The following is a 144,179-nucleotide window of genomic DNA, read 5'->3' as shown; positions in this document are numbered from 1 at the left end:
GCTGGAGTCAGGTGGGCTGGACCAGAACCAGAGACTACACCTGCTGCAGGAGAACCAGCCGCTCTCACATGTAAGGGATCCGACAGTTACTGTATTCCTCCTGATTACTGTGTTACAGTCATTCTAAGATCAGTGTGGGTGTAATATAGCCTGGTTAAACCAGACTGAATGCTGTGCTCAATGGTGAGTCCGGCTCAACCAGGCTAGATTGAATGGTATCACCACATTAAAATTAGAATCACCACCAAGGACAACGCCCTTCCGACCATGGCAGTTTGACCGGTACTCATGTTTACACTCATAGAAATAAAATACTACAGAATATATATATTACATTACACTCTATATGGCATGGTATCACCTTCCATTGACTAGCTGTGTTTGTCTACTATGTGGGGAGGGAGGCTGTTATGATATAGATGTTATTCATGCCGTCTCCCTCTCTCTCCTCAGGTGGTGCACAGGACGTATTTCCAGGGGATGAAGTGTCTCTTCCGCATCTGTTTCTTCCCCAAGGACCCAGCAGACCTGCTCAGGAGGGACCCTGCAGCCTTTGAGTACCTCTACATACAGGTGGGGATACAGCCTTCAGATACCTCTACAGCTAGGGATATAGCCTTCAGATACCTTTACAGCTAGGGATATAGCCTTCAGATACCTCTACAGCTAGGGATACAGCCTTCAGATACCTCTACAGCTAGGGATATAGCCTTCAGATACCTCTACAGCTAGGGATACAGCCTTCAGATACCTCTACAGCTAGGGATACAGCTCTCAGGTACCTCTACAGCTAGGGATATAGCCTTCAGGTACCTCTACAGCTAGGGATACAGCCTTCAGGTACCTCTACAGCTAGGGATATAGCCTTCAGATACCTCTACAGCTAGGGATATAGCCTTCAGATACCTCTACAGCTAGGGATACAGCCTTCAGGTACCTCTACAGCTAGGGATATAGCCTTCAGATACCTCTACAGCTAGGGATATAGCCTTCAGATACCTCTACAGCTAGGGATACAGCCTTCAGGTACCTCTACAGCTAGGGATATAGCCTTCAGATACCTCTACAGCTAGGGATACAGCCTTCAGATACCTCTACAGCTAGGGATACAGCCTTCAGATACCTCTACAGCTAGGGATACAGCCTTCAGATACCTCTACAGCTAGGGATATAGCCTTCAGATACCTCTACAGCTAGGGATATAGCCTTCAGATACCTCTACAGCTAGGGATATAGCCTTCAGATACCTCTACAGCTAGGGATACAGCCTTCAGATACCTCTACAGCTAGGGATATAGCCTTCAGATACCTCTACAGCTAGGGATATAGCCTTCAGATACCTCTACAGCTAGGGATATAGCCTTCAGGTACCTCTACAGCTAGGGATACAGCTCTCAGGTACCTCTACAGCTAGGGATATAGCCTTCAGGTACCTCTACAGCTAGGGATATAGCCTTCAGATACCTCTACAGCTAGGGATACAGCCTTCAGGTACCTCTACAGCTAGGGATATAGCCTTCAGATACCTCTACAGCTAGGGATATAGCCTTCAGATACCTCTACAGCTAGGGATACAGCCTTCAGATACCTCTACAGCTAGGGATACAGCTCTCAGGTACCTCTACAGCTAGGGATATAGCCTTCAGGTACCTCTACAGCTAGGGATACAGCCTTCAGATACCTCTACAGCTAGGGATATAGCCTTCAGATACCTCTACAGCTAGGGATACAGCCTTCAGGTACCTCTACAGCTAGGGATACAGCCTTCAGATACCTCTACAGCTAGGGATACAGCCTTCAGATACCTCTACAGCTAGGGATACAGCCTTCAGATACCTCTACAGCTAGGGATATAGCCTTCAGTTACCTCTACAGCTAGGGATACAGCCTTCAGATACCTCTACAGCTAGGGATATAGCCTTCAGATACCTCTACAGCTAGGGATACAGCCTTCAGATACCTCTACAGGTGGCGATACCATGGATACAAACCTCATGGTTCTGTTTGGATCATCAAGGGGTTCTTTCTGCAGCGGAGCCCCTCAGCCCACTGAGCCAACAAAAGGATTAGAACTTCTGGCACAAATGAGTAGTTCCAGATTTATGTCCTTCTCCATCTCATTCTAGAATGTTGTTATAGTAACTCTTCCACGCTAGAGATTCTGACATACCAAGATGGTATATAGACATACCAAACCAGTTTCACATTACGTCCAACACAAATAAATGAAGTAACCAGTGCATCTTCAATATCTCTCAGTCTCACTCCTTTGCATAAGATTGCTGGAAGAGGTTCCTGACAAGGACATCCATCTCTGTTATAGCTGTGCCTAAAAGTGTATAACCAGAATAACATGACATTACCCCCTCCCCACCACAGAGTCGCAATGACGTCATCAAAGAGCGCTTCGGCATGGACTGGAAGTCTGATGTCACACTGCGGCTGGCAGCGCTTCATATCTACATCACAGTGTCGTCGGCCAGACCCAATCAGAAGATCTCGCTCAAGAATGTGGAGTAAGTGTGTGTGTGTGTGTGTGTGTGTGTGTGTGTGTGTGTGTGTGTGTGTGTGTGTGTGTGTGTGTGTGTGTGTGTGTGTGTGTGTTATGACAAAATGGATCCCTCAGCTGCATGACTCATCACTCAGACACCTCAAAGACCGAAATGCGTGTCTCCGTATTCCATTATATTTCATAAAAAATGTCTTAGCTCTAATGTGCAGAAGTGTGGTATCCAGCTGAGCTTCTAAAAGTATATCAAAATCATCCATAATTAATCCATCTGATATTAAAAACAGAAACCCCTCAAACCATGAGTTCAAGTTACTCTGACACCAACAAATTACAATTTCCTCTGGCCACACATTTAGTCATATCCTCAACTTACCAGATAACTAGATCACTTTGACTGACAGACATTACCAGCTATCTAGATCCCTCTGACTGACAGACATTACCAGCTACCTAGATCACTCTGACAGACAGACATTACCAGCTACCTAGATCACTCTGACAGACAGACATTACCAGCTACCTAGATCACTCTGACAGACAGACATTACCAGCTACCTAGATCACTCTGACAGACAGTACCAGCTACCTAGATCACTCTGACAGACATTACCAGCTACTTAGATCACTCTGACTGACATTACCGGATAACTAGAACACACTGACAGACAGTACCAGCTATCTAGATCACTCTGACTGACAGACAGTACCAGCTATCTAGATCACTCTGACTGACAGACATTACCAGCTATCTAGATCACTCTGACTGACAGACAGTACCAGCTACCTAGATCACTCTGACAGACAGACAGTACCAGCTACCTAGATCACTCTGACTGACAGACAGTACCAGCTATCTAGATCACTCTGACAGACATTACCAGCTACCTAGATCACTCTGACAGACAGACAGTACCAGCTATCTAGATCACTCTGACTGACAGACAGTACCAGCTATCTAGATCACTCTGACTGACAGACAGTACCAGCTATCTAGATCACTCTGACAGACATTACCAGCTACCTAGATCACTCTGACAGACAGACAGTACCAGCTATCTAGATCACTCTGACTGACAGACAGTACCAGCTATCTAGATCACTCTGACTGACAGACAGTACCAGCTATCTAGATCACTCTGACAGACAGACAGTACCAGCTATCTAGATCACTCTGACAGACAGACAGTACCAGCTACCTAGATCACTATGACTGACATTACCGGATAACTAGATCACTTTGACTGACAGACATTACCAGCTATCTAGATCCCTCTGACTGACAGACATTACCAGCTACCTAGATCACTCTGACAGACAGACATTACCAGCTACCTAGATCACTATGACAGACAGACATTACCAGCTACCTAGATCCCTCCCAGAAATTTTCCATAGGCACAAAAAGCTTATTTCTCTCAAATGTTGTGCACTAACTTGTTTACAGCCATGTTACTGAGCATTTCTCCTTTGCCGAGATAATCCATCCACCTGACAGGTGTGGCATATCAAGAAGCTGATTAAACAGCATGATCATTTCACAGGTGCACATTTCTCTACCATAAGCCGCCTCCAAAAGTCGTTTTAGAGAATTTGGCAGTACGTTCAAGCGGCCTCACAACCGCAGACCAAGTGTAACCACGCCAGCGCAGGACTTCCACATCCAGCTTCTTCACCTGTGGGATCGTCTGAGACCAGCCACCCAGACAGCTGATGAAACTGTGGGATCGTCTGAGACCAGCCACACGGACAGCTGATGAAACTGTGGGATCGTCTGAGACCAGCCACCCGGACAGCTGATGAAACTGTGGGATCGTCTGAGACCAGCCACCCGGACAGCTGATGAAACTGTGGGTTTGCACAACCGAAGAATTTCTGCACACACTTTTAGAAACCGTCTCAGGGAAGCTCATCTGGATGCTCGTCATCCTCACCAGGGTCTAGACCTGACTGCAGTTTTGCATCGTAACCAACTTCAGTGGGTAAATGCTCACGTTCGATGGCCACTGTCATACTGGAGAAGTGTGCAGAGAAGTGTGAATCCCAGTTTTAACTGTGCTGGTCAGATGGCAGACAGCGTGTATGGCGTTGTGTGGCCGAGCGGTTTGGTGATGTCAACGCTGTGAACAGAGTGCCCCATGGTGGCGGTGGGGTTATGGCATGGGCAAGCATAAGCTACGGACAATGAACACAATTGTATTTTATGGATGGCAATTTGAATGCACAGAGATACTGTGATGAGATCCTGAGGCCCATTGTCGTGCCGGTCATCCACCACCATCACCTCATGTTTCAGCATGATAATGCACAGCCCCATGTCGCAAGGATCTGTACACAATTCCTAGAAACTGAAAATGTCCCAGTTCTTCCATGACCTGCATACTCACCAGACATAACAACCATTGAGCATGTTTGGGATGCTCTGGATCGACGTGTACAACAGTGTGTTCCAGTTCCCGCCAATATCCAGCAACTTCACACAGCCATTGAAGAAGAGTAGGACAACATCCCACAGGCCACAATCAACAGCCTGATCAACTCTATGTGAAGGAGATGTGTCACGCTGCATGAGGCAGGTGGTGGTCACACCAGATACTGACTGGTTTTATGATCCAGGCCACTACCTTTTTTTGCATCTGTGACAAACAGATGCATATCTGTATTCCCAGACATTCGAAATCCATAGATTAGGGCCTAATGAATGAATTTAAATTGACTGATTTCCTTATATGAACTGTAACTTAGTAAAATCGTTGAAATTGTTGCATGTGTTTATATTTTTGTTGAGTGTAGATAATTCTGATAACTAATTCACTCTGACAGACTAATTTAGCAGGTACTCTTATCCAGAGCGACTTACAATCAGTGCGTTCAACAAAAACATAATATGCAAGTGAATACAATGAAATAACAGTCGTTGCAAGTCAAGTCATTCAGTCACACAGACAGAGTAGAGCCAGTGTTCTCCCTCCTGGCTGAGTCTTGACTCTGAGGGTAGCCTTGTCAACCCTGTCAGTGTGACAGAGAATAGGAGCAGTCGTTGGGTTGCGTCCCAACTGGCACCTTATTCCCTATGTTGTGCACTACTTTTGACCAGGGCCCACAGTGCTATAAAGGAATAGGGTGCCATTTGGGACATAGCCCACGAGTCTTCCCTGGGTGTCTCTCCCTGAGATATAGACATAGTCCCATAGCTGTCAGCATCTGACTGATTATACCATCTCTCTCTCTCTCTCTCTCTCTCTACTTTCTTCCTCTCTCCCCTTGCTCTCTACTCTCCCCCCTCCTCTCTATTCCCACCTCTCTTTCTCTCCCTCCCCAGGAAGGAGTGGGGCCTGGAGCCCTTCCTACCCCTCACTCTGCTTCCCACCATCAAGGAGAAGAATGTGTGTAAGACCTTGTCACAGCTGCTCAAAACCTATCAGCATCCGCCTCCCTCCGGCAACAAGGTGATCTGCCCTCTCTGTCACACAATGACCTTCCTTTCAGTAAATATTCTCTACATACAGCATAGCTATACCACTAAGTTATTCAGATTCATTGTATAGCCTACCTTTCATCTGAGGGCTTGCACTCTCCGTTAAGCAGTTTATCTTTGGATTTGACTGGCTGTGGAGTTCCATACATATTTAAACAGTGTGCTTGTGCCCCAATACATGGCTAAACAGTGACCCCAAGAGGACATGTATAGTATTGCAGTATAAAATCCAATGGTCATCCTTGGGTGAATCTCAGTAGTAGAAGCTAGCAACAGGGCGACCACATCCGTTTGGTCATCCTTGGGTGAATCTCAACCATATTAAGTGGCTTCTCCTCCTCGTCTCCTCTCCTTCATCTCCACTGATCTGAAATCACAAGATAAGTGAAAGCAATATGAAGGATGCCAGCTAGGTTTTTAATTCCACCTATCCAGTTCTTTAATGTTAGTGCAGATCGAGGAGACGAGTAGAGGAAGCCACTAGAAAGTATTGAGACTGGGCCCTTGAGTGTTGTGTTGTGTCTACTGACAGGTCCCTCCTCTCCAGGGAAAGCTGCAGTACATGCGTGTGCTCAACGATCTTCCGCCCTTTGGAGGCTTGCTGTTCCACACCGTCGGACTAGTAATGGCAACATTTATTTATTTATTGAACCTTTAATTAACTAGGCAAGTCAGTTATGAACAAATTCTTATTTACAATGACGACCTAACATTTCCTTATGAACATTCCAATTTTGTATTCCCACATCATATATGAGTCCCACTCTTTTATGATGCATTTCTCTTTTGTCAATGTACAGCTCATGTTTATGTTTTCCTGTAGCCTTGTAGCATCCCAGGCCAGACATCCAATCTGATATAACAAGTATAATCAACTCCAAACTGTTACTACATACCTGTATGTATAATACATACAATCAACCCACTTCATTGGCCACTTTTAAAGAATGCATGTTTCTGAGTTAAGTTCTATAAATGTTATTGAATGAATTAAGAGCTGTTGATTGATTGATTGATTTACTGACTGATTGATCAACAGGATGAGAAGCAGTCAGCCACTACGCTGCTGGTGGGTCCACGGCACGGCATCGGTCATGTGATTGACCTGAAGAACAACCTTACCACAGTTCTGACAGAGTTCAGTCGCGTTGCTAAGATACAGCTGCACCGGGAGAACCAGGGTGTTGCCCGCGTAGAGGTGGCAATACATGAGGCCAAGGTATATGACAGATTGACACATGTACAACTATAGATCTAGAAGGACATTATGAGGCTCAGGGTGGAACTCAATAGAATGAGATTTGCTTGTTTTGCCAGAAATCCTTGCATCATACTAGTAGGCCATGCTACCTAGCATAGATTTTCGCTGCACAGAAGAATTCCTTTCAAATTAAATGAAATAAAATCAAACCTGCAACATAAACCAAGTTGAAGTACCGATATGGCCATTATATTAAATATACAGTCAAATGCTTTGTTGAAGTCTCTTAACTTCTCTCCATCCCTGCTCCAACCTCTCCAACCTCTGTGTATGAATGTGTGTGTGTGTGTGTGTGTGTGTGTGTGTGTGTGTGTGTGTGTGTGTGTGTGTGTGTGTGTGTGTGTGTGTGTGTGTGTGTATGTGTGTGTGTTTGTGTGTGTGTGTGTGTGTGTATGAATGTGTGTGTGTTTCGGGAGGGGCTAGGATAAAGCCAATATATCTACATTATTGGATAAAGCAGAAGACACATTTCCGTTGGACCTTGTGTACAATTGACAAAGAAGGAATCTTAATCTAAGTCTTAATGATCCACCCCTGCAGCCTCTGGTCCTGTTGATGGAGTGGCCTGATGCCAGTAACTTCGCCTGTCTCATCTCTGGCTACTACAAGCTGTTTGTGGATCCCAAACGAACCATCTACTACCGGACACCTGGTCAGTCTTATATGATCAAGGCAGGTATGTTAGTAGGCACCTCCTTGATTTATTAGGACTTGCAATGAAACTGCATATTCACAATATCTGTTGATGTTTAAGAAATGTATACTACATGACCAAAAGTATGTGGACACCTGCTCGTCGAACATCTCATTCCATGGGCATTAATATGAAGTTGGTCCCCCCCTTTGCTGCTATAACAGCCTCCACTCTTCTGGGAAGGCTTTCAAGTAGATGTTGGAACATTGTTGTGGGGACTTGCTTCCATTCAGCCTCAAGAGCATTAGTGAGGACATTGTCATGCTGAAACAGGAAAGGGCCTTTCCCACACTGTTGCCTCAAAGTGGGAAGCACATAATCATCTAGAATGTCTGTATCTTTAAGATTTCCCTTAATTGCCTAGCCCGAACCATGACAAACAGCCCCAGACCATTATTCCTCCTCCACCAAACTTTACAGTTGGCACTATGCATTGGGGCAGGTAGCGTTCTCCTGGCACTGCCAAACACAGATTAGTTGGTTGGACCGCCAGAAAACACGTTTCCACTGCTCCAGAGTCCAATGGTGGTGAGCTTCACACCACTCCAGCCGATGCTTGGCATTGCTTCAGCATTCGGCGGTCCCGTTCTGTGAGCTTGTGTGGCCTACCACTTCGCGGCTGAACTGTTGTTGCTCCTAGATGTTTCCACTTCACAATAACAGCACTTACAGTTGACTGGGTCAGCTCTAGAGGGTAAAAATGAGAAAAACTGACTTGTTAGAAAGGTGACATCCTATGACGGTGCCACATTGAAAGTCACTGAGCTCTTCAGTAAGGCCATTCTACTGCCAATGTTTTCCTATGGAGATTGCATGGCGGTGTGCTCGATGTTATACACCTGTCAGCAACGGGTGTGGCTAAAATTGCTGAATCCACTAATTTGAAGGGGTGTCCACATACTTTGTTTTTTAAGTCTAGTGTTTCGGGAAGTGTTACAGAGATTCCATTATTATTAGCTTTAGATACAAATGAAAGTATTTTTCATTTACGGTTAAAATCATTTCCATACTGTTTGCTTTGGCTACATTTTGTAACAATAAAACTCAGCATCCAAACTCAGCATTCAAAGCCTCATTGACTGCATATCAGTTTACATCTCAAGGATTCCATTTACAGGTTTTTGTGTGTGTCTGCAAGTGTGAGGCATTGCATGTAAACCATTATACTGCAACCAACTCTGCTCAATCCAACTGGACTGAGACCTGCTTCTCTATAATGCATCAGTGCATCCGGACCTAAACCATATCAACAGCTACCAATCACCTCTGCTGTCGCTCCTCCCATCTACATCCTGAGATCTCATCTTCATTGGACTATTCTCTCTCTTTTCCATGCATAGGGTAACATTTCATGGGCTTTGCCTTGCTTTTATCTCTGTAATCAAGTATACATCTAATATTCAAACATGCACAGCTCTGTTTCCATCTGCTGTGGTGGTGTGCTTGCATGAGAGGATGGCCGCTACGTCCCATAACATCCCACCAGACTTACCTCAAACCTCCAACTCCAGTCTCCAGCATCCATCACTGAAAAAAATCCACCAGCCTTCTCCTCTCTTTTCCCATAAGGACACACTCCATCCTCCCATGCGATTCCTCACCTCTCAGCCTCTCAATTGCTCTGACAATTCTGTCCTCAGATTATAGAGGTTCCCACCACGCCCACCCACGCTCTGGCGTCACAGCGGCGTCCAGTGGAGACCGACGAGCGGATGAGAGGGAAAGACCCCATACGAGGGACCCAGGGTCCCAGTCTCAGAAGACAGCGACCGCCCCACTGCCCGCAGAGTCCCAACACCTGGGTCTATGCCACGTTCATCTCCGGGAGCCACAACAGCTGCAGGAGCTCCAAATGCAGGCAGAACCTGAGCTCGACATCAATGAGAACTTAATTTCCCAAGAGGCACCAGAGCGGCCCAGTGCCAAGTCTGACCCAATGCTCCAGAGCACAGAGACGATCGTCGGGAGGCCAGAGAGCCCCGTCCAGGAGAGCTCAGTGGTCTTCAGGAGCAGAGCCCAAACCATGGGGCAGTCCCAGCGAGCTACACGGTTCTTCTGTGACTCCTGCAAGGCCAGGTTGAGGGCAGAGGGAGTGGCTGTGGTCTTGAACAGTGAAAGCAGCGGCAACTCATCGAAGCACTGCTCCAGCGCCTGTGCCTCCCGTGATGGTGGTGCAGTAGACCTCATGGCCCTGCCTCCCCCGGGGAACGAAGAGGAAGAAGAGGTGGAGGATGTAGGAAGAAAGCTGCAGCCTCCTCCGCCAGCCATTGCTGCCCCTCCACCTGGCTTCAGGGACAACAGCTCAGATGAAGACGACGCCAAGAGAGGACGGAATTCTCAACCAAACCCAAACTCCATCCCCAGTCCAAGCACTGCAACTGGGGCTGCTGTCAGCAAGAGCTCTGCCAAGGCTTCTGCCAAGGAAGTGGTACCAGCTCCAGGGGATGTCCCGGTGACGTTGATAGACAACGTGGCCACCAGGACAGTACGGGACCATGCACAGGAGCTGGATGATGCTCTGGTGTCCACTCTGCAGGCACTGGAGGCCCTAGCTGCATCAGAGGATTTCCCCCATCACCCCCAACAGCCAGCTCAAACCACAGGTCAACCTGCTGAGTCATGCTACAAGGGCTATTTTTAGTGCTAATTGTTAATTTTAGGGCTCAGTGACTACTAAGGGCACACTGAGTGTACAAAATATTAGGAACACAATCCTAATATTGAGTTGCACCCCCCTTTGCCCTCAGAACAGCATCAGTTGGTTGAGGAATGAACTCTACAAGGTGTAGAAAGCGTTCCACAGTGATACTGGCCCATGTTGACTCCAATGCTTCCCAACGTTGTGTCAAGTTGGCTAGATGTCCTTTGGGTGATGGACCATTCTTGATACACACGGGAAACTGTTGAGCATGAAAATTCCAGCAGCTTTGCAGTTGTTGACACACTCAAACCGGTGCACCTGGCACCTACTACCATACCCTGTTCAAAGGCACTTGAATCTTTTGTTCACCCTCTGAATGAAGCACATACACTATCCATGTCTATCCATGTGTGTAGGCCGTCATTGTAAATAAGAATTTGTTCTTAACTGACTTGCCTAGTTAAATAATGGTTAAATAAAAAATATATACAAAAATATCTCAATTGTCTCCTCCTCTTCAACTACAATGATTTGAGTGGATTTAACAAGTGACATCATAAAGGGATCATAGTTTTCACCTGGTCAGTCTATGTCATGGAAAGAGCAGGTGTTCCTAATGTTTTGTACACTTCAGTGTAGATGAAGGGGAGGAGACAGGTTAAAGAAGGATTTTTATGCCTTGAGACAATTGAGGCATGGAATCTGTATGTGTGTTATTCCAGAGGGTGAATGGGCAAGACAAAATATTTAAGTGCCTTTGAACAGGGTATGGTAATAGGTGCTAAGCGCACCTTTTTGAGTCTGTCAAAAATGTCAATGTTGCTGGGTTTTTCACGCTCAACAGATTCCTGTGTGAACAACTGTGGGAAGCATTGGAGTCAACATCTCTGTGGAACACGTTCAAACACCTTGTAGAGTCCATGCCCCGATGAACTGAGGCTGGCTTGATAGCATAATTCAAGTTCAAAGCTTTAGCATCCCAAAACAGAGACAAAAAGACTACGTATTGATGTGTTGTTTTACAGCACACTGCTTGACTCTGAACAAAGTCTCTTGTGTTGTATATTTTGATAGCGAGAGAAACACAAGAGTTCACCCAGTCTTGATTAAAATTCAGTTTGATGCAAAACAAGGTTTTACTCACAGAAGGTTAGCAGAGCTTTAAAAGAAACATCAAGGGATTTTGATGAGTCACTACCTAGAAACAGTATATTTGATGCGCCATCTTTGCACAATCAATGACTGCTTTCCACCTGTCTGTGATATTTCATGACTTCCTTGTGACCCTGATAGTGTCTTGTGTTTCCTTCTTTCCGTAGGGTTGATCGTGTTGGCGGCCATTACGCCTGAATCATCGTTGGACTCAGGGCACGAGACCAACTCCTCGGAGCTGACAGACGTCTCAGAGATGGTGTCGGCCATGAAGCAGCACCAGAACCAGGCCTACCTTCTGGCCCACCATATCAACAAGGAGCGTATCTTCAGTCGCAGGGACTTCCCCTTGGCCATACCAGGCTGCACCACCCAGACTATAGAGGGTGGTGCGTTCTCCATGGGTCAGATCCGTGGCAGCTGCCCCTCGAAGCCAGTGACCCTCATTAAGACTGTTCCCCTAAAGCTCAGCCCTGCTAAGGAGACTGCCAGTCCAGGTCTCAGCTCAGTGAAGCAGGGGAGTAACGTTACCCAAGACCCATCGCAGAGTGAACCGAGAGAAGGCAAGAAGGCAAAACCAGAGCCTACCAAAGCGTGCACCCAAGACCGCCCTGCAAATTCAACTGAGGAGCTGAAAGTGTCCGATCCAGGGCAGGCACCCAAGGTCGGCAAGGATCAAAGGTCACCCTGTTCTGCTATTGGAAAACTAAGCCTGAATCTCTCTGCAGGGATCAAGGGGAAGAAGTCTGCGCCTCTGAGCCCGGACCCTACCAACAAAGCCTTACCTATTCTCTTGGCTGTAGACAGAACTGCCTCCGCCAAGATTTGCCCCACAAACATGTGCCAAGATGCCGAGACTGCCTCTAGCGAGACCATCAAGCCTTCAAGCTCTAATGACCTCCTGCCAGTTGATGACCTGTTCTGCACGTGCCCTGTGAGAGAACCCGGGCCACAGCTAAGACCGAAGGATCCACAATCCCAGAAGGTGGTTGTGTTCCACTCCTCTTCCCCAACAGACGATGAGCGTCTTCCGGCCAAAGGCCTCCAACTAGCCAGCAGCAAAGAGATCGCAGCGAAAGCAGCAGGAGGAGCAGGAGCAGACCTCGTCTTGGCCAAGCCCAGCCCCCAGGCCCCAACAAAGTACTCCCAGTCCCCACACATACATGTGAAAGCTGAGAGGAAGGAAGCAGCAGAGGCCAAGGCAGAGAGGTCCCAGGGTAAAGCTCAAGCTGAGCCACAGAAATGCCCTGCGAAGACATTGCCTCTCCTGGGAGACCCCACACACCCTACCTGCTCTGTGGACAAGGTCTCCACTTTTCCATCTGCCGACAGCAAGAAGCAGGGTGGTGGTAAAGGGAAGGCCCAGCGTAGCGCCCCCTTCCTCAGTATCAAGAACCTCCTGTCAGCCACGTTCCCAGCTCGGATTCGGCGGGAGACTGACGAGCGCAGAGCCCAGCTCCAGAAGGTCCGGCAGTACGAGTTAGAGTTCCTGGAAGAACTTCTGAAGCCCAAGTCATCTGGGGGCGAGTACCTACCCCAGGGGTCCTCGCCAGTCCCCTCAGGCACCCCCTGTGCTTGTCAGCTCCGTACAAGTCCTGTGCTAAAAGCCCCTGGCATCTCCCGAGAGCAACGCCGCAGCTGCGACTGCAAGAGGATGTGCAGAGGCATCCGACTGCCCGATACACCGGTCGGCTCAACTGCAGAGCCACAGCAGCATAGAGGCAGAGAGAGATCCCTCTCCAAGACCCCTCCAGTGACCTCCAAAACCCCTCACTCCCAGGGAGGTCCGAGGAGACCTCAGACCTTAGAGATCAAGACCACCCGAATCCGCTCGACCAGTCTGGAGTCACGGGAACCCAGGGGGGAGCAGGCTTCCTGCTTGCCCACTTGCACCTCTCGCACACCAGACTGCATGGGTGCCCCACAGTACAAGAAGCTCCAGAGGCGGTATAGCATCGGGGAGGTGGACAACGCTGAAGGCACACCACTGTACGCCGAGGTCAAACCCAAAGCCAAGAGCCTGGAGAAGGAGATGGAGCGAGTGAGGGCCACAGGACTGAGGCTTCCAACGCCCGTGGAGCCTGTTCACAATCAAACTCAAACTCACACGGCTGCTGCAGCGGCGAAGGGGAAGAAAGGAGTGTTCTTCGTCCAGGGAGAAGAGCTGCTGCGGGAGAGCAGAGAGGGGGCGCCGACAGAGATGCTGCTGGGGCTGCCTAGCGAGGACAGTGACGACAGGGAGAAGTGCTGCTCCTTCTGTTTCTGCTACAGGAAGTGTGAGGCGGCGGACGAGAGCAGTGAGAAAGAAGAGCTTTCCTACTCCATCCCCCTCCAGGTCCTGCCTGGGATGCAGCTGGACTCTCAGACCTTGCCCGTCGTCAGCAAAACCCTCCAGGTTCTCCACGCTGAGGGATGCAGCGGGGAGGAGGAAGAAATAGAGGAAGAGGAAGAAGAAGAGGAGCCGCAGACACAGGAGATCGACCTCCGGGCCTGCGGGACTCTGGAGGGTAGCCTGGCGAGGGTCCAGTCCCTGCAAGGGAAGACGTTCAGCTTGCCGGACGGTTTCCTCAACGCCCAGCTGGATGCTAATGAGCTGCTAGCCATCCTGCGACAGTGCGCTAACGTTCCCCAGGTGGATAACGAATCACGCCTCCAGCCGTCCCGGATCGCCGAGTACAAGCAGGAGCTGGCGGTGCGCTTCAAGGAGTTCAGGGCGGCATGCAGACGGGTGGCGAGCGTCGAGAAGAGCCCCACGCGCATGCTGAGCGTTGTTACGGCCAGCTTCCTGGTCCTCTGCGAACTGACTCAGACCTTCATCAAGCTGGTTAGAGGGGTGCGTTCAGAGGCCCAAAGGCTGCAGCTGCTGCGGAAGGTTGAAGAGGTTGCTATCAATTACACTTTGTTGTTGCGTGCAGCCGAGGATGCTATGGGCCACTCCAGTAGTCTGCCTAACAAGAGTGTGAGTCCCCAAGTTACTACAACCACCACTAACATGGGCTCCCTCTCTCGCCCAATGAAAACCCTGCCCACCCAGTAAAGACAAAGCTGGGGGAAGTTAGTGAATAATTATTTATGACAGTTGGGAGTGTGGGTGGCTGGGTCTACGCTCTCAACGTCCATTAGTTATTTATTGTTTACAGGACATGCAATGATCCATCCATCGCAATGCAACTGCTCCATTATGCGTTTACAGGGGCTGTGGCAGTTGCAGCCTAGAGTGGCCCTGTAGTGTTCTAGCATAAAAGACAAACGCTTGTGCACCGCTGTACAAAAGGTGCATGCACCTACACCTCTGAAACGCTGGGTGAAAAACAGGGCTAACCACTCCTCCATGTCAACTCACATTTCAAAGGTCCTTCTCATTATTTTCTATGTATATTTGAGTTGTATGTTTTTAGCAAAGTATACCATTTTGTGGAGAATAAATATAATGAAAATAATATATAAAATTAATTTGAGTATAACAAATATAAAGAGTAATACACCTACAATAAATCTTTAGACATTTTAATGTGCTCTGGGCAAAAATACCACAGAGAATATGTCAAAGTAGTGAATTCTGTGAATTAGGTAGTCCAAAGCCTGGGTTAGTAGTTGATGTGTTTGTTTGTTACATTTCTAACTGTTGTCACAGAATGAGTTCTGTTGGTCATCCGGAAAATATCATGACCTGCACCTCAACAATATCACATACCTCACATTCACAATGTTGGAAATTGTACCTCTGCGAGATTGTAAAATCCACACATTTTGAATTGGGTTGCTATAAAACAGACATGGGGCCCATTTACTCACCTGTAGAATAACACCACAGGTTGGGGCAGATGTAGCAGAAACGCTAACTCACTAGCGGCTAACCAATCAGCTGGGTAGGATCAATGTTCTTCATGAAGAAAGGCAGCCCCGCTCTGCAGTATAAATTGTAGTAAACCTCGCATTGCTGTCTTGGTTTGAGACACACACAGTACACATGCACTCACACACAACGATCACAATCCACACGAAACCGGCACCTCACCTCTTGTAAACGAGATGAGGTAAATGGGAGATTCACATTAGAAAACTTAGCCTTAGACTTTTGCACAACCTTCAGCATTTGCTCCTGCTCACACATGATCTAAGTTCATGTTTTGTTTACATTCAGCCTACTGAACATTGAGCTAGAAAACAAACTTCACATCATACACCTTCAGTTTTATAAACTATTTCATCTTGCAAGAGATTCAAGTTGCTATATTCTTCTCTAAAATCATTTTACAGGATTTTGTGTCACAAATAATTCAATGGGTTTATACCTTTTTGCTCTCTATGTGCTGTTGTCCATTGTGCAATACAGGAAATGTTGTGAAATCACACACACACACAAAGTAGTTTTCTATGTATTTTAATAAAACTGACACCTGTGTTTTCTGTCTGAAAACGGCTTTCTGTCTCATCCTACTGTCAAACCACGGAGATCAAAGCAGCCTATTGCTAACCTCAACAGAAACTGAAACTATTCAGACTGACATTAGGGTACTATTCATACCATGTGTTTTCTTTCACTGCACTACTGTCTTGCATGTTTCCCCAATTCTACATTTCTTCTTGAAGATACAAGAAGTAGAAACGGTCAAGTTACCAATGGTGGTCGCAGATTCAGTGTTACTACTAGTTTTATTGAAGTGAGAAAGAAAGAATATACATCCACAAAAATATGAGGAGGCTACTTACGACAGTAATGTTTGCAATGGAAATTATTTATGCGTAGTTGTATTATTCTACACTTGAGATGTAAATATTGTAAAACGGTTGGAATATTTGTGAGCCTGGAAAACACTTTTAAATTATCCCACTAACTGACAATGTGAAGATTGGTTCCAAATTCTTCACTGTTTTGTAAAAGAAAAAAGAAAACATGTCTGTACCGTATAATTTCTAGTAGTTATGTTCCATAGAAAACTAATAGCAAAAACGTATATTTTAAGAGTATATAATGAGTATAAAGCATGGGACATGTTTATTTTTATAAAAACTAAATATTTACAGTATCAAACGGCATTCTCTCATCATGACGGCCTGGAAATGTTTTCAAACATTTTGTTTTTGACATAATGGTAATATACAAATATTTTGTGTGGTTGTCATTGTTGAGTTGCATTGTTGCCAAAATGTGAATATGTCTCTGTTCCATAACATAATGGACCTCTGTTCCATAACGTAATGGACCTCTGTTCCATAACATAATGGACCTCTGTTCCATAACGTAATGGACCTCTGTTCCATAACATAATGGACCTCTGTTCCATAACGTAATGGACCTATGTTCCATAACATAATGGACCTATGTTCCATAACATAATGGACCTCTGTTCCATAACGTAATGTACCTCTGTTCCATAACATAATGGACCTCTGTTCCATAACATAATGGACCTCTGTTCCATAACATAATGGACCTATGTACCATAAAATAATGGACCTATGTTCCATAACATAATGGACCTATGTTCCATAACATAATGGATCTATGTTCCATAACATAATGGACCTATGTTCCATAATGTAATGGATCTATGTTCCATAACATAATGGATCTATGTTCCATAACATAATGGACCTATGTTCCATAACATAATGGACCTATGTTCCATAACATAATGGATCTATGTTCCATAACATAATGGAACTATGTTTCATAATGTAATGGACCTATGTTCCATAACATAATGGATCTATGTTCCATAACATAATGGACCTATGTTCCATAACGTAATGGATCTATGTTCCATAACGTAATGGGCCTATGTTCCATAACATAATGGACCTATGTTCCATAACATAATGGACCTATGTTCCATAACATAATGGACCTCTGTTCCATAACATAATGGACCTCTGTTCCATAACGTAATGGACCTATGTTCCATAACATAATGGACCTATGTTCCATAACATAATGGATCTATGTTCCATAACATAATGGACCTCTGTTCCATAACATAATGGACCTCTGTTCCATAACATAATGGACCTCTGTTCCATAACGTAATGGACCTCTGTTCCATAACATAATGGACCTCTGTTCCATAACGTAATGGACCTATGTTCCATAACATAATGGACCTATGTTCCATAACATAATGGACCTCTGTTCCATAACGTAATGGACCTATGTTCCATAACATAATGGACCTATGTTCCATAACATAATGGACCTCTGTTCCATAACGTAATGGACCTCTGTTCCATAACATAATGGACCTCTGTTCCATAACATAATGGACCTCTGTTCCATAACATAATGGACCTATGTACCATAAAATAATGGACCTATGTTCCATAACATAATGGACCTATGTTCCATAACATAATGGATCTATGTTCCATAACATAATGGACCTATGTTCCATAATGTAATGGATCTATGTTCCATAACATAATGGATCTATGTTCCATAACATAATGGACCTATGTTCCATAACATAATGGACCTATGTTCCATAACATAATGGATCTATGTTCCATAACATAATGGACCTATGTTCCATAATGTAATGGACCTATGTTCCATAACATAATGGATCTATGTTCCATAACATAATGGACCTATGTTCCATAACGTAATGGATCTATGTTCCATAACGTAATGGGCCTATGTTCCATAACATAATGGACCTATGTTCCATAACATAATGGACCTATGTTCCATAACATAATGGACCTCTGTTCCATAACATAATGGACCTCTGTTCCATAACGTAATGGACCTATGTTCCATAACATAATGGACCTATGTTCCATAACATAATGGATCTATGTTCCATAACATAATGGACCTCTGTTCCATAACATAATGGACCTCTGTTCCATAACATAATGGACCTCTGTTCCATGGCCTATTCCATTGTGTTTGTTTGCACTTATTTATTTACTTTTATTTATTTGTCAATAATCTTGTCTTCACTGTGTTCTTCTGTCTGTACAACGTTTCTCATGTTTTAAGAGCAATAAAATTATAATCCTCGGTTTAGAAATGTACATTTACATTTGGTGTAGATTGAATGTTTGTTTGTTACATTCAAGTTAATTGTGCCTCATCTGACATTCACTTCAAAATGAATATAAATAGACCTCCTTGAGATGTCCTTCTCCTTACTGAGTATTGGACAGAAGTAGCCTATCCTTCTCCTTACTGAGCATTGGACAGAAGTAGCCTATCCTTCTACAAATCCACGTTGTCCTCCTCCAAACTTCTGGCCTAGATTACTGCGGCCTCTATTGTCGGTCAGCAATCAGAGAAAATGTTGATTAGTCACTAAGCATATCACTACAAAACCTTGAAGGCTATTTTATGTCAACACAAACTTCACTCTTGTTGCCAACACATTACTGCAGAGAACATGGCATAATATTAACCATGTAAACATTAAACTCCTCTGCATAGGCTGCTGTTCAGCCATAATCAGGATATTTTCGACAAAACTTTACTTGGCGATACTTTCTTCGTTCTCGAGTCGGGAAAATATTGTCTCTTATAAACGTCTATGTGCTGTTGCAGGTGGTACCGCAAAAAAAATGAGAATGTTCTGAAAAATATTAAATCCACTTTTTGTATCAAGGGAGAAAGAGAGAGTGTGAGAGAGGGCTAGCTATATATATATATATATTTTTTTTTTTTTATTTCACTTTCAATTTGCTAGAGATTGTAGCTAGCTAGCTTAGCCTACTCAAACACCATGCTCAAACAGAGAGGAATGCTATGTTACCTAGCTGGCTATGGATATGCAACACTGGAACTCTTCCAAGTCAAGGTAAGCTTTAGGTTTTATACATTTATTGCCACAGGTGCCTGCCCGTGTAACTGATGAACTGCTTGCTGACTGTACACTGTACTGCATGATTGTAGCGGATTTACTAATGTGTTAGTTCTAGTAGCTATGTTGACTAGCTGTGACGTTAGCTAGTACTTTTAACGATGTAGGCTGTGTGTAGCAGTTAGTTTTTATGATATGAAGGTTTGGCTTGAAAAGGTTTTTTTGCCTGGTCACAGACAGCTAATGTGTTGTGCGCTGAAGTCCACAAGCGTAGGGAAACGGTGAGAGGAGGAGAGTGCGTGGATGCGAGAAGGAATTCTACAATGAGAAAAATGATCATGCTATGTGTATGTATGTGGCTGCTATGAATGTGAACTGTGTTTGTGTGTGTGATCAGGGGTGTATCCATTCCACCGATTCTGTTGAAAAACGTTTCTTAAACGGAGCAAATGGAACAAAACGGGAATAAACATACCTGAATTTGTTGAATAGAAACTCTCGTTTGCAACTTTTGGACTAATGATTCCACCCTAGATCAGCTAGATGCAGGGATGAGAGTGCAAGGCGATATTGAATGTGTCACACTGTCTGTCACCTTCTCTCGACCTGTGCACTTCCGTTGTAAACTTTCATTTATAGGCTAGGTTGTAGCAACCTCATGGTGGGTATAAGGACAATTAGAGTATCATGTAGTAGCCTAAACCTACTGATGTTACATTGAGCTGGGTGAATGGAATATGAATGACAGCCATCCAACATGCTGTAATAGAAATGAAGCCATGCTCAATAAATAAAAACTGTCCTCCCTCATCTTAAACGTCACCTCCCGCCACTGCTGTATACTGTTTTAACCAGGCTTTATCACAGTTGCAGCCGACAGTATTTTTCAGTGACAACACGTTTCTGGCGGCCTTCTTACACACAAGTGTTCAGTGGGATGCTAGATAGCTACTTAGCGCAGGTGGGCCCTCTGTTGCTGTAACGTGTAGAAAACTAAACCTATAAAGGTGCATCAATTTAACCTTTAGTTTTTAACCGTATTGCAAGCGTTGCGTGTTAATGTTCAGACCGAGTGTCGGGGCCTCTAACAAAACTCCCCCATAAAGAAGACGCCTTCATCCAACGACTCTTATGTGTATAATGTAACTCGGTCATGATCAAGGGATAGCTACACTAGTCGCATTCGCATATCACGTTACAATATGTAGCTAGCATAACATGCAACCTACCAACCTTTGCAGGGTAGTTGTACACCTAAATTGAAGTTGTAGTTATAAACGTATTAACGTATCAACAGCACATTCATTACCTTTAATCAATAGATTATCATGTAAGGATGAAGATGAAAGTGGATGGACCACTACGTATATGAAATGACATTTACTTCATTTTGGTCATTCATCAAACGTTTTTATCCATGGCAACTTTTCCAGTTTTGTTCATTAGTATACTGTACTGATGGGTTGTTCGCGAACGAACGTCTCTTTTTGAAAGCCTCTTTTCGGTGAATGTCGGGAACCGAATCACATATGTAAAAGAGACGTTCATTTGGCTCCCTGATTTGCATACTGTTACTGTTATTGCTTTTTGAGCGCCGTACATCGACTATCTGCCGACACAACAACATTATCTGAAGATGGGAATCCTCAGTGCCGGAACTATATAGTGAGGAGAGACTCATTCTGGTCCACGCTCCTTTTTTCAGTGCGTTCATTTATAAATGTTTTCAGGTCTAATAATTTGGTCAGGTTAAAGTATATTTGAACTCACATATCACTATCTGACATGCAGGTAGGCAACGTTTTAGGCTTTAAATTTGAGATGGACAATTTGTTGATGTGTTTTCAATTTCTAAGCCTTATTGAACAAAGAGCCGTTTGGGAGCCAAATTAATAGCTATTTTAGGTGGACTGAGTCAAATGATCCGGGTCACAGAAAATACTCGGACTGCCGATCACCAGCATTCTGGTTTGTCACAGGGCTTGTGCATTCAACTAAGTATACTGATCAAAAATATAAACGCAACATGCAACAATTTCAATGACATTACTGAGTTACAGTTCATATAAGGACATCAGTCAATTGAAATAAATTCATTAGGCCTTAATTTATGCATTTCACATAACCTGAAAGGCTGCTCAGCAAGGAAGAAGTTACTGCTCCAAAACCGCCATAAAAAAAGTCACACTGCGGTTTGCAACTGCACATGGGGACAAAGATCGTACTTTTTGGAGAAATGTCCTCTGGTTTGATGAAATAAAAATAGAACTGTTTGGTCATAATGACCATCGTTATGTTTGGAGGAAAAAGGGGGAGGCTTGCAAGCCGAAGAACACCATCCCAACTGTGAAGCAGGGGGGTGGCAGCATCATGTTGTGGGGGTGCTTTGCTGCAGGAGGGACTGGTGCACTTCACAAAATAGATGGCATCATGAGGCAGGAAAATTATGTGGATATATTGAAGCAACATCTCAAGACTACAGTCAGGAAGTTAAAGTTTGGTTGCAAATGGGTCTTCCAAATGGACAATGACCCAAAGCATACTTCCAAAGTTGTGGCAAAAGGGCTTAAGGACAACAAAGTCAAGGTATTGGAGTGGCCATCACAAAGCCCTGACCTCAACCCTATAGAAAATTTGTGGGCAGAACTGAAAAAGCATGTGGCGAGCAAGGAGGTCTACAAACCTGACTCAGTTACACCAGCTCTGTCAGGAGGAATGGGCCAAAATGCACTCAACTTATTGTGGGAAACTTGTGGAAGGCTACCCGAAACATTTGACCCAAGTTAAACAATTTAAAGGCAATGCTACCAAATACTGATTGAGTGTATGTAAACTTCTGGCCCACTGGGAATGTGATGAAATAAATTAAAGCTGAAATAAATCATTCTTTCTACTGTTATTCTGACATTTCACATCCTTAAAATAAAGTTGTGATCCTAACTGACCTAAGGCAGGGGATTTTTACTAGGATTATATGTCAGGAATTGTGAAAAACTGAGTTTAAATGTATTTGGCTAAGGTGTATGTAAACTTCCAACTTCAACTGTGTATAGGTATGAATAATGTCATTGTCATGTGAAGTGGGCGGTGTATTGTTGATGGTGCCTGCTTCCAGGGACAAGAGGCCAACCAGTGATTTATGTTTCAGTAAGGTTGGCTTCTTAGCATTCATTATAATGAATGTCAACTATACTGCAGAAATAGAATGTAAATCACAGAAAATACACTTTGTGGTGGCAGCTGCAGAGAAATATTTGGGTGTACGAGATTTGACTTAAGAAGAGTTTCAGGGTGTTTTGATTGGTGGTGTCCCGTCCTCCCAAGCCGCTGGGCTGGGCTAGCTGGGCTGGCTGGGCTGGTTGGGTTGGGCTGGCTGGCTGGGTGCAGGAGCAGATAGGGTCAAAGTAGTGGAATGGGGTAGTGGATTTTTAATGAGTGAAGGGTTAGTTGGAAGGTTTTATTTCTTTGTTTGTTTTTCCTTTTCCCTTTTGTATCACAAAGTTTAATGGATGTATATTATAGCCCAGTTGGGGGTGGTAATGCAATATATTGGATGCCAACCTCCGTTTAACCCCAAAGAAGAAGAAGACCAGGAAAAGGGACAGGCGCATGCGTGAAGAAGGGAACGATGGTGGATAGGTAGGCAACGCATCAACTTGATGATATCTATCGACTAGCGATCGATTTCCAACAGTTCACTAGAACTAATAGATCGTATATCACTTATTTGCTGCTACTAGAATTGTAGCTAGCTTCCGTAGAACGAAGCCCTGGAACATACAAAAATGCCGAACATTAAGATATTCAGCGGTAGCTCGCATCGGGAACTGTCTCACAAAATTGCCGACCGTCTTGGGATGGAACTCGGGAAGGTTGTCACCAAAAAATTCAGCAATCAAGAAACATGGTCAGTGTAAACTTTTAATGTATAGAAAGCTAATCTGTTGAAATCTTATGTTCGAGAAATATGTTTAAGAAACGTTATGTTAGCGGTCTGCTTTTGATGCTGCCTCGCAAAGGTGCTTGGAACTTGTAGTTTATGTCACGCATAACTGGAGTTTATTTTGGCGCTCAGTTTGTTGCGTATTGGGCGAACTTCACTTCACCATACATTTCAACTCATTTCTGAATATTGGGAGAGCTGACAACCCCTACAGGCTAGCAAAAGTGAAACAATTGTTTATTATAACTTCTTGCGTAACACTGATGCATCAAACTGTATACTTGTCATTCTGTGCTGTTCAGCACTTTGCTCATACTGTAATTGTCACAGCATTTACTGTGAAATATTATTTTGTCACTGCACTTCTAAGTCCCCTAGCCATAAACACCTGTAGGCTGTGTTTTCGATGTCTCATGATGAATATCCCTCACCATTCGTGTCTTGCTGTGTTAGCAGAGAGTGTTGTTGACCCCATCCTCTCCTCCCTTGGGCCCTAACAGCGTTGAGATCGGGGAGAGTGTCCGTGGAGAGGATGTCTACATCGTACAGAGCGGCTGTGGGGAGATCAATGATAATCTGATGGAGCTGCTGATTATGATCAATGCGTGTAAGATCGCCTCGGCCTCCCGGGTCACAGCCGTCATCCCCTGCTTCCCCTACGCACGGCAGGACAAGAAGGACAAGGTGGGGGTGAGGGACAGACATCTAGTTACTCTACTGTCACACCGCCGACCATTGTACCGCATCACTAGAGTTGGGTTCAAATCCAGTCAATTCAGAAATTAAACCAAATTCCAATTCCAAATGTTTTTAATTCAAAACCATTAGAATTTCCGTGTACTTCCTGAATTGAAATTGAATTGATCCCAACCCTGCCATTCCACCCCATCAATGTCCAGTGTGATCTTACCACTCATGTTGCTGTCACTGACTGTGTGGACGGACCCCAGCAGGCAGTCAGCAGATGGATGGGCCTGGGAGCATGCCTGGGTTTTGTTTTGATTTCTCCACTGATTTAAGTTAAGCAGTGAACAGTGAGCAGTCATTGTGTCTTCTGTTTGTATTGTTACCGTCACCTGCCTGCCTCCATTCCTCACATGGTTTATATCAGTGCATGTCTTTGTCCTCCCAATATAATCTATTGCATGTACTATGTTTCTGCCAAAAGTATACTGTTATTAACGTTTTGTACAGTATCACTTTTCTTGGGCTTCTTGAAGGAGCTGAGTAGTTTGAAATTTACTTGGAGTTGTACACGTGACTGTAGTTTAGAATAGCCTATCAGCTGCCCCTTGTGGCTTTGGGAAGGAAATGTAATATGGAGCCATTTTTAAGATGGAAGACTCCGCTCATATCGTGTGTGTGTGTGTGTGTTTCCTTGCAGAGTCGGGCGCCCATCTCAGCCAAGCTCGTGGCTAACATGCTGTCTGTGTCTGGGGCTGATCACATCATCACTATGGACCTCCACGCCTCACAGATCCAGGTTAGGAGGAGGGAGGACACTGGGGTCTGGCAGTAGAAGAGGGAGGACACTGGGGTCTGGCAGTAGAAGAGGGAGGACACTGGGGTCTGGCAGTAGAAGAGGGAGGACACTGGGGTCTGGCAGTAGAGGTCAGGAGGAGGGAGGACACTGGGGTCTGGCAGTAGAGGACCAAACAGCCAGACTATAGAGATGTAAATTATTATTTTGCTCCCTCCAATCCAACAGACAACACAATCAGCGAACACATGGAGTTCTATAGGGGTTAAGTGACTGGCTCAAGGGCACAATGACTAGAGATGGTTCCTGGGATGTGAAACGGCTAGATGGCAGCCTCTGACTCCTGTCTGGTATCTCCAGGGTTTCTTCGACATCCCGGTGGATAACCTGTATGCTGAGCCTGCTGTACTGAAGTGGATCAAAGAGAACATCGCAGAGTGGAAGACCTGCACTATCGTCTCTCCAGACGCAGGGGGTGCCAAGAGGTGAGACAGGACAGAGTACTCAAAGCTTTTGGTCAAAAGAAGAAATTTGATTAATTAGAGAGAGGGTGAAGAGATGGGGGGGGGGGGCTTGGTAAATATGGGAACCACTGTGTGCATGCTAGACTACTGCTTCAAGAACATCACCTCTCTTTTACTGGTTTTACCCTTCAGCCATGTCTTTCTTTAACTCTGCCTTATCTGTGGTGAAATTAACTTTAGATTCACACGTTTGTGTGTAACTGCTCCTCCACACTAACAATCTTTATACGATAACAGCGGACCAACTGTTGTGCCTCTGTGACTTGGCCTCCTCTTAACACTGTGTTCTGTGTGACAGAGTGACTTCCATAGCGGACAGGCTCAATGTGGACTTTGCTCTGATCCACAAAGAGAGAAAGAAGGCCAATGAGGTGGATCGCATGGTGTTGGTCGGGGACGTCACGGACCGGGTGGCCATCTTGGTGGATGACATGGCAGACACCTGTGGGACTATCTGTCACGCGGCCGACAAGTAAGTAAAGTCTCAATTTATGACCTTGACACGTATCTATGCCCAGGCAATGGGTGTCTGGGCTGAATCTTAACCACACAAAAGCAAACATTGATTATGATCCTGTACATTCAAATGGATCTCTGATTTGATGTCAAGACATTCTTATTACAGAGCTGTGGAAATACCAACCACTATTTCACATTTCACTTCTCCTTCATCCAAATGAGAGTCCTTGTAGCAAAAACCAGTGTATTCAAACAGGTAAATGTTAGGTGCTATAATCCTACAGTTTTTTTGAGGAGATACTGTCCCTCCACCCTCAGGCTGATCTCAGCTGGTGCTACCAAGGTGTATGCCATCCTGACCCACGGTATCTTCTCTGGCCCGGCCATCTCCCGCATCAACAACGCCTGCTTCGAGGCCGTGGTTGTCACCAACACTATCCCTCAGGAGGAGAAGATGAAGACCTGTCCTAAGATACAGGTCAGGGGTCACAGCACTGTCCTTAGATACAGGTCAGGGGTCACAGCACTGTCCTTAGATACAGGTTAGGGGTCAAATGTTATATTACTGTTCTAAGATACAGGTCAGGGGTCAGAGGTTATATCAGGGTCATTCACCTCAACATAAGTAGACTGTCATATTGTCCAATAATGTTACGGTGGTTTAAGCTGAAATTCTATTGTTGCTTCTGTGATGTTTAACAACTAAGACAACAGCAAGTAGTTTGAATAATCATATCACCTAAAACGTTTTGTGCTAAAATAATTAAAATAGTTCACTCTATAAATGAGAGAGCACACTTTCTGTTTATCAACGGTAAATAGTCTGACATGTTTCCGGATGTTTCCTGAACATAGTTTGTTATTAACCATCTGTTTCTCCTCTAGGTGATTGACATCTCTATGATCTTGGCAGAGGCCATCCGCAGGACCCACAACGGAGAATCTGTCTCCTACCTCTTCAGCCACGTCCCCTTGTAACATCACACGGGCACCGTTCAGTAGGGCACACCAGAACATTCAGATAGAACAGGCACCGTTCAGTAGGGCACACCAGAACATTCAGATAGAACAGACACCGTTCAGTAGGGCACACCAGAACATTCAGATAGAACAGACACCGTTCAGTAGGGCACACCAGAACATTCAGATAGAACAGGCACCGTTCAGTAGGGCACACCAGAACATTCAGATAGAACAGGCACCGTTCAGTAGGGCACACCAGAACATTCAGATAGAACAGGCACCGTTCAGTAGGGCACACCAGAACATTCAGATAGAACAGGCACGGCCATCTCTCACGCAGAATAGGGACTTTGGGGAACAGATATGATTGTCTTTCAGGTAGGCTCTTCATTCCATTTCTATGCCCAGTATTCTGGAATGTTTCTCATCACTGAATAGATTCCAGCCCTACTATTCTGTTACACCAGAAAGAGGAATGTCCTATACAAACATCAGTGTTGGGCTCGATTCCATTTCAATTCCAGTCAATTCAAGATGTATACTGACATTCCAATTCTTTTCAATTAGGAAAATGTGGAATTGGATTTGGAATTAGGTTTACTTTCTGAATTGAGGTTTAAATTCAATTGACCCCAACCAGGAGAAACACCACCAGTATATATTAGCATCGCTCTGCTGCTATTGCTAACTAACCACGTTACAATTAATGACTATTAATAATGATGACATGTTCATTTTGAGTCCCTCTCTCACCTCTAAACAGTGTTTGCATCCCAAATGGCACCCTTTTCCTACATAGTGAACTTCTTTTGACTAGTGCCCTATGGGTCCTGGTCAAAAGTAGTGCACTACATGGGGAATAGGGTGCCATTTGGGACATGTCTATCAGGGACAAAAGAGGTCAGTGTTGATTATTTATTGTGAGTGGGTGAACTCACCTAATGCCAACAGTTCATAATAATGCTGTTACAAAACTTCTATGTTACAAAAAGAGGGTGAGAGACGGTTGGATGTTGACTGACTTCAGGTATTTTATTATTTTGTTTTTCATTTTGATTTGGTTGAAAGATGAGGCTCATAATGAGTAAAGTGAATGAGCTATAGTTGATGTTAATCTGGGTGATTCACAAGTCTTTTTAAAAGGGGCAATCTAGGATTGGTACTTCTAATTTTTGGACATAATGGTATATAGCCTACTGATTCTTGAAGATTATAACTTTTAAATGCCTCCTCCATGATCTGCATCCCTTGCTCTGTCTGTGTGTACATTCCTCTAACCCCATCCCTCACTTGTTGACCTAAACCAGTACCGGGAAGGGGGGGTTTGAATTGTGGATTGCCCCTCAAGGCTTTTGGGAATCATTCTTTCAGTGGGTGCAGAGGAGGCAGGTTTTGCTCTTTGAGGTTGCTGTCTAGAAGCTGTTGGTTTTTAGCTCTGCAGGATGGAGCTTCCTAGAAAAGTCTCTGCTATTTTTATTTACTTAATTTTTTTCAATAATATTTGTATAATAAACTCTCAAAAGAGTGGTATCTGTCTGACTTTAAAGTTTCATGTACAGTTGAAGTCGGAAGTTTACATATACTTAGGTTGGAGTCCATTAAAACTTGTTTTTCAACCATTCCACAAATTTCTTGTTAACAAACTATAGTTTTGGCAAGTCACTTAGGACATCTACTTTGTGCATGACACGTAATTTTTCCAACAATTGTTTACAGACAGATTATTTCACTTATAATTCACTGTATCACAATTCCAGTGGGTCAGAAGTTTGGAAAATTACAGAAAATGTCATAGCTTTAGAAGCTTCTGATAGGCTAATTGACATCATTTGAGTCAATTGGAGGTGTACCTGTGGATGTATTTCAAGGCCTACCTTCAAACTCAGTGCCTCTTTGCTTGACGTCATGGGAAAATCTAAAGAAATCAGCCAAGACCTCAGAAAAATAATTGTAGACCTCCACGAGTCTGGTTCATCCTTGGGAGCAATTTCCAAACCCCTGAAGGTACGTGTTTCATCTGTACAAACAATAGTACGGAAGTATTTTTCCCATGATGTCAAGCAAAGAGGCAGTGAGTTTGAAGGTAGGCCTTGAAATACATCCACAGGTACACCTCCAATTGACTCAAATTATGTCAATTAGCCTATCAGAACCTTCTAAAGCCATGACATAATTTTCTGGAATTTTCCAAGCTGTTTAAAGGCACAGTCAACTTAGTGTATGTAAACTTCTGACCCACTGGAATTGTGGTACAGTGAATTCTAAGTGAAATAATCTGTAAACAATTGTTGGAAAAATTACTTGTGTCATGCACAAAGTAGATGTGCTAGCCGACTTGCCACAACTATAGTTTGTTAACAAGAAAATTGAGGAGTGGTTGAAAAACAAGTTTTAAATGACTCCAACATAAGTGCATGTAAACTTCTGACTTCAACTGTATATACAGGCTACAGTTGCATAGTAGGCTATGTGTTTCATAAAATTTGAACGTATGAACTAATTCATAATGATAGGTTATCAGTACTGTACACACCAGATATGTCCAGGAAGTTACAGGTGCCTTTGTGGAAGAGTGGGGTAACATCTCACAGCAAGAACTGGCAAATCTGGTGCAGTCCATGAGGAGGAGATACACTGCAGTACTGAATGCAGCTGGTGGCCACACCAGATACTGACTGTTACTTTTGAATTTGACCCCCCCTTTGTTCAGGGACATATTATTCAATTTCTGGTAGTCACATGTTTGTGGAAGTTGTTCAGTTTATGTCTCAGTTGTTGAATCTTATGTTCATACAAATATTTACACATGTTAAGTTTGCTGAAAGTAAACACAGTTGACAGTGAGAGGACGTTTCTTTTTTTTGCTGAGTTTCGTTCAATTACTTTTTTCAAGGTAATAAAATGTGGTGTTTTGTGAATATGACAATTGACCAAAAGAATAATGAAATGAATTACATAAAATGGTTTCAACTTATTTCTATCATAGGTAAAGAATCCAAGTAGCACATCTCTCCATAATAGTATAACATCTTCATAAATGTGTTCAATTATAATCTACTGATGTCTTGCCACAGATTCCTTACATGAGTACAATGCCAAGAAAGATGCAACACTTTGTGAGTGGTCATTACAAAAGGTACAATTTGCATGTATGTATGTGTGTATATATATATATATATATATATATATATATATATATATATATTTTTTTTTTACTTCTTCATATAGTGGTTGGCAGGATAATATTTATGAATAATTTTATAAGAAACTTCCTTAATAAGGATCGGACCCTTTTTTTCAATTTTTGCCTAAAATGACATACCCGATATAACTGCCTGTAGCTCAGGACCTGAAGCAAGGATATGCATATCCTTGATACCATTTGAAAGGAAACACTTTGACCTTTGTGGAAATGTGAAATTAATGTAAGAGAATATAACACATTAGATCTGGTAAAAGATACAAAGAAACGTGTTTTTTTCTTCTTCCAAACATTCTTTGAAATGCAAGAGAAAAGCCAATGATTTAGGAATCTAGGCACAATTTCGATATTGGCCACTGGATGGCAGCAGTGTCTGTGCAAAGTTTTAGACTGATTCAACGAACCATTGCATTTCTGTTCAAAATGTTATATCAAGACTGCCCAAATGTGCCTAATTGGTTAATTAATACATTTTCAAGTTCATAACTAGCTAGCTGCCTATCAAGCTGCAGGGTTTTGTGGCTGGGACCGTGGATGTCACTGAGTAGGCTGATACCCGGACGGGCCACTGCATGGTCGTCGCCTGCGAGTTTGCAGATCTCTGCCGTGGCTGCATTCGCTGGCACCTCCATGATGGAGGCTATTTGTTGTCGTTGATACAGTGCGATCCATGTGTGCTGTTGGCCAGAGAACCGATCTCTCTGCCTGCCTGCTCCCCGCCTGCCCTGGTCTGTCTCTCCCATTCTGGTACAGGTGCCCTCGCCACTCTCTCTCTCTCTCCCCGGACCTTTGTTCGCCTACATCATACTCATACATCGCTGACTTTTTATTGATCAGAAGTTGGACTATTTGATTAGTGACTTTTAGGGCATTTAACAAACATGATGCTGTTGTTCATTTCGCTGGTGTCTACCTTTGGCTTTTACAATGTTGGCGATACTTTTAGAGCCCGTTGCACTGTGAATGAGGAAATATATGACTGTTTCTCCCTCGAGTATTGTGAGAAACCCCACGCTTGCTCCGGAAATGCACATAAGAACTATGCACATTTCTCCCGAACAATATGGGAGAAATCAGACTCTTGCGCTTACATGTCAGAACTGTTCTCTTGGAACTTAACCATGTCTCTGGACTTTACACATCTCCTGAAATATGTGGCGTTAAAGACTGGTGACTATGGATTCTCGTTCAAGTGCTGTCTGTAAATCCAAATGTTGTAACCCTCGATCTAGACTTGCCATTATCTTGCTGCTTCTATTGTCTGGAAATGTCCAGACAATCCAGAACCAGACATTCTTACCCCTGCAGAAATAAGTAGTCAGATTGGCCTGAAGTTTTTGCATATAAATGTAAGAAGTCTTCTGCCGAAGCTTGATTTTGTGAATATATGGATAAAAACTGCCGACCCTGATGCTTTCTGAAACCTGGCTTAAAAAATATGTCACTGACAAAAATATTGGCATAAAGGGTTACAATGTGTTTCGTACAGATGGTAAATCTAAGGATGGTGGTGTTGCTGTATATGTAAAAGACAAGTTCTCTGTGGTCGTTCTGACTTCTGTTACTAAACTTAAGCAATTTGAATATCTGTCTTTGAACCTAAATCTTGGCTTATCTTTAAATATTGTTGTATCTTGTTGTTATAGACCTCCATCTGCTACTGTTGGCTCTCTGGATTGTATTTTCAAATTGTTATCACAGAATGTTAACTCTGAGTTTGTCCTGATGGGTGATCTGAATCAGGACTGGTTAACATCTAGCTCTGACCAACTAAAAATTCTGTGCAATACCTAAAATCTCACTCAGATTGTCAACAGTATAACTAGGTTGAATATAAAATATCCTCTTTGATTGATTTATTCTTAACCAATACTCCTCATCGTTTTAATGCTTCTGGTATTTTAGCAAATTACATAAGTGATCACTGTGCTATTGCCTGTGTGAGAGATGGTAAAATTCCTAAGAAATCTCCACGTGTGATTACGAAAAGAAACTGGAAGCGGTTTGATATTCAAGGTTTTTTACATGATGTATCTAGCATTGAATGGAATTAATCCCTGATGTAGAACTAGCCTTTTCTTACTTCCACAACGCATTCCAGGATGTATGCAATAGGCATGCCCCTTTAAAAAAATTCAGGATTAAGGGCAGAGAGAACCCTTGGTTTACTAAAGAACTTACAAAAATCATAAGGGAACGAAATGCTATGTGGGCTAAAGCAAGAGGGACTGGTTTGGCAGATGATTGGAAGGCTTTTAAACATCTTCGAAATATGGGTGTGGCTATGATCCGTAAATTGAAAGCAGACCACTACCTGAAATCTACTTCACAAAATTTAAATAATCCATTGGAGTGCAAAAAAAGATACACAGCTTCCCAAACAATTGTTGGTCGAAACACAGATTGTAACTGAGAGAACCTACATTCTGCAAGCCTTGAATCAGCATTTTTTTAGATGCAGGCAGTTTATTTGAAAAGGTCGAGGGTATAATTGAGCCCCCTATGATTTTACCTGACATAACTGTGCACTCCTTCACCAGGTTCTCCTTTTCATCCTTCTCTGTTTCAGAAGTGCGTAAAGCCCTGAAAGAAATTGATTTAAAAAAATTCCCTGGCCCTGATGAACTAGACCACCGCCTCCTACACCTAGCCGCTGACATCATTGCTCCCCCCTCTTGAGGCTACAATCCCGCTAATGGGATTGGTTGGACAACAACCAGTGAGATAGCACGGCGCGATATTCAAAACAAAATAATATCAAAATTTAAAATTCAAGTATTATACGGCAATATGTATTTTTAACATCACGCTTGATGTTAAGGAAATCCCCAAGTTATGGAAATCTGCTTTTGTACTGCCTCTCCTGAAAGGTGGAGATCCTTCGCTACTTGACAACTATCGACCCATATCAAAATTGTCGACCCATATCAAAATACAACAGAATCTGTATGATTTAAAGCTGATTCTAAATTCAGGTAAAAAAAAATGCATGGTATTTTCAAATGCCAGACATGTTACAAATCATGTCATTGCTACATTGGCTGGACATACTATAGAGCAAGTTAAAGTGTACAAATATTTGGGTGTGTGGGTTGATGATAAGCTGAGCTTCACTGTGCATGTAGAGAACTTGATAAGGAAGCTCAAGCTGAAAATAGGATTTTATTACCGGCATAAGGCTTGTTTTTCTCTGGAGGCCAGGAAGGAGCTGGTACGATGTACATTACTGTCGGTTTTAGATTTTAGTGATGTTATATATATGCAGGCCTCGACCACTACCCTGAGAGCACTTGATTCAGTGTATCATGCAGCCCTCAGGTTCATTACAGATCAGAAATGTCTAATACATCATTGTGATCTCTACAGCGCTGTTGGCTGGTCGTCATTGACCTTGCGTAAGCTTAAACACTGGTATACACTGATTTTATAAGGCCATATTGGGTAAAATGCCATTTTATCTCTGTTCTTTTTTAGTCAGGTCAGTAAATAAATATCAATTACGGTCCCATTCTGATTTGCTTCTAACAGTACCAAAAATTACAACAGGTCATGGTAGAAATAGTTTTAGTTACTTAGCGCCGTGGTCCTGAAACTCTCTCCTGAACATTTTAAAATGTGATGATCTAGTTTCGTTGGTGGAGTTTAAACACTTGATCGATGTGTATATCACAGAAGAGTGGAATTGTCTTCAGGACAGCTGTTTTTTTAGTCAAGACTTTTGTGTTTTTTAACGTAATATGTAATTGTTGTACTGTATGTGTGTCTATAGTTCTGTTTAATGTTGTGTTAGTGTATGTAATTTGTTTTGTCTGAAACTTTGTTCCCCCTGCTGCTATTGGACCAGGTCTCTCTTGGAAAAGAGATGTTATCTCAATGAGAAAAACCTGTATAAATAAAGGTAAAATAAAATAAATAACTGTGAACTCTCCTCAAACGGGGGGGGGGGCACACACCGATCCTTTAGATTCATTTTGTTAATAAGTAGGTATGTCTGTGGCAACATCCAAACTCTTTTCCAACAGACAGTATCAATAAAACCATTCCAAAAGGCATGACATAAGGTACAGATACAACATCCTGTTGAAACAAGGCTCGTATAGATCTATTGATGTTGAATGGACTAAAAGAAAAACAGATCTTTCCTACTGATGAGTCAACAGGGTTAATGGTAGGTATGTTCTGAGGGTCTTGACACATTCCTGAATAATAAAGCAACACCTGAGGGAATGGCATCTAATACAATTGCAAAATCTTTAGGTGTTACAGGGATCTTGTAAAGTGAAAAGAATTCCTTATAATTCAGTAAAATACCCTCTGCATTTACAAGTTGGCTCATCAATAGGATATTTTTCAAATCAAATTTCATTAGTCACATGCGCCGAATACAACAGGTGAAACGCTTACTTACGAGCCCCTAATCAACAGTGCAGTTTCAAAAAATACGGATAAGAATAAGAGATAACAAGTAATTAAAGAGCTGCAGTAAAAAATAACAATATATACAGGGAGGTGCTGGTACAGAGTCAATGTGTGGGGGCAGTATGTACATGTAGGTAGAGTTATTAAAGTGACTATGCATAGGAGGCAATGCAAATAGTCTGGGTTGCCATTTGACTAGATGTTCAGGAGTCTTATGGTGTGGGGTAGAAGCTGTTTAGAAGCCTCTTGGACCTAGACTTGGCGCTCCGGGAAAGCTTGCCATGCGGTAGCAGTGAGAACAGTCTATGACTAGGGTGGCTGGAGTCTTTGACAATTTTTAAGGCCTTCCTCTGACACTGCCTAGTATAGAGGTCCTGGATGGCAGGAAGCTTGGCCCCAGTGATGTACTGAGCAGGAATCAGGAGGAATTATGGTCAGATTTGCCAAATGGAGGGCGAGGGAGAGCTTTGTATGTGTCTCTGTGTGTGGAATATAAGTGGTCCAGAGTTCTTTTCCCTCTGGTTGCACATTTAACATGCTGATAGAAATTTGGTAAAACTGATTTAAGTTTCCCTGCATTAAAGTCCCCGGCCACTAGGAGCACCGCCTCTGGGTGAGTGTTTTCTTGTTTGCTTATGGCGGAATACAGCTCATTCAATGCTATCTTAGTTCCAGCCTCTGACTGTGGTGGTATGCAAACAGCTACAAAGAATACAGATGAAAGCTCTCGGTAGGTAGTGTGGTGTACAGCTTATCATGAGAAACTCTACCTCAGGTGAGCAATAGCTCGAGACTTCTTTAGATATCGTGCACCAGCTGTTGTTTACAAAAATACATAGACCGCAGCCCCTTGTCTTACCAGACGCCACTGTTCTATCATGCCGGTACATCATATAAGAAGCATAAGATATTACAGTTTTGATTGTCCCGTTGGTAGTTTAATCGTAAGTGTAACTCGTCGATTTTATTGTCCAAAGATAGCAAATGTGCAATCAGAATTGAGGGAAGTGAGGGTTTATTCGATTGCCTTCGACTTCTCAGCAGGCAGCCCGCTCTCCGGCCTCTCTTTCTCCGCCTCCACTTCACGCAGATCACGGAGCTCGGGCCTGTCCCGAGGGAGCCGCATATCCTCCGCCTTGAGCTCGTCAGAGTCGTGAAAGAAGAAAAAGGATTTGGCTAGTCCATTGTGAGTAATCGCAGTCCTGATGTCTAGAAGTTATTTTCGGTCATAAGAGATGGTAGCGGCAACATTATGTACAAAATGAGTAAAAAAACAAGTTACAAACAACGTAGATAAACGGAAAAAAACACAATCTGTTGGAGGCACGTAAAACGTCTGCCTTCTGCTTCGGCGCCATTTTGGAACCAATATTCTAAAAACAAAGACGTTTTTTATACAATATGACCCGATTATTCCATATATAATATCTGTGTTGAGAAAAATTATGCTTATAAATTAAGGACCATGACAAGAATACCTGCTGATGAAAAGCAGAGTTTCACTGGAACTTTGTCAATATTATAATTGCAAACCAACATGAAGTTAAGGCCACCAAAACTAGAGAAGACATGATGAGGAATACAATTCCACATAGAAGTGGGTCTTCTTAGGAATTATTTTATCCAATTGATTATGCCTAAATATGTCAGTTCTTCTTTCACTGGAATATCATCATTTGAGGGTGTCACACAATCTTTGACAGCCATGAGTTCACATTTATTAATGTTAAGATATAGACGCTTTGGAAAAGGATTCTATCACATTGATCGATATGGGAATCTGACGAGCATCTTTCAGAAAAAGTGTAGTATCGTCAGCCAGCTGGCTTATAATAATTTATTTACCAGCTATGGAAATACCTCGTGCGGGACTATTATTTAAAGAATTTGTAAGAAGTTGGGTGATTAATAAAAATAGATACTGTGAGATAGGATAACCTTGCCTAATTCCTCTCTTTAACTCAAATCTAGGTGAGGTGCCATGTTTCAGTTTGGTAGAGCTGTTTCCATTCGTATAGTCAATAGCCTTACAGAAAGGAAGTGGAAGAGGAACGGATGCTCTACTGTGTATTTAACCACACCGACTTGGAAGGTGGTTTCAGTGGCGGTTCTAGACCATTTCAACTGGGGGGGCACAAACTCTTCCAGGTCGTAATAGGCCTACTTGGTTATTATGTCCTAATTTGGTTATTATGCGCTAAAAGAGAAAGGATTTCCTTATTACTAAAGAAATTCTAAAACTGCAGGCATTTCAACGGTGGCGCCCACAGCAACAGGGAGCCAGAGAGACACGCAGTTAAACAAATCCCCTGCTTTAATCTTGAGCTATAACTGCAACAACATTTTGACTTGATTCTCAAAAGTACATTTCGAGTATATTCTCGAAATATTGCCACTTTATTCACGAAATGTAATTTTGACTTTATTGTCGAAATATTGGCACTTTTTTAAAGTACATCGCTTCACTTGGCCTTATACCTATTTAAGCGATCACCCAACAATCCTGTCTTCTGTGATAAACACTCCCTGCACGACATTAATTTATAAGTGATGCTGTCCAATCGACGGACACCAGTCGTAGAAATCCATCCAATGGTAATTCTAAGAGGGGCGGGATCCTCTACCCCGACATAACATTGTCGGTGTTGTAATGAATTATTGTTAACCCAATACAACACACATTTATTTAGTTTAGATTTTCCCAATCGTTATTTTGGCCTTAGTCGTTTTGCCTGCCAGTTGAAAAGAAGCGTGGTCGCTTAGGGAAATACGATGAGTTTCATTTTGTCTCAATGAATACACATAAGGGCGTGATGTTCGCAAGGGTTGGTTTCATTTCGCTCGTTTCTTGTAAATGTTGCGATGGATTTGCATTCTGCAGATTGATTGGTTCCGACTAGGCTAGATATAAAACAAGACAATCACCTGTGGGCTAAAAAGTCGTTTTAGGTGTTCTGGTAAGTAGGCTAAAATGTCTTGAAACTGTTGCTCAATACATTTTTTCTTAGGTGTAAATTTATCGTAGAAGTGATTCATTAGGGCATATAGCTGATGAGCAAGTTTAAAGGTAGTTGATACATTTTGGATGGTGGACAGTTGTTTTTTTCCACAAGCTATTATTCTAAAGGGATTGTTGAATATTGCAGTGTTATCAAGAGTTATTAATGGGTTTGTTATTCATAGATTAAATTGAGTATTATTATAGGCTATATTTGTATGATTGTATTGTCCATTTAACTAGTCTGCATCTGTCTGTCTGTATCGACCCTCTCTTCAATATGGTGCATCTTGTTCTCTCAGTGATGGGGCGGGGTCCTGGACATAACCATGAAGACCACGTCCTCAGGACGAACACTATGGTTTGGCTCCCCAGCTTCCTGCATGGTGGGACTTCCAGCCTGGTGTCCACTCTCACCACCTTCCCCATCTACAAGATCGTGTTCCGCCAGCAGTTTCACAGCACCGTAGTCAGCCAGGCGATAGGCCAACTCAGGAAGGAGGGTTTCCTGAAGCTCTACAGGGGGGTGGTGCCCCCTCTACTGATGAAAACCCTGAACGGGACGCTACTTTTCGGGATACATGACACTTTCCTCCACTGTCTCTCCTCCATCACCAACCCCTGCGGTGTCATCCCTCTCTCCACGTTACCAGCTGTGGCCGGGCTCGGCACAGGCATGGTGGAGGCCTTGGTGTTCACGCCATTTGAGCGTGTGCAGAATGTGTTGCAGAACGGGGGCAACGACCGCAGCCTGCCCACCCTGAGGAGTGTGCTGGCCCGGCTGAGGGCAGAGAGGCTGGGGTCGGGGTACTACAGAGCCTTCATCCCCATACTGGCCCGTAACTCCCTGGGAAGCTGCATCTACTTCGGTCTGAAGGACCCCATCAGTGCTGCTCTGAGGGAGAAGGGGCTTCCTCCTATGGCCTCATCCTTCCTGTCAGGAATGGTAATCAGCTCCATGGCGATCAACCTGCCCCTGTATCCTCTGTCTGTGCTGGTGGTCAACATGCAGGCTGGGGTGGTGGGTGAGGCAGCGGGGGTGAGGGGGAGCTGGAAGGCACTGTGGGAAGGTCAGCTGAAGAGGAGCATCCCCCTGCTGTACCGCGGAGGTTCCCTGGTTATCCTCAGGAGCTGTATCAGCTGGGGAATCACTACAGCCCTCTACGACCGACACTCCGCACACTGAAACACAACACCTCATTGCTCCATTCCAGACAAGGTCTGCGTCACAAATTGCACCCTATTCCCTTTGCAGTGCACTACTTTTAGGGCCTTGGTGAAAAGTAGTGCACTATATAGGGAATAGGGTGCAATTTGGGAAGCATCCAGGAAGAACTTCATAGGGTGTATGTATGTCAATAGTCTGAAGTGCTTTCCTTTCTCGTCTCTTTCTCGCTCTCTCTCTCTTTCTCTCTCTCGCTTTTTCTCTTTCTCTCTCTCTTTCTCTCTCTATTTCTCTCTCTCGGTCTCTCTCTCTCTCTCTTTTCCTTCATCTGCCTGGTGTGAAACCTGAGTGGTGGGTGTGTATGGCATGCACCATATTGCGCACATCCGCTAGAAATTATGAGCAGATAAATCAAGATCAAAGGAGCAAAGGAGAGGTGAAGGAGAGGTGAAGGAGAGGTGAAGGAGAGGTGAAGGAGAGGTGAAGGAGAGGTGAAGGAGAGGTGAAGGAGAGAAGAGCAGGAGAGGAGACCACTTTTGACTATTGAAACGGTACCCTTGGTGATGACCGCTGATGTCTTATGGATCTGTTCTGTTCAGGAATGCAGCATGTTCTCAAGGATGGTCCAGCACCTGCAGTTGGGCACCACTTTATTAGTCAGGCCATGCAAAACTTTTAACTTGACAGATTTCTATTTTGTTTTTGAGGGACAGCCGTTAAAGATTTAATTACATTTGTATGGCCTCAGTCATCAAAACTCTCTGGTATCAGGTTTTTATGACCCAAAGATTACTGTGCAATGACGTTTAATGGTTCTATTTCTCTCAGGTGCCTCACTGTTTCCTATTTTTTTAAGTCCTGAATGTATCAAAGCCTAGGAGATCCATTTATGTTCAAGGTGCTCTGTCAAGGTTCGTCAACATGGACTTTAATATTTCAATGAACAACTGCATGTGAATCAAATAAGATATGTATCACTCAGTATAGGCCTACCCTTCTATTGTCTTATACCATTACCAACTTCTGTTTCTCACAAAATGGACTATAAGTGTATCTATTCTATTCTACTCTGAGAGGAATACTTGAATGATAATGTTTTGACCTCAGATAACATATACCAGACTATTACCATACAATGTTGATCCATAAAGCTGCATTATGAAATGTACTGAACAAAAATAGAAACGCAACATGCAACAATTTCAACGATTTTACCGAGTTACAGTTCATATAAAGAAATCAGTCAATTGAAATAAATAAATTAGGCCCTAATCTATGGATTTCACATGAATGGGCAGGGGTGCAGCAATGGGAGGGCATAGGTCCACCCACTGGGGAGCCAGGCCCAGCCAGTCAGAAGGAATTTTCCTCCACAAAAGGGCTTTATTACAGACATAAATACTCCTCAGTCTGCGGTTGTGAGGCCGGTAGACGTACTGCCAAATTCTCTAAAACGATGTTGGAGGTGGCTTATGGTAGAGCAATTAACATTAAATTCTCTGGAAACAGTTCTGGTGGACATTCCTGCAGTAAGCATGCCAATTACACGCTCCCTCAACTCGAGACAAAACTGCACATTTTAGAGCAATCTTTCATTTTCTTCAGCACAAGATGCACCTGTGTAATGATCATGCTGTTCGATCAGCTTCTTGATATGCCACACCTGTCAGGTGAATGGATTATCTTGGCAAAGGAGAAATGCTCACTAACAGGGATCTTAACAAATTTGTGCACAAAATTTGAGAGAAATAAGCTTTTTGTGCGTATGGAACATTTCTGGGATCTTTTATTTCAGCTCATGAAACATGGAACCAACACGTTGCATTTTATATTTTTGTTCAGTATATATGCCTGAGCATTAATACATGTTTTATCAAACCACACTTGAGTTTCATCTTGCAAGTTATTCTGAATATGTGTATGCATTTTATACTGAACTTCATGCTGAGGGAATTCTCTTCCTGTGACGAAGATGCTCCTTGCATTGCCCTGTAGGCTATAGTGTATATATCCACAAGGTGGCGCTGTGGTATCACTTTCTGATTTATCAAACGAACGCTGCACAAGATTGTCCCCCCTGAACATCTCAACTCATAGATTTAGCCTGGCCAATGGTATCCCTCTTCTGGATGGATTGGGCCAATGCCGTAGCTCAGATTGGTGTCCATGTTGGTGTGAGAAAGGGCGTGCTTTCCCTATTTAAGCCTACACCCAGACGTTGTACCTGTAACGGACATTCTCACCGCACATCCCCGTACCAGGTAAATATTGGTAGCTTTAGTATAGAAATGATTCAAAGGCCATCTTGTTATCTCCCTCTGTCTGTTGGTTAGTTTATGCATGAAACCCCATGTTGCCATGATAGTCTAATAACGTTATTCTGGTGGGCGGTGGTGTTATTATGCAATTGTAAGCATTTTTTCAGACGTTTTTAAAATGTATTTTTTTAGACAGAAGGAAGGGACTGTCGGCAGGTTGTATTTTGATTGTCAGTAAAGAGTAGTCTATAGACTATTGGTTATTATTAGGCTATATGATTTATTGTTAGGATATTTAAGGATTTATTTTGATTGTCAGTAAAGAGTAGTCTATAGACTATTGGTTATTATTAGGCTATATGATTTATTGTTAGGATATTTAAGGATTTATTTTGTTTCTGTGTTGACAGCTCTGCAATGCATTTAATGCGCCTGCACCCCCTACACATCATTCCAACTAGGCTATTAAACGTGTCTGTGTTTAAATATTGTATGGTTAGGTTAGGCTAATTGTCATCATCATGGCTATATAAAATAGTTACAGACCTTGGTGTGATGACATGCCGAATATATTTTTAAAAATTAAGTTGTCGCACTGTTACCTAAAGTCCAATCAATGCATGTGATGCTGACGGCGCAACGCCATGGTTCTAGCCTACAGTCTGCATATATATTGGCGGTTCATCGGGGTGCGGTTTTATGATAAAACATGTTCTACCGGTGAGCTCAACATGCCTTAACATGACACATCCGTCAAATTATGTTATTTTTTTACTGAAGATGGCGTTGACACCTATCAATGAATCTGTGCGTTTTGCATAAATTGGTTTGGTGAAACAAAATCGAACCCATCACACCCAGTTATTGCGCACGCGGGCGCCTAGATAAGGTGGAGGTGGCACATGATATGCCATTGGCCCTTGCATGTGAAATCACACTGCAATGTAGACTTTCTAATAGTATGCTAAGAATTGCATTTGTGTTTAAATGAGTAGGCTAGAGGTCAACACAGATCTAATAGACTAGTAAGTAGCACCTTAACATCCTAATGCATGTAGGTTCATTCATTAACATCCTTTCATAGATTTAGAGAATTCAATGTTTCCATCCCAATATGCTCTTTCTGCAGCCTCTCGGAACCAGAACGTACCAGTACACGTTCCTGTATACCAGAACCAGTGCATTGCAGCAAACCTGAGTGCTTGGGTAACTCTCAGTGAAACATAACACCATAAGACAAGCTCTCTCTCTCACCTGACTATTTGTTCTCCTTTGTTAGATGGTAAATGGTAAAGTCATGGGAGTGGTGTGTGTTGATTCAAGTAACTGAATTACGTAACTAGCTAGAGTAGTCCATATGGATTATACGTGTGTGTGCGTGCGTGCGTGCGTGCGAGCGTGCGTGCGTGAGTGAGGTAAAGTGGGTGCGGCTGGACTTCACCTGCATGCACACACCTGTATTCTAGATAACATATTTGTCTAAGGGCTCTGTTTCTTTCTCTCTTTCTCTCTCTCGACATTTACATTCTAACTCTTTCTCCCTCAGACATCATCTAAGATGGGCGACAACAACCCAGTGAAGCAGGGAGTGGAGTCCTTTGACAAGAAGTGTCTAAAGAAGACCAATACAGCTGAGAAGAACACCCTGCCAACCAAGGAGGGTACGTTTCTCTACCCTCCTATCTCCTTTTCTGTCTCCTACCCTGTCTCCTCCCCTTATTGCTCTTACTCCTGTCCCACCCTATACCTGTCTCCCTCTCTCTGTACCTGTCCCCCTCTCCCTTGTCAATTAAATTACATTTAAATTTAAGGGCTTTATTGGCATGGGAAACATATGTTAACATTGTCAAAGCAATGTTAATGAATAAACAAATGTGAAATAAGCAATAGAAAATAACAGTAAATATTACACTCACAGAAGTTCCAAAATAATAAAGACATTTCAAATGACATATTATGTCTATATACAGTGTTGTAACGATGTGCAAATAGGTAAAGTACAAAAGGGAAAATAAACATAAATATGCGTTGTATTTACAATGGTGTTTGTTCTTCACTGGTTGCCCTTGTGGCAACAGGTCACACATCTTGCTGCTGTGATGACACACTGTGGTATTTCACCCAGTAGATCTGGGAGTTTATCAAAATCAAGGTTGTTTTTGAATACTTTGTGGGTCTGTGTAATCTGAGGGAAATATGTGTCTCTAATATGGTCATACATTTGGCAGGAGGTTAGGAAGTGCAGCTCAGTTTCCACCTCATTTTGTGGGCAGTGTGAACACAGCCTGTCTTCTCTTGAGAGCCAGGTCTGCCTACGGCGGCCTTTCTCAATAGCAAGGCTAAGCTCACTGAGTCTGTACATAGTCAAAGCTTTCCTTTATTTTGGGTCATTCACAGTGGTCAGGTATTCTGCCACTGTGTACTCTCTGTTTAGGACCAAATAGCATTCTAGTTTGCTCTGTTTTTTTGTTAATTCTTTCCAATGTGTCAAGTAATTATCTTTTTGTTTTCTTATGATTTGGTTGGGTCTAACTGTGTTGCTGTCCTGGGGCTCTGTGGGGTCTGTTTGTGTTTGTGAACAGAGCCCCAGGACCAGCTTACTTAGGGGACTCTTCTCCAGGTTGATCTCTCTGTAGGTGATGGCTTTGTTATGGAAGGTTTGGGAATCACCTTCCTTTTAGGTGGTTGTAGAATTTAACATCTCTTTTCTGGATTTGGATAATTAGCGGGTATCGGACTAATTCTGCTCTGCATGCATTATTTCCATGCATTGTACCTGTCTCCATCTCTGTTTACAGTATCGACCCTGTACCTGTCTCCCTCTCTGTTTACAGTATCTACCCTGTACCTGTCTCCCTCTCTGTTTACAGTATCTACCCTGTACCTGTCTCCCTCTCTGTTTACAGTATCTACCCTGTACCTGTCTCCCTCTCTGTTTGCAGTAACTACCCTGTACCTGTCTCCCTCTCTGTTTGCAGTTACTACCCTGTACCTGTCACCCTCTCTGTTTACAGTATCTACCCTGTACCTGTCTCCCTCTCTGTTTACAGTATCTACCCTGTACCTGTCTCCCTCTCTGTTTACAGTAGCTACCCTGTACCTGTCTCCCTCTCTGTTTACAGTATCTACCCTGTACCTGTCTCCCTCTCTGTTTACAGTATCTACCCTGTACCTGTCTCCCTCTCTGTTTACAGTAGCTACCCTGTACCTGTCTCCCTCTCTGTTTGCAGTAGCTACCTTGTACCTGTCTCCCTCTCTGTTTACAGTATCTACCCTGTACCTGTCTCCCTCTCTGTTTGCAGTAACTACCCTGTACCTGTCTCCCTCTCTGTTTACAGTATCTACCCTGTACCTGTCTCCCTCTCTGTTTGCAGTAGCTACCCTGTACCTGTCTCCCTCTCTGTTTACAGTATCTACCCTGTACCTGTCTCCCTCTCTGTTTACAGTATCTACCCTGTACCTGTCTCCCTCTCTGTTTGCAGTAGCTAAGTGCCTCCCACTGTTTTGTACAGAGAAAAGACGGCAACACTGCACTAGTATGACATAGGCCTGTTACTGATTAACCGAGAGCCTGGTACACACCTGAGGGTAACAATAAGAGGTCTTTGTCCTTCAACCTAATGCCTTTGGCTGGCCAGGAATTCATCAAATACTCAAAGGTGTGCCCTTCTACTGTAGTGTTAGTAGTGTGTTAGTGCCCTTCTACTGTAGTGTTAGTAGTGTGTTAGTGCCCTTCTACTGTAGTGTTAGTAGTGTGTTAGTGCCCTTCTACTGTAGTGTTAGTAGTGTGTTAGTGCCCTTCTACTGTAGTGTTAGTAGTGTGTTAGTGCCCTTCTACTGTAGTGTTAGTAGTGTGTTAGTGCCCTTCTACTGTAGTGTTAGTAGTGTGTTAGTGCCCTTCTACTGTAGTGTTAGTAGTGTGTTAGTGCCCTTCTACTGTAGTGTTAGTAGTGTGTTAGTGCCCTTCTACTGTAGTGTTAGTGCCCTTCTACTGTAGTGTTAGTAGTGTGTTAGTGCCCTTCTACTGTAGTGTTAGTAGTGTGTTAGTGCCCTTCTACTGTAGTGTTAGTGCCCTTCTACTGTAGTGTTAGTAGTGTGTTAGTGCCCTTCTACTGTAGTGTTAGTGCCCTTCTACTGTAGTGTTAGTAGTGTGTTAGTGCCCTTCTACTGTAGTGTTAGTGCCCTTCTACTGTAGTGTTAGTGCCCTTCTACTGTAGTGTGAGTAATGTGTAGTTTCTCTTCATTTGACTATATTTAAAGTAGAGGTTAAATCTTCACATCCAGGAACAGTACAGCATTGTCCCATTTGTACAGGTACGCCCAATGCATTCCAGTTATCAAGTACACACTTGTCTTACTGCTATCCAGCTGCATTGCAGAACCGTGTTGATCTTTTAGTGGTGCCGTGGCCTTGCGACACTCACCTATTACTGTGGTATTGATAACATTATGCTGAGTAGTCATATAGAACTGGTATTGATAACATTATAGTAGTCATATAGAACTGGTATTGATAACATTATAGTAGTCATATAGAACTGGTATTGATAACATTATGCTGAGTAGTCATATAGAACTGGTATTGATAACATTATAGTAGTCATATAGAACTGGTATTGATAACATTATAGTAGTCATATAGAACTGGTATTGATAACATTATGCTGAGTAGTCATATAGAACTGGTATTGATAACATTATAGTAGTCATATAGAACTGGTATTGATAACATTATAGTAGTCATATAGAACTGGTATTGATAACATTATAGTAGTCATATAGAACTGGTATTGATAACATTATGCTGAGTAGTCATATAGAACTGGTATTGATAACATTATGCTGAGTAGTCATATAGAACTGGTATTGATAACATTATAGTAGTCATATAGAACTGGTATTGATAACATTATAGTAGTCATATAGAACTGGTATTGATAACATTATAGTAGTCATATAGAACTGGTATTGATAACATTATGCTGAGTAGTCATATAGAACTGGTATTGATAACATTATGCTGAGTAGTCATATAGAACTGGTATTGATAACATTATAGTAGTCATATAGAACTGGTATTGATAACATTATAGTAGTCATATAGAACTGGTATTGATAACATTATAGTAGTCATATAGAACTGGTATTGATAACATTATAGTAGTCATATAGAACTGGTATTGATAACATTATGCTGAGTAGTCATATAGAACTGGTATTGATAACATTATAGTAGTCATATAGAACTGGTATTGATAACATTATAGTAGTCATATAGAACTGGTATTGATAACATTATAGTAGTCATATAGAACTGGTATTGATAACATTATGCTGAGTAGTCATATAGAACTGGTATTGATAACATTATAGTAGTCATATAGAACTGGTATTGATAACATTATGCTGAGTAGTCATATAGAACTGGTATTGATAACATTATGCTGAGTAGTCATATAGAACTGGTATTGATAACATTATAGTAGTCATATAGAACTGGTATTGATAACATTATAGTAGTCATATAGAACTGGTATTGATAACATTATAGTAGTCATATAGAACTGGTATTGATAACATTATAGTAGTCATATAGAACTGGTATTGATAACATTATAGTAGTCATATAGAACTGGTATTGATAACATTATAGTAGTCATATAGAACTGGTATTGATAACATTATAGTAGTCATATAGAACTGGTATTGATAACATTATAGTAGTCATATAGAACTGGTATTGATAACATTATAGTAGTCATATAGAACTGGTATTGATAACATTATGCTGAGTAGTCATATAGAACTGGTATTGATAACATTATAGTAGTCATATAGAACTGGTATTGATAACATTATGCAGTAGTCATATAGAACTGGTATTGATAACATTATAGTAGTCATATAGAACTGGTATTGATAACATTATAGTAGTCATATAGAACTGGTATTGATAACATTATAGTAGTCATATAGAACTGGTATTGATAACATTATAGTAGTCATATAGAACTGGTATTGATAACATTATAGTAGTCATATAGAACTGGTATTGATAACATTATAGTAGTCATATAGAACTGGTATTGATAACATTATAGTAGTCATATAGAACTGGTATTGATAACATTATGCTGAGTAGTCATATAGAACTGGTATTGATAACATTATGCTGAGTAGTCATATAGAACTGGTATTGATAACATTATCAGTAGTCATATAGAACTGGTATTGATAACATTATAGTAGTCATATAGAACTGGTATTGATAACATTATAGTAGTCATATAGAACTGGTATTGATAACATTATTAGAGTAGTCATATAGAACTGGTATTGATAACATTATAGTAGTCATATAGAACTGGTATTGATAACATTATCTAGTAGTCATATAGAACTGGTATTGATAACATTATGCAGTAGTCATATAGAACTGGTATTGATAACATTATCGAGTAGTCATATAGAACTGGTATTGATAACATTATAGTAGTCATATAGAACTGGTATTGATAACATTATAGTAGTCATATAGAACTGGTATTGATAACATTATGAGTAGTCATATAGAACTGGTATTGATAACATTATGCTGAGTAGTCATATAGAACTGGTATTGATAACATTATAGTAGTCATATAGAACTGGTATTGATAACATTATAGTAGTCATATAGAACTGGTATTGATAACATTATGCTGAGTAGTCATATAGAACTGGTATTGATAACATTATGCTGAGTAGTCATATAGAACTGGTATTGATAACATTATGCCAGTAGTCATATAGAACTGGTATTGATAACATTATAGTAGTCATATAGAACTGGTATTGATAACATTATAGTAGTCATATAGAACTGGTATTGATAACATTATAGTAGTCATATAGAACTGGTATTGATAACATTATGCTGAGTAGTCATATAGAACTGGTATTGATAACATTATCAGTAGTCATATAGAACTGGTATTGATAACATTATAGTAGTCATATAGAACTGGTATTGATAACATTATAGTAGTCATATAGAACTGGTATTGATAACATTATAGTAGTCATATAGAACTGGTATTGATAACATTATGCTGAGTAGTCATATAGAACTGGTATTGATAACATTATAGTAGTCATATAGAACTGGTATTGATAACATTATAGTAGTCATATAGAACTGGTATTGATAACATTATAGTAGTCATATAGAACTGGTATTGATAACATTATGCTGAGTAGTCATATAGAACTGGTATTGATAACATTATGCTGAGTAGTCATATAGAACTGGTATTGATAACATTATGCTGAGTAGTCATATAGAACTGGTATTGATAACATTATAGTAGTCATATAGAACTGGTATTGATAACATTATAGTAGTCATATAGAACTGGTATTGATAACATTATAGTAGTCATATAGAACTGGTATTGATAACATTATAGTAGTCATATAGAACTGGTATTGATAACATTATAGTAGTCATATAGAACTGGTATTGATAACATTATAGTAGTCATATAGAACTGGTATTGATAACATTATAGTAGTCATATAGAACTGGTATTGATAACATTATAGTAGTCATATAGAACTGGTATTGATAACATTATGCTGAGTAGTCATATAGAACTGGTATTGATAACATTATGCAGTAGTCATATAGAACTGGTATTGATAACATTATAGTAGTCATATAGAACTGGTATTGATAACATTATAGTAGTCATATAGAACTGGTATTGATAACATTATAGTAGTCATATAGAACTGGTATTGATAACATTATAGTAGTCATATAGAACTGGTATTGATAACATTATGCTGAGTAGTCATATAGAACTGGTATTGATAACATTATAGTAGTCATATAGAACTGGTATTGATAACATTATAGTAGTCATATAGAACTGGTATTGATAACATTATAGTAGTCATATAGAACTGGTATTGATAACATTATGCTGAGTAGTCATATAGAACTGGTATTGATAACATTATGCTGAGTAGTCATATAGAACTGGTATTGATAACATTATAGTAGTCATATAGAACTGGTATTGATAACATTATAGTAGTCATATAGAACTGGTATTGATAACATTATAGTAGTCATATAGAACTGGTATTGATAACATTATAGTAGTCATATAGAACTGGTATTGATAACATTATCAGTAGTCATATAGAACTGGTATTGATAACATTATAGTAGTCATATAGAACTGGTATTGATAACATTATGCTGAGTAGTCATATAGAACTGGTATTGATAACATTATAGTAGTCATATAGAACTGGTATTGATAACATTATAGTAGTCATATAGAACTGGTATTGATAACATTATAGTAGTCATATAGAACTGGTATTGATAACATTATAGTAGTCATATAGAACTGGTATTGATAACATTATGCTGAGTAGTCATATAGAACTGGTATTGATAACATTATAGTAGTCATATAGAACTGGTATTGATAACATTATAGTAGTCATATAGAACTGGTATTGATAACATTATAGTAGTCATATAGAACTGGTATTGATAACATTATGCTGAGTAGTCATATAGAACTGGTATTGATAACATTATGCTGAGTAGTCATATAGAACTGGTATTGATAACATTATAGTAGTCATATAGAACTGGTATTGATAACATTATAGTAGTCATATAGAACTGGTATTGATAACATTATGCTGAGTAGTCATATAGAACTGGTATTGATAACATTATGCTGAGTAGTCATATAGAACTGGTATTGATAACATTATAGTAGTCATATAGAACTGGTATTGATAACATTATAGTAGTCATATAGAACTGGTATTGATAACATTATAGTAGTCATATAGAACTGGTATTGATAACATTATGCTGAGTAGTCATATAGAACTGGTATTGATAACATTATAGTAGTCATATAGAACTGGTATTGATAACATTATAGTAGTCATATAGAACTGGTATTGATAACATTATAGTAGTCATATAGAACTGGTATTGATAACATTATAGTAGTCATATAGAACTGGTATTGATAACATTATGCTGAGTAGTCATATAGAACTGGTATTGATAACATTATGCTGAGTAGTCATATAGAACTGGTATTGATAACATTATGCTGAGTAGTCATATAGAACTGGTATTGATAACATTATGCTGAGTAGTCATATAGAACTGGTATTGATAACATTATGCTGAGTAGTCATATAGAACTGGTATTGATAACATTATAGTAGTCATATAGAACTGGTATTGATAACATTATGCTGAGTAGTCATATAGAACTGGTATTGATAACATTATGCTGAGTAGTCATATAGAACCGGTATTGATAACATTATAGTAGTCATATAGAACTGGGCTTTTTGGGCTGGGCATTGAGCTTTGCAGTCCAGCTGCAATGGAGAGGCGGTGCAGTTAGGGGGGGAGAGGCTGCCTTTTGGTGCAGAAAGGGTGTGGACTAAAGAGGGTTAAGTGCAGTCTGAGAGGGTGTGTAGAGGGAGATTTTTAGTGCAGACAGGGAGTGTACTAAAGAGGAGTTTAGTGCAGACAGGGAGTGTACTAGTGAGGGGTTTAGTGCAGATCTAGAGAGGCCTTAGTTCAGACAGGATGGACTAGACTGAAGCCGTAGTTCAGACAGGATGGACTAGACTGAAGCCGTAGTTCAGACAGGATGGACTAGACTGAAGCCGTAGTTCAGACAGGATGGACTAGACTGAAGCCATAGTTCAGACAGGATGGACTAGACTGAAGCCGTAGTTCAGACAGGATGGACTAGACTGAAACCTTAATTCAGACAGGGTGGACTAGACTGAAGCCGTAGTTCAGACAGGATGGACTAAACTGAAGCCGTAGTTCAGACAGGATGGACTAGACTGAAGCCGTAGTTCAGACAGGATGGACTAGACTGAAGCCGTAGTTCAGACAGGATGGACTACACTGAAGCCGTAGTTCAGACAGGATGGACTACACTGAAGCCGTAGTTCAGACAGGATGGACTAGACTGAAGCCGTAGTTCAGACAGGATGGACTAGACTGAAGCCGTAGTTCAGACAGGATGGGCTAGACTGAAGCCGTAGTTCAGACAGGATGGACTAGACTGAAGCCGTAGTTCAGACAGGGTGGACTAGACTGAAGCCGTTGTTCAGACAGGGTGGACTAGACTGAAGCCGTAGTTCAGACAGGATGTCCTAGACTGAAGCCGTAGTTCAGACAGGATGGACTACACTGAAGCCGTAGTTCAGACAGGATGGACTAGACTGAAACCTTAATTCAGACAGGGTGGACTAGACTGAAGCCGTAGTTCAGACAGGATGGACTAGACTGAAGCCGTAGTTCAGACAGGATGGATCTAGACTGAAGCCGTAGTTCAGACAGGATGGACTAGACTGAAGCCGTAGTTCAGACAGGATGGACTAGACTGAAGCCGTAGTTCAGACAGGATGGACTAGACTGAAGCCGTAGTTCAGACAGGGTGGACTAGACTGAAGCCGTAGTTCAGACAGGATGGACTAGACTGATATCGTAGTTCAGACAGGATGGACTAGACTGAAGCCGTAGTTCAGACAGGATGGACTAGACTGAAGCCGTAGTTCAGACAGGGTGGACTAGACTGAAGCCGTAGTTCAGACAGGATGGACTAGACTGAAGCCGTAGTTCAGACAGGGTGGACTAGACTGAAGCCGTAGTTCAGACAGGATGGATTAGACTGAAGCCGTAGTTCAGACAGGATGTCCTAGACTGAAGCCGTAGTTCAGACAGGATGGACTAGACTGAAGCCGTAGTTCAGACAGGGAGTGACGTGAGAGAGGAGCAGGAAGAGAGGAGTTGAGCTGTCACCATGGCAGCAGCCTTGTCAACATGAACTGATCCCTCCCCTCCCTGCTTCCTCCTTTCTCTCGCTGCGTCCCAAATGGAACCCTCCCTTCCATCAGTGTCTTAGATACTCCCTGCTTCCTCCTTTCTCTCGCTGCGTCCCAAATGGAACCCTCCCTTCCATCAGTGTCTTAGATACTCCCTGCTTCCTCCTTTCTCTCGCTGCGTCCCAAATGGAACCCTCCGTTCCATCAGTGTCTTAGATACTCCCTGATTCCTCCTTTCTCTCCTTGCGTCCCAAATGGAACTCTCCCTTCCATCAGTGTCTTAGATACTCCCTGCTTCCTCCTTTCTCTCGCTGCGTCCCAAATGGAACCCTCCCTTCCATCAGTGTCTTAGATACTCCCTGATTCCTCCTTTCTCTCGCTGCGTCCCAAATGGAACCCTCCCTTCCATCAGTGTCTTAGATACTCCCTGCTTCCTCCTTTCTCTCCCTGCGTCCCAAATGGAACCCTTATCCCTACATGGTGCCCGGCTCTGGTCAAAAGTTAAGCACTTCATAGGGAATATGGTGCCATTTGGGATGTAGACTCTTATCTATCTGATCCAATCCTGACCTGAGATACCGCATGCCCACTTCTCAAACTTCATCAATCATGCATTGAAGTCAGTGGGAGGGAGATTATTTGGGTGGATATTAAAGGTCCAATGAAGCCGTTTTTATCTCAATATCAAATCATTTCTGGGTAACAATGAAGAACCTTACTGTGATTGACTTCAATTAAAATGGTCAAAAAGAAACTAAAATAACTTCTTAGCAAAGAGACATTTCTCAAGCAAGAATTTTACTAGGACTGTCTGGGAGTGGTCTAAGTGGGGAGGGGAAAACTGAAAATGAGCTGTTATTGGCAGAGAGGTTTGGAACTCTCTTTCTTATTGGTCTATTAACTAATTTACCTCATGGTGATGTCACCACGGAAGGCTAATTCTCCATCCCACCAAAACAGGCTGGCATTTCAGGTGGTCTTTTCAAACAGCTCTAACACTAAAAGGGCATTATTAACATAACTTTCACAGTTTCACAGTATTATCCCAACCTTATAGTGTGGAAATGTATACACATTGTCTGTTAGTAGCAGTGTGGTAGGAGGTGTGATTTGGGTGGATATTCAAGTTGTTCTCTGTCAGTAGCAGTGTGGTAGGAGATGTGATTGGAAGCGCAGTAGTAAGCATCATGCATGTTCACCGCTCTAGAAACATCCGCTGCAATAACCCCCACCCCAGGACAGAGAATACTGCAATGCAGTGAGGAACCTCTAGTATAGAAATGTAGACCCCTATTGAATTGGGTTGGTTAGGCTTTCTATTTTCAGTTATCTATTTACCAGGTATTTACATCAGTATTACATGGTAATATTAAAATGACATGACAATTACTCTGTTACCATTTTCTATTGTGTAGTCTTCCATTTTATTTCATAAAGCACAATTTCCCCATAAATACCTGTCAAATATCAGACAGGGCTGTACAGTGCGGTATTACCAGCAGGTATACGATAAAGCGTCACACACATTTTGAAGATTTACTGTATAAAGGAGAGGGTTATTGATAACAGGATAAAAGACACGTGACCAATGACAGGAGAAGGAGCCAGCCAGGCTGATAACAAGCCAATGACAGGAGAAGGAGCCAGCCAGGCTGATAACAAGCCAATGACAGGAGAAGGAGCCAGCCAGGCTGATAACAAGCAAATGACAGGAAGTTGAGCCAGCCAGGCTGATAACAAGCCAATGACAGGAAGTTGAGCCAGCCAGGCTGATAACAAGCCAATGACAGGAAGTTGAGCCAGCCAGGCTAATAACAAGCCAATGACAGGAGGTTGAGCTAGCCAGGCTGATAACAAGCCAATGACAGGAGAGGACCCATCTGTCTCACAAGCTGCCTTTCAGCCTGCGCCCCTCCTGAGAGTGGATTCATCCTGTGTTCTATTGCCCAGTGACAGCTCATGATTTTAACGTTCAGTATGATGATTTTAGGACACAGTATCTTCCATTTTGGATTGGTTGTGGTGTCCTGTTTTGAGTGTTTTGGAATAGATTAGGTGATGAACAAATATCTGATAGTTTGGTTACTCAATATGCCAGATATCCATCACAACAGTGTTCAAGACATAGACTAATCACTAACTTCTCTCTCTTCCTCTCACAGATATCGAGCAGGAGAAGAAAGCTGAAGGAGGCTCCAAATGAAACGCCATGTTTCCTCTCCTCCAGTCGTCGTTCTCTCTTCTCCTCCTTTTAAGAAATATGTCTATCATCTCTGCTTCTGCTTCTTTGCGTTTCACCATGTTAATTAATCACAATGGCATTGACTGTGATGCTGTGGGCTTAGGGGTGCATGATTAGTAAAGGGAAGGGCAGTACGATTTTAACCATCAATGTTTTGAATTATGCTTTTTCATGCAGTCTTGGTTGGAAAGCTGGATAAGACATGGTGTTTGTTGAAAAAAAGGAAGAGCTGAGCATGTTGTGTTTGTGTCAATGACATATAATAGTGTCACCATCAACAGTTAACTGTTAACTATGCCCAATGTTCTGCCTGTACACAGTGCCATTCTGGATAAGTTCTGTAACAATAACATGAGAGAAGATATTTTTGTTTTAGTAAAATGAGTGTTGTAGTCTTGTCTTATTTTTTGGGACTTAAGCAATAAGATAAGTGTAATCTTGTGATGTTTTTGTTTATTATATTGAGTATACAATCCTATTAAGAAGATTTTTTTAAATGACGTATGAGTGATTATTAGCTAGTTTTATTTACTGGCAGAGCTAATTCAGGACAGGTTGAAGTGTAATCTGAGGCAGATACCAACCAATGACTGTGAATGACATATGAATGGACAAAGCCATTGATCGCGTGACACCATTCGTTCCTATGTGAAGAATCAATAGCGCATTGAAGCCAAATGAAGTCTGTTAAGATGGCGTCTCATGGAGACCTAATATGCGCAGTTTGAGCTAGTCCAGGAAGTGACTTTGCAGGATAGCCCCTTCTCATTGAGTAACTCAAGTTGAAGGCCGACCGGGGTACTGCAGATTGTCATTAGTAACTAAATTATCCGTGTAACTTGTTCTGTGTCCAATTTTTAAATAATCAGTTCAAGGACATACATCTGGTGTATTAGAAGCAATTATTTGGACCATGATTGTCTTCTAAACATGATTTCATTTGCATAAAGATTGACCACGAAAATGGACATTTTTCCATTCACTATAATCATGGGGCATCCTGTTTTCTGTAAACGATGCCCGCAGTACCACAGTCAGCCTTGAACTCCCATGGCTTCAATGAGAAAGGCCTGTCGTTCTCCCCTGATACAGTACCACAGTCAGCCATAAAATGAAAATATTTCCATTTCATTGTGTGCTACACAGGTATTGCAACACATTTTTCTTATCAGTCTCAACCAAGTGTACCGTAGCTGTGGATGTTACTGGAAGGTGCTGGTGTTGCACAACAACCAGCTGTGGATGCCAACTGATGCCTCCAACTCTAACTACAAACTCTTGCAAATCTGAGGAGTCAAACACGAAACACCCTTTATTATGATCCAACTATTACACCTTCAAAACAACTGTTACCAGGAGATGTTTCCATAGGAACAGCATTGCAGTACAACACAGGGCTGTTGCATATTCAGAGCTGTACAACACTTAGCTGGGTGTTTCCCTTGGATATTGAAATGCAGGCACTACCAAGGTTTTTTTTCCCACAAGTTCTGTATTGCTTGTGTTGTGTTTCACTTTGATGGTGTAGTGCCAGTCTCTGTCCCAAATTGCACCCTATTCCCTATATAGTGCACTCCTTTTGACCAGAGGCTAGCACTATGAGCCAAGGTCAAAAGTAGTGCACTACAAAAGGAATAGCATGCCATTTGGGACATATCCATACTCCTCCCTCTGCCTCTGCAACAGGACCCAGCATGCCAACAGAGAGGTGTGGTTTAGGTTCATAAAACAATAGAATGTACAATCAGTCCTGTACAAGTTATGATCAGGGTTGGGTAGGTTACTTTCTAAATGTTTCTTAACCTTTATTTAACTAGGCAAGTCAGTTAAGAACAAATTCTTACAATAATGGCCAAGAAATAGTGGATTCACTGCCTTGTTCAGGGGTAGAACAACAGATTTTTAACTTGTCAACTCAGGGATTTGATCTAGCAACCTTTCAGTTACTGGCCCAACGCTCTAATCGCTAGGCTACCTGCCACCCCAGGTAGCTGTTACAGTTACTAGTTACTTGTCCAAAATTGTAATCAGTAACGTAACTTTTGGATTATGTAATCTGATCACATTCAGTTACTTTTAGATTACTTTCCCTTTAAGAGTCATTAGAAGAAGATACAAATGTATGTTACCAATTGAATTACATCTATTACAGGATAAATCAATGTTAAAGTTTACATAGCTGGCCATATATGGATGTTAAATTTAACTTTATGGGTTGGTTATATAGGCTTCTTCTAACCCATCGTTTCTACTACATATAATAATACAATAAAATTATATCTTTACATTAATATATATAATAAGTCCAAAAATGGATGTAGCAACTACAGATTGCCCCTTTAAGTCTATCAGAAGTGTGCAAGTCTGAGCATGTGTCCATTAGGCCTATGGAATTATTTTATCAGCATGAATTAGATTGAGCAATAAAAGCCTCACTTGTATTCCATAGGCTGGGATCCGCACTATGCAGCTGTTGCAAGAGCGCATTTTCCACTGGCTGTCCACTGGTTTAAAAAACAATGATTGATAGGTAGCTTAAACTTCTTGAATTAAACCCATTATTGGGTTCAAATCAAATTGTATTTGTCACATGCGCCGAATACAACAGGTGTAGTAGACCTTATAGTGAAATGCTTACAAGCCCTTAACCAACAATGATTTAATTAAGAAGTTAAGAAAAATGGGTGTTAATTAAAGAAATTGAAAATGAAAAATAAAAGTAACAAATAATTAAACAGCAGCAGTAAAATAACAATAGCAATTTGTACATGTAGGTAGAGTTAAAGGGACTATGCATAGATAATAAACAGAGTAGCTGCAGTGTAAAGGAGGGGTCTGGGTAGCCCTTTGATTAACAAATACACATTTCTATTTGGAAACAGCCATCCACAACAACCACAATACGTAAGACACAAATAGCTAAATGAGAGAGCAGCAGTTTGATTTACTTCAGTGTGCTCTGTAGATATCAATAATAAGTGATATCCGTATCGCCGTAGACTACACCACTATGGACTGCTGTCATCCTTACCTCCAAGAGTTTATTCAAATCGGATAATCTTTGGATGCCGACAGCAGTCGTACCATTGGAAGACATAACTTGGACTGTAGCCTACAAAAGCCTATTCCTGCTCTTTTCCCGCGATCCATCAAAAACACATTTGTTGTGTCATCATAGTGGTCTATGATGTGGTCAGACTCGCTCAGGTGGAACAAACGTAAATTTGCGCCTTTTTTCAATTATGATTTGAACTGTCATTGAGAAAACAGAGAAGTGTCTAAATATTTTTTTCCGCAAACATCCTTTCTGAATTTAAAAGTAATCCTCAAAGTAATCATCTAGTTTTTCAAAAGTATCTTTAATCTGATTACAACATTTTTGTTGGTAACATAACAGATTACAGATACAGTTGTTATAGTTGAGAAAGGAAGGAATCATGTCAGGAGATTTAAAACAACTGCATTCCACAATTGATCATGGATCATGCCTCCACGTCTTCCACAGCTCTCCTATTGTGAAAGTGCACATACAGTGCCTTAAAAAGATTTCACATCCCTTGACTTTATCCAAATGTTGTTGTGTTGCAGCCTGAATTTAAAATAGATTCAATTGAGATGTTGTATCACTGGCCTACACACTATACTCCATAATGTCAAAGTGCAATTACATTGTTACAAATGAATTAAAAATGAAAAGCTGAAATGTCGAGTCAATAAGTACTCAACCCCTTTGTTATGCCAAGCCTAAATAAGTTCAGGAGGAAATATTTGCACAACAAGTGAGATAATAACTTGCATGGACTCACTCTGTGTGCAATATTAGTGTTTAACATGATTTTTTTTAACCTTATCTCTGTACCCCACACATACAATTATCTATAAGGTCCCTCAGTCCAGCAGTGAATTTCGAACACAAATTCAACTACAAAGACAAGGGAGGTTTTCCAATGCCTTACAAAGAAGGATGCATATTGGTAGATGGGTAAACAAAAAATAATTCACACATTGACTATCCCTTTGAGGATAGTGACGTTATTAATTACACTGTGGATGGTGTACCACTACAAAGATACAGACATCCTTCCTAACTGTTGCCTGAGAGGAAGGAAACAGCTCAGGGATTTTACCATGATGCCAATGGTGACTTTAAAACAATTACAGAGTTTAATGGCTGTGACAGGACAAAACTGAGGAGTAACTAGAAAGTTGTAGTTACTCCACAATACTAACCTAATTGAAAGAGTAAAAAGAAGGAAGCCTGTACAGAATACAAATATTAAAAAACATGCAATAAGGCACTAAAGTTAAACTGCAAAAAATGTGGCAACGAAATTAACTTTATGTCCTGAATACAAAGCGTTATGTTTGGGGCAAATCCAATACAACACATCACTGAGTACCACTCTTCATATTTTCAAGCATGGTGGTGGCTGCATCATGTTATGGGTATGCTTGTCATCGGCGATGACAAAGGAGTTGTTTAGGATAAAAAGACATGGAAAAGAGTTAAGCACAGGCAAAATTCTAGAGAAAAACCTGTTTCAGTCTGCTTTCCAACAGACACTGGGAGACAACCCCTTTTAGCAGGACCATAGCCTAAAACACAAGGTCAAATATACACTGGAGTTGCTTACCAAGATGACATTGGATGTTCCCGAGTGGCCTATTTACAGTTTTGAATTAAATTGTCTTTAAAATCTATGGCAATACTTGAAAATGGCTGTCTAGCAATGATCAACAACCAACTTGACAGAGCTTGAAGATTTTTTTTAAAGAATAATATGCAAATATTGTACAATCCAGGTGTGCAAAGCTCTTGGAGATTTACCCAGAGACACTCACAGCTGTAATCACTGCCAAAGGTGATTCTAACATGTATTTACTCAGCGGTGTGAATACTTATGGAAATTAGATATTTCTGTATTTTATGATCCCATATTTATGGGGGTTATCTAGCCACAGTAAGACTTTTTTCTTTACTTTTGAACAGAAAAGTCCCCCCTCTCATCTTTACTTTGAATCCAGACCATAACAGCTCACACAGTGAAGAATAGGGTGGTGTACAGACACAGTAACATGTGCTGAAGCCTACTTGTTAGTACATGTTCCCGAACCAGCAGAGTTACTATCAAACTAACACTCACAGGTTTCACCCTCTCTCTCTGCCTTCACTTTGGGAACCCAACCCAGTATTCTTCCAATAGATCAACATCAGGTCTCTGCCCAGGGCTTGTTTCTGGTTGTAGGCTACTAACTCGTATAGCTCTATTATCTACAGGTACAATTCAATAAGTGAAGCATGTTTATTACCATGAGAATCACCGTTGCAACAGAAGTAAGGGTTCTGCAGAACTTGAGCAATGATGGTATGTGTGGGTCTTGGCACAGATAAAGAGAGGTGTTGCATCACAATACTACAGAGGAGTTATTTTCTTCAGTTGGTTTATGTACCCCTTTCACAGCTCATGTAGTTTGTTATGTTAGAGACAGGTTATTTGGATAATTATAAGTATTGTGGATTAGATGTCTTGGAATGTTTGGTGTTGTACTAGGTATGTTATTTACTCTCATGTTGACAGACACTTTTGTGGCTAAAGAGTGTATAGTACTGATGACAGGGCTGCGTTTAGTACGCCAGAAAGGAAACTCTACTGTACTGAATGACCAGTCGAAAAACGCTGTAATTATGGTGGCTCAGAAGGCGATTACTCTATAGTGTGCTGCAAGTGTTTTGCAATTTGAAATAGTCACACCCAGAGCAATGTGTTTATTTATTTATTCTAAATACATGGCTCTGGTCATGGCCATACCACACCCACCAAACGGGAGCAAACGTACCTCAAATGCTGTTGAAGAACGGTTCTCATCGTTTTGGGGAAACGTGTCGTTTCATTTCAAATCGTCACGCAACGTAGAAAAACGTTAAAGCGAACTCGACGCACCTCAGCTGTGACAATGGATGAGTTTTTCTTTCCCCTTTTATTTGGCGACATCTAGCGCATGAGAAGAGAACGACAGGTAATACCTGAAGTCGCCTGTAGGTGGCACCAAATATCGTGTTAATGTCAGGTAGGGGGCGGGACCAATGCTCTGATTGGGTCAACTCGAGTCCCTCAAAGCTGGCAAAACATAGCTGCTTAGTTAGCTATCTTTACTAACTAGCCAGTTACAGGCTAACAGGGACATGGCTTAGCGTGGTTCGAGCCATTACATCGATAATCATATAGCTATATTGTTATTACATACATCTTATTTACTTAGAAAAAAAAATGTATTCCTTGTAAACGTACTTGATTAACGCAAACTCGTGCGTTGGATTTATCAGGCTAATTCGAGCATTTCTTGACAACACGGCTCATCTCAACCGGTGAAGCAAAGGTAGGTTTGTTATGTTTAGCTAGCGCTTTAGCTTGGTGGCTGGCTAATCAACAGTTATCTTGGAAATGCATCGATGTAACAAATGATCTATTGGCTTTCATTGATAAATTATATAAATGCATGTGCTTTAACGTGAATTATATCTAATTAGCTAGCAACAAATGGCAACTAGACGCTGCACTTATCTTTAGCTGCAAATGTTGGCGGCATTCAGTGAAACTGAATGTGAGTGGGGGGAGATGCGGTTTGTGCCCGCTGTTGCTAGTCTACAATTTGTCAGCCTTCGTAGCTTCGGCCGTTATTTCTTTATTCATCATGGCAGCGTTATTAATTATAAACATGGGAGTTTGTTAGTTGATGTAGTCAGAAAATATATTCAACTGCCGTCTATGGCTTTTATTGGCATGTAAACGTAACAAAGTAACTAGCTATGATCAAATTGATTAGTTATCCCACCACGATGAGCTTGCAGTTTGGGTGTTTGTTCGGATGATTGTTAATCTCGAAACAGGGGTTTGAATGGTTTGTTCCTTACGCGAGCTGCTGATCGAAACATTCGATTATCTTCCCCTAGCAGAACAGGACCAACATGGTAGTTCCGGACAGCGCCGGTGAGGTCCAACCGGCAGGCAATGACTGTACCGGGGGTCTCATGAAGGCGTCCCAGCCGAGCTACGAGGAGGAGCAGGAGCTAGCAGGGGTGGAGCTGGAAGAGGTACGTAAGCTCCAGGAGCTCATTCGAAGACTCGAGGTCCAGAATCAAACACTCCGCAACAGGGGAGGCAGTAAGAATCTACATCTCAGAGGAGCGACCACCACAAACAGTAACCTCACAACCAGTAGCAACATCAATGAGAGAATCTCTTCCAGCGAAGAGGTGACCAACACCAACTCTCCTCTCAGGTTGGGGAGCAGTGGAAGTTGTGGAACGGAACTAGGCAGCAGCAGTGACTTGGAGCTGTCCCCTCCTCAGGACAGTAGTAGCAGTGAGGATATGTCCCCTCTACCTGCAGCTAACCGGATAGAGGATGCGGATGGTGGACTGTGTGCAGGCTTTCTGACCCTGCCCTGCGGGAACGGACCAGGACCGGCGCAGACCCAGGGGCTAAGCCCAACCCCAGAGAGTCCCTCTCTGGACAGCTATGAGTCTGAGACTCTGGCCGAGAGCGACTCAGGAGTTGACCAGTTGGCCCTGGATGAGGTTGATGTTCTGGACCTATGGGAGGACCTTGCAGAGGTGGATGACGAGGACAGCTGGTAGGTACCATGGGGATAGGAGCGAGACAAAGGAAGCATCTGAAATTCCAACCTATTTCCTATATAGCTAATGCAGTACTTTAAACTGGGGCCTGCATAAGGCTCTGCTCAAAAGGAGTGCACTATATAGGGAATAGAGTGCCATTTCAGATTCAGTCAAATATCCTCTGCACACTGTTTGGAAGGTCTCCTACCTTTTATTTTCTATGCTCCGATCATAAAGGGTCTTAGTCAGCTTTTTAGTCTACGGTCCCTTCCTTATCTGCTGTGTATCTGCAGATTCTGCTCTGTTCAGATGAAAGTTATTCCCAGTAGACACTAGACATGTATTCTGATCACTGCAGATGAAGGAGAGGAACACATGTAGACGTATCTTCACTAGTCTGCAGCCCCACATGTTGGAGGGGAGACATCTGTTTACCACTGTCTCCAGGGGTCAGCGTGATGTCATACTGTGTGTGGGATGAGTTTGTGTTCACACTCAGGATGGTGGAAGGCCCTATAGCCAGATGAGTCATTATGTTACTGTTCTGTTGAACCTTTCACTCTCATAAGTATAGGGACTATGACTGCGACCTTTAGTCATACCAATGTCCCAAATAGCACCCTATTCCCGTTATAGTGCACTACTTTTGACCAGGGCCCTAGTGCACTATGTAGGGAATAAGGTACTGTTTGGGACGTGACCCTAGGTTGGAGGTGGGTCTCTGCTGTGGCAGTTGGCCTGGTTTCCGTGATACGCAACAACCAGAGGAGAACATGCAGAAAATACATGCAGATTTGATGCAGCTGGGCTAGTAGGCCTTTAGATGGAAATATCTGAGCGCTGCTTCTGCCTTGGAAATGCTCGGCTTTGTGGGCTGTATAAAATGGGCACTGACAGGCAGTGCCTCTGATCACTGAATCTATGTGACTGGGAGAGAGAGGCTGGGTAGTGACTGAAATGGACAGAGAGGGGGAGTGCCTTGCTCTAGAGGGAGAGGGGCCACTGTTGTCGCTGGGCGAGGGGCAGCCAGCCAACGCGTTTTACTCTGGGCACTGTGTGTGCGCTCAGCAGCAGTAGTGATTTTCTCCTCTGACATGAATACCCAGAGAGGGAGGAGGAGGCTTGAGCGCAGAGCCAGAACTAGTGCAGCACAGCTGGGCCTCTCAACGGCCGAGGAGACATGGGTCCTATTCACTAGGCACCCAACTGAATAAAACGGACTGAAACTTGTCCAATAAGAAAGGCACTTGTTTTCCATTTTTAAAGCATTTTGCTATGGTGGGCCCTAACACATACAGCCTTTGGGCCCTAACACATACAGCCTTTGGGCCCTAACACATACAGCCTTTGGGCCCCAACACATACAGCCTTTGGGCCCTAACACATACAGCCTTAATAAAATACATACATTTAGTCTCAAATAAATAATAAAACATGTTCAATTTGGTTTAAATAATGCATAAACACAGTGTTGGAGAAGAAAGTAAAAGTGCAATATGTGCCATGTAAGAAAGCTAATGTTTAAGTGCCTTGCTCAGAACATGAGAACATATGAAAGCTGGTGGTTCCTTTTAACATGAGTCTTCAATATTCCCAGTTTAGAAGTTTTAGGTTGTAGTTATTATAGGACTATTTCTCTCGATACTATTTGTATTTCATAGACCTTTGACTATTAAATGATCTTATAGGCACTATTATATTGCCAGCCTAATCTCGGAAGTTGATAGGCTTAAAGTCATAAACAGCACTGTGCTTCAAGCATTGCGAAAAGCTGCTGGCAAACGGAGGAAAGTGCGGTTTGAATGAATGCTTACGAGCCTGCTGCTGCTGCCTACCACCGACCGCTCAGTAAGACTGCTCTATCTAATAAAATGTATTTATAAAGCCCTTCTTAAATCGAGAGAGAGAGAGAGAGAGAGAGAGAGAGAGAGAGAGAGAGAGAGAGAGAGAGAGAGAGAGAGAGAGAGAGAGAGAGAGAGAGAGAGAGAGAGAGAGAGAGAGAGAGAGAGAGAGAGAGAGAGAGAGAGAGAGAGAGAGAGAGAGAGAGAGAGAGAGAGAGAGAGAGAGAGAGAGAGAGAGAGAGAGAGAGAGAGAGAGAGAGAGAGAGAGAGAGAGAGAGAGAGAGAGAGAGAGAGAGAGAGAGAGAGAGAGAGAAAGAGAAGAAGAAGAGAGAGAGAGAGAGAGAGAGATAGAGACCAGAGAGAGAGAGAGAGAGAGAGAGAGAGAGAGAGAGTAATAAACAAATAAATACAAGCATTGGGTCATTAATATGGTCCGAAAACATAAAGTTTATTCTTTCAGTAAAATACATAACCGTTCTGTATTTTATCGAATGGGTGGCAACCCTAAATATTGATGTTACATTGCACAACCTTCAATGTTATGTCATAATTAAGTAAAATTCTGGCAAATTAATTACGGTCTTTGTTCGGAAGAAATGGTCTTCACACAGTTCGCAACGAGCCAGGCGGTTCGAGCAGCTGCATATACCCTGACTCTGCTTGTACTGAACGCAAGAGAAGTGACACCATTTCAGGCACCGCATTGATTATGTGCAATGCAGGACAAGCTAGTTAAACTAGTAATATCATCAACCATGTGTAGTTAACTAGTGATTATGATTGATTGATTGTTTTTTATAAGATAAGTTTAATGCTAGCTAGCAACTTACCATGGCTCCTTGCTGCCTGCACTCGTGTAACAGGTGGTCAGCCTACCACCCAGTCTCCTCGTGGATTGCAATATAATCGGCATCCAAATATGACGATTACCGATTTTGTTATGAAAACTGGAAATCGGCCCTATTTAACCGGTCGACCTCTAGCCCTAATACATACAGCCATAGGTAGTCCAATAGCATGACTTGACTTATTGCTTCATACTTGGCAAAGTTCAAAAGAGTGTGTGTGTGTGTGACGAACCAAGGCTGCAGCATTTTCCACAGCCAGAGAAGTGGAAACAAGGCATTAGTGGTCCTTTGTTTATCCCACATGATTATAATTTTTTTAACTTTTATTTAACTAGGCAAATCAGTTAAGAACAAATTCTTATTTACAATGACTGCCACACCCGGATGATGCTGGGCCTATTGCGCGCCGCCCTATGGGACTCCCAATCACGGCCAGATGTGATACAACCTGGATATGAACCATGGTGTCTGTAGTGACACCTCAAGCACTGAGATGCAGAGCCTTAGACCGCTGAACCAGGATGTCTGTAGTGACACCTCTAACACTGAGATGGAGAGCCTTAGACCGCTGAACCAGGATGTCTGTAGTGACACCTCTAACACTGAGATGCAGAGCCTTAGACCGCTGAACCAGGATGTCTGTAGTGACACCTCTAACACTGAGATGCAGAGCCTTAGACCGCTGAACCAGGATGTCTGTAGTGACGCCTCTAGCACTGAGATGCAGAGCCTTAGACCGCTGAACCAGGGTCTGTAGTGACACCTCTAGCACTGAGATGCAGAGCCTTAGACCGCTGAACCAGGGTGTCTGTAGTGACACCTCTAGCACTGAGATGGAGAGCCTTAGACCGCTGAACCAGGGTCTGTAGTGACACCTCTAGCACTGAGATGGAGAGCCTTAGACCGCTGAACCAGGATGTCTGTAGTGACACCTCTAGCACTGAGATGGAGAGCCTTAGACTGCTGAACCAGGCGGGAGCCCATGTATGGTCATAGTGCAGTCGCTGCTCGGGGCTTCTACTACTGCTGGCCCAGTCGCTGCGCGGGGCTTCTACTACTGCTGGCCCAGTCGCTGCTCGGGGCTTCTACTACTGCTGGCCCAGTCGCTGCTCGGGGGCTTCTACTACTGCTGGCCCAGTCGCTGCTCGGGGGCTTCTACTACTGCTGGCCCAGTCGCTGCTCGGGGGCTTCTACTACTGCTGGCCCAGTCGCTGCTCGGGGGCTTCTACTACTGCTGGCCCAGTCGCTGCTCGGGGGCTTCTGCTACTGCTGGCCCAGTCGCTGCTCGGGGCTTCTGCTACTGCTGGCCCAGTCGCTGCTCGGGGCTTCTGCTACTGCTGGCCCAGTCGCTGCTCGGGGGCTTCTGCTACTGCTGGCCCAGTCGCTGCTCGGGGGCTTCTGCTACTGCTGGCCCAGTCGCTGCTCGGGGGCTTCTGCTACTGCTGGCCCAGTCGCTGCTCGGGGGCTTCTGCTACTGCTGGCCCAGTCGCTGCTCGGGGGCTTCTGCTACTGCTGGCCCAGTCGCTGCTCGGGGGCTTCTGCTACTGCTGGCCCAGTCGCTGCTCGGGGGCTTCTGCTACTGCTGGCCCAGTCGCTGCTCGGGGGCTTCTACTACTGCTGGCCCAGTCGCTGCTCGGGGCTTCTACTAGAGGTCAGCCGATTAATCGGAATGGCCGATTTTTAATTAGGGCCGATTTCAAGTTTTCATAACAATCGGAAATCGTTATTTTTGGACGCCGATTTGGCTGATTTAATAAAAAATAAACATTTTACACCTTTATATTTAACTAGGCAAGTCAGTTAAGAACACATTCTTATTTTCAATGATGGCCTAGGAATGGTGGGTTAACTGCCTTGTTCAGGGGCAGAACGACATATTTTTACCTTGTCAGCTCGGGGATTCAATCTTGCAACCTTACGGTTAACTAGTCCAACGCTCTAACCACCTGCTTTACATTGCACTCCATGAGGAGCCAGCCTGTTACGCGAATGCAGTAAGAAGCCAAGGTAAGTTGCTAGCTAGCATTAAACTTATCTTATAAAAAACAATCAATCAATCATAATCACTAGTTAACTACACATGGTTGATGATATTACTAGTTTATCTAGCCTGTCCTGAGTTGCATATAATCGCTTAGGTACACGTTGCTCCAACCATAAACATCAATGCCTTTCTTAAAATCAATACACAAGTATATATTTTTAAACCTGCATATTTAGCTAAAAGAAATCCAGGTTAGCAGGCAATATTAACCAGGTGAAATTGTCATTTCTCTTGCGTTCATTGCACGCAGAGTCAGGGTATATGCAACAGTTTGGGCCGCCTGGCTCGTTGCGAACTAATTTGCCAGAATTTTACGTAATTATGACATAACATTGAAGGTTGTGCAATGTAACAGGAATATTTAGACTTAGGGATGCCACCCGTTAGATGAAATATGGAACGGTTCCGTATTTCACTGAAAGGAAAAACGTTTTGTTTTCGAGAGAGGTCATTAATATGGTCGAATCCAGAAACTAAGGCTCGTATTTCTGTGTGTTAATAGAGCAGTCTGACTGAGCGGTGGTAGGCAGCAGCAGGCTCGTAAGCATTCATTCAAACAGCACTTTCGTGCGTTTTGCCAGCAGCTCTTCGCTGTGCTTCAAGCATTGCGCTGTTTATGACTTCAAACCTATCAACTCCCAAGATTAGGCTGGTGTAACCGATGTGAAATGGCTAGCTAGTTAGCCGGGTGCGCGCTAATAGCGTTTCAAACGTCACGCGCTCTAACACTTGGAGTAGTTGTTCCCCTTGCTCTGCATGGGTAACGCTGCTTCGAGGGTGGCTGTTGTCGATGTGTTCCTGGTTCGAGCCCAGGTAGGAGCGAGGAGAGGGACGGAAGCTATACTGTTACACTGGCAATACTAAAGTGCCTATAAGAACATCCGATAGTCAAAGGTATATGAAATACAAATCGTATAGAGAGAAATAGTCCTATAATTCCTACAACCTAAAACTTCTTACCTGGGAATATTGAAGACTCATGTTAAAAGGAACCATCAACTTTCATATGTTCTCATCTTCTGAGCAAGGAACTTAAACGTTAGCTTTCTTACATGTGTGGCAAAGAAGGGGGTCGAGTGATAAATGGCAGATATGTGAGGGCAGAACTAATAAACGGGCTCTGCCCGATCACTAAAATGGCCACCCCGATCAGAACTACAGATCACAAAATGGCCGACTGCCAAAACTACAATTCCCAGAAGCAAGGGGAACCCTCAGAGGGTGGAGCTGACCCACAGATAAAAGGTCAAGAAAAACCAGGAAGAGAGAGAGAGGGCGGGAAGGATCTATGAACCATAGAGAAAATCTACATTGGCTGGATTTACCGTGTACGAGCTGGACTGTTTCGGACTTACCTGTTGGCGTTTAGACCTGGACCTACCGAGAACCAGATTTGTGTACCGAACCCTGCTATCCTTGACCTTACCTGCGGCCTGGGTGGACCAGGACCGCGAAACAAACACACAAGTACTGTCATGTTCGAAATAACTTTCATTCTGGGCTGACTTTGGTGACAGTTTCCCACTTAATTTGTGACAAACGCTCCTAACTTTGAAGAGGTTTGCCACACATGGCACATATTGCACTTTTACTTTCATCTCCAACACTTTGTTTTTGCATTATTTAAATCAAATTGAACATGTTTCATTATTTATTTGAGGCTAAATTGATTTTATTGATTCATTATATTAAGTTAAAATAAGTGTTCATTCAGTATTGTTGTAATTGTCATTATTACAAATAAAAAAAATGGCCTATTTTTTTTTTTTTAATTTTTTTAATCTGTACCGGCTTTTTTTGGTCCTCCAATAATTGGTATCGGCGTTGAAAAATTCTAATCGGTCGACCTCTAGCTTCTACTACTGCTGGCCCAGTCGCTGCTCGGGGCTTCTACTACTGCTGGCCCAGTCGCTGCTCGGGGCTTCTACTACTGCTGGCCCAGTCGCTGCTCGGGGCTTCTACTACTGCTGGCCCAGTCGCTGCTCGGGGCTTCTACTACTGCTGGCCCAGTCGCTGCTCGGGGCTTCTACCACTGCTGGCTCAGTCAGGATTTGCATCATTCAAATGATCATCTAACTCTCTTCAAATGAATGTCAACCCTGTACTGCTTTTGCTGTCTGGTCTGTGCTCTTCTGTTGTACTGCTGTTGCTGTCTAGTCTGGGTTCTTCTGTGGTGTAGGAGGAGCGTGGCTTGTTTACCAGAATTGAATTAACAGGATTGGATTACCTCAAAATGTTTAATGGCAGACTGCTAATTCCAAGTGAATCCGTCTTCATTTAATTTCCCCTCTGTACGCCACAATGTTCATCTGGGCATGAGGCTTGTGTGCGTTTGCCAAGTTCAGGGTGTTTTAAACTATTATGTGTTTGTTTTACCTGTCCCATTTTGTACAGTATTGTCCGATACGAACGGGTACCATATTGTATTCCTGGTAGCTACTTTAGTAGCTGATCTGTGGATTAACAACCCATAGCAGCGAGGCCTTGTTCTCTCTACCACATTATTAACCATTCTGTATGAACCCCAGGTGGTTATCACTACTACAACATTAAATAAATAATCTGCCCAGGCATGGACCCCTAAGCTGCTTTGGGCTGGTGGCTAGGGCTCAGGACTGAGTCCCAAGTGGCACCCTGTTCCCTTTATGATGCACTACTTTTGACACCAGAACCCTATGGTTGTAGTGGACTACATAGGGAATAGGGTGCCATTTAGGCTAGAGGCTGGATGGCTGCTGCTGGGGCCTAAACTTCTGCTTCTAAAAACATTTACTGAGAGGTATGGAGAATTCTAGTAATCTGTGGGGGTTGAGACTGGAAGTAACCCGGCTGTGCAAGGAACAAGCCAAGAAATGGAACACAAGCTAAGGTGAACAAAAGTGTCCAATGTCCATGCATGAGTGCTTTGTTTTGCCTGCAGATGATGGCGTGCCTACCAGTATTTCTATTTAGCTCTATGTATAAATAACAACAACAACAACAACAGGTCCATTTACCAAATGATCTGCCCTTAGTGCCTCTACCCTTCAACTGTAGCTCTGTGTATCAAATGATCTGCCCTTAGTGCCTCTACCCTTCAACTGTAGCTCTGAGTATCAAATGATCTGCCCTTAGTGCCTCTACCCTTCAACTGTAGCTCTGAGTATCAAATGATCTGCCCTTAGTGCCTCTACCCTTCAACTGTAGCTCTGAGTATCAAATGATCTGCCCTTAGTGCCTCTACCCTTCAACTGTAGCTCTGAGTATCAAATGATCTGCCCTTAGTGCCTCTACCCTTCAACTGTAGCTCTGAGTATCAAATGATCTGCCCTTAGTGCCTCTACCCTTCAACTGTAGCTCTGTGTATCAAATGATCTGCCCTTAGTGCCTCTACCCTTCAACTGTAGCTCTGAGTATCAAATGATCTGCCCTTAGTGCCTCTACCCTTCAACTGTAGCTCTGTGTATCAAATGATCTGCCCTTAGTGCCTCTACCCTTCAACTGTAGCTCTGAGTATCAAATGATCTGCCCTTAGTGCCTCTACCCTTCAACTGTAGCTCTGAGTATCAAATGATCTGCCCTTAGTGCCTCTACCCTTCAACTGTAGCTCTGTGTATCAAATGATCTGCCCTTAGTGCCTCTACCCTTCAACTGTAGCTCTGAGTATCAAATGATCTGACTGTTAAACTGGCCTAGGTACCTAGGCCTACTACTTAGCATCGGCCACCGCTGGTCAGCTCTCCAATTACTAGAAAGAAACTGTTCCAGGATCAAGTTGACTGACTACTGAAACATCTGTAGTGAGAGACCTGGATAGCTGCTGTCTTCATTGTTGCTGGTCCCAGTGGGATAGAGGGCTTGTCTTTTGTGTTTGTCCAATGGGAAGATGAGCCCAAGTTGATTACTCAAAAACCAGTTCGCACAGCCAGGCCTCTTTTGTGTGTGTTTTGTGGCTCAAAGCATTCCCCCATGTGACCCGGATCAAACGTCCTAACGAACTTGGCAGTTTGCACTGTACTTTTTTCAAGGAGAGGGACTAAAACACTCACTGCTACTTAGCGTTACTTCACATGTACTCAAACAGTTAAAGCAATGCAAAAAATGCAAGACGATCGGGCCCAGCGCTGATGTTCAAGACGATCGGGCCCAGCGCTGATGTTCAAGACGATCGGGCCCAGCGCTGATGTTCAAGACGATCGGGCCCAGCGCTGATGTTCAAGACGATCGGGCCCAGCGCTGATGTTCAAGACGATCGGGCCCAGCGCTGATGTTCAAGACGATCGGGCCCAGCGCTGATGTTCAAGACGATCGGGCCCAGCGCTGATGTCAGTTGAGATCATCACCTTGTGTAGTAGACTAGGCACATTGTCTACAGTAGGCTAGGCGTGCTGTAGATGTGCCTATTTCAGACAACTCATGCAGTAGAAGGTAATGCATAGTGATGGCTGGGAGAGGACAGTACAGTAGAAGGTAATGCATAGTGATGGCCCGGAGAGGACAGTACAGTAGAAGGTAATGCATAGTGATGGCCGGGAGAGGACAGTACAATAGAAGGTAATGCATAGTGATGGCTGGGAGAGGAAAGTACAGTAGAGCCCTCATTAGGAGATGGGGCCATGCACACACCAGTGCTGCTGATATTGCTACTGTGGAAGGAAGAGGTAACACTGCCAGGTATGGGCTGAGCACACACAGCACTGCTGTGGACTGTGGTTATTGCCCGGGAATCTGGGATGGGCTAGAATGGGCAGAACTAAATGGGTTGAGATGGAGTGGTGACCGTCTAGGATTGGATAAAAGGATGGTTTAGCAATGCCTTATGTATGTAACAAAGACATGCTGCTGTATGTTGAAACAAGTCTATTTCTAGTAGTAGGTGATTAGTGGTATGAAGGATAACGAGTTTGTGTGTGGTTGTTCCACCAATGCGTAAGACTAGAAGACAGGCCTCCTGCAAACATTCCCACACAGGACAAGTTATTAAATGCGGAACTCGCATGCCAGAGAACCATTTAATGCTGTGTTCTTATCCCGCTGTTCGCTTGAGTGCAGGCAGGCTGGATGAACAGGCTTTGATGCTTTGCAAAATGTAAATCGCCTGTTTCTGTCCCTCCCTCTTGCTGTCTCGCTTTCTCCATCCACCACCTCCTTTCTCATCCTCTTCCTTTCATTGCTGCCTGCCTCATTATCCACCACATCTCTCCCTCTCTCCCGGCCTCTTTTATATATATATATCTTTTTTTCTCTCCCTCGTCTCTCTGCAGGTTGTATGTCTCCCCTAAGAAGCAGGTAGTTGCTGAGCCCAGGCCTGAGTCTCCTCTGAAGTGGTGTCGGAAGGTTCTGGACCACCCCAGCCCAGAGACGGAGGTGGCCTGTCGCACCCTGCTCAACCGTCTCGACCAGAGTACACACCTACCTAGTAACCTTGATAATAACCTTTATAATGATCATATACCAACTCTAAAGTAACTATAGTAACCAGTCACCTTATACTAACCATGTAATAACCATGTACAATAACCTTATAGTAATCCTATAATAACCATATACAACCTTTTGATAACCATAAAAAAACAACCTTACATTAACATTATAACAACCCTGTAGGAACCCTTCTACAATAACCTTGCTTCCCGCCATTGCCCAGTAACCTTATACCAACAGTACCAGTGCAAAGTAACGCTCCAATCCGACACCCAATAACCTCATAACAAGCCATAAACAAATAAGAGGAGCTTGGCACTGACCAACAGTGAATGCAGTCATAACACATTACCTGAGGCAATAACCAGTACTGCCTCCTATCCAATAACATAACGTTATGACTATAACTATTGTTCCCTGAAGGAGGGAAACGAGGTACAACATACTATAGGGAGTCTTACTCCAGCGACTTCAGTTGAAGGATCTACAAACACGCCTGACATGGCCAATGAAATCTGCGCCTCGCTGGAAATCCCGTGTTCCACAGGTTCTAAGTGTGAGGCTTGGATTCAGTCCTTGATTTTTAATGCTGCTGTTCACCGAGCCCAGGAACAGGCGGTGTGGGGCCAAACAGGTGTTGTACCTCGTTTCCTGTCCTTCAGGGAACAGTAGTTATAGTCATAACGTTACGTTCCCTTTGTCAGTCAACTTCGGTACAACATACTTTGGGGAAATATAATCACACCCCAACGTTATGGCGAGATCACAAGACAATTTTCTGGTGATAATGAAGTAAAAGTTTTGTCAATCATGAGAAATTCTATAAATAGGAGTGGACGTATTGATTGATTAAAATCAGCTTTTATTGCTGGGGGTTTGATACAACACACGCAACTTACAGCAGATGTGCTCTAATTAAAGGTCATTGTAGTCTCTTACTGCCTCTGAGGCACAATGACACTACTGTCAACCGATCATCAATATGTCCACACGTACTGTATGTATAGAGTTTCTCTCAACAAAACAACTTGTCGTGATTACGAGAAAATGTATGATCTTGGCATAACGAGGGAATGTTTTCATTCACGCGTCTTCTCTGGACTTAATTTTTATGAGTGCAGATTTATTCGCGTCATGGTTGCGCCGTTACAAAAGTGAAAATGGCTTGCTTCTAGCCCAACCAGGTAAAGAGATCGGACCCATGTTACCGCTGCAACATTTTAATCTTCCTATAGCGGATCGCCGGGACCGCATTTAACGTTCATAAACCATGTCCGGGCCATTCTAAAACTACTTGAGCGCCGTTAAATATTTGTTTACACTTCGTTCAGTCATGTTACCTCGTTAGCTAGCTAACAACCTGGTAACTTTGCTAGTACATGTTACCTCGTTAGCTAGCTAACAACCTGGTAACTTTGCTAGTACATGTTACCTCGTTAGCTAGCTAACAACCTGGTAACTTTGCTAGTACATGTTACCTCGTTAGCTAGCTAACAACCTGGTAACTTTGCTAGTACATGTTACCTCGTTAGTTAGCTAACAACCTGGTTACTTTGCTAGTACATGTTAGCTAGCTAACAACCTGGTTACTTTGCTAGTATACGCAAACATCTGGGGGGCAAAGAAAGAAAGGAAAGGGAATCAATGAATGACAAACCTGACGTTTTTAGAGACATTACATTGACAATTGTACACCGTATCTCAATAGGGAAATTGTGTTTTTTTTTTTACACAATGTAGAAACCTAATCATCTACAAAATGACTGTAATTACAATGACATGTATTCGTATGGACGTGTTTTGCTTTTATAGTAAACTGTCTTAACAGTGTTACATGTTAGTTTATAAGGCATGTGTGCTTCGAAAGTAACTAAATTCTATATAGGCCCCATATATGCTGCTTCTCAATCAATCAATCTAAAAAAAAAAAAATGTATATCTAAATTTCATGTGGTGCTCCTAATGTAGAGATTCTCGGCAACTCCACCACCACCAGTAATTTACCAGTGTTAGATCCAGCAGCACACACCCATTCATTATTTATTTATCCGGTGTGCATCTGGTACTTCCTGCAGCTACTGAACTTCAACAACCAAGCCATTCACACCGACCAGGGCCTGGCTCAATGACCACGTGATGTCATGGTGTAGAGGCTGGCTGTTGGGTTGGATTACCTTGCCCTGGGTCAGATAGACAGAGGTATTCGCACCAGAACACAGCTGTCAGGCCATGAAACTACCCACTTTAGAAGTGAAATGTTGACATGCACACCACCGTGCTGCTCATGTGTGGTACAGGAGATTACAGCCCCAGAGTTGACTTCATTTTAGAAAAGATCAAAGAGAACTCCTGCGCTCAATGTATTACATCAGCTACCCACTGGCACAGGCAGCTGGCAAATATAGGAAATCATTCACTAGGCTATAACCTACCCCATAGTTATGTTATATAAGTGTGATATTGGAGAGTTTCACCCTCCCACACTTGATGTGGCCAATGGCAAACAGTACTGCTTCCTGGAGGAAGTAAATTAAAAATTATAGGAACCAGTGCCTTAGGAATAATGACCTACTATAGCCTCATTGCTACCTCTAGATCACCCTTATAGGCTACGAGAACAGTTTCACCCTCCCAAACTTGTTTTGGCCCATTGGCTCTGGCAATGATTCAGCATGAAGGTAGTGGCCAACAATGACGCTGTGTGAAGTCGGTAAATAATATAGACACCATTATTAGCTCTTCATAAGTATTGCTATAGGACAGTAAGTTCTAAAACTCTTTTTGTGCAGGCACAGGCATTGTCCCACCTTAAGTCTTGGAAACGTCATCTGTCCTACTAAATACACAAAATCAATGCCTTTAGTCTTGCTCTTTTGCAACAGTTTTTAAAATGAACCAGCCACGGCCGACCATTTTTGAAACGATGATGAAAGTTGTAATTTCTCTTTTGATCAGGAATTACTTTTAAAGTTCTTGTTCACTTCAGAATCAGTACCTAAAGAACTGGTAAAGGAATCCTGAGCACACACTTCCACCCAACTGGTGTTTTATTTGTCTACAAGGTCACAGATTTTGGCCAAAAATTGAAGTAAACACTCCCTTTGCACGATACAGGTTGCCTTTTTAAACGGTGCCTTGACTCTGTTTATGTAACTGTGTGTCCTCTCCTGTCTCCTCTCCTGTGTGCCTTTAGCGTCTCGCTGGAGGAACATCTACAGCAGCTCTGGTCAGACGGGGGAGGCTGGCTCCTCTGGCTCTGGCCTCCTCTCTCCTGGGTACCACAACAAATCCACTAACAAAATCCTACTAACCAGTGGTGGCTCAGGTACGCATGATAATAATACACCACGTGCTGCTTTACTTTCAGCTGCTCTCTCTCTCTCTCTCCAGTGTGTTTAACAGTGTTGGTGGAACTCAAGATTAAAGTAGTATCAGACTAAAAGTAACTTTTAAGTTCTTAGACCGCTGTGCCACTCGGGAAGCTAGTCTAAGGCACTGCAGCGCTTGGGGCGTCACTACAGATTCGGGTTCAATCGCAGCCGACCTCAACCGGGAGACCCATTGTCCCAGCGTTGTTTGGGTAGGGGAGGGTTTGGCCGGGCCGGAATGTCCTTGTCCCATTGCGCTCTAGCGACTCCTGTGGCGGGCCGAGTGCATGCATGCTGACATGGTAGCCAGTTGTACTGTGTTTCCTCCGACACATTGGTGTGGCTGGCTTCCGGGTTAAGCAAGCAGTGTGTAAAGAAGCAGTGCGGCTTGGCGAGGTCGTGTTGCGGAGGATGCACGGCTCTCGACCTTCATCTCTCCCGAGTCCGTACGGGAGTTGCAGCGACGGGACAAGACTGTAACTACCAATCGGATACCATAAAATTGGGGAGAAAAGGGGTAAAAAAAAGAATTAGTACCCGTCAAAAGTTTGGACACTTACTCATTTAAGGGCTTCTTTATTTTTATTATTTTCTACATTGTAGAATGATAGTGAAGACATCAAAACTATGAAATAACACATGGAATCATGTAGTAACCAAAAAAGTGTTAAACAAATTAAAATATATTTTAGATTCTTCAAAGTAGCCACCCTTTGCACATTCTTGGCATTCTCCCAACCAGCTTCATGCGGAATGCTTTTCTAACAGTCTTGAAGGAGTTCCCACATGCTGAGCACTTGTCGGCTGCTTTTCCTTCACTCTGCGGTGTGAAGGAGGTCGGGTGATTGTGGAGGCCAGGTCATCTGATGCAGCACTCCATCACTCTCCTTCTCGGTCAAATAGCCCTTACACATCCTGTAGGTGTGTTTTGAATCATTGTCCTGTGGAAAAACAAATGATAGTCCCACTAAGCGCAAACCAGATGGGATGATGTATCGCTGCAGAATGCTGTGGTAGCCATGCTGGGTAATTGTGCCTTGAATTCTATATAAATCACTGACCGTGTCACCAGCAAAGCACCATCACACCACCTCCATGCTTCACGGTGGGTACCACACATGCGGAGATCATCCGTTCACCTACTCTGCGTCTCACAAAGACACGGCGGTTGGAACCAAAAATCTCAAATTTGGACTCATCAGAACATAGGACAGATTGTGTATGTTTCTTGGCCCAAGCAAGTCTTTGTGAGATGCAGAGTAGGTGAATGGATGATCTCCACATGTGTGGTTCCCACTGTGAAGCATGGAAGAGGTGTGGGGGTGTTTTGCTGGTGACACTGTCTGTGATTTATTTAGCACCCTTAACCAGCATGGCTACCACAGCATTCTGCAGCGATACGCCATCCCATCTGGTTTGTGCTTAGTGGGACTATCATTTGTTTTCCACAGGACAATGATTCAAAACACACCTACAGGCTGTGTAAGGGCTATTTACCAAGAAGGAGAGTGATGGAGTGCTGCATCAGATGACCTGGCCTCCACAATCACCCGACCTCAACCCAGTTGAGATGATTTGGGATGAGTTGGACCACAGAGTGAAGGAAAAGCGTCCAACAAGCACTTAGCATATGTGCGAACTCCTTCAAGACTGTTGGAAAAGCATTCCAGGTGAAGGTGGTTGAGAGAATGCCAAGAGTGTGCAAAGCTGTCTTCAAGGTAAAGGGGGGTTACTTTGAAGACTCTAAAATATATATTTTGATTTGTTTAAGACACACCCAAGTGATTTTGGAACTTTTCATGTTGAAACACTATCCCATGTTTAAATACAGTAATCTGGGCACCTGGACCACCTTTTGAGATGTGCTTTTTGTTAAGTAAATCAAGTGATGAATGAGCTGAAAGGGAGACTGGAGTTGGACTTTAAAGTATCAGGTTTTTAACAAGTGTTTGTTTTAAATGTTTGTTTACAATGTTTGCTGTTTTTTCTGGGAAGTTTTCAAAGGGTTGTTCTCCTCAACTCAACGTAAAGGGTCAAAGGTTGGATCTATTGTGTATATTGGCCTTCTACAGCAACGATTCTGAATGGTATCTTATGTTATGCATTGATGATAATTTCACAACTAATGGCATTTACAGGCATGTTTTGCAGAGTGGTGTGGATATCAAATACTTTGGCCCTTAGCGATACTGGGAAAACAAACGTTTTAACTTCTCAAGGTGTGGGTGGCGCTATGTAAACCAACACAATGCTTATGTTATGATGAACACAGACTGTAAATAACACTCTTTGCATGAAGTATGTAAATGCTTTGCTTGCTGGTGACCCCTCCTAATCCCATCTGTTATATAACCAAACACCCTGCATTATGTTGCCTCTTTTTCAGTTTGAATGAAGTGTTTATGTGTTTCAGTTTCAATGAAGGGTGGGTGTGTGTGTCAGACGATGGCCTTGCTGATGCCTAGTAGAAACATCATGCTTCTAGCTGTCCTCAGCACTGTGTCTAGACTAGGACAGACAGGGAAGTCAGGACTTCTAAATATCTCTTCTCATAATGCAGGCCTGATCCAGAAACAATTTCCTAGCTCTATAGTGTTCTCAGGGATTATTCTCAGAGATTATTACTAGACCAGTCTCTGATTAGGCTAATAAAGAGAATTGACTACTCTATGGATAATGTATAGTTGCATGTCCTTGGTTTTCAGGTTGTATTATAGTCCCTTTTTTTTATCCCTCAAGGGGCTGTTGTGTGGGACTACTGTGGTGGATTATATCTAAATCATGGTGTGTTGTTTTTCCAGGCTACATGAGTATGTACTCTGCTCTGAGTTCCCAGTCGTCTATAGACAGTGAGCTGAGTACCTCAGACGACTCCATCACCATGGGTTACAAGCTACAGGACCTCACTGACGTCCAGATCATGGCCCGCCTACAGGAAGAGAGTGAGTGGTGTTGTCTAGAATAATGACTGTGGTGATAATGTATTTCAGGAAGAGGGTGAGTTGTGTTGTGTAGAATAAGGACTGCAGTGATAATGCCACTGATAAAGAAGAAGACCGTAAATATTCTCACTCTGTGGTAGTGTGTGCTTAGGGCAGGACTGTGTTTGTAATGTGTGGGTGTGCATGTAGATACTAAATACACAAGCCCGTAGACGCTTGTTCTTTCATGTGTATGTCTCTGGCAGCAGCGTCCAGGCCCTGTAACTCTCTCCACTCTCAGGTCTGAGACAGGACTATGCCTCCAGCTCTGCCTCAGTGTCTCGTCGTAGTTCCTCTGCCTCCCTCCAGTCTCTACGTCGGGGTGGGACTTACAGCGACCAGGAGTTTGATACCTACAGCCTGGAGGATGAGGAGGATGAGTGTTGCTCTCTGCCCCAGCGACGCCTCCGCTACTCCCCCTCTCCCCTGGGCTCGCCCCGCTGCCTCTCCCCCTCCCCAGGCTCCCAGGGCCAGGCAGAGTACAGCAGGCTGGGGGGCCCCCGGTTACGCGCTCCACGTCGATCGCTACAGGGGCCCGGGCCCGAGCTGCTCAAGTTCGCCAAGACCGAGGGTAGGTGGAGACTGGAGAGGAGTATTCATGCATCACACATTAACCTGAAAACATGGCAGTATCTGTACACAGTCAGAACTACATGGAATTGTCAGTCAGATGTACTCTGTATCGTTTGAAGACATGACTTATAAATCGATTAGTTCTATAGAACGCCGTTTCAGTTCAGTCTTTCTCCAACTCAAACCGTGTGTGTGGTTCCAGAAGAGGTGAGGCACAGCATGCCTAACCTGGCCCCCCGCACCAGCCTGCGATCCCTGGAGGCAGTCAGGAACAGCCGCAGCATGGAGGCTAACCTCCAGAGCTCTGGCAACCGCATATCTCACCTGCCCCACTCCCCCTCCTCAGGTAACCCTCACCTGGTCTGTACACCTGCCCCACTCCCCCTCCTCAGGTAACCCTCACCTGGTCTGTACACCTGCCCCCTCCTCAGGTAACCTTTACCTGGCCTGTACACCTGCCCCCTCTTCAGGTAACCCTCACCTGGCCTGTACACCTGCCCCACTCCCCCTCCTCAGGTAACCCTCACCTGGTCTGTACACCTGCCCCCTCTTCAGGTAACCCTCACCTGGCCTGTACACCTGCCCCCTCCTCAGGTAACCTTCACCTGGCCTGTACACCTGCCCCCTCTTCAGGTAACCCTCACCTGGCCTGTACACCTGCCCCCTCCTCAGGTAACCCTCACCTGGCCTGTACACCTGCCCCCTCCTCAGGTAACCCTCACCTGGCATGTACACCTGCCCCCTCATCAGGTAACCCTCACCTGGCCTGTACACCTGCCCCCTCCTCAGGTAACGTTCACCTGGCCTGTACACCTGCCCCCTCCTCAGGTAACCTTTAATATTCCTCTGGGTGCAGGCATCTAGTCTACAACTTCTCCCTCATTACTGTCCCTCCCTCCCTGGTTATACACCTCAGTTCCACTAATATTCCTCTGGGTACAGGCATCTAGTCTACAATTCCTCCCTCTCCCTGGTTATACACCTCAGTTCCACTAATATTCCTCTGGGTACAGGCATCTAGTCTACAACTTCTCCCTCATTACTGTCCCTCCCTCCCTGGTTATACACCTCAGTTCCACTAATATTCCTCTGGGTTCAGGCATCTACAACTCTTTTCTGACACAATTCCTGATGTCAAGTATACAGAGAATATGTGCTCTTCTCTCTCATTACCTGAATTGTACTGTCATCAGAGCATTGGCATATGAACATGAAATAAGTGAGAAGACCACATGTGTATTACTTTACAGTGTGGATAGGACTCTCCTGAACCCATCTCATCATGCCCATCACCCCCTCCCCAGGTATGTCATCCAGTCGGATGCGAGGCAGTGGCCAGTCCCCTCTGTCCATGCGGGTCCCTGTCAAAGCCATGGGCTCCATGCCAGGGGCCCGCCAGCCCTCCAGGGGCCTGCCTGTAGCCCAGAGTGGACCCAATGGAGGGATACGGAGGGTCCAGTCCCCAGGGCCTGCCAATGGGGGAGCCTACCCAGCTGGAAGAGCCTCTACTGGGGGTGGGAGGCAAGCAGCAGCCCCATCCTCCAGGGGAAGACTGGCCCAGACACCTAGAAGGTGATTATTTAGAAATACACATTCAGCATTATGACTTGGGATGATTACTTCTCATAAAGTGAGTTGATAGGAGTGTGATTCTTCAGTACAGTCACTCCGTTGGTTAAACGTGATTACTCCTTATCAGTGGCGGCCACAAACCGTTTGAATGGCACTCTTACAGCTATCAAGACTCATGTCATTGTTGTCTTTGTTTGTTAGGTCTATGGGGATGACTAGAACGAATGGCCCAATCTCAAATGAGTCGTGGAGAGACGGCTGCTACTGAGGCAACAAGGACACTTCCTCCACCTCTCTCCTTTACCTCACATTTTAGTATAAACACCAACATTGCGTACTGACTCTGAACATACCCCTGTGGGCAACACCAACTTACTTGCCTCTGAACATACCACTGTAGATGAACAGACCTTCCTTGGCATGAAGAACCCTCTCACACCACGGATAAACTGGAGAGACCGGATAGAGAGTGACTGAGCGCACATGGATAAACTGGAGAGACCGGATAGAGAGTGACTGAGCGCACATGGATAAACTGGAGAGACCGGATAGAGAGTGACTGAGCGCACATGGATAAACTGGAGAGACCGGATAGAGAGTGACTGAGCGCACATGGATAAACTGGAGAGACCGGATAGAGAGTGACTGAGCGCACATGGATAAACTGGAGAGAGACCGGATAGAGAGTGACTGAGCGCACATGGATAAACTGGAGAGACCGGATAGAGAGTGACTGAGCGCACACGCACACACCGTTCTTTCGCTCTAGGGACCTAGACAAAGCTTCCACAGAATATGTTTTTAACAAGTCAATTCCAGTCTATATTTTCTGATAGTTGTTGAGAGAAGACTAAGGGTTGTTTTTTTTATTTGTTTACGTTCTGTAGATGTACAAATGATTGAAGACTTTGGGTGGACTGTTCTATTGTGTGTGAAGTTAAACTCCTAACTGATATGAAGGTGATCTCATCTTGGGTGTTGCATGATGTTTGTTTAGTTTTCTTTCCTCTGAGGACAAAGAAATTAGTTTGTTACATAATAGCCTTATCAATAGTAAGTCTGTTCTTCCAAGGAACAAACCCCATGTTGATGCGTGTGGGAAGGTTTTTTTTGGTTGTGATTCCTCCTATAAGTGTTGTCTATTTGTGTTTTGCCGAGTCTGACACAACGCAACATCTCTGGACCACACTGCCCTTCCATCAAGACCCCCTTAAGAAAAATAAAATGAATATTATTGTTGGGTTAAATTCTTTGTGCCAAGGTGCATTTCTGATGCTGCAGCACTGTTTCTAAAAATCCAATAAAGTACTACTTGTAGTTGAGATACTGTATGCGTTGATTTACCACAGTTGTTTTTACTGCATATCGGTAGGTTCATCTGTTTTGGGTTTTGAATACCACTGTACGACTAAAATGAACTGTTTTATGCACGAAGCAAAGGCCATATGCCTTTTCTAAGACAACCAGCTATGCACCCTTATGCGGAGTGCCTCTGAAAATCAGGAACTGTAATGAAAATGAACAATAAAACCTACCCAGAACTTGAATGTTTACTTTGTTTCTCGTGCAGATGCTCTTCCTCTGCTCATCATGCATGGACCATAGATCGATGTGCCTTAGGCTGGAACACATTCTGCTATATATATAAAAAATCTTGTGATTAAAACTCAGAACCTATGAATAATCCCACTGTTATATCCAATTGAACCAGGCAATTTGTCTATTCCAACATGTGTAGCTGTCATAGTAGGGGACAACTTTATTAGGGTACATGAATGATGAGTGTGCACATGATTAATTGTAACTTCAATGCCCTGCTGTCCTCTATCCAATGTTGAACCCTGTCCGATAACCAAACACATGTATATTCTTATTTCATCAACTGCTGTAACAATCCTGATCAGTAGGTAAGTCAATTCTCTTTGTGTCAACTTGACAATATCGATGTGAACTCAAAGCTCTCGCTTGCGTGACGCAAATAGACAGGGATCAGCGCTAAACGAGGCCACGCATTGTCTGGCCCACCCGCCCTCGGTTGCGAGCGAGCAACGTGATTGGCCCAGGCCTCGGAAAGAGTGCCCGGGGATCCAAATGTACAGGCCGCATTTATCTTAGAGTCGAAAAATAAACCCAAACAATAACAGACACAAGCGAGAAAGGAGACATATCGACGATCCATTTGAAGGAGTCCATAATAAGGTAAAACATTTCGAAACGATTGAAATTGCATATCAAATATAAGACTAGGGCCCAGTCGGCCGTTACGGGCCTTCTACAGCCCGTCGAAAAACAACATGGTTGATAATGCCGCATGCGCTAGCTAACATGTTAGGCTAGCTAGCTAAAGTCCCTTCGCAATTACAAATGCATCGATAAATGTTTAGCTACTAGCAATGTTGTGAATGTACACGTCGATTGTATTTATTGTGGTATCGATCGCGTGTCACGGTGTTCATTTAGCACCAATCGTTGATGTATGAAGGTTTTATGGATTTTTAAAACACGCTATCAAACTAGCTAACCAAAATGGCGGAATCGAGGCTAACTAGCTACGGTTGTTGTGGTCGCAACGTTTTATATATACATATATCGTAAATAACAGCCACCAAGCACTATACACACTGTTCAACGACTTATTACTGTTATATACATCCCTTTCTTTGCAGTATTGCACAACGTTGCGTTTGTGGAATTTCCCCCCAGATGTCGACATCTGCCGCAAAACGTCTGCACAACTCCGAACAAGCTTACTTAGTTCGTTATTAGCTAGCTGGCTAGCCCGATACAGATAGCCCTCTACCCCACCGCCACCCAATGAATGTGGATGTTTGCAAGTGTTAACACGAACATTTGGCAATCAGGTGGAATTAGTAACACTAACTAGTTGGTTCTGTTCGTTTTTTTTTTTTAAATAGCGAGTGCTCGCCAGCATGCCCTACAGTTGCATAATCCAGGCAGCCATGAAATTGGGCAATGAATGGTGGGCGTGTGTGGGACAGCTCAAATCATTGCAATTGAGAAGCAGGAAAAACAACCGTTATATATCCGTTCTAGGTCTCTTTCGACCGTCGCATAATAGAAATATGACCGAATATCTCATTATTCAGTCATATTCCATCTGAGCTAGGACTGACTCAAATGGCATCAACAAGTGTTAACTAATCAACAGTTTCCACAGTAGCACCAATTAAGTATGTGGTCATATTTTTCCAGCCATTAATTTTGTCAAGACCGACACAGCTATGCCAGTAGCTAGGATTCGGCAGTTTCAGTATCCTTATCATAAAATAGCTTACACAGAGGATATCTACTGGATATGTGATGTCATCAGTTTTTCCCACACTTCCTCTTGTGTTCCCTGGATGAAAGATCAATGTTTTCAGTGGCATCTTTCTCAGTTTGTTGTCCATTCTTTGCAGGGTTCTCTCCCCAAATGGAAGGAAGAAACACCAGCAACACATTGTTCATATTTTAGAGAGCATTGGCATCAAATGTGAAGGTAATACACACTGACAGTAATTCATATCCAGGGCCTGTCTCTGAGTAGGTGTGCTGCTCTGGGATCTGTCCATATAATATTATTCATTTTGATCTAAAAGCCAAACTGATCCTAGTTCAGCACTCCTACTCTGAGATACTTTCTGGATACCGGCCCTAATCATCTGACATTCCTGAATTCACATAGTGTGTAACGAGTATTGAACCTCTTGAAAGGATGTGTAGGCCTAACATGAATACTTTTATTTAAGCCTTTTTCAGATCAAAGAGATGGACCACGGCGGAGGGATCCTGGAGCTACACACACAGGAGTTAAAGATGCCTCACACCATGATCATGCAAGACTTTGGTAGGTCAATATAGCCTTGTGATAATGTATCCTTTGGGTTCATTAGCCTTCACTTGATAGCCCAATGCCTCATGCAAAGTTAGATGCTGAACACACTACAGCAATGTCTTGTGTAGATGTACCTTTTTTTTGGTGCTTTTCAACTAAGACGAAAGCCTGGAAATGCCTCAGGCCAAACCAGGGCTGCAGTGGAAAAACATTCCTGTAATAATCTTCCCCCTCTTACTGTTTCCCTGTGCAGTGGCAGGAATGAGGGGCCTGGCCCACATCGACGGGGATCACATTTTGGTGTCTGTGCCTGAGGGCATGCTCCTGTCTGATGTCATGACGGACGAAGGCATCCTGCTGGAGCACGGCCTGGAGGTGCAGGGCCTCGAGACGCAGGTGGAAGGCCTAGAGACGGAAGTTGAAGGCTTTGGAGCGGAGGTGGTGGAGCTAGAGACACAGATGGTCGAGGGCCTGGAGGCGGAGGTGGAAGTGGAGGGCCTGGAGGCGGAGGTGGAAGTGGAGGGCCTGGAGGCGGAGGTGGAAGTGGAGGGCCTGGAGGCGGAGGTGGAAGTGGAGGGCCTGGAGGCGGAGGTGGAAGTGGAGGGCCTGGAAATGGAGGGCCTGGAGGCGGAGGTGGAAGTGGAGGGCCTGGAGGCGGAGGTGGAAGTGGAGGGCCTGGAGGCGGAGGTGGAAGTGGAGGGCCTGGAGGCGGAGGTGGAAGTGGAGGGCCTGGAGGCGGAGGTGGAAGTGGAGGGCCTGGAGGCGGAGGTGGAGGGCCTGGAGGCGGAGGTGGAAGTGGAGGGCCTGGAGGCGGAGGTGGAGGCAGGCGGAAGTGGAGGGCCTGGAGGCGGAAGTGGAGGGCCTGGAGGCGGAAGTGGAGGGCCTGGAGGTGGAGGGCCTGGAGGTGGAGGGCCTGGAGGTGGAGGGCCTGGAGGTGGAGGGCCTCGAAGCGGAGGTGGAAGTGGAGGGCCTGGAGGTGGAGGGCCTGGAGGTGGAGGGCCTGGAGGTGGAGGGCCTGGAGGCGGAAGTGGAGGGCCTCGAAGCGGAGGCGGAAGTGGAGGGCCTCGAAGCGGAGGTGGAAGTCCTAGAGGAATATCTAGAGACTGAGGTGATTGAAGGCCCTGAAATCGGACACGAACACTTGCTGGGTTCCGACGTGGCCATCGAGGAGGCTATAGACTCTCACCATCACCATGTTCTAACCTCAGACCTCATCCAGGGCTCAGTCCACCATCACCACCACCACATGCCAGACCAGCTTTTTGTGGAGCACCAGGAGGAGGAGGACGGGTTGGAGGGCTTGGACCAGGAGGTGTCGGTGGGGGAGGAGGAGCCAGTGATCCAGGCCCACGAGGAGCTGCCGGTGGACGTGGAGGCTGTCTCTCTGCAGACTGATGAGGAGGACTACCTCATGATCTCCTGTGAGTCAACTAGCCCTACAAACAGACTAATGAGGCTTGATTTTATTGAATGATTTGCTATGATCAGTGATATTAGGGCTGTCCCTTCTTTCGACCAATGGATTGGTTAGTTTTTAAACATGTATTTTTCCATATAGACACACCCTATGTGTTTTAATAAAATCATCTATGTGCATTGACAGTTTGATGCCTTAAGAGGGTGCCAGAGATCTAGAACCAACTATCCTCCCGCTCCTGCTGGCTTTCTGCCATTACTCTCCTGAAGTTTCCAGTAATAGGCTACACGAGGAGTCGGCAATCTTTCTCATGTGGAATGCCAATTTATCTTACCATTTCTACCGATCTACGTGACAGTTATGGTTTTCATATTCACATTTTTATGAAAGTTTAATTTAATTAATAATGACGTCTTCATATCTCAATCATTGTCATGTGGTTAATAAAAATTCTATCCAAATCTAAATGAAAATGATACAAACCTAAAACGTTACTTCCATTGCCAACTATGTAAAAACAAATAAAAACCTTACAGCCTGCAGATAGAAAATATCCTGATTTAAAAAAAATAAAATAATTAAAACAAATCCTATAATTCCCATTGGCTACACATGGCCTGTCTGCAACAAACTTGAAACATTGTGTCAACAATTAACATGTGTCCAGCCTGAAGCTAGAACTATCGAACTTGTTCCTCTTATAGAATATTAGCTAAAAAGTATTGTGGAGCTCCTGCACCTAAATATAAACAGCACCCAAAATGAGTACCGGAACCTATTACAGTCGAGCACTGATAAGAAGCATATTTTATGATGTTTTCACTGGATCACAGAATCACATTTTTCCCTTTCACGCTGAGGGGTTATCAAAAGAGAGCTGGAAAGATTTTTTCAAATACATTGAGGAACTATTGTCATTCTCAATGGATGTAAAAACAGAATTTGTTTGCTTGCTGTTTGAGGTGAAGAAAACATTACTTTGAGAAGCTCCACAGGTGGTGGTGTGTTAAGCCAATCAGAAATACTATCAGATCCCCAAATGGGCACATTTATGTCTACATTTGCGCGCATGCCAGGTAGCCTATGGGCCTACTTCCATGTGTGTGTGTCCTTACTCAACATTTGACAGGAGTGCTCCAAACAAAAGACAATGACTAATTTGACAGAACTCATAAATTAAATAAACCAAAAGTTGTTTTTCACAAGTGTACCAGGCATAGGTTGTGCACTCTGCAAACGTGTCCACATTGACACTGACAACAGGAAGACTGGAATAATATTGAATGGATTAAACAAATGACCGTAACAAACATTGTAGATTAGGAATGAAGGGTACATGTACAGTGGTGATATATGTAAAATGGAATCGATAGACACTAACAATCAAACGCAACCAATTCACACAATGAAGTTATGAGACAATGAATGTGCGCAAATTGGCGGTAGAGAGACGAATGCCGAAGTCGGCATTTACCGTGATTTAGCCTCAGCAGAAGTCGGGGCATCCATACTTCTTGCGCTTCGCGGAGCAGTGCAGAGCTGTTGTCAAGGAAGTGAGTTTCTATTTATACAGGGTGTACCGCTTCCCCCTACCGTCAACCAATCATGTCAATGCGGAGCTATTCAGAGCCCTCTTCATTGTTACAAAATTTAGGGGGCTCATTGACTATGTGGCACAGAGCTCGATTTGGCCTATTGGAGGCAACGCAATTGCGTCACACCTTCCATATGGGCCTCTGACAACATTTTAGAATCAAGCATAAATTGGCTTTTAGTCTAGAGTCTAGGATGAGTTGGACCGCAGAGTGAAGGAAAAGCATCCAACAAGCGTTCAGCATATGTGGGAACTCCTTCAAGACTGTTGGAAAAGCAGTCCAGGTGACTACCTCATGAAGCTGTTTGAGAGAATGCCAAGAGTGTGCAAAGCTGTCATCAAGGCAAAGGGTGGCTACTTGGAAGAATCTCATTATATAAAATATTTTGATTTGTTTAACACCTTTTTTGGTTACTACATGTGTTATTTCATAGTTTTGATGTCTTCACTATTATTCTACAATGTAGAAAATAGTAAAAAATAAAGAAAAATCTTTGAGTAGGGGTGTCCAAACTTTTGTCTGGTACTGTGTGTGTATATGTATGCATGCATGTGTGTATATGTATGTATGTATGTATGTATGTATGTATGTATGTGTGTTACTGCTCGACCTAAAACCATCTCGGTCGACCAACAGCCTAATGACCAAGCGACCAGTCGCCTAATTGGGGACAGCCCTAATTTGAATCAATGTTTACAACCACTGCAAATGAATAGGCTACAATAACTCTTTTGACCATTTTTGCCTTCCATGTCCTTGGTATTGTCCTACCCTGCTGCTGGGTAAAAGCTTACTGTCATGTGTTGTGTGTCCATCCAGTGGATGATGATGTTGGTGTGAAGCTGGACAGAGGAGATACTCCTCTAGAGATCACTACTGTAATCTTTGTGTGTGTGTGTCCGTCCATCCAGTGGATGACGTTGGTGAGAAGCTGGACAGAGGAGACACTCCTCTAGAGATCACTACTGAGGTGATGCATGACGAAGAATCCAACAAGGAGGGGTCAGAGGTCATCAAGGTCTACATCTTCAAAGCCGAGGCTGATGACGATGTGGAGATAGGTGAGTGATACTTCTATCTCGTTCAAAACAACTGGGAACTCTCCGACTTCAGTGCTTTCAAGACCACTGGGAACGCAGAAAAAAAGAGCTCCGACTGGGGAATAATCGGTTTGAACGGTCATCCAACTCGGAAACTCTGGCATCTTTCTAGAGCTCCAACTTTCTGGCCTGAAGATCGCCGACGTCATGATTTGACCTCGGTTATTTCAGAGTTCCCACTTGTCTTGAAAGCGCCATTCTTTCATCAACGAGGCCAACATTTCAAGAGCCACGTGTCAATTGAAACGTGAAGCATCATTTTCATATTCTGAATGGCATTAAACTATCTTCTAACGTGAAGTATCAGCTACATACATGGAAATGATAGTTTAGATGGTAAGTGTTCCCTGGAGGAGTAGATAGAACATAAACTGTGTGTGACTAGCTAGGTTTCCATCCAATTGGTGACAGATTTTTATGCAAATATTCCAAAATCTACATAAGAAAATATGCGCATTTTCCCATCAGTGCTATTTCCCCAAAATTTACTTTTTGTATATAAAATCAGTGCGTGATGACGTAGTGCACACAAAATGTACTTTTTCGCTTACGTTTTCATGTACTGAATAAAAAGTAAAAGTTAAATGTGTTTCCATCATTTTCAACTCAACTGATTGTGACAAAACTAACTGTTGCGTTTTAAATAGCAAATGTGTCTACTCTGGTCTGAGTACAACAGCTCTCAGATAAAGTGAGGGTAGGCTAGTCTACATAATGACATTATTATGGACAACAGACAGATGTAGATTATTTGTCAAACAGCAGTCAAGCATCATCTCACCAGAATAAGACCCTCGATATTTATTGAAAGGAGCATCAATGTCACAGTGCACTTTCAGCACCCTGTGAAGTTCATCACAACTTATTTCATCTATAGCCTAATAAACTGCATGGTTTCCCGTTGTATTGGGAGGACCACACAACATATCATCGCGTGACTCCCAAGTATACTTCCATATGGTTATTCTATATCAATATTTGCACATAAAGGCGTTTTCTCGTGTAATTAATTTTACCGTCATACAACGATCCCACCATGTCGAATAATTGACAAATTATCTGTCAGCATCTATAAAATTGTACCAAAACTTCCTGTTTCCATCACAGCTATCGCAACTTTGTTTTTATATAGTATAACTTTATTTATTCAAAACAGTTATAGTGCTATTTCTATCGTTTTTATTATATTTCACTAGTCCTGCATGTTGGAGCTCGAAGCCTAAGATTTTCAATGTACCCTGCAATCACACCTGCAACCCTAAACATGTGACCATTAAACACTGTGAAACTCTACTAGCATTAAAAACTGTCTGTTGAACACTCTGAAACTTTACTAGCATTTAAAAACTGTCTGTTGAACACTCTGAAACTCTACTAGCATTAAAAACTGTGTATTGAACACTCTGAAACTCTACTAGCATTAAACTGTCTGAACACTCAAACTCTACTAGCATCAAACTGTCTCTGTCTATTGAACACTCTGGAACTCTACTAGCATTAAACTGTCTATTGAACACTCTGGAACTCTACTAGCATTAAACTGTCTATTGAACACTCTGGAACTCTACTAGCATTAAACTGTCTATTGAACACTCTGAAACTCTACTAGCATTAAAAACTGTGTATTGAAGTGTGGTTACTGTCTTTGTCTGTAGGTGGGACCGAGGTGGTGTCTGAGAGTGACTTCCATAATGGCCACCATGCTGTGTTGGAGTCTGGGGGAGGAAGCAGACATGGCCGGGGGGAGAGGATGGTCTACATGGCTGTGAAGGACCACGCCCAGTCAGAGGAAGATATCAGTGAGTAAACACTCTTCTTTAAAAAAAGAACTCCCCATCTGTGAAGGCTTGTTAGTGGAACCCTTAATTTCACCTGTCCTATCATGTGATCAAACACGCCTGGATAGGTTCATTATTCTTCATTTGTTTTCTCTCCAACAAATAGCTTTCACAGGTGCCGTTCAGAAGGATTTGAAGAGGACTTTGTGCAAGTCAAGTGTTTGTGCATGTTCTGTACATGTCTGTGTCGCTCTGTTTTCCAGACGTGGCCGACATGGCTTAGCAGGTGTAGGTGGTTGAGGAGGAAGGTAAGGGTTGTTACTGAATCTGTCTGCGTTTACAGATGTGTCAGACATGGCAGAGCAGGTGTACATGGAGGTGATTGTAGGAGAGGAGGAGACCTCTGCAGTCCAGGAGAACCAGCTAGATGACTCTCCAAACAGCAAGATGTTAGTCCCTGTCTCCTGGGCTGCTGCCTACGGTAAGAAATACGGATTTGTTGCGTCAACTGGTTTTATATTCATTAATAACAGCATTCCTTAATCTGGATATAACACACACACAACTATGGGCTCTATTTTTAACAAACCTAACGCAATGGTAAGTCCAAGCCCTGGAGGTAGCCCTGGAGGTAGCCCTGGAGGTAGCCCTGGAGGTAGCCCTGGAGGTAGCCCTGGAGGTAGCCCTGGAGGTAGCCCTGGAGGTAGCCCTGGAGGTTTGATGAATAAACAAATTGTGGCTTTTGTCGGGGCTTGGCCCCTCACTTGCCGATCGTAACATGCTCCATGGCTAAATATGTGGTTGTGTATTTACTATCTTTTATGTATTGCCTTGGAATCAACTCCAATTCCAATGTTAGTTTGTTTTATAGTTTGTTAAACAGCTTACAGAAACAAAATAACAAAATATAGACCTATCCCGTCTTTGCTGAATATGTTGGCTCGAACCTGTTTGCAGTCCACATTGTTCTAAGTAATTGCATGGCTTTAATGTGGAAATATATACATACAATCAGCACTACAGGGCCTACAGTCAATTACATTAGGACTGAGCATGGACATGCCAAACGTTGTCAATAAGCATGATTAAATTAATTGTTATTATTTTAGGCTTAAAAAGAGAGAATAATTGTAATACAATTCTAAAGAAAAAAACTTGTTTTTAAATAAGCTAAATGTCTAAATACACTTACAGGCACCATAATTGCTTCCTGCGGGCATGTCATTTTTAAACACCGCAGGCTGTGGTTTTACGCACATCCAAACTGTTCACAGCAGCTGGACAAAGATCCCATGTAAAGAGAAAGGGAGAATGTCCCTTCACCCGTTATACTGCTTCCAAATATGTTTTATGTACATGTTGGAACTGTCTTACAGATCGCAGTCACACGGACGTTCTCACCGTTAAACCAGGACACTGAATCATTCTAATAAGTTTGGTTTTAATCAAATTAAACAAAACCAATCTGTTTTTCAACAACAATAAATCCATGTAAAATGAAATATTATCATAAAATATATTGAACCAGCCAAATTGCAGTTGAAGCAGCTTTCGTTATAGTAGGCTGAGGGTAAGAGTAGCCAACAGAGGGCTTGGGTTTAAACCAAAAAAAATGAAACGGGAAAACAATTTGTTACAGGAAAGTAACTTCTAAATACGAGGTTGGCCGGTATTCACCGAGTTTCTCATCTCTCGTTTCACGATGGACGTTGAAACCCGTTGCCCTGAGTCTTACTATACTTATGTTGACTTTTTGGGGACCAACAGTTAATTCCCATTCAAAATCAGATATTGCCTAAGCCGGCAAAATGCCCTCACTTTTCTGAATTTAGTTGGTTTACTATTCTTGTGAGGACTTCTGGTACTCAAAAGTATAGTAAAACGTGTACACGGGCGCACACACAGACCTTTCAGGAGTAGTGCTTGTTTTAGTATTTTCTAAACCTTATTTCTCCTCCCCTGCTGTTTATATATATATATATATATATATATATATATATATATACAGTACACATTAATGTATCTATATGCTATTACACTGAACAAAAATATAAACGCAACATGTGAAGTGTTGGTTTCATGAGCTGAAATTAAAGATCCCTGAAATGTTCCATACGCACAAAATGCTTATTTCTCTCAGATTTTGTGCACAAATTTTTTTACATCCCTGTTAGTGAGCATTTATACTTTGCCAAGATAATCCATCCATCTGTCAGGCGTGGCATATCAAGAAGCTGATTAAACAGCATGATCATTACACAAGTGCACCTTGTGCTTAGGACAATAAAATGCCACACTAGACTGTGCAGTTTTCTCACACAACACAATGCCACAGATGTCTCAAGTTTTGAGGAAGCGTGCAATTGGCATGCTTACTGCAGGAATGTCCACCAGAGTTTTTGCCAGAGAATTGAATGTTAATTGCTCTACCATAAGCCACCTCCAACGTTGTTTTAGAGAATTTGACAGTACGTCTAACCGACCTCAAAACTGCAGACCACATATAACCACGCCAGACAGGACCTCCACATCCGGCTTCTTCACCTGTGGATGGTCTGAAACGAGCCACCCAGACAAGCTGATGAAACGGTGGGTTTGCACAACCGAAGAATGTCTGCACAAACTGCCGGGAGTCCTACGTTATCCACCACCATCACCTCATGTTTCAGCATGATAATGCACGGCCCCATGTCGCAAGGATCTGTACACAATTCCTGAAAGCTGAAACTGTCCCAGTTCTTTCATGGCTTAAATATTCTCCAGACATGTCACCCATTGAGCATGTTTGGGATGCTGTGGATTGACGTGTACGACAGCATGTTCCAGTTCCCAGTGTCCAGCAACTTCTTACAGCCATTGAAGAGGAGTGGGACAACAGGCCACAATCAACAGCCTGATCAACTCTATGTGAAGGAGATGTGTCGCGCTGCATGAGGCAGGTGGTGGTCACACCAGATACTGACTGGTTTTGTGATCCAAGGCCCTACCTTTTTGTTTTAAGGTATCTGTGACCAATAGATGCATATCTGTATTCCCAGTCATGTGAGATCCATAGATTAGGGCCTAATGAATTAACTGATTTCCTTATGAACTGTAACTCAGTAAAATCTTAGAAATTGTTTGATGTTGCGTTTTGTTTTTGTGCAGTTTAAATAAGTCTTTCTCCTCCCCTGCTGTGTAATTCAATTTAAAGGGCTTTATTGGCATGGGGATCGTGTTTACATTGCCAAAGCAAGTGAAATAGAAAATAAATTGAAGTGAAATAAACAATAAAATGAACAGCAAACATTACACTCACAAAAGTTTGAAGATTAGACCCATTTTAGATGTCATTATGGCTATATTCAGTGTTGTAACAATGTGCAGATTGTTAAAGTACAACAGGGAAAATGCATCTAAATATGGGGTGCCTTTGTGATGGCACTCGGTGGTATTTCACCCAGTACATATGTGACTTGATCAAATTGGGATTGTTTTCAAATTCTTTATGGGTCTGTTATCTGAAGGAAATATGTGTCTCTAATATGGTCATACATTTGGCAGGAGGTTAGGAAGTGCAGCTCAGTTTCCACCTCATTTTGTGGGCGGTGTGCACGTAGCCTGTCTTCTGTTGAGAGCCAGGTCTGCCTATAATAGCAAGGCTATGGTCACGGAGTCTGTAAGTAGTCAAAGCTTTCCTTTATTTTGGGTCAGTCACAGTGGTCAGGTATTCTGCCACTGTGTACTCTCTGTTTAGGACCAAATAGCATTCTAGTTTGCTCTGTTTTTTTGTTAATTCTTTCGAATGTGTCAAGTAATTATCTTTTTGTTTTCTCATGATTTGGTTGGGTCTAATTGTGTTGCTGTCCTGGGGCTCTGTGGGGTGTGCTTGTGTTTGTGAACAGAGCCCCAGGACCAGCTTGCTTAGGGGACTCTTCTCCAGGTTGATTTCTCTGTAGGTGATGGCTTTATTATGGAAGGTTTGGGAATCACCTTCCTTTTAGGTGGTTGTAGAATTTAACATCTCTTTTCTGGATTTGGATAATTAGCGGGTATCGTCCTAATTCTGCTCTGCATGCATTATTTGGTGTTTTACGTTGTACATAAAGGATATTTTTTCAGAATTCTGCATGCAGAGTCTCAATTTGGTGTTTCTTGTTTTGTGAATTATTGGTTGGTGAGCGGACCCCAGATTTCACAACCATAAAGGGCAATGGGTTCTATAACTGATTCAAGTATTTTTAGCTAGATCCTAATTGGTATGTTGAATTTTATGTTCCTTTTGATGGCGTAGAAGGCCCTTCTTGTCTCTCAGATCGTTCACAGCTTTGTGGAAGTTACCTGTGGTGCTGATGTTTAGGCCGAGGTATGTATAGTTTTTTGTGTGCTCTAGGTGAACGGTGTCTAAGTTGGAATTTGTATTTGTGGTCCTGGCAACTGGTCCGACAGAATCTGTGCAGAAGATCTAGGTGCTGCTGTAGGCCCTCCTTGGTTGGGGACAGAAGCACCAGATCATCAGCAAACGGTAGACATTTGACTTCAGATTCTAGTAGGTTGAGGCTGGGTGTTGCAGACTGTTCTAGTGCCCTCGCCAATTTGTGTGTGTGTGTTGAAGAGGGTGGGGCTTAATGTGTTTTTATATGTAGATAAGTCTGTTTCTCCTGCTGTTTAAATGTAGATAACAACAGTGTGGACGCAGTGAAGAATGGAGGGACCAGGCCATACCTTCAGATCAGAGATGGTCAGGACACCAACAGAGCCCTCAAACAGAAGATCAAGAAGAAGAAGAGGAATGGCGAGACACGGCAGTGCCAGACCGGTACAGACATTACATTATCACGGCAGTGCCAGACCGGTACAGACATTACATTATCACGGCAGTGCCAGACCGGTACAGACATTACATTATCACGGCAGTGCCAGACCGGTACAGACATTACATTATCACGGCAGTGCCAGACCGGTACAGACATTACATTATCACGGCAGTGCCAGACCGGTACAGACATTACATTATCACGGCAGTGCCAGACCGGTACAGACATTACATTATCACGGCAGTGCCAGACCGGTACAGACATTACATTATCACGGCAGTGCCAGACCGGTACAGACATTACATTATCACGGCAGTGCCAGACCGGTACAGACATTACATTATCACGGCAGTGCCAGACCGGTACAGACATTACATTATCACGGCAGTGCCAGACCGGTACAGACATTACATTATCACGGCAGTGCCAGACCGGTACAGACAGACATTACATTATCACGGCAGTTCCAGACCGGTACAGACAGACATTACATTATCACGGCAGTGCCAGACCGGTACAGACAGACATTACATTATCACGGCAGTGCCAGACCGGTACAGACAGACATTACATTATCACGGCAGTGCCAGACCGGTACAGACAGACATTACATTATCACGGCAGTGCCAGACCGGTACAGACAGACATTACATTATCACGGCAGTGCCAGACCGGTACAGATATTACATTATCACGGCAGTTCCAGACCGGTACAGACAGACATTACATTATCACGGCAGTGCCAGACCGGTACAGACAGACAGACATTACATTATCACGGCAGTGCCAAACCGGTACAGACAGACATTACATTATCACGGCAGTGCCAGACCGGTACAGACATTACATTATCACGGCAGTTCCAGACCGGTACAGACAGACATTACATTGTCACGGCAGTGCCAGACCGGTACAGACAGACATTACATTATCCCTTCGTCTGACATGAGCTCAAAGAACATGCAACTAGTTATGTCTCCTTAATATATAAAATGATCAGAGGGTTGAAAACATGGCAGAGATTCCCTGATTCTTCCTTTTTGTTTCTTGAAATTCTGCTCTTAGACCTTGTGTGAGTTTTGATCTGCTCCTCGGTAATATACACTACATGGTCAAAAGTATGTGGACACCTGCTAGACAAACATCTCATTCCAAAATCATGGGCATTAATATGGTGTTTGTCTCCCCCTTTGCTGCTGTAACAGCCTCCACTCGTCTGGGAAGGCTTTCCACTAGATGTTGGAGCATTGCTGCGGGGACTTGCTTTCATTCAACCACGAGCATTGGTGAGGTCGGGCACTGATGCTGGGCGATTAGGCCTGGCTCTAAGTCGGCGTTCCAATTCATTCCAAAGGTGTTCGATGGGGTTGAGGTCAGGGCTCTGTGCAGGCCAGACAAGTTCTTCACACTGATCTCGACAAACCATTTCTGTATGGACCTCGCTTTGTGCACGGCGGAAGGTAGCGTTCTCGGGTAGGTAGCGTTCTCCTGGCATCCACCAAATTTGTTTGTTGGACTGCCAGATGATGAAGCGTGATTCATCACTCCAGAGAACGTGTTTCCACTGCTCCAGAGTCCATTGGCGGTGAGCTGTACACCGCTCCGACGCTTGTCATTGCGCATGGAGATCTTAGGCTTGTGTGTGGCCGCTCGGCCATGGAAACCCATTTCATGAAGCTACCAACGAACAGTTCTTGTGCTGACGCGCTTCGAGGCATTTTTTTATTTTTTTATAATTTTTTTCACTTTTATTTAACCAAGGTAGGCCAGTTGAGAACAAGTTCTAATTTACAACTGCGACCTGGCCAAGATAAAGCAAAGCAGTGCAACAAAAACAACCACACAGAGTTACACATGGAATAAACAAACGTACAGTCAAAAACACAATATACTTTTTTTCTATGTACAGTGTGTGCAAATGTAGTAAGATTAGGGAGGTAAGGCAATAAATAGGGAATAGAGGCGAAGTAGTTACAATTTAGCATTAACACTGGAGTGATAGATGTGCAGATGATGTGCAAGTAGAGATACAAAACAATTATTTATAACAGTATGGGGATGAGGTAGTTTGGTGTGCTATTTACAGATGGGCTGTGTACAGGTACATCGGTAAGCTGCTCTGACAGCTGATGCTTAAAGATAGAGAGTGAGATGTAAGTCTCCAGCGATTTATCTTTTATTTAAAAAAAAAATAATGAAATTTGTTCCAGTCATTAGCAGCAGAGAACTGGAAGGAGAAAAAAAACATAACAAATATTTTAAGAATTATAGATACAGAACTCCTTTATGCACTCGCTATGTCCGATTTTTAAAATAGCTTTTCGGTGAAAGCACATTTGCAATATTCTGAGTAGATAGCCCGGCATCACAGGGCTAGCTATTTAGACACCCACCAAGTTTAGCCCTCACCAAAGTCAGATTTACTATAAGAAAAATGTTATTACCTTTGCTGTTCTTCGTCAGAATGCACTCCCAGGACTTCTACTTCAATAATAAATGTTGGTTTGGTTCAAAATAATCCATAGTTATGTTCAAATATCCTCTGTTTTGTTCGTGCGTTCAAGACGCTATCCGAAAGGGTAAAGAAGGGTGACGCGCCCGATGCGTTTCGTGACAAAACATTTCGAAATATTCCACTACCGTACTTCGAAGCATGTCAACCGCTGTTTAAAATCAATTTTTATGCCATTTTTCTCGTAAAAAAGCGATAATATTCCGACCGGGAAACCGTGTTTTAGTACAAAGAGAGAAAATAAAAACATGGGGTCCCCTCGTGCACGCGCCTCAGTCTCATTGTCCTCTGATAGACCACTTACCAAAGGCGCTAATGTTTTTCAGCCAGGGGCTGCCTCGACATCATTCAGCTTTTTCCCGGGTTCTGAGAGCCTGGGAATGCTAGTTCTGAACGTCACATGCTAATGTAAAAAGCTGTTTTTTGATATAAATATGAACTTGATTGAACAAAACATGCATGTATTGTATAACATAATGTCCTAGGCGTGTCATCTGATGAAGATCATCAAAGGTTAGTGCTGCATTTAGCTGTGGTTTTGTTTTTTGTGACATTATATGCTAGCTTGAAAAATGGGTGTCTGATTATTTCTGGCTGGGTACTCTGCTGACATAATCTAATGTTTTGCTTTCGCTGTAAAGCCTTTTTGAAATCGGACAGTGTGGTCAGATAAAGGAGAGTCTTGTCTTTAAAATGGTGTAAAATAGTCATATGTTTGAAAAATTGACGTTTTTGGATTTTTGAGGAATTTGTAATTCGCGCCACGCCTATCATTGGATATTGGAGCAGGTGTTCCGCTAGCGGAACGTCTAGATGTAAGAGGTTAACTGACTTGCCTAGTTAAATAAAGGTAAACAAAATAAATACGATTTCCGATTGTTAAGAAAACTTGAAATCGGCCATTCCAATTAATCGGTCGACTTCTAGTTAACATGCATGAAACGAAGGCTTTTACGGTTACAGAAGTCAACAAATGAGAGCGCCTAGGGAATAGCTGTGGAGCTGGGGGCTACAGGGCCTGGGTTAACCTCAACATCACCAGAGGACCAGAGGAGGAGTAGGGTAAGAATATGGCTAAAGGCTGCTCTACTGTGAAATAAAACAATAATAACTAACCTAAACAGCAGTAGACAAGGCATATTGACGTTGGGGAGAGGCATGTGTAGCCGAGTGATCATAGGGTCCAATGAGCAGGTAGACCTTTACAACTAGCTGGGAGATGGGCCTAGCTCGAGGCTAACTGGTGCTTGCTTCGGGACCGAGGCGCTAGCCAGGAGTAGCCACTCGGATTGCAGCTAGTTAGCTGTGATGATCCGGTGTAAAGGTCCTGAGCTTGCTGTAGGAATCCGGAGATGGGGTAGAGAAAAAGCAGTCCTATATGCTCTGGGTTGATATTGCGCTGTGCAGACTGGCAGGTATTGACCAAGCTGAGGCTGGCTGGTGTCCGAGTTAACGGTGAGGACCTCTAGCAGTGGCTAACTGACTACTAGCTAGTTAGCTGGCTAGCTTCTGAAGGGGGTTCCGGTTCCAAAGTATAAAAATAGCAGATCCGTACCACATTGGGTGAGGCGGGTTATAGGAGAGTATATTCTGTCCGTAGATGGAAAGTGAGATTAAAATATATGAAAAAAACTAGGAAAACAACTATATACACGTGACAAGACAAAACACACGTCCGACTGCTACGCCATCTTGGAACATACATTTTGGAACTCTGTAGCAAGTGTTGCAACCGAGGACAGACATTTTTTTGTTGCGTTTCAGCACTCGGCGGTCCCATTCTGTGAGCTTGTGTGGCCTACCACTTTGCTACTGAGCCATTGTTGCTCCTAAATGTTTCCATTTCACAATAACCTCACTTCCAGTTGACCCGGGCAGCTCTAGCAGGACGAAATTACTTGTCGGAAAGGTGGCACCCTACGATGGTGCCACGTTGAAAGTCACTGAGCTCTTCAATAAGGTTGTTCTACTGCCAATGTTTGTCTATGGAGATTGCTTGGCTGTGTGCTCGAATTTATACACCTGTCAGCAATGGGTGTGGCTGAAATAGACTAATCCACTAATTTGAAGTGGTGTCCACATACCTTTGGCCATGTTGTGCATCTCTGCTCTTTGTCTGTCTGGTCAGCTGTGGTCATACGTTCTTAATTGGCTCACCTGGATAATTAAAGGCTAAATAGATTTCCCCTCTGTCTCCTCTCAGCTTTGATCATCGGTCCAGACGGCATGCCCCTGACCGTCTACCCCTGTCACATCTGTGGTAAGAAGTTCAGGTCACAAGGCTTCCTCAAGTGCCACATGAAGAACCATCCTGACCACCACGTTAAGAAGTACCAGTGTACCGACTGTGACTTCACCACCAACAAAAAGGTCTCTGTCATCTCTCATATCTCTTGATGTTCCCGTCATTGGACTTTTTCTGTTATTATTCTCCTCTTTTCTTCTCCCCTTCATTCTTTCTTCTTTTATGTTATTTAAGAAATAATGCCTGAGAACCTGGGAATTATCAGACAAGGGTTGTTCTGAGGCCCAAGGCGAAGTCAAGGGTCAGGATACTGCCTTGGAGGGAGTTGTCCCGCGATAATTCCCAGGTTCGAGGGCGTTAGAACTTTTTGTAAAATGGTTGCAAACATATATTTATTCATTAAAATATGAAGGACATTTTAGAATTAAAAACATTATTTTAATGAGTACATTTTGTTTTTGTATTCTGAAGTTTCTACCCAAGTGTACTGGTCATGAGTTATTTTCTCATGTTTTGACCCTGTCGTTAATGCTAATCATTCGATGTTGCGATGCCATTTGACCTTGCTATGCTAAACAAATCATTGGCATGTAGCTAGCTAGCAGAGAGTCAATGATGATGCTGAGAGACAAGCACTTCAATAAAATAATGATTCAAATAAATGACAAATAGAATTCATGGATTTCTGAGTGTTTCCGGTTTCCATGGTGAATTATTAGTTTCAGGTTCATTCTTGGGCTAGCTAGCCTATTGGCAGGGGAGAAACCCCCCTTCCCCCCAACTGTTGCAAACCAAATAGTAGCATGGAAAAAATTGTGTGCTGTTTTTTTTTTTCATTATTTTATTGAAGTGCTTGTCTCTCAGCATCATCATTGACTCTCTGCTAGCTAGCTACATGCCAATGATTTGTTTAGCATAGCAAGGTCAAATGGCATCGCAACATCGAATGAATAGAATGATTAGCATTAACGACAGGGTCAAAACATGAGAAAATAACTCATGACCAGTACACTTGGGTAGAAACTTCAGAATACAAAAACAAAATTAAATTGATGAATTTCCTGCCTGGTCTGCTGGACAGTGGATTTATGAGATTAATAGGTCATGGTATTTTGCGTGAGTTGTTGTCCCATAACTCCTGCACATCAACCAATCAGGATCCAGACAACCCGTTTTATAATATATGTTGTAACTCCTCCCTCTTAAGTGTGTTGCTCTTGTGACCTGTCTGTAAAATGCACTACAAATATATTCTGTTTTGTTTTTGAAGGTCAACTTCCACAACCACCTGGAGTCCCACAAGCTACTGGTCCATCGCAGTGACAGAGACAGAACCTCTTCCCCAGACTACCCAGAATACAACAGGACCACCCCAGAGTACACAGAATACAACAGGACCACCACAGACTACCCAGAATGCAACAGGACCACCCCAGAGTACACGGAGTACACCCGGCGTTACCATGAAGACAGCCAGCTAGGGTCTAACAAGCTGATCCTGAGGGACAAGGAATCCAAACTGCACCACTGTAAGTACTGTGACTATGAGACTGCAGAGCAGGGGCTCCTCAACCGCCACCTATTGGCCGTTCACAGTAGGAACTTCGCCCACGTGTGCGTGGAGTGCGCTAAAGGCTTCCGTCACCCGTCAGAGCTCAAGAAGCACATGCGGACCCACACGGGCGAGAAGCCATACTGCTGCCCGCACTGTGACTTTCGCTGTGCAGACCAGTCCAACCTAAAGACTCACATCAAGAGCAAGCACGGTGCCGACCTGCCTTTTAAGTGTGGCCACTGCCCCCAGGCCTATGCAGACGAGGGGGAGCTGCAGCGGCACACAGAGATGGTGCAGGGCCACAAGACCCACCAGTGTCCCCACTGTGAACACAAGAGCACCAACTCCTCTGATCTAAAACGACACATTATATCTGTTCACACCAAAGACTTCCCTCACCAGTGTGACGTGTGTGAGAAGGGCTTCCACCGGCCCTCTGAGCTGAAGAAACACTCAGAGACACACAAGGGCAGCAAGGTGCACCAGTGCAGGCACTGTAACTTCACAACCTCTGACCCTTTCACCCTCAGCAGACACATCCTGTCCGTTCACACCAAGGACCTCCCCTTTAAGTGTAAACGCTGCCGGCGAGGGTTCCGCCAGTCCACGGAGCTGAAGAAACACATGAAGACCCACAGCGGGAGGAAGGTGTACCAGTGTCAGTACTGCGAGTACAACAGCCCGGACGCTTCAGGATTCAAACGCCACGTGATCTCCATCCACACCAAGGAATACCCCCACTGCTGTGACTACTGTTGTAAAGGCTTCAGAAGGCCCTCGGAGAAGAGCCAGCACATAGCCAGGCATCACAAAGATATGCTGATGGAACGTTGCTAATACAATGTTGACACAACGTTACCCGGACAGACAGACTGACACACTCACTCCTTAGTCTATGTAGACCTTTTTCACACGATGAAGGGGGAACACATTTAGGCTGTTGACAAGGATGGAATGGTACATTTAGACTGCTAGCGATGATAACATTCTGACTGACTGCTTCTCTTTTTCTACTGGTTGTATAGAGTAGGATAGGTCTCACCAGGCCCCTCCCCCCATTTCCTCTCCCCCAGGAGTAATCAAACTAAGCATGTGGTGGAAGTTGGTGAAGTTTAAAACCAGTGTATATGTTGTCAGTGGGGCCGCCTGTCACTTTCTGTATTTATTTATCTGCAGAGAGAGGATTCACCCTATGATGAACATCTTTCTGTATTTATTTATCTGCAGAGAGAGGATTCACCCTATGATGAACATCTTTCTGTATTTATTTATCTGCAGAGAGAGGATTCACCCTATGATGAACATCTTTCTGTATTTATTTATCTGCAGAGAGAGGATTCACCCTATGATGAACATCTTTCTGTATTTATTTATCTGCAGAGAGAGGATTCACCCTATGATGAACATCTTTCTGTATTTATTTATCTGCAGAGAGAGGATTCACCCTATGATGAACATCTTTCTGTATTTATTTATCTGCAGAGAGAGGATTCACCCTATGATGAACATCTTTCTGTATTTATTTATCTGCAGAGAGAGGATTCACCCTATGATGAACATCTTTCTGTATTTATTTATCTGCAGAGAGAGGATTCACCCTATGATGAACATCTTTCTGTATTTATTTATCTGCAGAGAGAGGATTCACCCTATGATGAACATCTTTCTGTATTTATTTATCTGCAGAGAGAGGATTCACCCTATGATGAACATCTTTCTGTATTTATTTATCTGCAGAGAGGATTCACCCTATGATGAACATCTTTCTGTATTTATTTATCTGCAGAGAGAGGATTCACCCTATGATGAACATCTTTCTGTATTTATTTATCTGCAGAGAGGATTCACCCTATGATGAACATTTTTTTCAGGGTCTCAAAATATGTCTGTGTGTACCTGTTGAATCTCTGGGAGAAAGAAATGGACAGAAGGACATAGTCCTCTAATACAGGAAGTGGTTATTTGAGAACGTCACTCAGGCCTGTTCTTCTCTCTATCTCACCAGACTGTATCTGGATCAAACTAGTGGATCAAACTAGTGGATCAAACTAGTGCATACTAGAGAGCTGCAATGCTCTGCTACCGACTAGTATCTTCAAACCTGGGTTCAAATCATTTTTTAAATATTTCTTATACGTTTAGCATTTCCTTTATCCTGCCTAGAGTGGACTTTTGCGAATCGGTTGGTTCCGTTGTGCCAGGCAAGCCCAGCGAAGGTATGTATTTGAAATGATTACAAATAGTTTTTGAACCCAGGTCTAAGTATCCTCCCAATAACTTGGTTTATACCCTAATACGGTTTGTTTTAAAGGCAATCTGAATCACAATCATGTCATTATGAGCCTGTGGGTCCTGTTTGGGTGGTCCACCTGTGAGGTCAGAGTGGAACAATGTTTACACAAGCACCTTAACCTACGAGCTACGAAACCAACTCATTTTAAAAAACAAACAGAACTTTGTTTTGTTTCTTAACAGTGCCAATTTATTATTAATTAAACTTGTTTAATGTTTTGGTGTTTGTTGGACAGATGGTTCTGTATGTTTGGTAAAAAAAACTTCAGCAGTTGTCACCACCATTTTTTGACCTTGTGAATGCCACTGTAAGTTGTGTAAATGACCTTGTGAATGCCACTATAAGGTGTGTAAATGACCTTGTGAATGCCGCTGTAAGTTGTGTATATGATGTGTGTGTCATCACATAGAACACAGATGTGGTCACACACAAGCCAACCATCTGATGGTCATGTCTTATGTTCTGTTTCTTCTCATGCACTGAGCTCTGCTAAAACAGACATCTGAAAAGTAAAGTGATTTTAAGTCTCAAACATATGCCGTGTAAAGAGATTGTGTGTTTGAGTCAGTAGAAAGCACTTTAACTATTATTTTGTTCATTTTACATGTACGCAAAGGGTGTATAATGTATATTCCCTGAATGAGACAATATGAGTGTTGGAAAAGAGTTGTGGGTATTTCAGGGCCTGTAGTGGGACGGTAGTGACCAGTATTCATCAAAATGTATTATCAATAGAAAGCTGTCTAATGAACTCTTCTGTTTTGATATCTGATAGGTAATTAGTTGGTCTTTCTGTTGAGATTTCTGCTCACTGGTGTCCAGCAACCCCACAGTCACTTGGCTACACACACCTTAACTACAAGGGTGGAGAGATTGTCGTTGGAGTCTTAAAGTATGCACAAAGTATTCACATAGTAGGCTGGCCATGAAATGAATTGTGTTAAAAAAAAAATGTATGCATTTTCTTGTACTTTTTTTGTTGTCTGATTTGTTCAGAAACTACTGGTGAGGAGCAACCAAAATAAACTATTATCTTTTTAGTTTTTGCTGTCCTTTTTGGGGGGCATTTAGAGCCTCAAAGGCTCTAGTGAGTAGTGCACGACTAGGGAATAGAATGTCTTCTCTTGCTCAATCATCACCACAAGATGGCGGTCTAACTCCATGGAAATGTAGGAAAATTCAAACGTTATATCAAGCTTTACCGATAAGGTATTACTCATTTGAATAGTATGACAACTAACATAAATGATCATATAAATACCTAGTAATTAACTTAGGTCAAGAGTGGGTTACCATATTGAAAATGGGGAAGGAGTACTTTTCCAATATTTGTCCCAAATGGCACCCTATTCCCCATATGGTGCACTACTTTTGACTAGAGCTCTAAGGGCCTTGTAAAAAAAGTAGTGCACTACATGGGGAATATGGTTCCATTTGGGACAGACTTTATATGTGACGCTACCATGCTGCTCCCTCTAAGAGACAGAACTTATCGAACTGTGATGAAGTGATGTCAGCACTTCTGTGCTTCTCTCCTTCCATACATCAGGATTGATTCTCCAGGCAAGACCGTTTAAATGAACCCTGAGACAGAGCGCTCACCCTGGCTTGTATTCCAAAAGGCACCATATTCCCTACATAGTGCACTTACGTGTTGACCAGAGCCCTATGGGTTGTATAGGGAACACGGTGCCTTTTGGGATGCTCACACTGACTGTATGTCCACTGGTAGAAATGAACCCAGACGGAGAGGATGGACGCTGGGGGGCGTTAGTCCTGTAGTTGAGAAGATGAAGGCTGGGCTTCAAGTAGGCCAGCCTAATTAATATTAGAAGGGATGCTCTGGGCTGCATCAAGTTGGCCAGCCTAATTAATATTCAGTAGAAGGGATGCTCTGGGCTACATCAAGTTGGCCAGCCTAATTTAGTATTCTGTGGAAGGGATGCTCTGGCTAGAATCCTGCTGAAGGATTTCGGGAAGACAACGTTCTGTCCTTTTTTAGAGGGGTTGTGGCATCATCCACATTGAAATTGACATCATACATGACCCTCAATTTGATCCATTGGACCTACTGATAAAGATATAGAATATCGTTTATTTTAGAAATATATCTATTTATTTTTTAAACTTTTTACCTATTTGTTGTGATATCCAATTGGTAGTTGCAGTCTTGTCCCATCACTGCAACTCCCGTACGGTCTCGGGAGAGGCTAATGTGGAGAGCCATGCATCCTCTGAAACATGACCCTGCCAAGCCGCACTGCTTCTTGACACACTGCTCGCTTAACCCGGAAGCCAGCCGCACCAAGGAGGAAACACCGTACAACTGGTCACCGAAGTCAGCGTGCCCACCACAAGGAGTAGCCTAGAGCGCGATTGGACAAGGACATCCCGGAAATGTTAATAATGGTTTAGAGACAGTAGTAACAGTAATATGTTAATAATCTCTCTGTGTAGATGCTGATTAACCATGCCTCTCACAGGAGGGACACGGAATAGGACAGGTGGTTTCGCATCGTTGCTATGGGCACCGGGGAGTGGAAGAGGAATGCAACGTCATATTCCCATGGTTGATGCACTGAATATATCACATACACCACTTACTAAGTGCTGCTGTCTGCAAGGTAAAGCTGCTGAGAACAGTGAGATCAATAAGAAGAGGCCTTTATGTCTTCCTACTTTCTGCCTTTAATGATCCCGCTCAATTCAATTCAATTTGCTTTATTGTCATGACGTAACAATGTACATATTGCCAAAGCTTACTTTGGAGATTTACAATATTAACATATTAATAATAATCCATTTGTCAAGTGAGGGAACACCGTGTGGCTCAGTTGGTAGAGCATGGTGTTTGCAATGCCAGGGTTGTGGGTTCGATTCCCACGGGGGACCAGTACGGAGAGAAAATGTATGAAATGTATGCATTCACTACTGTAAGTCGCTCTGGATAAGAGCGTCTACTAAAATGTAAATGTAATGGGACAACAGTAACAACAATAACAAATGGTCAAAATAACCACACAATAACAATAAGCATAGAGGACATGTGCAGGTTGGTTGGTCCGTCAGACACTGTCCCTCATCTTATGACAGGCAACAATGTAGTGCGCTGCCAACCCACAGCTCTCTGCGTCCTCCCCCAACAGGACGGGTAGGCTATTCTAGTCAGAGGTCTTTGAAACCTTGAATAAGGGTTTGAAATTTGGGGAAATGATCCTAATTGTTTTATATTTTTTACATTTTGTCAGGAAATGCAGCTCTGTCTCAGGTTCTGCTGTGGTGCAGTGGTTGCACAGCCTTTCCTCTACAGGGAGCCAGGTTTTCCTGTGTCTACCCTTCTCAATGACAAGGCAGTGCCCACTGAGCCTGTACTTTGTCAAGGTTTTTCTCAGGTTATGATCAGTAACCATGGTCAAATAGTTTGCCACGGTGTACTGTAGATTTAGGGCCAGATAGCACTGCATTTTGCTTTGTGTTTGTGTTTCCCAATAAGTCATGTAGTTTTGTTTTGACTGTTTTAATTTGTTTTGATCTGATTGATTGGATGTTCTGGTCCTGAGGCTTCAGTGTGTTAGTAGAGCAGATTAGTAGAACAGGTTAGTAGAACAGGTTTGTGAATAGCCCCAGGACCAGCTCGATGAGGGGACTCTTTTCTTTGCTCAGCTCTTGGCATTGCAGGGCTTGGTAATGATATGAGAGGGGGTCACTGTATTTTAGATGTTTCCAAAACTTCATTAATCTTTTTTGAGTTTTTATTATTAGTGGATATTGGCCTGATTCTGCCCTGCATGCATTGTTTGTAGTTTTCCTCTGGACATGTAGGAGAATCTTACAGAACTCTGCCTGCAGGGTTTCAATGGGGTGTTTGTGAAATATTGTTTTGCAAGTGGACCCCGCACCTCGCTGCCATGAAGTGCAGTTGGTTCAATGACACATTCAATTAGTTTTAGCCAGATTTTAATAGGTATTTCTATTTGAATTTGTTTTTTAATGGTGTAGAATGCCCTGCATGCTCTCTCTCTCAGTTCATTCAGTGCATCATTAAGGTGTCCAGTTGAGCTTATGTTTAAACCTATGTAATTGCAGTGTGTACAGTACTCTATATATGTTGTACCAATTAAGACATTTGGTCTAATTCCCTGAGATCTGGATCTTCTCTGGAAAATCATTATTTTAGTCTTTTTGGGGTTTACTGCCAGGGCCCAGGTCTGGCAGTACTGCTCTAGCAGGTCCAGGCTCTGCTGTAGGCCATGTGCTGTGGGTGACAGCAGGCATAGGTCATCTGCGAACAGCAGACATTTAATCTCTGAATTGTGGAGACTAACACCAGGGTGCTGAGGATTTTTCTAGAATAGTGGCCAATTTGTTGATGTAAATATTATAGAGTGCAGGGCTCAGATTGCAACCCTGGTGAAGGCCCCACCCCTGGTTAAAGAATTCTGTTCTTTTCTTGCCTATTAAGATGCTGCATTGATTTAATTGTGTCATATGTTTTACCCCCTACAACACTTTCAATAACTTTGTAGAACAGTCCTGTATGCCAAATATAATCAAATACTTTTTGGAAGTCGATAAAGCAAGCGTACATTTTGGCATTATTTTGGTGGACTTGACTCTTCTCTCCTCTCTTTCTCTCTCTTACTGCAGTAGTCAATAGACATGACTTCTCTCTCTCTCTCTCTGTCTCTCTCTCTCTCTCCCCCCTCTCTCTCTCTTTCTCTCTCTCTCTCACAGCAGTAGTCAATAGACATGACTCCTCTCGCTCTCGCTCTTTCTCTCTCGCTTACTGCAGTAATCAATAGACATAAATTTCCTGTTTCACCATGTTTGCATATTTGCTATTCCATATTGATTGAATTCCTGAAACTTCTTCCTGGAAGTTGTCATTCCTAGAAAAGTGAAGTTAATTTCCTGAAATTCTACACCTTTTGCTATTATTTTGCAAAATGTTCTTAACAAGTCACATGGACTCAATAAGTGTGGAAAAATAGTGTTTGACATGATTTTTGAATGACTACCTCATCTCTGTAGCCCACACATGCAATTACCTGTAGGGTCGCTCAGTCAAGCAGTGAATTTCAGACACAGATTCAACCACAAAGACCAGAAAGGTTTTCCAATGTCTCGTAAAGAAGGGCACCTATTGGTAGATGGGTAAAACTAAATGAAGCAGACATTGAATATCCCTTTGAGCATGGTGAAGTTGTTACACTTTGGATGGTGTATGAATGCTCCCCGTCACTACAAAGATTCAGGCTTCCTTCCTAACTCAGTTACCGGAGAGGAAGGAAACCGCTCAGGGATTTCACCATGAGGCCGATGATGACTTTAAAACAGAGTTGAATAGCTGTTAAAGGAGAAAACTGAGAATGGATCAACATTGTATTTACTCCACAATACTAACCTAATTGGCACAGTGAAAAGAAGGAAGCCTGTACAGAATAAAAATATTCCGGCTGGAAATCCCAGACGATGTTGGTGTCAAGGATGTCGGGACCCAACAGCGCTCCTCTGGACCGTACCCCTCCCAGTCCACCAGGTACAGAATCCGACCCCCATGAAGTCAGGAGTCCAGTAGGGACCTGATGGCATAGGCAGGAATCCAATCGATGTCCAGGGGCAGGCGGAGGGGTGTCGCGGGGGACTCTGTCAACCAGGGGACCAGGAACCACCGGCCTGAGGAGGGAAACATGAACAGGTAGTTGGTGGGGAGTTGTAAACGGTATGTTACCTCATTCATCTTGAAGGGCACCACAAACCGTGGCAAGCGGAGCGGGAGGTTCCTGGTGGAGAGCCAGGATGTGACATGGGAGCCTCACATGGGCAGCATTCCAAACCTCTGCACACCGAAACCTCTCGTCCACCGCAGGGACTTCGGTCTGACTCGGGGTCCATGTGGCCAGGACTGGCTGATACCCCAGGACACACTGGAAGGGGGTCAACCCGGTGAAGGAGTGGCAAAGTGAGTTCTGGGCATACTCTGTCCAGGGAAGGAACCGGGCCCACTCCCCCTGCCGGTCCTGGCAGTGACTTCTAAGGAACCTCCCCAACTCCTGGTTGGTCCTCTCGACCTGCCCGTTGGACTGAGGGCGGTACCCGGATGTGAGGCTGGCCGTGGCCCCCAGCTTCTCCATGAAGGCTTTCCATACCCACAACATGAATTGGGGGCCACGGTCGGAGACAATTTTTCTTTTCTTTATTTATTTCACCTTTATTTAACCAGGTAGGCTAGTTGAGAACAAGTTCTCATTTGCAACTGCGACCTGGCCAAGATAAAGCATAGCAGTTTGACACATACAACACAGAGTTACACATGGAATGAACAAAACATACAGTCAATAATACAGTAGAAAAAATAAAACAAAAAGTCTATATACAGTAAGTGCAAATAAGGGAATTAAGGCAATAAATAGGCCATGGTGGCGAAGTAATTACAATATGGCAATTAAACACTGGAATGGTAGATGTGCAAAAGATGGATGTGCAAGTAGAGATACTTGGGTGCAAAAGGAGCAAAAGAAAGAAAGAAAGAAAGAAAGAAAGAAAGAAATACAGTATGGGGATGAGGTAGATAGATGGGCTGTATACAGATGAGCTATGAACAGGTGCAGTGTTCTGTGAGCTGCTCTGACAGCTGGTGCTTAAAGCTAGTGAGGGAGATGGGAATCTCCAGCTTCAGTGATTTTTGCAGTTCGTTCCAGTCAGCGGCAGCAGAGAACTGGAAGGAAAGGCGACCAAAGGAGGAATTGGCTTTGGGGGTGACCAGTGAGATATACCTGCTGGAGCGCGTGCTACGAGTGGGTGCTGCTATGGTGACCAGCGAGCTGAGATAAGGCGGAACTTGTAGATAACCTGTAGCCAGTGGGTTTGGCGATGAGTATGAAGCGAGGGCCAGCCAACGAGAGCGTATAGGTCGCAGTGGTGGGTAGTGTAGGGGCTTTTGTGACAAAACGGATGGTGACAAAACAATGTCCTCCGGAAGGCCATAATTCCGGAAGACCTGCTGGAACAGTGCCTCAGCAACGTGGAGAGTGGTAGGGAGACCTGAGAAAGGGATAAAACGGCAGGATTTAGAGAATCTGTCCACAACAACCATAATAGTGGTGAAACTATCAAACGGAAGGAGATCAGTAACGAAATCAATGGACAGATGGGACCAAGGCCGCTGAGGCACGGGAAGGGGAAGGAGTTTCCCTGCTGGAGCGTGCCGGGGAGATTTTGTTTGTGCACATACGGAGCATGAATTGACATAGTGGGCAACGCCCTGTACCAAGGTGTGCCACAAGTACTTTGCGGAGATGGATTGAATGATGCGGGTGATACCTGGGTGTCCAGCGGAAAGGGATGTGTGTGCCCAGGTCAACAGATGATCCCTCACCCCCTTGCAGTCGTAGATGCGCTCAGGAAGGCAGGTAGCAGGTGCGGGTTCCCTCTCCAGAGCCTGGTTGATGTCCACATCTCCGCCCCAAAACACAGGACCAACGGTACTGGATGACGGAATGATGGGCAGGAGGGCACTCACAGGACTCTCAACTGACGTGGAACCACAATGTAAGGGAAAGCAGGTCTTCCGGCATCCTGGTGCCCAGGTAATGATTTTCATCCTTGACCAGGATATGGTGGGGTTATGTCGTTGGAGTCACGGGAGGCCGAGAATAACTTTGTTAACGGGTGCAGTGATGATGAGGAAGGGAAGGCTTTCTTGGTGCAGGGGTCCCACGGTGAGGGTGAGTGGTGCTGTGATGTGCGTGATAGTGCCGGATCCCAATGGTTGATTATCCAGGGCTTGGACCGGAAAAGGAGAGGAAAGGTGATGTTCAGGGAGGAGACGGGGGTCTTGTCAATGAACTTTCCCATGGCACCGGAGTTCACTAGAGCTGTAGAGACAAACCTGGGGGACAGCCAGCCAGTGAACAAAACATGCAGATTAACAAAACATGAGAAGCGTACAGACCGTGAATGAAAACAAACCAATATTGCCTGATGACCGAGGCTACTGAGGGATAAATAAAGCGAAGGTGATCAAAATGATGATGAAGTCCAGGTGTGGATAATGATGGGGAGCAGGTATGTGTAATGATGGTTGCCAGGACCGGTGGTTAGTAGAACGGCATTGTCGAGCGCTGAAGAGGGGGAGCGGGAGTAGACGTGACACTCTCCATATTTTCAAGCATAGTGGTGGCTGCATCATGTTATGGGTATGCTTGTAATCATTAAGGGCTGGGCAGGCTATCAGGATAAAAAATAAATGGAGCTTAGCACAGGCAAAATCCTAGAGGAAAACCTTGTTCCATCAGACACTGGGAGATGAATTCACCTTTCAGCAGGAAAATAACCTTAAACACAGTGCCAAATCTACACTGGAGTTGCTTATCAATAAGACAGTAAATGTTCCTGAGTGTCACACCCTGATCTGTTTCAACTGTCTTTGTGCTTGTCTCCACCCCCCTCCAGGTGTCGCCCATCTTTCTCATTATCCCCTGTGTATTTATACCTGTGCTCTCTGTTTGTCTGTTGCCAGTTCGTCTTGTCTTGTCATTCTTTTCCGACTTCCTGTTTCTCTAGTTCTGTTTCCTAGTTTTTCCCGGTTCTAACCATTCTGCCTGCCCTGACCCCGAGCCTGCCTGCCATCCTGTACCTGTCTGACTCTGACCTGATTACGAACCTCTGCCTGCCCTGACCCCAAGCCTGCCTGCCGTCCTGTACCTGCCTGATTCTGACCTGATCACAAACTTCTGCCTGCCCTCGACCTGCCCTTTGCCTGCCCCGTATTTCTAATAAATCATCTGAGAACTGTACTATCACTCTCCCATGTCTGCATCTGGGTCATATCCTGAGTTGTGATAGTACGGACATGCCATGACTGACCCAGCAGACTCGGACCAGCTCCTCAATGCCGTCTCCTCCCAGGGAGCCGCCATTGGAAGACACGAAGAGTTACTTCAAGGTCTTATAGAAGGATTACAGACCGCCAGGACCGTGCCTTCAACACATTGCTGGAGCAATTCTGCAGATTTTCTGAGGCAGCCCGCCACTACAGTAACCCCCCAGACTGTCAATTACCCTGCTACCAGCGGCATTTCTCCCCAATCTACCCCGGCTTCCCAAGAACCCTGCTTACCTCCTTCGGAGCACTACGCTAGAAATCCCTGATCCTTCCAGGTGTTTCTCTCCCAGTGTTCTCTTATCTTTGAGCTGCAGCCGTCTTCATTTCCCTCGGATCACTCGAGGATAGTGTACATGATAACGCTGATGGAGGGAGGGCTCTTGCCTGGGCTACGGCTGTGTGGGAGCAACAATCCACCGTTTGCCTCAGATTGAAGGAGTTTGTGGCAGAGTTACGGAAAGTTTATCCATTGTCCGGGAGAAAGGCTGCTCGTAAGCTGTTCCAACTATGTCAGGATTCCCGTAGTGTGGCAGACTACGCGGTGGATATTCGCACGTCGGTGGCTGAGAGTGCCTGGAACCCGGAAGCCCCGTTTGACGCGTTCCTTCATTTACATTACATTTACGTCATTTAGCAGACGCTCTTATCCAGAGCGACTTACAAATTGGTACATTCACCTTATGATATCCAGTGGAACAACCACTTTACAATAGTGGTTGAGCTGCCCCTGGACCTCGACTCCCTCATAGCCTTGACCATCCGGATCAATGGGCGGCTACGGGAACATACACTGCTCAAAAAAATAAAGGGAACACTTAAACAACACAATGTAACTCCAAGTCAATCACACTTCTGTGAAATCAAACTGTCCACTTAGGAAGCAACACTGATTGACAATAAATTTCACATGCTGTTGTGGAAATGGAATAGACAACAGGTGGAAATTATAGGCAATTAGCAAGACACCCCCAGTAAAGGAGTGGTTCTGCAGGTGGTGACCACAGACCACCTCTCAGTTCCTATGCTTCCTGGCTGATGTTTTGGTCACTTTTGAATGCTGGCGGTGCTTTCACTCTAGTGGTAGCATGAGACGGAGTCTACAACCCACACAAGTGGCTCAGGTAGTGCAGCTCATCCAGGATGGCACATCAATGCGAGCTGTGGCAAGAAGGTTTGCTGTGTCTGTCAGCGTAGTGTCCAGAGCATGGAGGCGCTACCAGGAGACAGGCCAGTACATCAGGAGACGTGGAGGAGGCCGTTGGAGGGCAACAACCCAGCAGCAGGACCGCTACCTCCGCCTTTGTGCAAGGAGGAGCAGGAGGAGCACTGCCAGAGCCCTGCAAAATGACCTCCAGCAGGCCACAAATGTGCATGTGTCTGCTTAAACGGTCAGAAACAGACTCCATGAAGGTGGTATGAGAGCCCGACGTCCACAGGTGGGGGTTGTGCTTACTGCCCAACACCGTGCAGGACGTTTGGCATTTGCCAGAGAACACCAAGATTGGCAAATTCGCCACTGGCGCCCTGTGCTCTTCACAGATGAAAGCAGGTTCACACTGAGCACACGTGACAGACGTGACAGAGTCTGGAGACGCTGTGGAGAACGTTCTGCTGCCTGCAACATCCTCCAGCATGACCGGTTTGGCGGTGGGTCAGTCATGGTGTGGGGTGGCATTTCTTTGGGGGGCCGCACAGCCCTCCATGTGCTCGCCAGAGGTAGCCTGACTGCCATTAGGTACCGAGATGAGATCCTCAGACCCCTTGTGAGACCATATGCTGGTGCGGTTGGCCCTGGGTTCCTCCTAATGCAAGACAATGCTAGACCTCATGTGGCTGGAGTGTGTCAGCAGTTCCTGCAAGAGGAAGGCATTGATGCTATGGACTGGCCCGCCCGTTCCCCAGACCTGAATCCAATTGAGCACATCTGGGACATCATGTCTCGCTCCATCCACCAACGCCACGTTGCACCACAGACTGTCCAGGAGTTGGCGGATGCTTTAGTCCAGGTCTGGGAGGAGATCCCTCAGGAGACCATCCGCCACCTCATCAGGAGCATGCCCAGGCGTTATAGGGAGGTCATACAGGCACGTGGAGGCCACACACACTACTGAGCCTCATTTTGACTTGTTTTAAGGACATTACATCAAAGTTGAATCAGCCTGTAGTTTGGTTTTCCACTTTAATTTTGAGTGTGACTCCAAATCCAGACCTCCATGTGTTGATAAATTGGATTTCCATTGATTATTTTTGTGTGATTTTGTTGTCAGCACATTCAACTAGGTAAAGAAAAAAGTATTTAATAAGATTATTTCATTCATTCAGATCTAACCAATGACCAATTTGACAGAACTTGAAGAATTTTGGAAAGAATAATGGACAAATGTGCAACAATTTCAAAGATTTTACTGAGTTACAGTTTACATACTGAGATCAGTCAATTGAAATAAATTCATTAGGCCCTAATCTATGGATTTCACATGACTGGGAATACAGATATGCATCTGTTGGTCACAGATAGCGGTGTGGATCAGAACACCAGTCAGTATCTGGAGTGAACATTCAGTTCTCTGGCAACAGCTCTGGTGGACATTCTTACTTATTGCACACTCTCAAAACTTGCGACATCTATGGCATTGTGTTGTGTCACAAAACTGCACATTTTAGTGGCCTTTTATTGCCCCCAGCACAAGGTGCACATGTGTACGTTTAATCAACTTCTTGATATGCCACACCTGTCATGTGGATGGATTATATTGGCAGAGTAATGCTCACTAACAGGGATGCAAACACATTTGTGCACAACATTTGAGAGGAATAAGCTTTTTGTGTGTGTGGAAAATTTCTGGGATCTTTTATTTCAGTTCATGAAGCATGGGACCAACAGTTTACATGTTGCGTTAATATGAAAAACAGAATGTATGCGTAATATTATAGACCATCTCTGCTATTCTGAAACTTAGCACCGCCTCTCAACCGCTCTCACTGGTTAGGTCCTTCTGTTTTTCACCACAGGGACCAGTAATGTATAGTCTGACAAGCTTGTCAGTTTCATTCCCTCTCACCAGTGAAGTGGTGAATAAGGTTAGGGATAAAGTAATGATTGCAAATATGAACTTTTTTTTCCCTCCATCTTTTTGTCCTCTGCTGTGCTCAGTATCAGGTAAGTTAAGACAAATATTTTGTGTGTGTGTGTGTGCGTGCGTGCGTGCGTGTGTGTGTTATTACCTGATACTCCCTGTATATAGCCATATTATTACCTGTTACTCCCTTCATATAGCCATGTTATAACCTGGTACTCCCTGTATATAGCCATGTTATTACCTGGTACTCCCTGTATATAGCCATGTTATTACCTGTTACTCCCTGTATATAGCCATGTTATTACCTGGTACTCCCTGTATATAGCCATGTTATTACCTGGTACTCCCTGTATATAGCCATGTTATTACCTGATACTCCCTGTATATAGCCATGTTATTACCTGTTACTCCCTGTATATAGCCATGTTATTACCTGGTACTCCCTGTATATAGCCATGTTATTACCTGGTACTCCCTGTATATAGCCATGTTATAACCTGGTACTCCCTGTATATAGCCATGTTATTACCTGGTACTCCCTGTATATAGCCATGTTATTACCTGTTACTCCCTGTATATAGCCATGTTATTACCTGATACTCCCTGTATATAGCCATGTTATTACCTGGTACTCCCTGTATATAGCCATGTTATTACCTGTTACTCCCTGTATATAGCCATGTTATTACCTGGTACTCCCTGTATATAGCCATGTTATTACCTGGTACTCCCTGTATATAGCCATGTTATTACCTGGTACTCCCTGTATATAGCCATGTTATAACCTGGTACTCCCTGTATATAGCCATGTTATTACCTGGTACTCCCTGTATATAGCCATGTTATTACCTGGTACTCCCTGTATATAGCCATGTTATAACCTGGTACTCCCTGTATATAGCCATGTTATTACCTGGTACTCCCTGTATATAGCCATGTTATTACCTGGTACTCCCTGTATATAGCCATGTTATTACCTGGTACTCCCTGTATATAGCCATGTTATTACCTGGTACTCCCTGTATATTGCCATGTTATTACCTGGTACTCCCTGTATATAGCCATGTTATTACCTGGTACTCCCTGTATATTGCCATGTTATTACCTGGTACACCCTGTATATAGCCATGTTATTACCAGATACCCCTGCTCATCAACTTGGTACTGGTACTCCCTGTATATAGCTATGTTATAACCTGGTACTCCCTGTATATAGCCATGTTATAACCTGGTACTCCCTGTATATAGCCATGTTATAACCTTGTACTCCCTGTATATAGCCATGTTATAACCTGGTACTCCCTGTATATAGCCATGTTATTACCTGGTACTCCCTGTATATAGCCATGTTATTACCTGGTAGTCCCTGTATATAGCCATGTTATTACCAGATATCCCTGCTCATCAACTTGGTACTGGTACTCCCTGTATATAGCTATGTTATAACCTGGTACTCCCTGTATATAGCCATGTTATAACCTGGTACTCCCTGTATATAGCCATGTTATTACCTGGTACTCCCTGTATATAGCCATGTTATTACCTGGTACTCCCTGTATATAGCCATGTTATTACCTGGTACTCCCTGTATATAGCCATGTTATTACCTGGTACTCCCTGTATATAGCCATGTTATTACCTGATACTCCCTGTATATAGCCATGTTATTACCTGGTACTCCCTGTATATAGCCATGTTATTACCTGTTACTCCCTGTATATAGCCATGTTATTACCAGATACCCCTGCTCATCAACTTGGTACTGGTACTCCCTGTATATAGCCATGCTATTACCTGGTACTCCCTGTATATAGCCATTTTATTACCTGGTACTCCCTGTATATAGCCATGTTATTACCTGGTACTCCCTGTATATAGCCATGTTATTACCTGGTACTCCCTGTATATAGCCATGTTATTACCTGGTACTCCCTCTATATAGCCATGTTATTACCTGGTACTCCCTTCATATAGACATGTTATTACCTGGTACTCCCTGTATATAGCCATGTTATAACCTGGTACTCCCTGTATATAGCCATGTTATTACCTGTTACTCCCTGTATATAGACATGTTATTGCCTGGTACTCTCTGTATATAGTAATGTTATTACCTGGTACTCCCTGTATATAGCCATGTTATAACCTGGTACTCCCTGTATATAGCCATGTTATTACCTGGTACTCCCTGTATATAGCCATGTTATTACCTGGTACTCCCTGTATATAGCCATGTTATTACCTGGTACTCCCTGTATATAGCCATGTTATTACCTGGTACTCCCTGTATATAGCCATGTTATTACCTGATACTCCCTGTATATAGCCATGTTATTACCTGGTACTCCCTGTATATAGCCATGTTATTACCTGGTACTCCCTGTATATAGCCATGTTATTACCAGATACCCCTGCTCATCAACTTGGCACTGGTACTCCCTGTATATAGCCAAGTTATAGTTACCGATTGTGTATTTATTTATTCCTTGTATTATTCTTTTTCTATTATTGCTATTTTTTTCTCTCTGCATTGTTAGGAAGGACCCATAAGTAAGCATTTCACTATTAGTCTACACCTGTTGTTTACGAAGCATGTGACAAATACAATTTAATTTGGCTGTATAAACCATTTACACCAGGGATATTTAATCAGACATTCTCTGCTATTTTCATTGTTAACACTCAACCGCTCTCAGTGGTTATAGGCACTTCTCTTTTTCCCACAGTGACCAGGTTTCCATCCAACCTTTTTAAACAAGTAACGTACATGTCGTATAAAAAACAGTCCTGATGGAAACAGCAAATTTGTTGGTAAACTTTCCAAACGTCCACAAAACAAAATGTGCTCGACAAGGTGGGATCTTTTTGTGTCTGTAAAATTTATTATGTGAGAAATGGCGGTGTAAATGCTTTTATGCACAAATATTGATATAATAACCATCATATCGAAGTAAACTTCGGAGTCACGCAAAGTTATGGTGTGTGGTCCTCCCGCTACGACTTCCCACCATGAAGCATGGAGGAGGAGTGATGGTGTGGGGGTGCTTTGCTGATGACACTGTCTGTGATTTATTTAGAATTCAAGGCACACTTAACCAGCATGGCTACCAAAGCATTCTGCAGTGATATGCCATCCCATCTGGTTTGCGCTTAGTTGGACTATCATTTGTTTTTCAAAAGGACAATGACCCAACACACCTTCAGGCTGTGTAAGGGCTTTTTGACCAAGAAGGAGAGTGATGGAGTGCTGCATCAGATGACCTGGCTTCCCCAATCATCCGACCTCAACCCAATTGAGATGGTTTGGGATGAGTTGGACCGCAGAGTGAAGAAAAAGAAGCCAACAAGTGCTCAGTGGCAAGAAAAAGTATGTGAACCCTTGCCTAATGTTTTTTTTCACCTTTATTTAACCAGGTAGGCAAGTTGAGAACAAGTTCTCATTTACAATTGCGACCTGGCCAAGATAAAGCAAAGCAGTTCGACAACATACAAAAACACAGAGTTACACATGGAGTAAAACAACATACAATCAATGATACAGTAGAAAAAAAATAAGACTATATACAATGTGAGCAAATGATGTGAGATAAGGGAGGTAAAGGCAAAAAAGGCCATGGTGGCAGAGTAAATAAAGTATAGCAAGTAAAACACTGGAATGGTAGATTTGTTATTTGAAGAAAGTTCAAAGTTAAAATATAAATAATATGGTGCAAAGGAGCAAAATAAATAAAATAAATAAACAAAGTAGGGGAAGAGGTAGTAGTTTGGGCTAAATTATAGATGGGCTATGTACAGGTGCAGTGATCTGGGAGCTGCTGTGAACCATGCCTCCAACAAAAGAGATCTCAGAAGACCTAAGATTAAGAATTGTTGACTTGCATAAAGCTGGAAAGGGTTACAAAGGTATCTCTAAAAGCATTGGTGTTCATCAGTCCACGGTAAGACAAATTGTCTATAAACGGAGAAAGTTCAGCACTGTTACTACTCTCCCTAGGAGTGGCCGTCCTGCGAAGATGACTGCAAAAGCACAGCACAGAATGCTCCGTGAGGTTAAGAAGAAACCTAGAGTGTGAGCTAAAGACTTACAGAAATCTCTGGAACATGCTAGCATCTCTGTTAATGAGTCTATGATACGTAAAACACTAAACAAGAATGGTGTTCATGGGAGGACACCACAGAAAAAGCCACTGCTGTCCAAAAAAAACATTGCTGCTCGTCTGAAGTTTACAAAAGTGCACCTGGATGTTCCACAGCGCTACTGGAAAAATATTCTGTGGACAGATGAAACTACAGTTGAGTTGTTTGGAAGGAACACACAACACTATGTGTGGAGAAAAAAAGGCACAGCACACGAACATCAAAACCTCATCCCAACTGTAAAGTATTGTGGAGGTAGCATCATGGTTTGGGGCTGCTTTGCTGCCTCACGGCCTGGACAGCTTGCTATCATTGACGGAAAAACGAATTCCCAAATTTATCAAGACATTTTGCAGGAGAATGTTAGGCTGTCCGCCAATTGAAGCGCAACAGATGTTGGGTGATGCAACAGGACAACGACCCAAAACACAGAAGTAAATGAACAACAGAATGGCTTCAACAGAAGAAAATAGGCCTTCTGGAGTGGCCCAGTCAGAGTCCTGACCTCAACCCGATTGAGATGCAGTAAAATGACCTCAAGAGAACAGTTCACACCAGACATCCCAAGAATATTACTGAACTGAAACAGTTTTGTAAAGAGAAATGGTCCAAAATTCCTCCTGGCCTTTGTGCAGGTCGGATCCATAACTACAGAAAACATTTGGTTGAGGTTATTGCTGCCAAAGTAGGGTCAAGCAGTTATTAAAACCAAGGGTTGACATACTTTTCCCACCCTGAACTGTGAATGTTTACACGGTGTGTTCAATGAAGACATGAAAACGTATAATTGTTTGTGTGTTATTAGTTTAAGCAGACTGTTTGTCTATTGTTGTGACCTAGATGAAGACCAGATCACATTTTATGACCAATTTATGCAGAAATCCAGATATTTCCAAAGGGTTCACATACTTTTTCTTGCCACTGTATGTGGGAACTCCTTCAAGACTGTTGGAAAAGCATTCCTAATGAAGCTGGTTGAGAGAATGCCAAGAGTGTGCAAAGCTGTCATCAAGGCGAAGGGTGGCTACTTTGAAGAATCTCAAATATAAAATATATTTTGAACACTTTTCAGCTGTGCTAACATAATTGCAAAAGTGTTTTCTAATGATCAATTAGCTTTTTAAAATGATAAACTTGGATTAGCTAACAAAACGTGCTATTGGAACATAGGCGTGATGGTTGCTGATAATGGGCCTCTGTACACCTATGTAGATATTCCATAAAAAATCTGCCGTTTCCAGCTACAATAATCATTTACAATATTAACATTTTCTTCACTGTGTTTCTGATCAATTTGATGTTATTTTAATGGTCAAATTTTTTGAACGATAGTGTATGTATATATATATACAGTTGAAGTCGGAAGTTTACATACACCTTAGCCAAATACATTTAAACTCAGTTTTTCACAATTCCTGACATTTAATCCTAGTAAAAATTCCCTGTCTTAGGTCAGTTAGGATCACCACGTTATTTTAAGAATGTGAAATGTCAGAATAATAGTAGAGAAAATGATTTATTTCAGCTTTTAATTCTTTCATCACATTCCCAGTGGATCAGAAGTTTACATACACTCAATTAGTATTTGGTAGCATTGCCTTTAAATTGTTTAACTTGGGTCAAATGTTTCGGGTAGCCTTCCACAAGTTTCCCACAATAAGTTGGGTGAATGTTGGCCCATTCCTCCTGACAGAGCTGGTGTAACTGAGTCAGGTTTGTATGCCTTCTTGCTCGCACACACTTTTTCAGTTCTGCCCACACATTTTCTATAGGATTGAGGTCAGGGCTTTGTGATGGCCACTCAAATACCTTTTGCCACAACTTTGGAAGCATGCTTGGGGGCATTGTCCATTTGCGACTAAGCTTTAACTTCCTGACTGATGTCTTGAGATGTTGCTTCAATATAACCACATACTTTTCCTTCCTCATGATGCCATCTATTTTGTGAAGTGCACCAGTCCCTCCTGCAGCAAAGCACCCCCACAACATGATGCTGTCACCCCCGTGCTTCACGGTTGGGATAGTGTTCTTCGGCTTGCAAGCCTCCCCCTGTCACGCCCTGACCATAGAGAGCCTTTTATTCTCTATGTTGGTTAGGTCGGGGTGTGACTAGGGTGGGTAATCTAGATTATTCTATTTCTATGTTGGCCTGGTATGGTTCCCAATCAGAGGCAGCTGTTTATCGTTGTCTCTGATTTGGGATCATATTTAGGCAGCCATTTCCCCACTGTGTTTTGTGGGATCTTGTTTTGTTTTTGTGTAGTTGCCTATGAGCACTCCACAACGTCACGTTTCGTTTGTTCTTTATAGTTTTTTTTGCGCGGTGCACTTCTAATAAAATGTCGAACCGATTTCACGCTGCGCTTTGGTCTGAATGTTCATACGACGATCGTGACACCCCCTTTTTCCTCCAAACATAACGATGGTCATTATGGCCAAACAGTTCTATTTTTGTTTCATTAGACCAGAGGACATTTCTCCAAAAAGTACAATCTTTGTCCCCATGTGCAGTTGCAAACCGTGGTGTGGCTTTTTTATGGCGGTTTTGGAGCAGTGGCTTCTTCCTTGCTGAGCGGCCTTTCAGGTTAAGTCGATATAAGACTCATTTTACTGTGGATATAGATACTTTTGTACCCGTTTCCTCCAGCATCTTCACAAGGTCTTTTGCTGTTGTTCTGGGATTGATTTGCATTTTTCACACCAAAGTACGTTCATCTCTAGGAGACAGAACGCATCTCCTTCCTGAGTGGTATGAAGGCTGCGTGGTCCCATGGTGTTTATACTTGCGTACTATTGTTTGTACAGATGAACGTGATACCTTCAGGTGTTTGGAAATTGCTCCCAAGAATGAACCAGGCTTGTGGAGGTCTACAGTTTTTTTTCTGAGGTCTTGACTGATTTCTTTTGATTTTCCCATGATGTCAAGCAAAGAGGCACAGAGTTTGAAGGTAAGCCTTGAAATACATCCACAGGTACACCTCCAATTGACTCAAATGATGTCAATTAGCCTATCAGAAGCTTCTAAAGCCATGACATCATTTTCTGGAATTTTCCAAGCTGTTTAAAGGCACAGTCAACTTAGTGTATGTACATTTCTGACCCACCGGAATTGTGATGCAGTGAATTATAAGTGAAAAAATCTTTCTGTAAACAATTGTTGGAAAAATTACTTGTGTCATGCACAAAGTAGATGTCCTAACCGACTTGCCAAAACTATAGTTTGTTAACAAGAAATTTGTGGAGTGGTTGAAAAGCGAGTTTTAATGACTCCAACCTAAGTGTGTGTTAGCTTCCGACTTCAACTGTATATATATCTATATCCTGAGTTCTTTTTACATCTCCTACATTTAGGACAAACACATTTTTTTTGGACTGTTATTTTTGCCATTTATGAATGTGTTATTCAACGTGTTTCTATGGGCATTAGTAGTAAAGGCCAAAATAAAAAAATGTGCAAATAATTTTGTAATATTTTAGTTTGAATTCAAAAGGGCTCTCCCCCAACATCTTAGACTCTAAATAATTAAAAACAATGAATGCACAATTAATATTTCAGTTTTCAGTTATGTGCTATGAGTTTTACATCTGGAATTTGCACCAAAGTGGGGAAAACAGTTTATAAAAACGCTCCAATTCATATTACCATGGGCTCTTCCTTTATCCTAGAACAAAAGAAAACAGCAGACATCAAAGAAACTGTCCCTCTTGGATACAATCATATCCACAATACAATAATCAGGATACCTTGGATGAACGGTGTGAATTATGTTTGTTTATTTGTTTGTTTGTCTTCAGGTGAGCAACTTTCCAGAGAAGTGGGAGGTGAGCTGGTGTTGAAGCCAGATATGTCATCTTTGACTCACCCCATCACAAGCATCCTGTGGAAGAATGGTAAGATGAAGGTGGCAGAGTGGGACAAGGATTTTGTTGGTCTGGACATCTATGCTGCCTTTAAAGGCCGCACAACCCTGGACCAGACCACTGGAGAGCTGAGAGTCACCGGCTTGATGAAACCAGACAGTGGAGTTTACTCAGTGGAGTTCAACAGCAAACTGCTCGACAAGACATATACACTATCTTTTAGTGTGTGTGTGTGTGTGTGTGTGTGTGTGTGTGTGTGTGTGTGTGTGTGTGTGTGTGTGTGTGTGTGTGTGTGTGTGTGTGTGTGTGTGTGTGTGTGTGTGTGCGTGCGTGCGACGTGCACATGCATCAAACAGTTATGTATTTTCACATTCTAATCTTGTATAGAAAATACATTTCACCACCATGGCATGAGGAAATTAAAAAAGGGGGTGGTGGACCAAATTGCTCTCAAATATATATATATTTTTTACTAGGCAAGTCAGTTAAGAACAAATTCTTATTTTCAATGACAGCCTAGGAACAGTGTTGTGTAAAGTGGGTGGTGGACCAAATTGCTCTCAAATATATATATATTTTTTACTAGGCAAGTCAGTTAAGAACAAATTCTTATTTTCAATGACAGCCTAGGAACAGTGGGCTAACTGCCTTGTTCAAGGGCAGAATGACAGATTTGTACCTTGTCAGCTCGGGGATTCGATCTTGCAACTAGTCCAACGCTCTAACCACGAGGCTACGCTGCCACCCCAGTGTGATCAGAAAGTTATTTTCAAAGGCCTCTTTTCAAAACACACTTCTCTAATATATTTGGTTCCTGTAGCCAATTGCAACCCACCATGCAGTCCCAATAATGTAAATACACTGTTTAGATTTTCTCTGTATATCTACAGTGGCTTGCGAAAGTATTCACCCCCTTGGCATTTTTCCTATTTTGTTGCCTTACAACCTGGAATTAAAATGGATTTTTGGGGGGTTTGTATCATTTTAATTTACACAACCTGCCTCCCACTTTGAAGATCCAAATATGTTTTATTGTGAAACAAACAAGAAATAAGACAAAAAAACTACTTGAGCATGCATAACTATTGACCTCCCCAAATTCATTACTTTCTAGAGTCACCTTTTGCAGCAATTAGAGCTGCAAGTCTCTATAAGCTTGGTACATCTAGCCACTGGGATTTTTGCCCATTCTTCAAGGCAAAACTGCTCCAGCTCCTTCAAGTTGGATGAGTTCCGCTGTTGTACAGCAATCTTTAAGTCATACCACAAATTCTCAATTGGATTGAGGTCTGGGCTTTGACTAGGCCATTCCAAGACATTTAAATGTTTCCCCTTAAACCACTCAAGTGTTGCTTTAGCAGTATGCTTAGGGTCATTGTCCTGCTGGAAGGTGAACCTCCGTCCCAGTCTCAAATCTCTGGAATACTGAAATAGATTCTTAAGAATTTCCCTGTATTTAGCCCCATCCATCATTCCTTCAATTCTGACCAGTTTCTCAGTCCCTGCTGACGAAAAACATCCCCACAGCATGATGCTGCCACCACCATGCTTCACCGTGGGGATGGTGTTCTCATGGGTGATGAGAGGTGTTGGGTTTGCGCCAGACATAGTGTTTCCCTTGATGGCCAAAAAGCTCAATTCTAGTCTCATCTGACCAGAGTACCTTCTTCCATATGTTTGGGGAGTCTCCCACATGCCTTTTGGCAAACACCAGAGATGTTTGCTTATTTTTTTCTTTGAGCAATGGCTTTTTTCTGGCCACTCTTCCGTAAAGCCCAGCTCTGTGGACTGTACGGCTTAAAGTGGTCCTATGGACAGATACTCCAATCTCTGCTGTGGAGCTTTGCAGCACCTTCAGGGTTATCTTTTGTCTCTTTGTTGCCTCTCTGATTAATGCCCTCCTTGCCTAGTCTGTGAGTTTTGGTGGGCGGCCCTCTCTTGGCAGGTTTGTTGTGGTGCCATATTCTTTCAATTTTTTTTAATAATGGATTTAATAGTGCTCTGTCGGATGTTCAAAGATTCTGATATTTTTTATAACCCAAACCTGATCTGTACTTCTCCAGAAATGTGTCCCTGACCTGCTTGGAGAGCTCCTTGATCTTTATCCTGTTAGGGCTAGGGGGCAGTATTGACACGGCTGGATAAAAAACGTACCCGATTTAATCTGGTTACTACTCCTGCCCAGTAACTAGAATATGCATATAATTATTGGCTTTGGATAGAAAACACCCTAAAGTTTCTAAAACTGTTTGAATGGTGTCTGTGAGTATAACATAACTCATATGGCAGGCCAAAACCTGAGAAGATTCCATGCAGGAAGTGGCCTGTCTGACAATTTCTTGCCCTTCTTGATTATCTCTATCCATTACAGAGGATCTCTGCTGTTACGTGACACTTCCTACGGCTCCCATGGGCTCTCAGAAGGCGGCAAAAAGCTGAATCGTGGCTTTGCAGGCTCTGGCTGAAAAAAAAGTACCGCGTTTGGGTAGTGGCTGGTTACAGTACTGTGAGACTCAGGCGCGTGCCCGAGTCGACCTCATGCTTTGTTTTCTTTCCTCTGTTTACCTAAATGCAGATTCCCGGTCGGAATATTGTTGCTTTTTTACGAGAAAAATGGCATAAAAATGGATTTTAAACAACGGTTGACATGCTTCGGATAGTGTCTTGAACGCACGAACAAAACGCCGCTATTTGGATATAACGATGGATTATTTTGGATCAAACCAACATTTGTTATTGAAGTAGCAGTCCTGGGAGTGCATTCTGACGAAGAACACCAAAGGTAATCAAACTTTTGTAATAGTAAATCTGAGTTTGGTCAGGGCTAAACTTGGTGGGTGTCTAAATAGCTAGCCGTGATGGCTGGGCTATGTACTCAGAATATTGCAAAATGTGCTTTCACCGAAAAGCTATTTTAAAATCGGACACCTCAATTGCACAAAGGAGTTCTGTATCTATAATTCTTAAAATAATTACGTTTTTTGTGAACGCTTATCGTGAGTAATTTAGTAAATTCACCGGATGTTTGCGGGGGGTATGCTAGTTCTGAACGTCACATGCTAATGTAAAAAGCTGTTTTTTGATATAAATATGAACTTGATTGAACAAAACATGCATGTATTGTATAACATAATGTCCTAGGTGTGTCATCTGATGAAGATCATCAAAGGTTAGTGCTGCATTTAGCTGTCTTCTGGGTTTTTGTGACATTATATGCTAGCTTGAAAAATGGGTGTCTGATTATTTCTGGCTGGGTACTCTGCTGACATAATCTAATGTTTTGCTTTCGTTGTAAAGCCTTTTTGAAATCGGACAGTGTGGTTAGATTAACGAGAGTCTTGTCTTTAAAATGGTGTAAAATAGTCATATGTTTGAGAAATTGAAGTAATAGCATTTCTAAGGTATTTGAAAATCGCGCCACGGGATTACACTGGCTGTTGCGTAGGTGGGACGATTTCGTCCCGCCTAGCCCAGAGAGGTTAAAGTCCCGCTTGCTTGGTTGTGCCCCTTGCTTAGTGGTGTTGCAAACTCTGGGGCCTTTCACAACAGGTGTGTGTATATATACTGAGATCATATGACTGTCAAGTCCTCCTCTTGTTCAACATCCAAAGGACACAGGGACAACTCAATTTTCCGACTCAATCTTTTTTATTTTTAGTTTGCCTTCAGTTGATTGGTCTGTCCAGTAATTTAGCCAGTAAATTAGCCAGTAAATTAGGTTGTAAACCTTTAAAGACAGAACAAAAAGTTACCACCTTAATTCAACATTTTAATGAACTTAAATTAGTTTAAACATTTAAATAACATTCTAAATAACTAAGATGAATTAACCATTTAAGCCTTTTACCATTGGCGTCTTTGGACTGAACCTGAGTGAACTTGGAGTTTTCCCTCTCAAGTTTGTTCTTCTGAATGACTGACGCCCTCCATGCCTTCACAGGTGCTCCAAATCAGTGAAAATGATTGATCAGGTGACAAGCAGCCGGTTTGCTGCTGCTGGTGCACTCTGGGAAGTGTAGTTCTTTGACTCACTCCTGATATTCAGCTCAACAATGACAGATGATGTGACACTTAGATTGCACACAGGTGGACTTTCTTTAACTAATTATGTGACTTCTGAAGGTAATTGGTTGCACCAGATTGTATTTAGGGGCTTCATAGCAAAGGGGGTGAATACATATGCATGCACCACTTTTCCGTTTTTATTTTTTATACTTTTTAATTTTTTCATTTCGCTTCACCAATTTTGACTATTTTATGTATGTCCATTAGATGAAATCCAAATAAAAATCCATTTAGATTACAGGTTGTAATACAACAAAATAGGAAAAATGCCAAGGAGGGTGAATACTTTGCAAGGCACTGTACATGCTCTGGTATAGTGCATGCATACAGGACAGTCACATGTATTAGGACCTGTATAAACCATTTATTACAGAGACATGTAATCACACTATCTCTGCTATTTTCATTAACACTAAGCTCAGCCTTTCAACCTCTCTCAGTGGTTATAGGCACTTATCTTTCTCCCACGTTGACCAGTTATGTACAGCTTCAAAAGCTACCCTGAACAAAAATAAAAACGCAAAATGTAAAGTGTTGGTCCCAAGTTTCATGAGCTGAAATAAAAGTTCCCAGAAATGTTCCATATGTACAAAAAGCTTATTTCTCTCAAATTTTGTGCACAAATGTGTTTACATCCCTGTTAGTAAGCATTTCTCCTTTGCCAAGATAATCCATCTACCTGACAGGTGTGGCATATCAAGAAGATCATTAAACAGCATGATCATTACACAGGTGCACCTTGTGCTGGAGACAATAAAAGGCCACTGTAAAATGTGCAGTTTTGTCACACAACACAATGCCACAGATGTCTCATGTTTTGATGGAGCATACAATTGGCATGCTGACTGCAGGAATGTCCACCAGAGCTGTTGCCAGAGAATTTAATGTTCATTTCTCTACGATAAGCCTCCTCCAATGTTGTTTTAGAGAATTTGGCGGTACATCCAACCGGCCTCACAACCGCAGACCACGTGTATGGCATTGTGTGGGTGAGTGGTTTGCCGATATCAGCGTTGTGAACAGAGTGCCCCATGGTGGTGGTGGAGTTATGGTATGAGCAGGCATAAGCTAAGGACAACGAACACAATTGTATTTTATCAATAGCAGTTTCAATGCACAGAGATACCGTGAAGAGATCCTGAGGCCCATTGTCGCGCCATTCATCCACCGCCATCACCTCATGTTTCAGCATGATAATCCATGTCGCAAGGATCTGAACACAATTCCTGGAAGATGAAAATGTCCCAGTTCTTCCATGGCTTGCATACTCGCCAGACATGTCACCATTTAAGAATGTTTGGGATGCTCTGGATCGACGTGTTAGACAGCGTGTTCCAGTTCTCGCCAACATCCAGAAATTTCGCACAGACATTTGAAGCGGATTTGGACAACATTTCACAAGTCACAATCAACAGCCTGATCAACTCTATGTGAAGGAACTGTGTCGCACTGCATGAGGCAAATGGTGGTAACACCAGATACTGACTGGTGTTCTGATCCACACCCCTACCTTTTTTTGTATGTATCTGTGACCAACAGATTCATATCTATATCCCCAGGGAAATCCATAGATTAGGGCCTAATTAATTTATTTCACTTGACTGATTTTCTTATATAAACTGTAACTCTGTAAAATATTTTAAACTGTTGCATGTTGTGTTTATATTTTTGTTCAGTGTATATATCATTATCTGTTGTACTGGTGATTCACAATAAACTAGGATTCTGCATGAATGACTCAGGAGTGTAAGACGTGTTCAAAACATTGAATGCACAATCAAAGGTTCTGAACATAAGGCAGAGAGCATTACAAGTGTTATCAGTTTTTAGATGTGTGCTCAGAGTTTTAAAAATGAACCATTTACATCTGAAATTTGCATAACAGTGATAGCAAAGAATCAAATCAAATTTTATTATTCACATGCGCCAAATACAACCTTACAGTGAAATGCTTACTTACAAGCCCCTAACCAACAATACAGTTAAAAGAAATATGGATAAGAATAAGAAATAAAAGTAACAAGTAATTAAAAAGCAGCAGTAAAATAACAATTGCAAGACTATTTACAGGGGGTAACAGTACAGAGTCTATGTGCGGGGGCACCGGTTAGTTGAGGTAATATGTACCTGTGCTGTTGGTAGAGTTATTAAAGTGACTATGCATAGACGACAACAGAGAGTAGCAGAAGTATAAAAGGAGGAGGGGGCAATGCAAATAGTCTGGGTAGCCATTTGATTAAATGTTCAGGAGTCTTATGGCTTGGGGGTAGAAGCTGTTTAGAAGCCTCTTGGACCTAGACTTGGCGCTCCGGTACCGCTTGCCATGTGCTAGCAGAGAGAACAGTCTATGACTAGGGTGGCTGGAATCTTTGACAATTTTTAGGGCCTCCCTCTGACACCGCCTGGTATAGAGGTCCTGGATGGCAGGAATCTTGGCCCCAGTGATGTACTGGGCTATTCGCACTACCCTCTGTAGTGCCTTGCGGTTGGAGGCCGAGCAGTTGCCATACCAGGCAGTGATGCAACCAGTCAGGATATGTGTGTGTGTGTGTGTGTGTGTGTGTGTGTGTGTGTGTGTGTGTGTGTGTGTGTGTGTGCCTCACAAGCATTTTCTGACACTATTCCTTCATCTGTTTATGTCCTCTATTTACAGAGGCCGTCCCCAAACCCACAATCCCTTCCTCCTGCACTCTGACCTGTGAAGGCGACACCACTGATGCTGAACTTGTCACCTACAGCTGGAAAGTGGGAGAAGGGGGCATGGGAGGTCTTAGACAAACAGCTGATTTGTCTCTAAGAGTGACACTGGTGAATCAACCAATGGTTACAAGTACACCTGCAAGATGAAGAATTGTGTTGGGGAAGGATAGGTCAGCGAGCCAGTTGGACTGGTGTTTGACTAAGGTCAGTGGACACTCAGAAGTGTGCTACGGTCTTATGTATTGTTATGTTAGTAACACTACTAGTGTTCTAGGGCATTTGGATCAATATGACAGTAATATCTCCCATGACCATCTTAAGGCTTCCGAAACATTTACACCTGGGCCACTGGTCAATCAGCCTGGACACCACAGACATCCTGCTTGCTGCTTTGAAACAGTGCACTTTCACTTTTACTCTCCCTGTGCTCCATACTTTTGTTGTTAAATTAAAAAAAATATATGTTTTTACATTTCTCAAAGGCCCAGTGCTGTCAAAACATGATTTCCTGTGTTTTACAGTGGCCAGTTTATTAGGTACACCACCCTATTCACAGAATGGAGGATAACACCATTTTAGTGTAAGAGCTGTTTGAAAAGACCACCTGAAATTTCTGCCTGTTTTGGTGGGATGGAGTTTTGGCCTGCCTGGTGACATCACCAGTAAATTGGTTAATGGACCAATAAGAAAGAGAGTTCCAAACCTCTCTGCCAATAATAGCTAGTTTTCAGCTTTCCCATCCCTAGTCAGACCTCTTCCAGACAGTTCTAGCTAAATTCTTGCTTGACAAATTGCTCTTTGCTAATAAGCTATTTTTGTTTCTCTTTGACCATTTTAATTGAAAACCATCACAATATGGTACCCAGAAATGACTTAATATTGAGATAAAAACGGCTGCATTGGACCTTTAAGGACTATTGGAAGACTAGCCATTGGTGGGCTAAAAGAAATCCTAATTAAAAATCATCGAATCAAATGTTCTTGTATTTTAAGTTGTCAGAAAACTTTGAACATGTTCACTGACAATTGTGTAAACACTTTTGAAAAAGCTAATGTCTATCTATACTGCAATTTTCAGTTTGCACCATGCACCTATTTTAATTGAAAATAAAACATTTGAATGTGTGATATAATTATTTCTTAATTTCTTAATCCTTTCACTTAGATATGAACAGTGGCGACCCGTCATTCACAGCAGGTGGGGCAGAGCCCCACATTTTTAGCACTTGCAAAACAGGCAAGCCTTCATCATGTTATTTTGGCATTAATACGTGTCACATGTCAGTTTGCAAACAATGTAAAAAATATTTATATATCATTGAGTTAATAAAACCGCATACAAACATGGTCTCTTTTTTGTTTTCTTGACTAAGGCAGCTCCAAAATGCAGGTGTTTCAGCCTAGCTCAGTGCTTTCTGTGGTGGTGGGGCAGCCAGCAGAAAATACGGAGCGTAGGGGTTGGTAATGTTCTCTCGTTGCGCCGTGACTGGCTCAGTGTTCTCTCACTCATGGGGACACTACGTCACCGCCAAGTCTAAGGGTAGACATAGAAAATTATAGCCCCTTGGGTGCTGCCATAGAGTTACATTAGAAGTGCCCATCCAAGAAGGCTCAAGGTCATTGGCCACAGATAAAATGACGTGAAATCACGTTATATCTACAGTAGCTTTGATTGGACTGATCATGTCAACATCATACTTTCAAAATCTTAGCTGGTAGTCATCATCATGAATCAAGTCGACAATCTACCGGCAAATCCTTTTTAATCCTTGTCATATGAAGAGAAATAATGAAGAGAAATTATAGATAAAATGTATCAGTACTCATCGGCCATTGGACATAAACATTAAACAACAAGTTGGAAATCGCAAATTCAACAATGAGTGCTTTGGATGGAATCAGTGCCTAACTGCAAGCATTGCAAAGCAATCATTAGCCTGCTACTCAGTGAACTGGCTGTGGCTGTGTAGTCCTAAATCTAAGATTAATACATCTAGACGTTCCGCTAGCGGAACACCTGCTCCAATATCCAATGATGGGCGTGGCGCGAAATATAAACTCCTCTAAAATCCGAAAACTTCCATTTCTCAAACATATGACTATTTTACAGCATTTTAAAGACAAGACTCTCGTTAATCTAACCACACTGTCCGATTTCAAAAAGGCTTTACAGCGAAAGCAAAACATTAGATTATGTCAGCAGAGTACCCAGCCAGAAATAATCAGACACCCATTTTTCAAGCTAGCATATAATGTCACAAAAAACAAAACCACAGCTAAATGCAGCACTAACCTTTGATGATCTTCATCAGATGACAACCCTAGGACATTATGTTATACAATGCATGCATGTTTTGTTCAATCAAGTTCATATTTATATCAAAAAACAGCTTTTTACATTAGCATGTGACGTTCAGAACTAGCATACCCCCCGCAAACATCCGGTGAATTTACTAAATTACTCACGATAAACGTTCACAAAAAACATAACAATTATTTTAAGAATTATAGATACAGAACTCCTCTATGCACTCGATATGTCCGATTTTAAAATAGGTTTTTGGTGAAAGCACATTTTGCAATATTCTCAGTAGATAGCCCAGCCATCACGGCTAGCCATTTAGACACCGACCAAGTTTAGCCCTGACCAAACTCCGATTTACTATTACAAAAGTTTGATTACCTTTGTTGTCTTCGTCAGAATGCACTCCCAGGACTGCTACTTCAATAACAAATGTTGGTTTGGTCCAAAATAATCCATCGTTATATCCAAATAGCGGCGTTTTGTTTGTGCGTTCAAGACACTATCCGAAGTGTAAATAAGGGTCACGAGCATGGCGCAATTCATGACAAAAGATTTCTAAATATTCCATTACCGTACTTCGAAGCATGTCAACCGCTGTTTAAAATCAATTTTTATGCCATTTTTCTCGTAAAAAAGCGATAATATTCCGACCGGGAATCTGCGTTTAGGTAAACAGACGAAAGAAAACAAAGCATTCTGTCGACGCGGGCACGAGCCTGAGTCTCACAATACTGTAACCAGCCACTACCCAAACGCGCTACTTTTTTTCAACCAGAGACTGCAAAGCCACGATTCAGCTTTTTGCCGCCTTCTGAGAGCCCATGGGAGCCGTAGGAAGTGTCACGTAACAGCAGAGATCCTCTGTAATGGATAGAGATAATCAAGAAGGGCAAGAAATTGTCAGACAGGGCGCTTCCTGCATGGAATCTTCTCAGGTTTTGGCCTGCCAAATTAGTTCTGTTATACTCACAGACACCATTCAAACAGTTTTAGAAACTTTGGAGTGTTTTCTATCCAAAGCTAATAATTATATGCATATTCTAGTTTCTGGGCAGGAGTAATAATCAGATTAAATCGGGTATGTTTTTTAGCCGGCCGTGAAAATACTGCCCCCTATCCATAACAGGTTGGGTCTCTTTTCCTAGTTTAAAATTGTAAACATTCAACATTGGCCATGCTGTCAATTAAGCATGATTTGTGCCGTGCTCGAAACAACTGTTAACTCGGAACTGCAAAATCTGACTTTAGTGAGTTCAAGACAACTGGGACCTCGGGAAAAATGAGCCAAGACTGGGAAAATACCTTTTGAACTTTCATCCAACTCGAAATTGTAAATCGGGTTACTCGTGCTTCTTTCTAGAGCTACAACCTGAAGATAACTGACGTCATCATGATTTGACCTTTTTTTCTTCTTCGAGTTCCCAGTTGTCTTGAAAGCATCATAAATCCAGAGAATACCAGACTTTGATGACAAAGTTAGATGACAAAATTTGCCCACGAAGGACCGCCACGCCACCTTCCTGTTTAAGTGGGCACAGCACAACAAGGTGAGTCCAAAAATGTATTGTATGCTGCTGCATAAATTATGCCAGGGAGATATGTATACTGTAGCTAAGAAAGTAATAATAAGTGTATGTTGTGTAGTAAGCTGTTAGTAGCCCATGTGCCTCACCTTAATAATTTAGTCTATTTTCACCTCAAAACTTTGCCTACTGTTCTGACTTGGTGGTGCACATGTAGCCTGTTTTTGAGAAATGTAATCATTGAATATCGTAAGAGCTTTCATTGTCTTATACGCCCCCTTTATTTATGCTATGGTTCTGACTTGGTGTACAGAGAGAACACTGTAAGAATGGTCCATGTTCTGAATTCTGTCGCTGTACATTTCAAAAGTGCTGAACAAATAGTTATATTGATTATGTCCGTCTCGCTCATTAACGTCTTAATCAAAATTACGGATTGCTTCGTATCCGCTTATCATCCCTTTATGCCATAGTTTGTACATCTCAATTGTCAGAAGAAAACACATTTGTTTAAGAGGTTCGGATCTCTTGTTGAAATGGTTAACGTGTCGTCTTTAAAAACACTGGACCCCGGGTTTGAGTCCTGGTCTGTGCTACCAATATAATTTGTTACAGTTCCTTGTAATATTATACAGATGACTGTCTTGCATGTGTGCACTATACGTGACCATGTAGAGCCAGAGAAAATACTTTAGTTGGGACTGGTGGTGGGCTGCAAAAGCCTTCAGACAACGAACTGTGGGTAGAACAATTAATGACAGACAGTTTGGGATGAAAGTTTAAAGGCCTATTAATGATAAAAAATACATACAGTATTATCCCACCACTACAGTAGGGTTTACTGTACCGGTGGGTAGTGGTTACTGTAGCGGTGGGTAGTGGTGGTTAGGGGTTACTGTAGTGGTTACTATAGTGGTGGGTAGTGGTTACTGTAGTGGTGGGTAGGGGTTACTGTAGTGGTTACTGTAGTGGTGGGTAGTGAATACTGTAGTGGTATCTGTAGTGGTGGGTAGTGAATACTGTAGTGGTAGGTAGCGAATACTGTAGTGGTGGGTAGTGAATACTGCAGTGGTGGGTAGTGGTTACTGTAGTGGTGGGTAGTGAATACTGTAGTGGTTACTGTAGTGGTAGGTAGTGAATACTGTAGTGGTTACTGTAGTGGTAGGTAGTGAATACTGTAGTGGTTACTGTAGTGAATACTGTAGTGGTAGGTAGCGAATACTGTAGTGGTAGGTAGCGAATACTGTAGTGGTGGGTAGTGAATACTGCAGTGGTGGGTAGTGGTTACTGTAGTGGTGGGTAGTGAATACTGTAGTGGTTACTGTAGTGGTAGGTAGTGAATACTGTAGTGGTTACTGTAGTGGTAGGTAGTGAATACTGCAGTGGTTACTGAAGTGGTGGGTAGTGAATACTGTAGTGGTGGGTAGTGAATTCTGTAGTGGTTACTGTAGTGGTGGGTAGTGAATACTGTAGTGGTTCCTGTAGTGGTGGTTAGTGAATACTGTAGTGGTGGGTAGTGAATACTGTAGTGGTTACTGTAGTGGTGGGTAGTGAATACTGTAGTGGTTACTGTAGTGGTGGGTAGTGAATACTGTAGTGGTTACTGTAGTGGTGGGTAGTGGTTGCTGTGGTGGTGGGTAGTGGTTACTGCAGTGGTGGGTAGTGAATACTGTAGTGAATACTGTAGTGGTGGGTAGTGAATACTGTAGTGGTGGGTAGTTAATACTGTAGTGGTTACTGTAGTGGTTACTGTAGTGGTAGGTAGCGAATACTGTAGTGGTGGGTAGTGAATAATGTAGTGGTTTCTGTAGTGGTGGGTAGTGAATACTGTAGTGGTGGGTAGTGAATACTGTAGTGGTGGGTAGTGAATACTGTAGTGGTTACTGTAGTGGTGGGTAGTGAATACTGTAGTGGTTACTGTAGTGGTGGGTAGTGAACACTGTAGTGGTTACTGTAGTGGTGGGTAGTGAATAATGTAGTGGTTTCTGTAGTGGTGGGTAGTGAATACTGTAGTGGTGGGTAGTGAATACTGTAGTGGTGGGTAGTGAATACTGTAGTGGTGGGAAGTGGTTACTGTAGTGGTGGGTAGTGAATACTGTAGTGGTGGGAAGTGGTTACTGTAGTGGTGGGTAGTGAATACTGTAGTGGTGGGTAATGAATACTGTAGTGGTTACTGTAGTGGTGGGTAGTGAATACTGTACTGGTTACTGTAGTGGTGGGTTGTGAATACTGTACTTGTGGGTAGTGGTTTCGGGTAGTGGTGGGTAGTGAATACTGTAGTGGTTACTGTGGTGGTGGGTAGTGAATACTGTAGTGGTTACTGTAGTGGTGGATAGTGAATACTGTAGTGGTTACTGTAGTGATGGGTAGTGAATACTGAAGTGGTTTCTGTAGTGGTGGGTTGTGAATACTGTAGTGGTGGGTAGTGAATACTGTAGTGGTTACTGTAGTGGTGGCAGTGAATACTGTAGTGGTTACTGTAGTGGTGGGTAGTGAATACTGTAGTGGTTACTGTAGTGGTGGGTAGTGAATACTGTAGTTGTGGGTAGTGGTTACTGTAGTGGTGGGTAGTGAATACGGTAGTGGTGGGTAGTGAATACTGTAGTGGTGGGTAGTGAATACTATAGAGGTGAATAGTGGTGACTGTAGTGGTGGGCAGTGAATACTGTAGTGAATACTGTAGTGGTTATTGTAGTGGTGGGTAGTGGTTACTGTAGTGGTGGGTAGTGAATACTGTAGTGGTGGGTAGTGAATACTGTAATGGTGGGTAGTGAATACTGTAGTGGTGGGTAGTGAATACTGTAGTGGTGGGTAGTGAATACTGTAGTGGTGGGTAGTGAATACTGTAGTGGTTACTGTAGTGGTGGGTAGTGAATACTGTAGTGGTTACTGTAGTGGTGGGTAGTGAACACTGTAGTGGTTACTGTAGTGGTGGGTAGTGAATAATGTAGTGGTTTCTGTAGTGGTGAATAGTGGTGACTGTAGTGGTGGGCAGTGAATACTGTAGTGAATACTGTAGTGGTTATTGTAGTGGTTACTGTAGTGGTAGGTAGCGAATACTGTAGTGGTGGGTAGTGAATAATGTAGTGGTTTCTGTAGTGGTGGGTAGTGAATACTGTAGTGGTGGGTAGTGAATACTGTAGTGGTGGGTAGTGAATACTGTAGTGGTTACTGTAGTGGTGGGTAGTGAATACTGTAGTGGTTACTGTAGTGGTGGGTAGTGAACACTGTAGTGGTTACTGTAGTGGTTGGTAGTTAATACTGTAGTGGTTACTGTAGTGGTTACTGTAGTGGTAGGTAGCGAATACTGTAGTGGTGGGTAGTGAATAATGTAGTGGTTTCTGTAGTGGTGGGTAGTGAATACTGTAGTGGTGGGTAGTGAATACTGTAGTGGTGGGTAGTGAATACTGTAGTGGTTACTGTAGTGGTGGGTAGTGAATACTGTAGTGGTTACTGTAGTGGTGGGTAGTGAACACTGTAGTGGTTACTGTAGTGGTGGGTAGTGAATAATGTAGTGGTTTCTGTAGTGGTGGGTAGTGAATACTGTAGTGGTGGGTAGTGAATACTGTAGTGGTGGGTAGTGAATACTGTAGTGGTGGGAAGTGGTTACTGTAGTGGTGGGTAGTGAATACTGTAGTGGTGGGAAGTGGTTACTGTAGTGGTGGGTAGTGAATACTGTAGTGGTGGGTAATGAATACTGTAGTGGTTACTGTAGTGGTGGGTAGTGAATACTGTACTGGTTACTGTAGTGGTGGGTTGTGAATACTGTACTTGTGGGTAGTGGTTTCGGGTAGTGGTGGGTAGTGAATACTGTAGTGGTTACTGTGGTGGTGGGTAGTGAATACTGTAGTGGTTACTGTAGTGGTGGATAGTGAATACTGTAGTGGTTACTGTAGTGATGGGTAGTGAATACTGAAGTGGTTTCTGTAGTGGTGGGTTGTGAATACTGTAGTGGTGGGTAGTGAATACTGTAGTGGTTACTGTAGTGGTGGCAGTGAATACTGTAGTGGTTACTGTAGTGGTGGGTAGTGAATACTGTAGTGGTTACTGTAGTGGTGGGTAGTGAATACTGTAGTTGTGGGTAGTGGTTACTGTAGTGGTGGGTAGTGAATACGGTAGTGGTGGGTAGTGAATACTGTAGTGGTGGGTAGTGAATACTATAGAGGTGAATAGTGGTGACTGTAGTGGTGGGCAGTGAATACTGTAGTGAATACTGTAGTGGTTATTGTAGTGGTGGGTAGTGGTTACTGTAGTGGTGGGTAGTGAATACTGTAGTGGTGGGTAGTGAATACTGTAATGGTGGGTAGTGAATACTGTAGTGGTGGGTAGTGAATACTGTAGTGGTGGGTAGTGAATACTGTAGTGGTGGGTAGTGAATACTGTAGTGGTTACTGTAGTGGTGGGTAGTGAATACTGTAGTGGTTACTGTAGTGGTGGGTAGTGAACACTGTAGTGGTTACTGTAGTGGTGGGTAGTGAATAATGTAGTGGTTTCTGTAGTGGTGAATAGTGGTGACTGTAGTGGTGGGCAGTGAATACTGTAGTGAATACTGTAGTGGTTATTGTAGTGGTGGGTAGTGGTTACTGTAGTGGTGGGTAGTGAATACTGTAGTGGTGGGTAGTGAATACTGTAATGGTGGGTAGTGAATAATGTAGTGGTGGGTAGTGGTTACTGTAGTGGTGGGTAATGGTGGGTAGTGAATACTGTAGTGGTGGGTAGTGAATACTGTAGTGGTGGGTAGTGGTTACTGTAGTGGTGGGTAGTGAAAACTGTAGTGGTTACAGTAGTGAATACTGTAGTGGTGGGTAGTGGTTACTGCAGTGGTGGGTAGTGAATACTGTAGTGGTGGGTAGTGAATACTGTAGTGGTAGGTGGTGAATACTGTAGTGGTGGGTAGTGATGGGTAGTGTTTACTGTAATGAATAATGTAGTGGTGGGTAGTGGTTACTGTAGTGGTGGGTAATGGTGGGTAGTGAATACTGTAGTGGTGGGTAGTGAATACTGTAGTGGTGGGTAGTGGTTACTGTAGTGGTGGGTAATGAATACTGTAGTGGTGGGTAGTGAATACTGTAGTGGTAGGTGGTGGTTACTGTAGTAGTGGGTAATGGTGGGTAGTGAATTCTGTAGTGGTGGGTATTGAATACTGTAGTGGTTACAGTAGAGGTGGGTAGTGAATACTGTAGTGGTGGGTAGTGAATCCTGTAGTGGTTACTTTAGTGGTGGGTAGTGAATACTGTAGTGGTTACTGTAGTGGTGGGTAGTGAATACTGTAGTGGTTACTGTAGTGGTGGGTAGTGAATACTGTAGTGGTGGGTAGTGAATAATGTAGTGGTTTCTGTAGTGGTGGGTAGTGAATAATGTAGTGGTTTCTGTAGTGGTGGGTAGTGAATACTGTAGTGGTGGGTAGTGAATACTGTAGTGGTGGGTAGTGAATACTGTAGTGGTGGGAAGTGGATACTGTAGTGGTGGGTAGTGAATACTGTAGTGGTGGGAAGTGGTTACTGTAGTGGTGGGTAGTGAATACTGTAGTGGTGGGTAGTGAACACTGTAGTGGTTACTGAAGTGGTGGGTAGTGAATACTGTACTGGTTACTGTAGTGGTGGGTTGTGAATACTGTACTTGTGGGTAGTGGTTTCGGTAGTGGTGGGTAGTGAATACTGTAGTGGTTACTGTGGTGGTGGGTAATGGTGGGTAGTGAATACTGTAGTGGTGGGTAGTGAATACTGTAGTGGTGGGTAGTGGTTACTGTAGTGGTGGGTAGTGAAAACTGTAGTGGTTACAGTAGTGAATACTGTAGTGGTGGGTAGTGGTTACTGCAGTGGTGGGTAGTGAATACTGTAGTGGTGGGTAGTGAATACTGTAGTGGTAGGTGGTGGTTACTGTAGTAGTGGGTAATGGTGGGTAGTGAATTCTGTAGTGGTGGGTAGTGAATCCTGTAGTGGTTACTTTAGTGGTGGGTAGTGAATACTGTAGTGGTTACTGTAGTGGTGGGTAGTGAATACTGTAGTGGTTACTGTAGTGGTGGGTAGTGAATACTGTAGTGGTTACTGTAGTGGTGGGTAGTGAATACTGTAGTGGTGGGTAGTGAATAATGTAGTGGTTTCTGTAGTGGTGGGTAGTGAATAATGTAGTGGTTTCTGTAGTGGTGGGTAGTGAATACTGTAGTGGTGGGTAGTGAATACTGTAGTGGTGGGTAGTGAATACTGTAGTGGTGGGAAGTGGATACTGTAGTGGTGGGTAGTGAATACTGTAGTGGTGGGAAGTGGTTACTGTAGTGGTGGGTAGTGAATACTGTAGTGGTGGGTAGTGAACACTGTAGTGGTTACTGAAGTGGTGGGTAGTGAATACTGTACTGGTTACTGTAGTGGTGGGTTGTGAATACTGTACTTGTGGGTAGTGGTTTCGGTAGTGGTGGGTAGTGAATACTGTAGTGGTTACTGTGGTGGTGTGTAGTGAATACTGGTGTGGTTACTGTAGTGGTGGAAATTGAATACTGTAGTGGTTACTGTAGTGAATACTGAAGTGGTTTCTGTAATGGTGGGTTGTGTAAAATGTAGCGGTGGGTAGTGAATACTGTAGTGGTTACTGTAGTGGTGGCAGTGAATACTATAGTGGTTACTGTAGTGGTGGGTAGTGAATACTGTAGTGGTTACTGTAGTGGTGGGTAGTGAATACTGTAGTTGTGGGTAGTGGTTACTGTAGTGGTGGGTAGTGAATACTGTAGGGGTGGGTAGTGAATACTGTAGTGGTGGGTAGTGAATACTATAGTGGTGAATAGTGGTTACTGTAGTGGTGGGCAGTGAATACTGTAGTGAATACTGTAGTGGTTACTGTAGTGGTGGGTAGTGGTTACTGTAGTGGTGGGTAGTGATGGGTAGTGTTTACTGTAATGAATAATGTAGTGGTGGGTAGTGGTTACTGTAGTGGTGGGTAATGGTGGGTAGTGAATACTGTAGTGGTGGGTAGTGAATACTGTAGTGGTGGGTAGTGGTTACTGTAGTGGTGGGTAGTGAAAACTGTAGTGGATACTGTGGTGGTGGGTAGTGAATACTGGTGTGGTTACTGTAGTGGTGGATAGTGAATACTGTAGTGGTTACTGTAGTGAATACTGAAGTGGTTTCTGTAATGGTGGGTTGTGTAAAATGTAGCGGTGGGTAGTGAATACTGTAGTGGTTACTGTAGTGGTGGCAGTGAATACTGTAGTGGTTACTGTAGTGGTGGGTAGTGAATACTGTAGTGGTTACTGTAGTGGTGGGTAGTGAATACTGTAGTTGTGGGTAGTGGTTACTGTAGTGGTGGGTAGTGAATACTGTAGGGGTGGGTAGTGAATACTGTAGTGGTGGGTAGTGAATACTATAGTGGTGAATAGTGGTTACTGTAGTGGTGGGCAGTGAATACTGTAGTGAATACTGTAGTGGTTACTGTAGTGGTGGGTAGTGGTTACTGTAGTGGTGGGTAGTGATGGGTAGTGTTTACTGTAATGAATAATGTAGTGGTGGGTAGTGGTTACTGTAGTGGTGGGTAATGGTGGGTAGTGAATACTGTAGTGGTGGGTAGTGAATACTGTAGTGGTGGGTAGTGGTTACTGTAGTGGTGGGTAGTGAAAACTGTAGTGGTTACAGTAGTGAATACTGTAGTGGTGGGTAGTGGTTACTGCAGTGGTGGGTAGTGAATACTGTAGTGGTGGGTAGTGAATTCTGTAGTGGTGGGTATTGAATACTGTAGTGGTTACAGTAGAGGTGGGTACTTAATACTGTAGTGGTTACTGTAGTGGTGGGTAGTGAATACTGTAGTGGTTATAGTAGAGGTGGGTACCTAATACTGTAGTGAATACTGTAGTGGTGGGAATTGAATACTGTGGTGGTGGGTAGTGGTTACTCTAGTGGTTACTGTTGTGGTGGGTATTGAATAATGTAGTGGTTACTGTAGTGGTGTGTACTGAATACTGTAGTGGTGGGTACTGAATACTGTAGTGGTGGGTAGTGAATACTGTAGTGGTTACTGTAGTGTTGTGTACTGAATACTGTAGTGGTGGGTAGTGAATACTGTAGTGGTGGGTAGTGGTTACTGTAGTGGTGGGTATTGGTTACTGTAGTGGTGGGTTGTGAATACTGTAGTGGTTACTGTAGTGGTGTGTACTGACTACTGTAATGGTTACTGTAGTGGTGTGTACTGAATACTGTAGTGGTGGGTATTGAATACTGTAGTGGTGGGTAGTGAATACTGTAGTGTTGGGTAGTGAATACTGTAGTATTTACTGTAGTGGTGGGTTGTGAACACTGTAGTGGAGGGTAGTGATTACTGTAGTTGTGGGTATTGAATACTGTATTGGTTACTGTAGTGGTGGGTAGTGAATACTGTAGTATTTACTGCAGTGGTGGGTAGTGAATACTGTATTGGTTACTGTAGTGGTGGGTAGTGAATACTGTAGTGATTACTGTAGTGGTGGGTATTGAATACTGTAGTGGTGGGTAGTGAATACTGTATTGGTGGGTAGTGAATACTGTAGTGGTGGGGAGTGAATACTGTAGTGGTGGGTAGTGAATACTGTAGTGGTGGTAGTGAATACTGTAGTGGTGGGTAGGGAATACTTTAGTGGTGGGTAGTGGTTACTGTAGTGGTTACTGTAGTGGTGGGTAGTGAATACTGTAGTGGTGGGTAGTGGTTACTGTAGTGGTTACTGTAGTGGTGGGTAGTGAATACTGTAGTTGTGGGTTGTGAATACTGTAGTGGTGGGTAGTGAATACTGTAGTGGTTACTGTACTGGTGGGTAGTGGTTACTGTAGTGGTGGGTAGTGAATACTGCAGTGGTTACTGTAGTGGTGGGTAGTGAATACTGTAGTGGTGGGTAGTGAATACTCTAGTGGTTACTGTAGTGGTGGGTAGTGAACACTGTAGTGGAGTGTAGTGAATACTGTATTGGTGGGTAGTGAATGCTGTAGTGGTTACTGTAGTGGTGGGTAGTGAATACAACAGTGGTGGGTAGTGGTTACTGTAGTGGTGGGTAGTGGTTACTGTAGTGGTGGGTAGTGAATACTGTAGTGGTTACTGTAGTGGTGGGTAGTGAATACTGTAGTGGTTACTGTAGTGGTGGGTAGTGAATACTGTAGTGGTGGGTAGTGTATACTGTAGTGGTGGGTAGTGAATACTGTAGTGGTGGGTATTGAATACTGTAGTGCTGGGTAGTGAATACTGTAGTGATTACTGTAGTGGTGGGTATTGAATACTGTAGAGGTGGGTAGTGAATACTGTAGTGGTTATAGTAGAGGTGGGTACTTAATACTGTAGTGAATACTGTAGTGGTGGGAATTGAATACTGTGGTGGTGGGTAGTGGTTACTCTAGTGGTTACTGTTGTGGTGGGTATTGAATAATGTAGTGGTTACTGTAGTGGTGTGTACTGAATACTGTAGTGGTGGGTACTGAATACTGTAGTGGTGGGTAGTGAATACTGTAGTGGTTACTGTAGTGTTGTGTACTGAATACTGTAGTGGTGGGTAGTGAATACTGTAGTGGTGGGTAGTGGTTACTGTAGTGGTGGGTAGTGAATACTGTAGTGGTGGGTAGTGAATACTGTAGTGGTTACTGTAGTGGTGTGTACTGAATACTGTAGTGGTTACTGTAGTGGTGTGTACTGAATACTGTAGTGGTGGGTATTGAATACTGTAGTGGTGGGTAGTGAATACTGTAGTGTTGGGTAGTGAATACTGTAGTATTCACTGTAGTGGTGGGTTGTGAACACTGTAGTGGAGGGTAGTGATTACTGTAGTTGTGGGTATTGAATACTGTATTGGTTACTGTAGTGGTGGGTAGTGAATACTGTAGTATTTACTGCAGTGGTGGGTAGTGAATACTGTATTGGTTACTGTAGTGGTGGGTAGTGAATACTGTAGTGATTACGGTAGTGGTGGGTATTGAATACTGTAGTGGTGGGTAGTGAATACTGCAGCGGTAGGTAGCGAATACTGGAGTGGTGGGGAGTGAATACTGTAGTGGTGGGTAGTGAATACTGTAGTGGTGGGTAGTGAATACTGTAGTGGTGGGTAGGGAATACTTTAGTGGTGGGTAGTGGTTACTGTAGTGGTTACTGTAGTGGTGGGTAGTGAATACTGTAGTGGTGGGTAGTGGTTACTGTAGTGGTTACTGTAGTGGTGGGTAGTGAATACTGTAGTTGTGGGTTGTG

The 144,179-nt window shown here is 43.0% G+C and overlaps 5 protein-coding genes, 1 long non-coding RNA gene and 1 pseudogene across 17 annotated transcripts in view; all 7 read left to right on the top strand.

Annotated features, from left to right (window-relative positions):
• The window catches only part of LOC106604321 (FERM and PDZ domain-containing protein 3), a 210,077-nt gene extending 191,387 nt beyond the window's left edge, over positions 1 to 18,690 (top strand). Inside the window, exons 8-16 of the mRNA XM_045719395.1 lie at positions 1 to 70; positions 454 to 573; positions 2,380 to 2,516; positions 5,832 to 5,958; positions 6,520 to 6,609; positions 7,027 to 7,206; positions 7,789 to 7,928; positions 9,488 to 10,545; positions 11,903 to 18,690. The exon at positions 1 to 70 is cut by the window's left edge and continues 62 nt beyond it. Coding sequence (XP_045575351.1) covers positions 1 to 70; positions 454 to 573; positions 2,380 to 2,516; positions 5,832 to 5,958; positions 6,520 to 6,609; positions 7,027 to 7,206; positions 7,789 to 7,928; positions 9,488 to 10,545; positions 11,903 to 14,772 — 4,792 coding nt within the window. The 3' untranslated portion in view covers positions 14,773 to 18,690. The remainder of the gene's footprint in view (positions 71 to 453; positions 574 to 2,379; positions 2,517 to 5,831; positions 5,959 to 6,519; positions 6,610 to 7,026; positions 7,207 to 7,788; positions 7,929 to 9,487; positions 10,546 to 11,902) is intronic.
• Positions 18,691 to 23,117: 4,427 nt separating this feature from the next.
• On the top strand, positions 23,118 to 28,427 carry LOC106604323 (ribose-phosphate pyrophosphokinase 1). Of its 5 annotated transcripts, XM_014198849.2 has the most exons (8): positions 23,119 to 23,438; positions 23,975 to 24,164; positions 24,859 to 24,957; positions 25,315 to 25,439; positions 25,777 to 25,950; positions 26,256 to 26,415; positions 26,823 to 26,925; positions 26,968 to 28,427. In XM_014198849.2, the coding sequence occupies exons 1-7, from the start codon at positions 23,317 to 23,319 to the stop codon at positions 26,913 to 26,915; spliced, it is 963 nt and encodes a 320-aa protein (XP_014054324.1). In that variant the 5' UTR covers positions 23,119 to 23,316; the 3' UTR covers positions 26,916 to 26,925; positions 26,968 to 28,427. The 5 variants fall into 5 exon arrangements, with proteins under 5 accessions (XP_014054327.1, XP_014054324.1, XP_045573864.1 ...); XM_014198852.2 differs by having other exon boundaries at positions 23,118 to 23,170; positions 26,823 to 28,427; XM_045717908.1 differs by having other exon boundaries at positions 23,119 to 23,170; positions 23,975 to 24,158; positions 26,823 to 28,427.
• A 6,743-nt stretch (positions 28,428 to 35,170) lies between these two features.
• On the top strand, positions 35,171 to 39,666 carry LOC106604324 (solute carrier family 25 member 53). 3 transcript variants are annotated; one of them, XM_014198854.2, is made up of 2 exons: positions 35,171 to 35,251; positions 37,822 to 39,666. In XM_014198854.2, exons 1-2 carry the CDS (start codon positions 35,239 to 35,241, stop codon positions 38,703 to 38,705), a joined length of 897 nt encoding a protein of 298 aa, XP_014054329.1. In that variant the 5' UTR covers positions 35,171 to 35,238; the 3' UTR covers positions 38,706 to 39,666. The 3 variants fall into 3 exon arrangements, with proteins under 3 accessions (XP_014054329.1, XP_014054330.1, XP_014054333.1); XM_014198855.2 differs by lacking the exon at positions 35,171 to 35,251 and adding an exon at positions 35,303 to 35,707; XM_014198858.2 differs by lacking the exon at positions 35,171 to 35,251 and adding an exon at positions 37,113 to 37,478.
• A 978-nt stretch (positions 39,667 to 40,644) lies between these two features.
• LOC106604326 (uncharacterized) lies at positions 40,645 to 54,454 on the top strand. Its single transcript, XR_001328652.2, has 4 exons — positions 40,645 to 40,945; positions 42,072 to 42,148; positions 42,489 to 42,603; positions 53,983 to 54,454. It is a non-coding gene; the product is annotated as an uncharacterized lncRNA (long non-coding RNA).
• Positions 54,455 to 60,156: 5,702 nt separating this feature from the next.
• On the top strand, positions 60,157 to 81,860 carry zgc:66447 (SLAIN motif-containing protein-like). Of its 6 annotated transcripts, none has more exons than XM_014198861.2 (9): positions 60,157 to 60,440; positions 61,018 to 61,697; positions 71,660 to 71,814; positions 75,013 to 75,144; positions 77,989 to 78,129; positions 78,410 to 78,739; positions 78,944 to 79,087; positions 80,046 to 80,313; positions 80,515 to 81,860. In XM_014198861.2, the coding sequence occupies exons 2-9, from the start codon at positions 61,030 to 61,032 to the stop codon at positions 80,579 to 80,581; spliced, it is 1,905 nt and encodes a 634-aa protein (XP_014054336.2). In that variant the 5' UTR covers positions 60,157 to 60,440; positions 61,018 to 61,029; the 3' UTR covers positions 80,582 to 81,860. The 6 variants fall into 6 exon arrangements, with proteins under 6 accessions (XP_014054336.2, XP_014054338.2, XP_014054337.2 ...); XM_014198863.2 differs by having other exon boundaries at positions 60,177 to 60,440; positions 61,015 to 61,697; positions 71,660 to 71,799; XM_014198862.2 differs by having other exon boundaries at positions 60,177 to 60,440; positions 61,015 to 61,697; positions 78,947 to 79,087.
• A 417-nt stretch (positions 81,861 to 82,277) lies between these two features.
• Positions 82,278 to 104,479, top strand: LOC106604320 (zinc finger protein 711). The gene is made up of 11 exons (XM_045719394.1): positions 82,278 to 82,512; positions 83,733 to 83,812; positions 84,063 to 84,160; positions 84,402 to 84,943; positions 84,975 to 85,569; positions 88,072 to 88,221; positions 89,916 to 90,059; positions 90,382 to 90,519; positions 94,696 to 94,836; positions 99,550 to 99,716; positions 100,862 to 104,479. Exons 3-11 carry the CDS (start codon positions 84,082 to 84,084, stop codon positions 101,981 to 101,983), a joined length of 3,078 nt encoding a protein of 1,025 aa, XP_045575350.1. The 5' UTR covers positions 82,278 to 82,512; positions 83,733 to 83,812; positions 84,063 to 84,081; the 3' UTR covers positions 101,984 to 104,479.
• A 6,587-nt stretch (positions 104,480 to 111,066) lies between these two features.
• LOC123743234 (uncharacterized) lies at positions 111,067 to 130,372 on the top strand (annotated as a pseudogene).
• The last annotated feature ends 13,807 nt before the right edge of the window (positions 130,373 to 144,179 follow it).

Source organism: Salmo salar, chromosome ssa05 (assembly GCF_905237065.1).
Source record: "Salmo salar chromosome ssa05, Ssal_v3.1, whole genome shotgun sequence".
Taxonomy (NCBI): Eukaryota; Metazoa; Chordata; class Actinopteri; order Salmoniformes; family Salmonidae; genus Salmo; species Salmo salar.
This window is presented reverse-complemented; position numbering and strand designations above follow the sequence as displayed.

What these genes read in the sequence shown, in the direction of transcription:
- zgc:66447 (XM_014198861.2), top strand. Translation starts at nt 61,030, where the DNA reads ATGGTAGTTCCGGACAGCGCCGGTGAGGTCCAACCGGCAGGCAATGAC. An exon ending in GTGGATGACGAGGACAGCTG is followed by an intron (nt 61,698 to 71,659) that starts GTAGGTACCATG and finishes GTCTCTCTGCAG; the next exon opens with GTTGTATGTCTCCCCTAAGA. An exon ending in CTGGCCCAGACACCTAGAAG is followed by an intron (nt 80,314 to 80,514) that starts GTGATTATTTAG and finishes TTTGTTTGTTAG; the next exon opens with GTCTATGGGGATGACTAGAA.
- LOC106604323 (XM_014198849.2), top strand. Translation starts at nt 23,317, where the DNA reads ATGCCGAACATTAAGATATTCAGCGGTAGCTCGCATCGGGAACTGTCT. An exon ending in TTCAGCAATCAAGAAACATG is followed by an intron (nt 23,439 to 23,974) that starts GTCAGTGTAAAC and finishes GGGCCCTAACAG; the next exon opens with CGTTGAGATCGGGGAGAGTG. An exon ending in TCCACGCCTCACAGATCCAG is followed by an intron (nt 24,958 to 25,314) that starts GTTAGGAGGAGG and finishes TGGTATCTCCAG; the next exon opens with GGTTTCTTCGACATCCCGGT.
- LOC106604320 (XM_045719394.1), top strand. Translation starts at nt 84,082, where the DNA reads ATGGACCACGGCGGAGGGATCCTGGAGCTACACACACAGGAGTTAAAG. An exon ending in GCCTGGAGGCGGAGGTGGAA is followed by an intron (nt 84,944 to 84,974) that starts GTGGAGGGCCTG and finishes AGGTGGAGGCAG; the next exon opens with GCGGAAGTGGAGGGCCTGGA. An exon ending in CTCCTGGGCTGCTGCCTACG is followed by an intron (nt 90,520 to 94,695) that starts GTAAGAAATACG and finishes GTTTAAATGTAG; the next exon opens with ATAACAACAGTGTGGACGCA.